This window comes from Littorina saxatilis, linkage group LG1 (genome assembly GCF_037325665.1).
Source record: "Littorina saxatilis isolate snail1 linkage group LG1, US_GU_Lsax_2.0, whole genome shotgun sequence".
NCBI lineage: Eukaryota > Metazoa > Mollusca > Gastropoda > Littorinimorpha > Littorinidae > Littorina > Littorina saxatilis.
Window position 1 is genome coordinate 108608125 of NC_090245.1, and position 144179 is coordinate 108752303.

A 144179-nucleotide genomic window follows, 5' to 3' on the forward strand; every position below is an offset into this window, starting at 1 on the left:
AGAAGGAGTGTGCCTGTAAGTAAAATGGCAGATTTGTTGAAAGCGACTTCTTTTTAAACGCATACTTCGAAGACATAAAAACAAACAAACAAACAAGCAAGCAAACAAACACGAAAAGACGAGACACCACTTTAAGCGTATGGCTTTTTTATATTTATAAATGTATGTACATTTCATATGTAGACAGTAATAAGCTAAAGATTGTTTAAACCAGTCACGAGAAGACATGCCCCAAACGGCGTATAGTGCAGGTCGGTCAAAGCCTCCATGGCGAGGACCCGGCGGAGTGGCGCTAAGACAGTGCCACGCGGGATTGTTCCAGGCAGTGCCAGGCGGGATTGTTCCAGGCAGTGCCCCGCAATTTGCTGACGGGGAATGAAGCGCACGAGCTCAGTGGACTGGAGTGAGCAGGGAGAGGGCAGCCTCGAGGCGCCCCCGGTCACGACACTCCATTTCCTGTTTCAGGGGGGGCGGGGGCGGGGGCGGGGGCGAGCAAGGGGGTCTTGGGGGTTAGATCAGGAAAGGAAGCTGGAGGGGACGCAATGAAGGGCCGGGCTTCACTTAGTTCTCTCAAACTCATTTTTCTGCGCTCCTAGCGTGGAGGCAAGTCTGGGCCGGCGGTTGGGTTAACGCCATATTTCTCCATCATCCAGCGTGGTACAGCAACATTCAGACACAAATACATTCAACAGCTACGTGGCAGTGGAATGTCTTTGATGCACACTAGAAGACTTTTATTACGCTGGCTTTCCCATGTCAAATACCAAAATCAAGCCAGGTTTCCTCTTGGCACTAATGGACTAGGTGTAACTGAGACAGAAGCACATTTTCAGACCCCTACCTGTCTTTTTGGCACCTGCATACTGAAGCTCTAACCGAACTGAAGACAATGATTAGCATCCACCTTAAATCCAAACCATCGGCAGAGCCTAGTCTCGTGAGATGCTTGATGCGCCCTGTGTCTGACTGTTAATGAGCTAACTCTAAACCACACTGCAATTATCAGCAAAAACTGAAAGGCATTCTCTGGGGCTCGATCGCTACATAATAACTGCTCTCTCCACACGATGTCGTGGACCCCGCCACGATCTCCTGCTGAAATCCATAGATTATATGACGGAACTGACATTTAAAGGGACACTATTGATCTGACCGTTTGGGGGGGGGGGGGGGAGTTTTGGCGAATGTGACTGCCACTGTACCTTAATCTTGACGCAGACGCTCTTTTTGCTCGAAAACGCTCCACAAGTATGATAATTATTTAAATCAACGTGAGTGAATGCGCTTCGGGTCGCTGCTTCTCTCCGATGTTGGAAACAAAAAGTACGCTGGAAGCGCCGCCTTGCGGCAAGACGATTGGCACGCTCTATGACTCGCCGCCTGGTAACACAAATAATGCACACAAACAAGGGTTGAAACTCTGTGGAAGTGACCCAACTCGACCATTACACAGAGTGCTCTTTCCTTTTTCTATTCTACGACATTTATTTAAGCTTTTGAAACACTTCCTTTTACAAGGGGAGGGAGTCATCCTGCGCCGTTGCAATTTCCGATGGTATCAGCTTGGAAGCGATTTGAGGGCTTTTTCTCATAGGTATTGTTCCTTTAACGTCCTCGGTGGCAGCAGTGGCCAATTGAGGACATGAGATGATGGGCCTCACGATCACACACGTATTCTTCTTCTTCTACGTACATGGGCTGAAACTCCCATGTTTCTGCACGAGTGAGTATTTACGTGTATGGCCGTTTTTACCCCCCCCCCTCATTTAGACAGCCATACGCCGCATTCGGGGGAAGCATGGTCGGTATACGAATACGAATACGAATACGAATACTTTATTATCTCATACAGAGAAATTTCAGTGTGGTGCACATTAAAAGACAAAACAAATAATAAGACAAAGATAAAAATACCATACGAAGCATACTACACTCGCGCACGCATATGTACACTAACAGGAATAGTAACATGATTCCAAATAGGTAAATTGCCGTCAGCTTTAGCTAAAAGTTTACCGCTAAAAACTATCATTATCACAGGACTAGATATGTCATTGAACAATATTTATCACAGGACTAGTCATTCGAGGGTTATCACACTCAGCATAAGGGTGCACATCAAAGAATATAAAAAATATTCATCACAGAAATCAGTGCATATGTATCTTCGTGTTTCTATAAGCCATTGAACTCTGACATGGAATACAGGATCTTTTGCATGCGCAATTGGTCTTGTGCTTGCGTGTACACACGAAGGGGGAAATGCACAAGCAGGTCTGCACATAAGATCGGAACATTCTCCACCTTTAACCCCCCGGGATTCAAACCCACGACCTTCCGCTCAGGAGGCCAGCGTCTTATCCGCTAGGTGACTGCGTCCGTCTGTACATAAGTATAACGTCTGTACATAAGTATAAAGCCTACCTGAGGTATAACAGGAAGTTCATCGGCAACATGTGGTCTTTGATTCGTTCAAAGAATGTTTTCAAGATTGACAGACTGGACAAAAACGTAAATAAATCATTGACTAAAAGCAAAATGTACATTAGAATTTAAAAACGAATAATGGTTCAAAAAAGCAGTTGGCGTACAATGGTTCAGTACCGTTGGTGTGTGTTGCACTGGGGGATGGGGATGGGGGAGAAGACTGGAAGGAAGGGGGGTCGTGGAGCTAATGATGTCTGGGAGGCTGGTGAATCTGTAGAGATTAGTCCAGGTTAGATTGTGACCTGACAACCGATAAAGTATACAAGAGCGGATCAAAAAGCAGTGACACCCCCCCTCCCCTCTCTCTCTCTCAAGCGGACCCTGTGACTGAAAACAGATATATCTACGCAGGCCATGCTCTAGTTCACATCTCTGTCTTTCACTCATTCTCGCCCCCCCCCCCCCCCCCTGCCAGCCTGGAAGGAGCAAACCACAAACAAAGAGTAAGTATTTATTTTTTCGTCATTGCATTTGTATTTATCTGTTTTGCAACTTGTTGGTCCACTTTAAAGATCGGAAGATCGAAGTTCTAGTCGATGTTTGTTTTTTCAATGACTCAACATTTCAATAACCATATTTTGTTCTCACTCTGTTTTGGCATTCTTTCTGCCTTAACAATTCATGCAGCACAGTATTTCTGTACAGATTTTACCAACACAAATTCTGGATCGTTTGCTGAATCTGTTATTGATTCCAAGAACTGTTCATGTTGTTTTTGCAATGAATTATGACCATGCTTCTCTGTGGAGTTATGAAAATTGGATCAATGAAGGCCTTTCTTTATCTGATTAAGAGAGAGAGATAACATTTGATAAATGTATATTTACGAGAGAGAGAGAGAGAGAGAGAGAGAGAGAGAGAGAGAGAGAGAGAGAGAGAGAGAGAGAGAGAGAGAGAGAGAGAGAGACAGAGAGAGAGAGAGAGAGAGAGAGAGAGAGAGAGAGAGAGAGAGAGAGAGAGAGAGAGAGAGAGAGAGAGAGAGAGAGAGAGAGAGAGAGAGAGAGAGAGAGAGAGGGGGGCAATTTTTTTGTGTGTAAAACTAGGAAAAACAAACATGTCCTCTAAACTGACTGCGTGTTCCTATTACGGCCGACAAGTTCGATTTCTCCCTCCATTGACTCAACGCGATATATTTTACCCCACTTCGCTGCTTCGTTCTCTAGGGGGGCTGCGGTCTTCGTCGCCCAAACACTCATAAACTCTCGCGTTATCAACACGTGACCGAGAAAACATATAACTCACTTTGAATTTTTGAGCACACACATCTCGAAGGCAAATCTAATGAAGGCGTGCAAGCTGAAGGCATCACGCCGATCGCTGAGAGCTGACTCTGTACAAGGACTCGTGACACTTTCTTTGGCTTGCTGCTGGGAAAACGAGAAAAAAAAACAAGAAAAAAACCTGTTGGGAAGCACGAAAGGTTTTATTCCTGGACACGATTAGTTTTTAAAGGATATGAAGATTTTTTAAAAAGATTTGAAGAGACAAATGTGAAAAAAATTAACGTTTTCACCGGTTACATCTTTACTCTCATTGAATCAAAAAACTAGAAAGGAAAGTTGTTGGAACGTTTGTTACAACAACTTACCTTTCTTGTTTGTTTAATTCTGAATGTTAGAACGTTTGTAGTTTCTTTGTTTTTGGATTGACTCTGATAGACCTAAAGAAAGCTAGCTTTAAGCATGGGGGGCCATGGCTACAGCCATGTCATCTGAGAACGGAAACAAACTTGCATCGGCCCCGGATAGCCACATTTGGTGTGAGGACGATTAAAAAAACAACCACCCTACCCAAAAACAACCCGCACGAAATCAGAGAATAACCTCGCCAAAATTGAAACTGAAACTCTAGATCTTCGATTTATGAGAAACCCAGCCAAGCAAACAGCCAATGCAACCACTACCGTTTGCCACAGTTGCATCAAGGCAGAAAGCCTGCCCTTACTCAGATGGGGAAAAGATGACATGCACGCTTCTAGTCATGCTTATTTGTGAGCACACCCTTGACTTCCGCATGGAATCTTTATGCATTATCGCAGGGTACACTCAGACACAATTCTCGTACTCGTATGCGTGTTATAGCTTTTAGTTTCTACCGGGATAATGTTCTACTTACATCAAGAAGAAAACGATGTAAAAAGTAACTCAACGCAAGTCTCAAACTTTCACAAAGATTGGTTTAAGCGTGTTTGATTCATTTTTGCTTACAAAGCATTCGATGTAACTGTTGTTTGGTAGTTGCGTAACACACCAGACATCCTCCTGCACAGCAAACTTTAATCAAGGACAGGTTGGACCACGATCAATCGCTCATTGCACAAATCAAGGACAGGTTGGACCACGATCAATCGCTCACTGCACAAATCAAGGACAGGTTGGACCACGATCAATCGCTCACTGCACAAATCAAGGACAGGTTGGACCACGATCAATCGCTCACTGCACAAATCAAGAAAGGGACAAAGACCAAGAAAAAGATAGAAAAAAAGGACAAAGACTGCGCCGTTTGCAGTGGGTCCGAACAGACGACAGGTTCATGTTTGCCGCCTTTATGTTCCTCATCAAAGCCCATTGCAAAGCCAACTCCCCTCAGTGCTCCAAACCACGCCGCCAGTATCTGCCTCGTTCCGTGCCGCCATTGTGGGCAAACTGCAATTCCATTGGTCAACGGGTAGCAATCCCGCAGCAAACAGCCTGGTTTTGAGAATGAGATTTCTCAGGAGAGACGTTCTAATTGGACGCTTTTGTCGGAGGGTTGAATCACGCTGGCAGGTCAGGGGAGGCAATTTACACACGCCAAGGGACGCTATTCTTAATGAATACCAAGGGGGATAAATTGAACGAGAAAATGGTTCAGGTCGACTGTATTGAAGACAGTGACGTTTATTCTCATATGTATTCGTTTTGTAAAGTATGCTGGACATGTCGGCGTACTGTCCTTTGCATGCACAAGTGGAACATAGAATTCAGGTCACAGAAATTAAACACAAGCAAGGAACCTAATTGTATGACGACATCGAAATAGACAACTGCACTATTATCAAGATGACAGCACACAGCACGTATAACATAAATATACATCAGGATTTAATGAAGCGGTCAACAATGACCCTCGTGGACTACTCTACCGTCAGCACGGAATACGTCATTTGATCAAGTCATAATGACATCAGCGGGTCAACGGGTTGTCTGATTGACTCTTGATTGCGCCTTCACCAGCTCAATGGGTCATTTAACCATCCATAATCTGGAATGGTCACAACATCTACATTTGAATTCTCCAGATGCCTGCTGCTCCTGCAGCTGCTCTCTCTCGCTCTCTTTCTGAGTCTCTATTTTTCATAAGTGTGTGTGTGTGTGTGTATGTGTGTGTGTGTGTGTGTGTGTGTGTGTGTGTGTGTGTGTGTGTGTGTGTGTGTGTGTGTGTGTGTGTTAGGAAAATAACAAAATCCCATCGTCAAAAATGTGAAAGACAGTATAGTTTTTGAGCATGGTAAGTAGACTTGAATCCAGGGAAGCAGACTGGCTTGATTTGACCTAATTCATTAGCCATTCTCAAACACATAATTAATTACACAGAACGGAGGTGGTACGAAAAGAAAGCATGAGTTATAAAAACACAGCGGCACCAAACTGAAAGCAACACACCCAAAACAGAGCGGCACCAAACTGAAAGCAACACACCCAAAACACAGCGGCACCAAACTGAAAGCAACACACCCAAAACACAGCGGCACCAAACTGAAAGCAACACACCCAAAACACAGCGGCACCAAACTGAAAGCAACACACCCAAAACACAGCGGCACCAAACTGAAAGCAACACACCCAAAACAGAGGCACAGCAAGCGTGTTATGACGGCCATTGTCCTTAATTACATCTCGGGTGAAAAAATGTCAGTTGGAACCTTGAAAATCGAGGAAAGGAAATAATACCATTGGATGATGTCTCAACTCACTTATAATTATAGTCATCAATCTCACATATCATTACCCCGTCCCCTCCATTTATGAAGAACCCCCCGCTCATACGAGAAAGAGTTACAAAGAAAACAAGTTGTGTGTTTGTGCAAAGCAAAGGATCGAGAAGTAAGCTACATGGAGTCTGACATCCAGTGGCTAAAAATAAAATCCATGGTTCAATTTGATTCGCACCGCTTCATCGCCTTATCCTGCAGTCCAAAAGGCCAGCGCTTTGCTTGAAGACTCGCTGAACCAGAAATGCCCGTCTGGCTGCCGTCTTTGGACAGTCCAAGAAAAGGGCATGCGATGAAGTTGAGTTGGGTTGGTGTGAGTTGGCTGGCTCGCACTCTGCGACGGCGAGGTGAATTTCAGCCGGTGAGTGACAGCCACATTAAGTATTGATGGTGTGTGGGGGGGATGAACGTCATTGCACAATAGTTCACAGCCCATATTGGTGACATCCCCCTCGGCTACTGTCGCCCCGTGTGGCTCCTGATATTGGACCAGTCATCAGAACGAAACACAATTTATGAATAAGAGATGAGGATGAACAATTCATCAAAGAAGCAATGAATTTGCACACAAGCATGTTTGCATTTTGTAATCAAATGTCCCGATGATAAGACAGAAACATCGTACGCTTTTTGTGAGGGGATCGCAAGCTATATCCAAACATAATATAGCAAGTTAAAGCCAGCCCTTGCCCGCGTACACGATGATGTTCATCACCACAGACAGCTGTCCAGGCTTTAGCTCTCAATAAGAGCACCCTTTGACATGGACACGATGATGTTCATCAGCACAGACAGCTGTCCAGGCTTTAACTCTCGGTAAGAGCACCCTTTGACATGGACACGATGATATTCATCACCACAGACAGCTGTCCTGGCTTTAACTCTCAAGAAGAGCACCCTTTGACATGGACACGATGATGTTCATCACCACAGACAGCTGTCCTGGCTTTAACTCTCAGTAAGAGCACCCTTTGACATGGACACGATGATGTTCATCACCACAGACAGCTGTCCTGGCTTTAACTCTCGGTAAGAGCACCCTTTGACATGGACACGATGATGTTCATCACCACAGACAGCTGTCCTGGCTTTAACTCTCAATAAGAGCACCCTTTGACATGGACACGATGATGTTCATCACCACAGACAGCTGTCCTGGCTTTAACTCTCAATAAGAGCACCCTTTGACACGGACACGATGATATTCATCACCACAGACAGCTGTCCTGGCTTTAACTCTCGGTAAGAGCACCCTTCGACATGGACACGATGATATTCATCACCACAGACAGCTGTCCTGGCTTTAATTCTCAGTAAGAGCACCCTTTGACACGGACACGATGATATTCATCACCACAGACAGCTGTCCTGGCTTTAATCTTCAAGAAGAGCACCCTTTGACATGGACACGATGATGTTCATCACCACAGACAGCTGTCCTGGCTTTAATCTTCAAGAAGAGCACCCTTTCACATGGACACGATGATGTTCATCACCACAGACAGCTGTCCTGGCTTTAATTCTCAGTAAGAGCACCCTTTCACATGGACACGATGATGTTCATCACCACAGACAGCTGTCCTGGCTTTAACTCTCAATAAGAGCACCCTTTGACATGGACACGATGATGTTCATCAGCACAGACAGCTGTCCTGGTTTTAACTCTCAATAAGAGCACCCTTTGACATGGACACGTACAACACGTGAATGATGTGATTGCAGTCTGCGTATAGTATGCTGTTGTTTTTGCTGAAATAACTGAGCAGATTGATACAGGTTGTAATTGCCAAATTAAGACAACAACAAATCCCTCTTTGCACAGGAAACCACGCTGTTGACTTTGGCATTGGTTCAAGTGGAAGGTTGCTCTTATCTGTTGACTTTGGCATTGGCTCAAGTGGAAGGTTGCTCTTATCTGTTGACTTTGGCATTGGCTCAAGTGGAAGGTTGCTCTTATCTGTTGACTTTGGCATTGGCTCAAGTGGAAGGTTGCTCTTATCTGTTGACTTTGGCATTGGTTCAAGTGGAAGGTTGCTCTTATCTGTTGACTTTGGCATTGGTTCAAGTGGAAGGTTGCTCTTATCACATGTAAAAGCCTGCAGAAATCTGTGGTGACAAGAATTGTCGTTTTCACGAGAAGGAAGGTATCTTTAAGTACCGTATAATTATGGTATCGATCCAAACCTTAGCACTAACGATTGTGGCCTTGGTAGATTTTCGGGCTTGTCTTGTCAAAAGGAACAGAGAAAAGAAAACGTATGTTGTTATGTGTTCAGTGTTACCATAGTTCTCCCGAGCATTAGTGTTGTTATGTGTTGAGTGTTACCATAGTTCTCCCGAGCATTATGTTATGTGTTGAGTGTTACCATAGTTCTCCCGAGCATTATGTTGTTATGTGTTGAGTGTTACCATAGTTCTCCCGAGCATTATGTTGTTATGTGTTGAGTGTTACCATAGTTCTCCTGAGCATTATGTTGTTATGTGTTGAGTGTTACCATAGTTCTCCCGAGCATTATGTTGTTATGTGTTGAGTGTTACCATAGTTCTCCCGAGCATTATGTTGTTATGTGTTGAGTGTTACCATAGTTCTCCCGAGCATTATGTTGTTATGTGTTGAGTGTTACCATAGTTCTCCCGAGCATTATGTTGTTATGTGTTCAGTGTTACCATAGTTCTCCCGAGCATTATGTTGTTATGTGTTGAGTGTTACCATAGTTCTCCCGAGCATTATGTTGTTATGTGTTCAGTGTTACCATAGTTCTCCCGAGCATTATGTTGTTATGTGTTGAGTGTTACCATAGTTCTCCCGAGCATTATGTTGTTATGTGTTGAGTGTTACCATAGTTCTCCCGAGCATTATGTTGTTATGTGTTGAGTGTTACCATAGTTCTCCCGAGCATTATGTTGTTATGTGTTGAGTGTTACCATAGTTCTCCCGAGCATTATGTTGTTATGTGTTGAGTGTTACCATAGTTCTCCCGAGCATTATGTTGTTATGTGTTGAGTGTTACCATAGTTCTCCCGAGCATTATGTTGTTATGTGTTCAGTGTTACCATAGTTCTCCCGAGCATTAGTGTGCTCAGCAAAGAATAGTCATCATCAGTGCAAGTGACTTCCAATTACAGTGGAACCCCTCTTTAAGACCTACAACATCGGAGAAAAAACATGTCTTAAGAAGGAGGGAATCTTACAACGGGGGTACATTTTAAGAGGTTATGAAAAGATAATCTGAAAAAATCTGATCTTAAAAGGGAGGGAGTCTTAACACGAGGGCCAAGAAATGGGGGGGGGAGGGGGGTGGAGGTCCAACTGCACAGCACCAACACAGGATGCGTTTCACGCTGGACTGGCGGCCACTGATCCAAGGACGACAACTGGTGTTGGGTGTGGCATGGGACATCGCTTACCACGCAGTTGCACCCCTTCTCCTGTGACTTGGGCTCGAAGTGAAGTGTATCGCGTTTCGCATCATAAATAGTAACACGGCCATCGACAACTAACTACGCAGTAATGTATTGACAGGGAGCAAGTGTTTATTGTGTGCACGTGCTTGTTTTTTCCTTTTTTTAATTTTTTAATTTTATTTTTTATAACAGAAGTATGCTACGCGGACTGTTGGTTTGTTTGCTGGCTTACACGTGTACGCGTGCGCCGCCAGCGTGTCAGTATGTATGTGTGTGTGTGTGTGTGTGTGTGTGTGTGTGTGTGAACGGTGTGTGAGTATGTGTGTGTGTGTGTGAACGGTGTGTGTGTGTGTATGTGTGTGTGTGTGTGTGTGTGTGTGAACGGTGTGTGTGTTCGTGCGTGTGTGTGTGTGTGTGATTGAGGGAGAGAGAGACAGAGAGACAGAGACAGACAAACAGAGGATCAAAGAGGTGATGAGAGGGGGAGATCCAGGTCAGATGGAATGGTCGTGTTCGCTCGGCTAACCCTCGGAGCTTTTAGTGTGAAGATAACAGTGATCGGTGACTGTCACTGCATGTGTGATGATCCTGACGCTCCCTGTTACTTGTGTGTCCACATCGAGTGCTACAACCCGTAACTGTACAGTCTGTTCTCGGTCTGTCCTCTCTCGTGGTGCAGCAAACCTCACCCCTGCAGTCCGATTTCAATCTGCCCTCTCCGTATTAGTATAATAAACCTCACCAGAACCAAGTGCCATACCTATGTTCTCTAAGTTTATTTACACTCTGTGTACGCACTGGTTCAGTGGGTCATATCACTGTTCCGTGACCGTATGCAACTCACGTCAATGATACAATGTTCTGTTACTGCATGCAGCAAACTTCAAAGGTAAAGTACGAAGTGTCATATCACTGTTCCGTGACCGTATGCAACTCACGTCAATGATACAATGTTCTGTTACTGCATGCAGCAAACTTCAAAGGTAAAGTACGAAGTGTCATATCTGTATCCTGTCACTACTTCCATCTAACATCTATAACACAGTTTGTCACACTTGTTGTTTTGCCAAGTGCGGTCGACCACGTCTCTGTCCTTTTACTGTGCTTATCGACTCTCGTCCTTTTACTGTGCTTATCGACTCTCGTCCTTTTACTGTGCTTATCGACTCTCGTCCTTTTACTGTGCTTATCGACTCTCGTCCTTTTACTGTGCTTATCGACTCTCGGCCTTTTACTGTGCTTATCGACTCTCGGCCTTTTACTGTGCTTATCGACTCTCGGCCTTTTACTGTGCTTATCGACTCTCGGCCTTTTACTGTGCTTATCGACTCTCGGCCTTTCTTCAGTTTGTTATACTCTGTCCTGTCACTAAATGTGATGAACCCCAACGGTGTTTTAACTCCGAGAGCTCTGCCCGGAGGCCTTGTCAACAAATCTGCGGCACTTACACCGGAACCATCTTTGTGTCTAACTCTCCGTGAATATCGCAGCACAACATTCGATTTTCATCTAACTTTGAGCCTGGAGTATTTTAGGGATGGTGTGTGAAGGGGTTAGCTGAGACGTGTCTGGTGCCAGCAATCGACAGAAAGGTTTGAAGTTAGGGGCGAGGGCCCAAGAGGACCGCGGAATTATTGAGCGTAGTGTGTCATTAACGTTTCAGACAAGTAGACCAATACTCGTGACAAGATAACGTCTGAACACTTTAATGTGTGCTCTCTTGTACAAGCCTCGATCCTTTCGGTAAATGGCATTGGGGATGGTTGTCATGGCGGCTTCATGTCTGTGGCTACTGTTGTCTTGGTGTGTTTGGTCAACCGCTGTACTCGTATCGCGACATTAAAGTAGACAGGAATTAAACAAGCCCAGATTTAAAAACAAAACCACAACAATTAAAAAAAAAAAAAAAAAAACATGTTAATTTATTTCATCGCTATGAAGAAAGCTATTCTTAACGTTTGACAAATCTTTGTTGAATTTTCCTTTAAACTAGATTTAATTGCAGAAAGATTAGGGAGTTTTTTTGAGTATGTTCTAAAGCCCAAAGAAAAACACTGCCATAAATATCTAAAGTCAATCAGTCACATTATCGGACTTGTCCGTACCTATCACTCCTGAACACTACGAAATTCACGTATGATTATGCTTTAATGTCACACGCATTCCTTCTTTGTCACTACTAAAGCAAACGTGTGCAAGATTGTATGTTACACGCTTTGATGCCGAAATCAATTATTTTGATTATGCATTTATTTCTGAACATTTTTACCTTTACAGACATTCAGTCACTACCTTAAACACTTATGTTTTCAGTATTCATTTCAAGTGATCACGAACGTAGAAACATGGGTATCAAAGCGTTGTTACATTTTGTTGTGCATTCTGAATAGTGTGCCAACAGGCCTTGGTCAGTCAATCACGTTTTATCTGTGTACTAAGTGTCTGACGGTAAAAGAATAACACCAACCCCGTTCTCCTAAATATAACTGAAAGCCACATTTTCTTCTTCATTCAATTTCTGTTTTCAAAAGCTTCGTCAACTTTCCACTTACATGTGAGCTTGGGAACGACAGTTACGGTACACATGCACTTGTGTGCATCCGTGTGAACTCGTGGTACCTCTATGCTATCGGGGATCCATTAAGGTTTCCGAGACTGAGTTTCATTTCTATTGAATTGGTCTCGCGGAATAGCCGATTCTAAAATTTGCATAGGTAAAACGATTGTTTTTTTTGGTACAAGCCTCTGGAGTAAATTTTGTGATTAATGTTTTTGTGAACAAGAAACAATTGACAGGTGGCTTTATTCCATCTCCCTTTTTCCCTCCGCCGCGATGTAAAGTTGAATAGTTGAAGGTGACGTTAGGCACTAACTAAAGAAAGTGGGGCTGCCTGACACCCCTCGAGTTGAATGGGTTAATCTTGTGACACCGGTGCACAGGATGTGAACGCTAAAACTGTGCTTTTGCTTGGAATCTTTGAGGGAAAAAGACGTGTATTTGGTGCGGCGTGTTTTTGATGCCGTTGTGACATGTTTGTCACGGCCGGAAATCTTTCCGGAATGTGAGGATTCTTTTGCTGGTAGGTTAAAACAATTTTCTTTCTGTAAATGGGTAGGCGGTGAAAAGAATAATATGCTGCTTGGGGGGAGGATATATTTGAATGTTCAAGTAGATTGTTTTGTGAGTTGGAATGGTTGGGAAGATTTTTGTGTGTGAATGCTTTAGAAGACCGTTGTTTGAGAGAACGGTATATGTATTGTAGGCATGTTATTTGGTAGGAATGATGTGTTTTGTTGTTTAACGAGTTAGCTTGTGGTAGTTGAAATTGTTGATTTGTTTACGTATGCTTACGGCGTGCATTCTGTGGTTTGCAGGATGTCGGAGCGTGCGACGGGGTTTCAGTAGACGGGGTTTATTTAGATCTGTTCTGGTTTAGTTAGGTCTTTCTTTCTAGAGGGGTTCTGTTTAGTTAGGTCTGTTCTGTTTTAGTTAGGTCTTTCTTTCTAGAGGGGTTCTTTTTAGCTAGGTCTGTTCTGGTTTAGTTAGGTCTTTCTTTCTAGAGGGGTTCTTTTTAGCTAGGTCTGTTCTGGTTTAGTTAGGTCTTTCTTTCTAGAGGGGTTCTTTTTAGTTAGGTCTGGGTTTAGTTAGGTCTTTTTCTTTTTTTAGTGGGTCGTAGATTTGTTTTTATAGACTAGGTTTTGTTAGTGAAGAGTAGTTAGATTTAGTGGAGAGATTTTGGTCAGATTTTGTTAGAGTTTTTGTAGATTTGTTTTTTTTTAAAGAATTGTTTTTTAGGTTGTTTTTTTAGATTTCGTTTGTTTTAAATTAGAGTCTCATTGTGGGTTTTTTTTTGGATTAAAGTTGAGAGTAAGAATTTAGAGTAGAGTGTAGTTTGGGGAAAGGATTTGGTGTGTTTTAAAGGGTATCTTTAGGGAAAGAATGTAGTTTTAGAATGAAGAGTGAGGATATTGTTTGTTTTGAAGTTGTTTAGTCCTATACAGTGAAAGTTGTATTTGAAGATAAACCCCCGTTATCCCACATTTTCCCCATTTCATCGTATGGAATAAAAGAACCTGGGTAATATAACTTGTGTCGTCTGCTTTAGTGTTTGAGTTCAGTACGAAAGAGGAAAGTAGAAGGGCACACGGTTACATTTGGCGCTGCGGAGCAAGGGTGGGTAGGGGGTGTTACTGTTAGGGCTAGGATTAGAGTAGGTTAGGGGACCCCGTCGCACAGGGAGAGGATGGCAGGCATGCAGTCCGGACGCGGGCTGGTGTTGAGGAGACGGGCGTGTGAGAAGTTGGAGGGAGTCCGGGCGTGACGTCGACGGATGTGGCTTTGTTGTCAACATTGCCATTTAGTTTGTTAATCCGGGGAAGAAAGGATTACAGTGATTAACATTTCTTTTTACTCTGTTAATCCACAGAAGAAGGACTTCAACGATTAACATTTCTTCGGACGTTTGTGAAAGACTGTTTGCACACCGTACAAAGAGACAGAGTTGGGGAGTGGACCAGCACTGGAAGAGTGTGTTCGATTATGTTGATTTGATATTATGACGGACATGTGTAGTTGTATGTTTGATTACGCTACATGGATGTGATGTGATTACTAACACTTGTGGTTGTATGTATGGGTGTTAGTGTGGTTTTTGTTGCAAGCCGTGTGCTTGGGGCGTGAGTATTGCGCTGTTGATTTGTTTCAAGGATCGAAACATGGTGAACAACATAATGTTGAAATACCGTCATATCATACATATTGGAAGGGAAAAGGATGGTGAAGGAAGGAAGGAAGGAGAGTGAAGGAAGGAAGGAAGGATTGTGAAGGAAGGAAGGAAGGATTGTGAAGGAAGGAAGGAGAGTGATGGTGCAGAAGAGAAGGATATATATCATATTAAACTTCATATACTGTAGACAGGGTGCCTGGGACGCATTCAACTTGTATCAGTTTACCACAAGGACGCCCAGAGGTGGTGGTATTTGACGGGTTTTATGTTGTCTCTAGCCGATTGTCTACGCACACATACTTTAATTTGTTTGAGTAATGGCGTCTCCAGCCTCGTACGCCTCAGGAGCAAAGTATGCTACCTGTAAGGGATTAGATGACCTTTTTCTTCCTTTGTGCTCTCTGCTATCGTTTGGTTTGTCTTTACTGTCTTCTCTGCTCCCACTTTCTAATTCTCTTGGCTGCACTTTTTTAGGGATTCATTGGTTTGTGTATGGCGTCTCCAGCCTCGTACGCCTCAGGAGCAAAGTATGCTACCTGTAAGGGATTAGATGACCTTTTTCTTCCTTTTTGCTCTCTGCTATCGTTTGGTTTGTCTTTACTGTCTTCTCTGCTCCCACTTTCTAATTCTCTTGGCTGCGCTGTTTAGGGATTCTTTGGTTTGAGTAATGGCGTCTCCAGCCTCGTACGCCTCAGGAGCAAAGTATGCTACCTGTAAGGGATTAGATGACCTTTTTCTTCCTTTGTGCTCTCTGCTATCGTTTGGTTTGTCTTTACTGTCTTCTCCGCTCCCACTTTCTAATTCTCTTGGCTGCATTTTTTTTAGGGATTCTTGGGTTTGAGCATGGCGTCTCCAGCCTCGTACGCCTCAGGAGCGAAGTATGCTACCTGTAAGGAATTAGATGACCTTTTTCTACCTTTTTGATCTCTGCTGTCGTTTGGTTTGTCTTTTACTGTTTTCTCCGCTCTCACTTTTACTGTCTCCTCTGCTCTCGCTATTTTCTTGGTGGTATTTTTTAGAATTTGAGTTCTGGTGCTTACTGATGTCTTTGTTTGAAGACAGTGTGTATACTGGTTTTGTTTATTAGAATTAATATTAGTGGATTTTTGAAATAGATTCTGAAGGATTGTATGGTTGCCTATGAATACTCCTGTTGAATGGTTTAATTGTGATGAGTGACATTAGGTTATTGCTGATTTTTGACTAAAGGTTTGATATTCTGGGTGAGTTTTAAGGACTTCCATTTTTTTCATTGCCTTGGCAAGTGGTCATTTTGTTAGTTGATTAGAAGATTGTGTTGCCAAGTACAGTTGGGATACAAAGAAGGGACATGCATTGATAAATCGTAAAGGTTGTCAGTATTTTGTTCTGATGTATGCTCAAGAGAGATCAGATGCTTTGATAAATCGTAAAGATTGTCAACATTTTGTTCTGATGTATGCTCAAGAGAGATAAAATATTTGATAAGTCGTAAAGATTATCATTATTGGTTATCTGGCAAGTGGTGAACATTATACGTTAATTGGATCTGTGATCCAAACATGGCTTTTGGTCAATCGAGATGGAAGTTTATTCCACAAGCCCGTAGGGCGAGTGGAATAAACTGCCATCGAGATTGACCAAAAGGCATGTTTGGATCACAGATCCAATTAACATATATATCTCGACATTCACTGGTCTTAGGGTTTTTCACGGTTTTCAAAGAAGAAAGAAACTTGCTTGAACACGGACCACTTCTCCGAGCAAAATCAACAAACCTAATCACTCGCATTCCACCTCAAGGTCTCGGCCAACCAAGACAATGGCATACTCGTAGCAAAGCCGCCGAATGGTACCGTAAACCAAGAATAGTGACGTAAGAGAATAGAATGTCGTCTTTTGATTTGGAACGTGACGTGTTTCAGAACTTCTTCTGGGCGACTCGGATGGTCTTCTGCGTAGTGGTTGGCACGAGATTCTTTTTCTTCTTCGACAGTTCATCCTCCGATACTGTAGCAAAACGTTTCATCTTTTTTTCACTTTCGAGTATGCGGACGACCGAACTTGACCGCTAAAAAGTAGTCCTTTCGGTATTATTACGCCGAGTCTGAACATGAGGTCTGAACATTGTTTTTGGTCAGGATCTAGGTGAAAGCGAGGCTGTTCTTATCTCTGTGTACAGTCGAGAGAGAGAGAAATACATGTCGAGACATAATTCTTTGTAAAGTGAACCATGGAACTGCCTCTGTTAAAGATGAGTTGTGATTTTTTTGTCAACTTGTGTGAGTTGGATGTTGACAGGAGATAGGATTATTGGCACTGGAAGGATTATGTGAAATTTGTATTTTAGAACCTATTAGTTTTAGAGAAATATTGTTATAGTTAATGATGGTTGTTTTTGTGTGAAAGTTTTTGAAATGATTTGAAGATGGAGAATATTATGTTTTTGGGAGGTTAAATATTTTTTTGAATTTTTCTGATTCTGGCATGTCGCCAGGAGACGACAGTCTAAGTTGGGGAGGATGTGAGCTTGGGAACGACAGTTACGGTACACATGCACTTGTGTGCATCCGTGTGAACTCGTGGTACCTCTATGCTATCGGGGATCCATTAAGGTTTCCGAGACTGAGTTTCATTTCTATTGAATTGGTCTCGCGGAATAGCCGATTCTAAAATTTGCATAGGTAAAACGATTGTTTTTTTTGGTACAAGCCTCTGGAGTAAATTTTGTGATTAATGTTTTTGTGAACAAGAAACAATTGACAGGTGGCTTTATTCCATCTCCTTTTTTCCCTCCGCCGCGATGTAAAGTTGAATAGTTGAAGGTGACGTTAGGCACTAACTAAAGAAAGTGGGGCTGCCTGACACCCCTCGAGTTGAATGGGTTAATCTTGTGACACCGGTGCACAGGATGTGAACGCTAAAACTGTGCTTTTGCTTGGAATCTTTGAGGGAAAGAGACGTGTATTTGGTGCGGCGTGTTTTTGATGCCGTTGTGACATGTTTGTCACGGCCGGAAATCTTTCCGGAATGTGAGGATTCTTTTGCTGGTAGGTTAAAACAATTTTCTTTCTGTAAATGGGTAGGCGGTGAAAAGAATAATATGCTGCTTGGGGGGAGGATATATTTGAATGTTCAAGTAGATTGTTTTGTGAGTTGGAATGGTTGGGAAGATTTTTGTGTGTGAATGCTTTAGAAGACCGTTGTTTGAGAGAACGGTATATGTATTGTAGGCATGTTATTTGGTAGGAATGATGTGTTTTGTTGTTTAACGAGTTAGCTTGTGGTAGTTGAAATTGTTGATTTGTTTACGTATGCTTACGGCGTGCATTCTGTGGTTTGCAGGATGTCGGAGCGTGCGACGGGGTTTCAGTAGACGGGGTTTAGTTAGGTCTGGGTTTAGTTAGGTCTTTCTTTTTAGAGGGGTTCTTTTTAGTTAGGTCTGTTCTGGGTTTAGTTAGGTCTTTCTTTCTAGAGGGGTTCTTTTTAGTTAGGACTGTTCTGGTTTAGTTAGGTCTTTTTTTCTAGAGGGGTTCTTTTTAGCTAGGTCTGTTCTGGTCTAGTTAGATTCAGGTCTTTTTTTCTAGAGGGGTTCTTTTTAGTTAGGTCTGGGTTTAGTTAGGTCTTTTTCTTTTTTTAGTGGGTCGTAGATTTGTTTTTATAGACTAGGTTTTGTTAGTGAAGAGTAGTTAGATTTAGTGGAGAGATTTTGGTCAGATTTTGTTAGAGTTTTTGTAGATTTGTTTTTTTTTAAAGAATTGTTTTTTAGGTTGTTTTTTTAGATTTCGTTTGTTTTAAATTAGAGTCTCATTGTGGGTTTTTTTTTGGATTAAAGTTGAGAGTAAGAATTTAGAGTAGAGTGTAGTTTGGGGAAAGGATTTGGTGTGTTTTAAAGGGTATCTTTAGGGAAAGAATGTAGTTTTAGAATGAAGAGTGAGGATATTGTTTGTTTTGAAGTTGTTTAGTCCTATACAGTGAAAGTTGTATTTGAAGATAAACCCCCGTTATCCCACATTTTCCCCATTTCATCGTATGGAATAAAAGAACCTGGGTAATATAACTTGTGTCGTCTGCTTTAGTGTTTGGGTTCAGTACGAAAGAGGAAAGTAGAAGGGCACACGGTTACATACACGACACGGTCCCTCTACCAAGCTTCAATGAAGAACCCTGAATACGAAAGGTCAAAACAAAACAATAGGTACTACTTTCACTATCGTCGTCTGCAACGAAAACCGAAAATGGTGAAACGCTTTGCTACGTACACAGAGGACGAAATTGCAAAAAAAAGATCGAACCTTACACCTGTGACTAGGAAAAGTTGCATAGACAGTTCCGTGCGGATCTTACCACGTATCAACGTACATCCGATGCTCAGAACCTACAGATGGTTGACGCTTTGGCGATTGAGGCTTCGTCTTCAGTTCTAACACGCACGCAGACAGTCAGGCAGGTCTAATCTGCACCAGCGGTGATGTAAGGTTTGGATTTAGAAACACTCGAATGTTACTTCGACAAGATAAACGAACCGAAAGACGAAAGTGTGCCCCAAATTCGGAAAATATTCTTTCAAAACTGCACTGTAAACAACATCAACATCACTGTGAGAAAATGAACAATCCAAACACAACCAGTTCCCCTGTGGAACATTTCGGGTGGACTTTCCCACGACCTGACCTACAAAAATTCTCCGTGTTCGTTCGCGCTTTGCATTTAATCTGTGTTTGTGTGCTTAGCTTTCGTTGGTTTGTGCTGTTTGGTTCAAAAAAAGTTTTTTTTTCATTGAAAGATTCAGAAACGTTGGTTGATACTTTGTTAAATGCATTCAACCAGAAAAAGACACGAAACGCATTGGATCTATCTTCTGCGCGCATGCGTGTGTACGGTATGTGTGAAAAGGCAATTGTGTTGTCAGTCTGGTTTTGTGCCTGTTATTTCGTCCCCCAAAACTCATTTATATCTTTCTATGCCTATGCTGTGAGACATAATCGCCATTACGAGCTAGTCGTGTGACAGAGAGTTTTCTTGCACACTCGACTGCTGCTGTTTCACTCCGGCTAAAGCCGTCGTGAAACATCTACAGTCTCGTGTGCAAGAAAACTTTCTGTCACACGACTAGCTCGTCATAGCGGGTATTACAGCATCTTGTCTGCGAAAAGAAACGGGAGGAAGGCGGAAGCTGTGTAAACATAATACGAAATGGACTAATTGACAGCTTTCTGATGTTGCCAGGAAGGTATCTAGCCCTGATAAGACGTAGGTGAAGTCTTGCTAAACTGATTTAGGACAAAATGTGTCTTGTTCTCATACCACTTACAGTAAATTGGAGCTGTGAAAGACACATTGGGAAGCATTATACATTTTGGTGAATAAAGTACAGTGGAAAAGTCATGATACATTTTGGTGAATAAAGTACAGTGGAAAAGTCATGATACATTTTGGTGAATAAAGTACAGTGGAAAAGTCATGATACATTTTGGTGAATAAAGTACAGTGGAAAAGTCATGATACATTTTGGTGAATAAAGTACAGTGGAAAAGTCATGATACATTTTGGTGAATAAAGTACAGTGGAAAAGTCATGATACATTTTGGTGAATAAAGTACAGTGGAAAAGTCATGATACATTTTGGTGAATAAAGTACAGTGGAAAAGTCATAATACATTTTGGTGAATAAAGTACAGTGGAAAAGTCATGATACATTTTGGTGAATAAAGTACAGTGGAAAAGTCATGATACATTTTGGTGAATAAAGTACAGTGGAAAAGTCATGATACATTTTGGTGAATAAAGTACAGTGGAAAAGTCATGATACATTTTGGTGAATAAAGTACAGTGGGAAAGTCATGATACATTTTGGTGAATAAAGTACAGTGGAAAAGTCATGCTACATTTTGGTGAATAAAGTACAGTGGAAAAGTCATGATACATTTTGGTGAATAAAGTACAGTGGAAAAGTCATGATACATTTTGGTGAATAAAGTACAGTGGAAAAGTCATGATACATTTTGGTGAATAAAGTACAGTGGAAAAGTCATGATACATTTTGGTGAATAAAGTACAGTGGAAAAGTCATGCTACATTTTGGTGAATAAAGTACAGTGGAAAAGTCATGCTACATTTTGGTGAATAAAGTACAGTGGAAAAGTCATGATACATTTTGGTGAATAAAGTACAGTGGAAAAGTCATGATACATTTTGGTGAATAAAGTACAGTGGAAAAGTCATGATACATTTTGGTGAATAAAGTACAGTGGAAAAGTCATGATACATTTTGGTGAATAAAGTACAGTGGAAAAGTCATGCTACATTTTGGTGAATAAAGTACAGTGGAAAAGTCATGCTACATTTTGGTGAATAAAGTACAGTGGAAAAGTCATGCTACATTTTGGTGAATAAAGTACAGTGGAAAAGTCATGATACATTTTGGTGAATAAAGTACAGTGGAAAAGTTATGATACATTTTGGTGAATAAAGTACAGTGGAAAAGCATTATACATTTTGGTGAATAAAGTACAGTGGAAAAGTCATGAATTAGAAAATACGACATGGAGAGAGGTCAGGAGATGACAAAAATTAACAGAAGCAAGGATATTCACTGTTCTCTCGCTTTGAGTTTGTTGAACTTGTCTTTCTGTTTGTCCATCTGTCTGTTTGATCGTCTGTCTGTTTGTCCGTCTGTCTGTCTGTCAAAATAAACTGCTCTATTGGTCCCAGAAAACTGACTGAACACACTGACATTGAAGCACGCATACACACTCATGTACGCTCGCACGCACAATCGCACCCATATACACACACCCCCCGCGCTTACATTGTACAATCACACTGAATTCAAACATTCCACAAGCGATTGAACTTAGACAGCCAGCAAAACGTCATGAATGTATCAATTCAGTAACATGCTTTAATGTAAAAGTATGATCATACAGCTCCTTTCTGAGTCCGTTTACGACGTTTTAAAGTGAGAGTATGATCATATGTCCTATGTACATCCATCATCATCATTTAGTAGAAACGCATGATCGTTTGGCTGATGGTTGACCCCATTAACATCAGTTGATGTAAGGGTATGATGGTATGTGGAAATGAATGCATGATGCCCATTACTCATCTTGAAGACAGGAGCACGAAGCGATACTTATCTCGCTGCTGTATTGATTGTCGCTCACACACGCTAGCGTACGCGCTCGGGCATAAACACACACCCACACACACACACAGAGACAGACACAGACACACAGACATACGCTCGCACGCACGCACGCACGCACATACGCACAGACACAGACACACACATACGCTTGCACGCACGCACATGCGCACACACACAAACACACACACACACACACTCTCACACACACACATACACACACATAAGCTCGCACGCACGCACATGCGCATAGACACAGACATACACACACTAAGATTAATTGATTGATTTTACAGACACACAGTCAAGCTTGTAATTTCTCTTTTAGAGATGAATAAAGATTATTGTATTGTATTGTATTGTACACACAAACACACACACGCACACACACACACACACTCACACTCACACACACACACACACACACACACACACACACACTCACACACACACACACACACACACGCGCGCACACACACAAACACTCACCCTCCCCCCCTACACACACACGCGTATCCTACCTGCTTCCGTTCTCCCCGAAAAGGGGCAGGGAACTGAGACTGATGGCTTGATTGCCGGACAAGGACCCTCGGTCGTAACGGTGGGATATGGAGGCCCGCACTCCAACTGGCGTGTATCGTGCCTGGAGTCAGTGGCGGTGCGTTTGGAACGTTTGGTGGATCACCGAGTGTTGGAACCAAGCCTCCTCTCTGTGCATGCAGTAAGCCGTTCTCCCGCTGCCCTCCACACCAGACTGCCTGCCTTGGTTTTGTCTGCCTCCCTCCGTCCGTCTCTTTCACTCTGGTGTTCTCTCTCCAACTCTTTTATCACCAGTTGCACTCATTTCACTCCCAATCACCCTCCCCCCCACCCCCACCCCCACCCCTACCCACCCCTACCCACCCCGTTCCTTTCAGTGCGCCCTTCAACACGCACCAATCGTGTCTGTATCTGCCTCACCATCGGAGATGTAATTGCCCGGGTTACCACCTTCTAGCTCTGTCACCACCCTCCTCCAACACCCAAAGAAAACTGTGACACACAAAACAACAACAATCGTTTGATTTGGCTGTGATATTCACATTTCTCAGTCACAATAGATAAGACAAGGAACTTAGTCGATAAATATCAACAGGGGGCCGACAAATGGTTTAAATGTGAAATGTGTGTATATGGGTGTGGGTTTGAAACAAACAAACAAACCAACCCATGTGAACCCCGGGCCGCAGGCCTTCGATGTAGTGATTGAAAAAAAAAGGATGTTCTCAAATGGTTCAATTCTCATTTGGTCTGATTCTCAAATGGTACTGGTATACTCCCCCACCCCCCCCTGGCCGCAGGCCTAGGATTAAAATTTTATAGACACTGACCTTCTTCCCAGGGGTCATTGACCCAGTTTTAGCTATGAGAGGTGGTTCCCCTTTCATATCTGAGAGAGGAAACACTTCCTGCACCCGGGTCAGTGACCGAGTTTAACCTATGGGGAGTTTAACCTATGGGGCGGTCTCTTTGATGTCTTGAGAGGAAACTTGGCCAGGGTAGTACATGCACCAGAACTGGTGGACACCATGGACAAACATGAAATCGAAGCAGTTTGCTTGAGGGAACGGTCGTCAGCAACTCAAACTTCTCTGTTTTCTTTTTTTTTAAGAAAATCTGACTTTCTTCGTGGCCCCTTGACTCCGCCCCCTCCCTCTGTAAGGACCCCCCTCCATAAGGACCGATTTTTGTCAACATTTTCAAGGTCGCTAGAGAGGGGTTCCACTGTATGACCTAACCGCTACTGGCAGACGGCCTCAATCTTCACGCGCATAGACGAGATTAATAGGTGCTTGGTTTTGGTATTTTGAATTACATTACATTAAACCTTTGTTGGGCTTCATGGTCATGGCAACAGCCATAATAATATTACATGATGTATAATATTATATTTCAGCATATGTGAATTACATGTCATCATACCAAACTGTCATACATTTTTATTCCTACATTATTCTGATTGATCACAACCAAACCTACTATCATTGGACACATCCAAATGCAAGCGCCTGTTCTTGACAATTTCCCTCTGATCTAAATATAAAATCAGTGCAATTTCCTGGGTCGGGCTTTGCCACAGACACTCACGGTTTGGCCTGTAGGTAAAATGTACAATGTATTTTCTGATTTGTGCACAAAAGCTTTTTTCTTTTTTTTAACATAACAATGTTTAATGTCACTGTATGTTTGAAAGACCATGGTCACATTTGTAAAACAAATGTTAAATTAGAAAATAAATAACATTTTGGTTCATGATTTTTTCCTACACCTGTGCTAAGAATAAGAAATAAAAATGTCGGTATATAAGTCACTCAAATACAGCAAAGTATGAATGGTTTGAGTTTGTTGCACAGGTCGACCTAAGATGTTTTTGTTGAACAATTTTGCCGTCACCCCTCCCATAGGGTGACGTATTTCACAACTTCCTGTGTTACACAGACTCAGTGATGAACAATGTTGCCTTCACCCCTCCCATAGGTTGACGGATGTCACAACTTTCTGTGTACACAAACTGCGCTGCCCATGGTCAACCTCGAAACTATCCGTATGAATGGGGGCCTCATGGCCCCCATAATAAAATAAGATCGGACAATTTCTACAGCTTGGAGTGATTTTTAATGTATTGAAATTTGATTGTATTTGTTAGCAAGGAGTGAGTGAGTTAGTGAGCGTGCGTGTGTGTATTGTCTTAGTAGTGTTGATAAAAGGAACTGTAAGGGAAATTAGTACTTAAATAATAGTTGATTGTATTTTTGATTAAATGTGTGAATGTTATGTCCCGTTTTGCTTCTGAAGGTATGCACTTAGTATGATTGGTGGTGCACTTGCGTAAGCTTGTGTGCGTGACACAAACACACGATCATAAAGCATAATTGAACATAAGTTCACTACGAAAATGTCGAGAAAGGAGGAACCATATCACATCGAGGCTGTGAGTGAGCTCACTCTTTGGAAAAGACAGGCTTTGAGAACATCCGCTGAAAATGACACGGATTTCCATGACGTAGATACCTGTTGTTCCCACATCCGCCCTTTGTGAGAAGGGCTCGTTGCCTAAAGCAAATACACCATTCTGAGTCTGAAGCATGCCTCCCTCTGCCAGTTCAATGATGTCATCTCACTGTGTCCGGAAATTTATCTCCACCCCTGTTCCCCTTGCCAAATTTGTCGAGTCGAAGATGATAGATCAAGATGCCCCCGTTGTCTAGATCTGGAACTTAGGACAGCAAGGCCAAGATTGTAGTGATCTGAAGCCAAGATGCAAAATGGAGGGTGCAGTTTTGCGTACTGATCGTCGATGATGGATGTCTAATCTCCCAGTCCTTCTGTGTAGAGCGATGCTGCTTTTTGAATGCAGTGTTTGACTGCGCAACGCAGGTCCTCCGCGGTGTCTGTTTCATAGGGTGACAGGAACTCTTAACTTCATGTCTGTTTCATAGGGTGACAGGAACTCATAACTTCATGACTCTTTGGGGGGTCCGTTTCATAGATCATCTCAAGTGAGCTTGTATAAGTTTTTATTTTTATTTTTATGTAGTACTGATCTTCGTTGATTTTCAAAATGTTCTTTTATCGAGCGAGAGAGAGAGAGAGAGATAGAGAGAGAGAGATAGAGAGAGAGAGATAGAGAGAGAGATAGAGAGAGAGAGATAGAGAGAGAGAGAGAGAGAGAGAGAGAGAGAGAGAGAGAGAGAGAGAGAGAGAGAGAGAGAGAGGGCTAGGGGGGTGGGGGGTGGGGCTCAAAATCTGTAAGTATGGAACCGACTTGCATCGTCTACGTTCCGTCTCTCACTTCACTTGCTGAGGGACATTCTGTGCAGATGGCAACCCCCCCCCCTCCACCAGATTTGACCTTCCCTCTGTAACCCCCCCCCCCCCCAAAAAAAAAAGAGAGAAACTTTCGACCCTCCTCTCTCTATCCATTCTTGCCCCCTTCCGCCCCCTCTCCCGTCAAGACCCTCTCCTCTCAAGATGTTCAGAGTTGTCCTTCTTCTCAGTGCGAGCCCTTTTCACTTGGTGCTTCAGTTTGAAATAGCAGAAAGTCGATCGAAGAGAGGGCCCCCTCCGTGTTTTCAGGCTTTGTTATCGACGGGGCCCGATGGGAACAGCACATTTTTGTCGCAACAGCGTCGGTGCTTTCTTCTGCAGGACGACAACTTCCGCTGTTCGACACAAGATGGACGCTTAAAAGGTTTCTCTGTTTATGCCAGCGGAATTTTGTTAACTGTCCGTGTGTGTGTGTATGCGTGTGTGTCTTGTATGTGAGTGTGTGTATGTACGAATTGTGTGTGTGTACGTGCGTGTGTGTGTGTGTGTGGGGTTTATGCGTGAGCGTGAGTGTGTGTGTGTGTGAGAGAGAGAGAGAGAGAGAGAGAGAGAGAGAAAGAGAGAGAGAGAGAGAGAGAGACAATGACAATGACAATGACAAATCTTTATTTTTCGAGGGTGACAAGAGTAAGCATAGATATGCTTTTTTGCATCTGGCCCTCGCCCTAAAGAGGGACTAAACTATTTTACTATAACTATGAAAAAAAAAAAAAAAAAAAAAAAAAAAAAAAAAAGGTTACATAAAAACATTAATGGTAGAACATATAAGTTTATGTACATGAAGCGCATTATGTAGAAGCATTGTAGATCATAAGGTAGTGTTCAAAATTGGGTGTAAAGCAATGAAGATAAACGGAAAGTAACCCAACAATACATTAGCTCAGCAAAACAATGTATTACAGAGCCAAATCTTCGTGATTTTGTCACAATAAACCATAATTCCGATAATGAACAACGAGAGAGAGAGAGAGAGAGAGAGAGAGAGAGAGAGAGAGAGAGAGAGAGAGAGAGAGAGAGAGAGAGAGAGAGAGAGAGAGAGAGAGAGAGAGAGAGAGAGAGAGAGAGAGAGAGATCTAGTTTGAGGCAGGGAATCTTGTATCAATGCACGCAAGCTAAAGTTGCACGCATTCAACGTCTCTTCACTTTTCTTTCTTCACACACGCCAGCATAAACAGGTGAACCAAGAGGAACATGCCACGCCTTGACCTGTATTGTACATTACACAGCAGCTGGTTGACAATATAGTGTACATAAACAACGCTTGACAATAATGTGCACGTAAACAACATAGCTTGACAAGTACATGCACATACACCGCGCTTGGCAATAATTTCCACACAGAAGCCCTCCAAATCAGTCAATAGTTTCAGTAACATATATGGTCATTTGGCAGGTCAAGGCTCACACCTGAGCAAAATATTCACATTGACCAATATCACATCATATAGTTCACGCGAACAGCACAGCAAAAAGCTGCAGCGTTAGATTTGTACACTGTTTGACTCAAGTTTTTCCCCGAAAGCGGCGTATGGCTGCCTGAATGGCAGGGTAAAAACGGTCATAAACGTAAAAGCCCAGTTTCTCTTCTATGATACAGCAGCAATCCCTTGTGTGGCAAGAAGACGTATTCTGTCAGTTTAGACGCCTAGTTCCAGTCTTCCAGTGCGTCACAGTGTCTTTGCAACAAAAGACAATGGAAGACTTCCGGAAATAGCTGTGTCGAGTTTGCATGGGTTGTGAGAGTGAAGACCCTCCCTTTTAGTGAGACAAACAATCTTCACGTGTTGTGTCATTTTCATTGGTGACATTATAGGCCAGTCACTAGCGAGGGTGTTTGAAACACGTGACATTATACGCCAGTCACTAGCGAGGGTGTTTGAAACACGTGACATACGCCAGTCACTAGCGAGGGTGTCTGAAACACGTGACATTATACGCCAGTCACTAGCGAGGGTGTTTGAAACACGTGACATTATACGCCAGTCACTAGCGAGGGTGTTTGAAACACGTGACATACGCCAGTCACTAGCGAGGGTGTTTGAAACACGTGACATTATACGACAGTCACTAGGGAGGGTGTTTGAAACACGTGACATTATACGCCAGTCACTAGCGAGGGTGTTTGAAACACGTGACATTATACGCCAGTCACTAGCGAGGGTGTTTGAAACACGTGACATTATACGCCAGTCACTAGCGAGGGTGTTTGAAACACGTGACATTATACGCCAGTCACTAGGGAGGGTGTTTGAAACACGTGACATTATACGCCAGGCACTAGCGAGGGTGTTTGAAACACGTGACATTACACGCCAGTCACTAGCGAGGGTGTTTGAAACACGTGACATTATACGCCAGTCACTAGCGAGGGTGTTTGAAACACGTGACATTATACGCCAGTCACTAGCGAGGGTGTTTGAAACACGTGACATTATACGCCAGTCACTAGCGAGGGTGTTTGAAACACGTGACATTATACGCCAGTCACTAGCGAGGGTGTTTGAAACACGTGACATTATACGCCAGTCACTAGCGGGGGTGTTTGAAACACGTGACATTATACGCCAGTCACTAGCGAGGGTGTTTGAAACACGTGACATTATACGCCAGTCACTAGGGAGGGTATTTGAAACACGTGACATACGCCAGTCACTAGCGAGGGTGTTTGAAACACGTGACATTATACGCCAGTTACTAGCGAGGGTGTTTGAAACACGTGACATTATACGCCAGTCACTAGCGAGGGTGTTTGAAACACGTGACATTATACGCCAGTTACTAGCGAGGGTGTTTGAAACACGTGACATTATACGCCAGTCACTAGCGAGGGTGTTTGAAACACGTGACATTATACGCCAGTCACTAGCGAGGGTGTTTGAAACACGTGACATACGCCAGTCACTAGCGAGGGTGTTTGAAACACGTGACATTATACGCCAGTTACTAGCGAGGGTGTTTGAAACACGTGACATTATACGCCAGTCACCAGCGAGGGTGTTTGAAACACGTGACATTATACGCCAGTCACCAGCGAGGGTGTTTGAAACACGTGACATTATACGCCAGTCACCAGCGAGGGTGTTTGAAACACGTGACATTATACGCCAGTCACTAGCGAGGGTGTTTGAAACACGTGACATTATACGCAAGTCACCAGCGAGGGTGTTTGAAACACGTGACATTATAGGCCAGTCACTAGCGAGGGTGTGTCTGAAACACGTGGACAGGAGCACGTGTGGATTGCTTGCCTCACTAAAAGCAAGGGTATTCACTCTTTCACAATCCATACAAACCCGCCAGAGTTGTTTTCGATTACCGTCTATTTGCAATGCCTGTATACCCCAAGCACTGATTTGTGTAACATTCCGTTGTCTTTGTGTGACGTCATCGTGGCGGCCATTTCCCTTCCCATGGTAAAGTCACCAAGGCTTTTAGTTGCAAATGAGAACAATACCTGCACACTGGAGACTGTTGGCTGGACTGAAGAACGACAGTCCCTTGACCTGCGCGCCTTGAGCAGGAAATAATCCATCCAGATCGTCAGAGAAAATTCAAGTCAGTAACCCACATTTACTTTTCGTTAGCATTTCGCTGCAGAAAATCACGTTTTGCTCATGGGATACAAAGCTTTACGAACCGATTAGGGCTCGTATGGCCTTTAATCTGTGTCTCCACAGTGTCTATCAATACGAACGACTTAACACTCGTCGAAGCCCCGGGTGATGATTTAAATAATCCCACGTACAGTTTCAGCGGGAGCGGGATAAAAATCAGATGTACAGACCTCTTTTTCTAAATAGATTTAAAATTCATGTGCTGCTGATACATAAATCACATTTATACAGTGGCGATAGACCTGGGATGTATGCCCTTCAGTGTCCTCAGAGATATCACATTTATACGCAGTTGATATAAAGTTCTGGGATTTATCTTCAAGGAATAGAAATGTCAGAGATAATTTGATGATACACATATAATATTCATAAATGGTAGTGTTAGTATTGCTGAATGTCAGTTTTAAAGGAACATCCGCACAGACAAGAGAAACACAGACAAGAGAAACACAGACAAGAGAAACACAGACAAGAGAGACACAGACAAGAGAAACACAGACAAGAGAGACACAGACAAGAGAAACACAGACAAGAGAAACACAGACAAGAGAAACACAGACAAGAGAGACACAGACAAGAGAAACACAGACAAGAGAAACACAGACAAGAGAGACACAGACAAGAGAGACACAGACAAGAGAAACACAGACAAGAGAAACACAGACAAGAGAAACACAGACAAGAGAAACACAGACAAGAGAAACACAGACAAGAGAAACACAGACAAGAGAAACACAGACAAGAGAGACACAGACAAGAGAGACACAGACAACCAGAGAGACACAGACAACCAGAGAGACACAGACAAGAGAAACACAGACAAGAGAAACACAGACAAGAGAGACACAGACAAGAGAGAAACACAGACAAGAGAGACACAGACAAGAGAAACACAGACAAGAGAAACACAGACAAGAGAAACACAGACAAGAGAAACACAGACAAGAGAAACACAGACAAGAGAAACACAGACAAGAGAGACACAGACAAGAGAAACACAGACAAGAGAAACACAGACAAGAGAAACACAGACACACATAGGCAGACACAGATGAAAAAAAAGAACAACCCAAAAACAAACATACCCAAAACAACAACAACAACAACAACAACAAACAACAACAACAAATCAAACGAACAAACAACACAAACAAGTCGCGTGAGGCGATATAAAAACATTTGGTCAAGCTGTCGGCATCAAAGCAACAGTTTAACACCAAAAAGCAGTCATCGCCGAGACTATACTAAGATAGTCTCGACTAACCACGCCTGAAGACCGAGACGGGTCACGCTCGTCTCCGCGTAGCCTGCGAACGCAGTACTTACTTAACCTATTTTCTGTAATGTTGAGCCCATTGTTAGAGTAAACATGACATATGTATTATATTTTTGAATTCGATGCAATCATTTTTAAATCTGTAAGTAAAAATTCGATTTTAATGACAACTTTAATGAGCAAACTAATTAACTACTTTTTACGCTGACGTGCTGAAATTCAATCCCATAGTCCGGACTTTGTCGAAGATTGCTTTGCCAAAATTTCAATCAATTTGATTGAAGAATGAGGGGGTGACAGTGCTGCCTCAACTTTCACAAAAAGCCGGATATGACGTCATCAAAGACATTTATGGACAAAATGAAAAACAGGTCTGGGTATATCTTACCCAGGAACTCTTATGTGAAATTTTATGAAGATCGGTCTAGTAGTTTTCTCTGAATCGCTCAACACACACACACACACACACACACACACACATACATACATACATACACACACACACACACACACACACACACACACACACACACACACCACCACCACCACCACCCTCGTCTCGATTCCCCGTCTATGTTAAAACATTTAGTCAAAACTTGACTAAATGTAAAAACGAACAGAGAGGCACACAGAGACAAACGTCAGGACACTTGAAGGAAACAATGTCGATGCAATACAACACAAGAACATCCCGTAAACGCATAGCACCGAGAATTGAGACAGAGCCTTGAGACAGAGCCTCGAGACAGAGCTCTGACACAGACCATGAAAGAGTGCAGCAAACCAGAGCTGAGAGAATCGTTAGACAGAGCGGCGAGACAAAATCATGAGAGAGGGCAGCGAGACAGAGCCGAGAGAGAGAATCGTATGACAGAGCTGTAACTTGAATTGAGAGAGGGGATCGTGAGATAGAGTCGTGTGACAAAGCGATGAGACAGAGCCGAGAGAGAGAATCGTATGACAGAGCGGTAACTTGAATTGAGAGAGGGAATCGTGAGATAGAGTCGTGTGACACAAACGAGACAGAGCCGAGAGAGAATCGTGATGCAGAATCAAGAGAGTGACAGAGCGGCCAGACAGAGCGGCCAGACAGAGCGGTAAGAGCAGCTCGCGGTGTGATGGATGTCTAGTGTGATTACCAGAGAGAGGTCATGCAGAAAGCAGCAAACCGGAAGTTGTTGCGCCAATTAGTGTCACCGCGCTGCATCATGGAAGTCCAGCTCTGGCGGCGTGGAAGACTATCATGGCAGACGGGGAACGGCAGACAACTGTGGGACTGATTGAGTTTTATTCAAACTTACTGCGTCTGAGAATGAGAAACTGTCTGCAAGCCTGTCAGACTGTGTGTGTACGATGTGTTGCCTCTGCCTTGTGCTGGAGTTATCTGCACATGCTCGAGTTGTCGGTGTTGGTCGTGGTGTGTAAACTGTCAGCTAGTGAATCACGCCGTCGATCCAAATATTCTTAGTACGCTCCCCCTAATTTTCTGTTCGTCGCTGCGATGCGTGCCTCAGCTGGTATGTCTATGAACAATGAAATAAAAGGTATCTTAACAATGTTAGGATGTTTACGTTTTAGTCGCATCATTCTACTCATCGAAGGTTATATCTAAGCCCTGACTGCTTTATAATGTCAATTTTACGTCCGATTGAAGAGCAAATAATCAGTATGTGCATCAAAGTTGCGTTTTCCGACGAATATTCCACTTAAAACATAAAAATTGGACAAACGAAGCTTCATGTGCTTGTACAGCTAGTATACATTCATTCTGTGTTCAATTGTGTTTCGATAGGCTAAATCATAACCATAACAGCACTGAAAAGTTGTTCGTAAAGTAAATCACTGTTTTGACTTGCATTTGATTCGCTCTCCCGAGATTCTGTCTCTGTGCTTAGTACGCTCCCCCTATAAGCCTTAGTACACTCCCCATAAAAGCCTTAGTACACTCCCCATAAAAGCCTTAGTACACTCCCCCAAAGATCAATAAATTAGAATTTGGGAAATTTAGCCGTTATTGAGCAAGCTGCAACCCTGTCAACCTATGCCGTACGTTTATCAAACAACAGACATCTGGTTGAATAGTTAATTTTGCTTTTCTGTGCCTGAATATCAACATAATCTGCACTGCATCATCATTCAAACATCAAACTTTGTTTGCACTCTAGTACACTTAACCTAGGTGGGGTCACAGAAGTGTTTGCACTCTAGTACACTTAACCTAGGTGGGGTCACAGAAGTGTTTGCACTCTAGTACACTTAACCTAGGTGGGGTCACAGAAGTGTTTCTCCCCTTTGTTTCTGCTTCGAGTCATGCACGCATAATTTGGTATTTGTAATTTGTTTTTGATTAAACAAAGCTTGAAGAGAGCGCCTATGTGCACATTTTTGTTGCATACTTGACAGCTGTGTGGTTTTGCTCTTGAATGGCCATACACATGAGACTCATAATTACGTGCTTTCATAGATGCCTCCTCGCAAACAGAACATTTATATCTGGGTCCACTGCCGCAACCATGAACACCTCTCCTGTGGTCTTCTTATGTCCCTTTGTGCTTGTAGCTTTTCCCACATTCTGGGCACAACTCCAAACAAACACCCGTAGTTTTCAGGGGTGTTGACGTCATCGAAGGCTCCATTGTGACCTCTTATTCGTGAGTAACATCCAAAAAACTGTCTAAAGTCACTGCTGACAGCTCCATCTGTACACACAAAACTCCGTACTGATAAATTCTTTTTTTTACTTTCTTTCTTTGGTGTTTAACGTCGTTTTCAACCACGAAGGTTATATCGCGACGGGGAAAGGGGGGAGATGGGATAGAGCCACTTGTCAATTGTTTCTTGTTCACAAAAGCACTAATCAAAAATTTGCTCCAGGGGCTTGCAATGTAGTACAATGTATTACCTTACTGGGAGAATGCAAGTTTCCAGTACAAAGGATTTAACATTTCTTACATACTGCTTGACTAAAATCTTTACAAAAATTGACTATATTCTATACAAGAAACACTTAACAAGGGTAAAAAGAGAAACATAATCCGTTTGTCGCCTCTTACGACATGCTGGGGAGCATCGGGTAAATTCTTCCCCCTAACCCGCGGGGGGTGTACTGATAAATAACTAATTCGAATTCGGGAAAATATAGACAAACATTGCTAAATCAGTGGTGTGTGTGTACGTGTAGATCGAGGTTACACACATCGTCTCAGTCAGTCAGTAGATAGTAAAACTAGTGGTCGAAGTTTGCGGATCATGAATAATGCGAGCTTCAGTTAAATACTGCAAGCTCGCATTTTTCATGATCTGCGAACTTCGACTGTGACTCGTTGTGTAACCTCTACTTATATATAAATATGTATTTATGTTGAAGTTCGACAGGAAATACCCTTCTCTTAGGGAGTAACCAAGCCGATAACTGTACGGAAAGCAAAGGTAAACTGTCGGGGGATCGTACTAAGAAAAGAAATCACTTATAGGGGGAGCGTATCAAAGGTGGTCGAGGGAGTGTATCAATAAAATTCCGAGCGTCGTAATTAATCGTCTAAATATAGACAGATGGAAAGCTTTGAAATGATCATTGGTGGTTCAAAGCAAGTGTTTTAGATTAAAGAATATCCCTGGATAAACAAATCGAAGCACAATAACTGCTGCCTTGAGTTAAACGTGGGGAAAGGTAAAAATAGACTAAACAAATACTTGTTACAGCACAAATCGTGTAAGTGCTCTTCGAAATGCCATCCAAAGTAGACATATGAAAACATGAAGTTAGTTTAGTACATTAGCAAGCAGCGCTATCAAAATCAAGTGACACAATTGACGAAAACTATCAAAATCAAGTGACACAATTGACGAAAACTATCAAAATCAAGTGACACAATTGACGAAAACTATCAAAATCAAGTGACACAATTGACGAAAACTATCAAAATCAAGTGACACAATTGACGAAAACTATCAAAATCAAGTGACACAATTGACGAAAACTATCAAAATCAAGTGACACAATTGACGAAAACTATCAAAATCAAGTGACACAATTGACGAAAACTATCAAAATCAAGTGACACAATTGACGAAAACTATCAAAATCAAGTGACACAATTGACGAAATCCTTGTTTATGCGTTTTAGTGTGAAACTCACCTTTATCTCGCGTGGTTTCCGCAAACAGGATGCTAGGGGGAGTGTACTAAGAATATTTGGATCGACGGCGTGTGAATGTAATGTCCTGTCATTGTCGCGGAACGCGATTCAGAAAATAAGTTTGTGTATTGCAGTGGTTTGCAGTGTTTAGTCATGTTTAGTCAATAATATTTATCCGATTTAACCGAGACCGGAAGGAGACGGCGCATGAAGGTACCGAGACCAGAAGGAGACGGCGCGTGAGGGTCTTCTTTAGTGACGTGTGAAAAGTCTCTCGCGTCACGTATAGCGCAGCCAATTATCAGGAGGCAGGTCAACGGCGATCTGGCATTCTGCGTTGAGACACGAGGACAGGCGCACGGGCAGGCAGACGAACGTCTTAATTCGCTGGTCAAGAAACAGCATGCGACGCGTGTCACATTAATAGCAGAATAACTTACGTCGAAGGGTGAGTAGCTCATTCAAGTCAAGCTTGCCAAAGCCTTTCCGATTTTCGCCTGCGCAGTCAACTCAGCTGGTAACCAAATGGCCAGCCGGGAGATTTCGCAACGGTCAAGTCGTTACCGCAAATATTTTCTTGTTGTTCTGTAATATCGTAATATGATGCATGTATCGTGTTATGTAGTTGTTGTGCAAGTGGAAGCCGTGATGTGGCGGCAACTTGAACGTTTGGATTAGAGCACTTTGGGCTCAGTTGTTTTATTTTGTTTAGCTGGTCACTGCGATGGGAGAAGGACCAGACCAGCCGCAGAACAAACCACTCAGTAAGTTCTATGATTGTATGAACCAATTATAGAGCTGAACCAAGGTTTGTTAATTGCAGACGTTCCGGGTTCCGGGTTCTGGGTGAAGGTGTCCAAGGACGTCGAGGCAGAGTATATTAACACTTCAAAGAACATGAACTGGATGGGGAAAACCAACGAGTCACGAGCAAGCATGGTTTCAACTGGGATAGACCTTTTCGTCATCTTCAGACCGTCAGGCGAACCAGTTCTTCAGAACTAATTTAAGTAACACTAAGGAAAAAAACAGACGTGCTTGTTCTGTGTCTCTCGAACTCGTGTGATATGAATCGTGCGCGATGAACTAACTTTCCTAACTTTTCGAATCTTTTCTTTTTTTGATACACCATTCATCCATCGGAAGGTCTTTTTTTTTTCTTTGTAAAAACATGCAAAGTCTATCTGGTTTCTAAAGACAACAAAGAAGGAGAAAAATAAACCGAAATTTATACTTCGTAGAATCCACCTATAAAGAATTGCGTTTGTTGTTGAGTTTTTTTAGCAATAAAACTCAAGTGTGGGAGTTTGAAAGTACTTCTACTTTTCTAAATCTTTCTTCCCCACATTCCGCTACAGTCATGTCCCTAATAGCCACGAAGGTTGATGGGACAAGACAAACAAACCACCAAACATCTCACACTGTTTGTGCTATGTGTAGTGACAGCTTGTGGTTGCGCTGACCCGTCATATTGGTTTAGGTCTATGCACGTTTAGCTTGTAATTGTGACACAAACAAACTAACAAACATCAAAACATCTTGGAGAAATATTGCATTGAATCCGCTGGTGTGTATTGCAAGCACTACGACATGACCCGTGATTCCACTGTGGCCTGGACAGACCTTCAGTCTTGGTTTGAGAGAGAGAGAGAGAGAGAGAGAGAGAGAGAGAGAGAGAGAGAGAGAGAGAGAGAGAGAGAGAGAGAGAGAGAGAGAGAGAGAGAGAGTCATAACAGAAACGTAAGACAGGAAAACTGTTCAATATTGTACAGAGTTAAACGTTGTCTGAATGCCGTTTAAAGGTAAATAACTTTCTGAACAGGCTGATGTGTACAAGTACAGACAGCATCTCTGAAGGGCCAGCGCGTTCTGAATATACTCATCTTTGTTACTGAAGGGGCAGCGTGTTCTGAATATACTCACCTTTGTTACTGAAAGCGCAGCGCGTTCTGAATATACTCATCTTTGTTACTGAAAGGGCAGCGCGTTCTGAATATACTCACCTTTGTTACTGAAGGGGCAGCGCGTTCTGAATATACTCATCTTTGTTACTGAAGGGGCAGCGTGTTCTGAATATACTCATCTTTGTTACAGAAGGGGCAGCGTGTTCTGAATATACTCATCTTTGTTACTGAAGGGGCAACGCGTTCTGAATTACTCCCCTTTGTTCCTGAAGGGCCAGCGCGTTCTGAATATACTCATCTTTGTTACTGAAGGGGCAGCGTGTTCTGAATATACTCACCTTTGTTACTGAAGGGGCAACGCGTTCTGAATATACTCACCTTTGTTACTGAAGGGGCAACGCGTTCTGAATATACTCACCTTTGTTACTGAAGGGGCAACGCGTTCTGAATATACTCACCTTTGTTACTGAAAGGGCAGCGCGTTCTGAATATACTCCCCTTTGTTACTGAAGGGGCAGCGCGTTCTGAATATACTCCCCTTTGTTACTGAAGGGGCAGCGCGTTCTGAATATACTTCCCTTTGTTACTGAAAGGGCAACGCGTTCTGAATATACTCATCTTTGTTACTGAAAGGGCAACGCGTTCTGAATATACTTCCCTTTGTTACTGAAAGGGCAACGCGTTCTGAATATACTCATCTTTGTTACTGAAAGGGCAGCGCGTTCTGAATATACTCACCTTTGTTACTGAAGGGGCAGCGCGTTCTGAATATACTCATCTTTGTTACTGAAAGGGCAACGCGTTCTGAATATACTCATCTTTGTTACTGAAGGGGCAGCGTGTTCTGAATATACTCATCTTTGTTACAGAAGGGGCAGCGTGTTCTGAATATACTCATCTTTGTTACTGAAGACACAGTTCAGCAGTTTTTTTCCACTGATTGTCCTAAAAGAGCCAAAACACACAACCAAATAAAAAAGCAAAGCAAACGAACAATCGAACAAACAAATCAACAAAAACATCCACAAAGAAAACAAACATACACACAAATATGCGGAATAAAACAACACGAACAAACGAACAAAAACAACCACACAAAAAACAAAGAAACATGTATAGTATTTAATAGGTTAGCACACTATTAAAATGACTAGCAATCACAGAAGCGCTCTAATATTTCAACGACTTAGTCACGACCGATCAGAGTTAATCAGTGTTAGGCTCATCTCAAGACATGGACTTTGTCACGACCCATCCGAGTTCATCAGTGTTAAGCTCACCACAAGATAATGACTTTGTCATGACCCATCCGAGTTCATCGGTGTTAAGCTCACCACAAGATAATGACTTTGTCGCACGACCCATCAGAGTTCATCGGTGTTAAGCTCACCACAAGATAATGACTTTGTCACGACCCATCAGAGTTCATCGGTGTTAAGCTCACCAAGAGGTAATGACTTTGTCACGACCCATCCGAGTTCATTGGTTTTAGGCTCATCTCAAGACATGGACTTTGCCACGATCGATCAGAGTTCATTGGTGTTAAGCTCATCTCAAGACATGGACTTTGCCACGACATATCAGAGTTCATTGAGGGCGGGGATGTAGCTCAATCGGTAGCGCGAAGTGCGCACGAAAAAGATCCTGTAATCCATGTCAGAGTTCGGTGGGTTATAGAAACACGAAAATACCCAGCATGCTTCCTCCGAAAAACGGCGTATGGCTGCCTAAATGGCGGGGTAAAAAACGGTCATACACGTAAAATTCCACTCGTGCAAAAAACACGAGTGTAACGTGGGAGTTTGAGCCCACGAACGCAGAAGAAGAAGAGTTCATTGGTTTTAGGCTCATCTCAAGACATGAACTTTGCCACGACATATCAGAGTTCATTGGTTTTAGGCACATCTCAAGACATGGACTTTGCCACGATCGATCAGAGTTCATTGGTTTTAGGCTCATCTCAAAACATGGACTTTGTTACGACATATCAGAGTTTATTGGTTTTAGGCTCATCTCAAGACATGGACTTTGTCACGACATATCAGAGTTCATTGGTTTTAGGCTCATCTCAAAACATGGACTTTGTCACGACATATCAGAGTTCATTGGTTTTAGGCTCATCTCAAGACATGGACTTTGCCACGATCGATCAGAGTTCATTGGTTTTAGGCTCATCTCAAGACATGGACTTTGTCACGACATATCAGAGTTCATTGGTTTTAGGCTCATCTCAAGACATGGACTTTGTCACGACATATCAGAGTTCATTGGTTTTAGGCTCATCTCAAGACATGGACTTTGCCACGATCGATCAGAGTTCATTGGTTTTAAGCCCATCACATTGGTTTTAAGCTGATCACAAGACAACGACTTCGTCCAAATCGCCCAGAGGTCATTGGTGTAAAACTCACGACAAGACAAAGACTTTGTCACAATAGACCAGAGGTCATTGGTGTAAAACTCACGACAAGACAAAGACTTTGTCACAATCGCCCAGAGGTCATTGGTGTAACACTCACGACAAGACAAAGACTTTGTCACAATAGACGAATTCCGAAAATAACTCCGTGGGGTTTGTATGGGTTGTGGAAGAGTGAATACCCTTGATTTTTACTGGGACAAACATTGGAGGGGCCAATCACTAGCGAGGGGTGTGTTTGAATAACGTCGACAGGAGCGTGTGTGGATCTATTTGTCCGAGAAAAAGCAAGGGCATTCACTCTTTTACAACTCATACAATTCCTACTGAGTGTTCAGAGGTAATTGGCGTAAGCTTCATTTTGATTGCGAATCCTCAAAGAACGGATGCGTCCAATGGCTGATGCAGCATGTTTGACAAAGCATTGTTCGCGCACAGGGTCGGCCCGTTCCATCATTCAACTGGTAAGAATGTCAATCTTAAACCTCGTCATAGGTCTGCCTCTGATGCACATAAACCTCCCCTTTGTTTTCATCTTCTGTTTTCCCCCTCGGATCTGTGTCAGTGTGTGATAATTTTCACACAAATCTAATCCTGTCCATTTGTGCGCAATACTGCCCTGGAGTTTGGCAGACAAAACCAGGGAGTATCACAGTATAATCATTGGTGAATTTGGAGACCCTGTATTTCTGACTTAGGAGCTTAATGTCACACAGCCGCGGTTGACACTCAGCGCGAGCCAATCACAGCACAGGATAATAATGAAGCCACCAGAACACGTCACGGCAGCATGACGTGTGGAGTGACGTCACCTGCCGGGCACGTGCCAAACACAGCACAAGATAATGACGAAGCCATTTGAAGCACGTCAAGAGAGAATGACGTATGGAGTGACGTCACTTGCCGGGCACGTGCCAATCACAGCACGGGATTAAAACCAAGCCACCTGAAGCACGTCACGGCACAATGACGTGTGGAGTGCCGTCACATGCCGCTAGCCAATCACAGCACAGGATTAAAACCAAGCCATCTGAAGCACGTCACGGCCGAATGACGTGTAGGGTGACGTCACGTACCGGGGACGTTGACGTCCTTGGTCATGGGGGAGAATACGAGGAGGACAAGGGTGGATACGGAGGTGATGATGACGAAGAGCCAGAAGAAGAGCTTGTCCAGCACGCGCGCAACCTCCTGCCACTCGTTGACTGCCACGCGCTCCACCTTGGATCGCTCGTGCGCCTCCAGCACCGCGCGCAGGTAGTACAGGATCTCGCGCTCTATGCGTGCCGTGCCGCTCTGCTCCCCCCTCCCCGTCCCCCCGCCCCGACTCTCGCTCCCCCTCCCCCCACCGCCCTCCCCAAACGTGGAGTTCGCCCGGCTCCCAGCCTCGCTGAAGCGGTTGTTGGTGTTGTTGTTGTGTGACGTGTCGCTGTGACGTGTCCACACCACCGAGTCCCCGATCAGACCGTTCAGGCCCAGGTCGATCACGTGATTACCGCGGTTGTCTCCCGTCACGTGACCCGCCTCGTGGCCCAGTCCATTCTCGGCGCAGGGGGAGGTGGGGTGTGTGTGGCGGTGGGTGCAGGAGGAGGAGAGGGAGGAGCCGCGGCAGGGGGAGGGGGTGCGTTGCGGCAGGTAGCGCAGTGACATGCACATCACACGGGCCGCAAACATGGAAAGAGTCCGCACCAAGCGAGGAGGCCGGTGCAGCAGTGCCCCCCTGTGGTGACAGTTGAGCACGAAGACCGACAGCGCCACGGACAGCGCGCTCATCGCCATGATCACAGTCAGGTAGATACCTGTAGGTACACACACGTCAAATCATCAGTTACAGACATGTCAGATAGTCAGACTCTGGTTGGTTGGTTGGTGATAACAAAAAGAGGGCGTGCCTACCTATGAGAGATTTATTGGAGGTTGGGTAAGGGTATGTAAGGTGTACACTACATTGGGGTGTGCACGTTAAAGATCCCACGATTGACAAAAGGGTCTTTCCTGGCAAAATTGTATAGGCATAGATAAAAATGTCCACCAAAATACCCGTGTGACTTGGAATAATAGGCCGTGAAAAGTAGGATATGCGCCGAAATGGCTGCGATCTGCTGGCCGATGTGAATGCGTGATGTAGGGCCTATTGTGTAAAAAAATTCCATCTCACACGGCATAAATAAATCCCTGCGCCTTGAATATGTGCGCGATATAAATTGCATAAAATAAAAATAAAATAAACAAGAAGAGCAAACGCTCGATCGAGTCACTTTCGCAGTTCTGAATATTATATGAGGCATCAGATGGACAGGAAGAAATTGCTATTCACAACACAATGAGTCACGTTCACATAAAATTTGAGCCCGGTCACTTTTATAGTTTCCGAGAAAAGCCCAACGTTAAGTTGTGTGTTGCCGAACAGAAAAGGCTAGTTATCTCCCTTGTTTTTCTGATAACGTTCGTAAAAGGCTACAGATGTAAATACTTTGATGTAAAGAATAATCCTACAAAGTTTCAATCACATCCGATGAACTTTGTCAAAGATATAAAATGTCTAATTTTTCCTTTGACGCTGACCTGTGACCTTGAAAAAGGTCAAAGGTCAACGAAACCATCGTTAAAGTGTAGAGGTCATTGGAGGTCACGACTAAACAAAATATGAGCCCGATCGCTTTGATAGTTTCCGAGAAAAGTCCAACGTTAAGGTGGTGTCTACGGCCGGACAGACTAACACTGACCGATTACATAGAGTCACTTTTTCTCAAGTGACTCAAAAATAAAAAAATAAAAAAGATCCCTGCGCTTAGAACTGTACCCACGGAATACGCGCGATATAAGCCTCATGTTGATTGATTGATTGACAACAAAAAGAGAGCATGCCTACCTATGAGCGGGATGTATTCCGAGGTGGGCGGCATGTTTTCCGCCACCAGCAGCATGAAGACAGAGAACGCCAGCAGCACGGTCAGTCCCAGCGTCACCTTCTCCCCGCTGTCAGGGGGCAGCAAAAACCCTGCAACACACGTCACAATATACGTCATGCGCAGCAGTGACTCACGCATTACATCACACAATGCGTCACCTACTCAACGCTGTGTAGGGTCACAAACTCGGCAACACACATTACACTGGTGAAAAGTAAACACCGCCACACAGAGGACTACATAATACTACATACAGAGAATGATGACGTTGAGAATGCAGAACACGACGTCACCAAAACAATTAATACTCAAAACGGTACATTATGACGTCATCATACCTGTGAGCAAGAGGCTGGACAGCAGCATGCAGGGGATGATGACGTTGAGAAGGCAGATAGAACATGACGTCACCAAAACAAACTCAACACGGAACATTATGACGTCATCCTACCTGTGAGCGAGAGGCTGGACAGCAGCATGCAGGGAATGATGACGTTTAGCAGGTAGTAGAGCACGCGCCGCCTGATGTGCAGGTAGAACATGACGTCAGGGAAGGGCTCGGGACAACAGGGGTAGAACTTAACATTACGGATGATCTTGGTGCCCATCAACTCCCACTCGCCGTTATCCACGTAGTTAGACAGGTCGATGTCCACTGTTCTGTTCGTCACGTCCACCTGCAAGACACAACGTGTAGTGGGATGGACATCAACTTGGTCAAGGCTCTACGATCATACGTTATCCACAGAATAACATGTACCTGTACAAGGCTCTACGATCATACGTTATCCACAGAATAAGATGTACCTGTACAAGGCTCTACGATCATACGTTATCCACAGAATAAGATGTACCCGTACAAGGCTCTACGGTCATACGTTATCCACAGAATAAGATGTACCTGTACAAGACTCTACGATCATACGTTATCCACAGAATAACATGTACCTGTACAAGACTCTACGATCATACGTTATCCACAGAATAACATGTACCTGTACAAGACTCTACGATCATACGTTATCCACAGAATAACATGTACCTGTACAAGGCTCTACGATCATACGTTATCCACAGAATAACATGTACCTGTACAAGGCTCTACGATCATACGTTATCCACAGAATAACATGTACCTGTACAAGACTCTACGGTCATACGTTATCCACAGAATAACATGTACCTGTACAAGACTCTACGATCATACGTTATCCACAGAATAACATGTACCTGTACAAGGCTCTACGGTCATACGTTATCCACAGAATAACATGTACCTGTACAAGACTCTACGATCATACGTTATCCACAGAATAACATGTACCTGTACAAGACTCTACGATCATACGTTATCCACAGAATAACATGTACCTGTACAAGACTCTACGATCATACGTTATCCACAGAATAACATGTACCTGTACAAGACTCTACGATCATACGTTATCCACAGAATAACATGTACCTGTACAAGACTCTACGATCATACGTTATCCACAGAATAACATGTACCTGTACAAGACTCTACGATCATACGTTATCCACAGAATAACATGTACCTGTACAAGACTCTACGATCATACGTTATCCACAGAATAACATGTACCTGTACAAGACTCTACGATCATACGTTATCCACAGAATGACATGTACCTGTACAAGACTCTACGATCATACGTTATCCACAGAATAACATGTACCTGTACAAGACTCTACGATCATACGTTATCCACAGAATAACATGTACCTGTACAAGACTCTACGATCATACGTTATCCACAGAATAACATGTACCTGTACAAGACTCTACGATCATACGTTATCCACAGAATAACATGTACCTGTACAAGACTCTACGATCATACGTTATCCACAGAATAACATGTACCTGTACAAGACTCTACGATCATACGTTATCCACAGATTAAGATGTACCTGTACAAGACTCTACGATCATACGTTATCCACAGAATAACATGTACCTGTACAAGTCAAGACTCTACGATCATACGTTAGGCAAAAAAAAAAAAAAAAAAAGGTGTGGTTACGGTAACATAGCCAAAAAATAGGGTAGGAAGGTAGGCAATCATTTTTTTTTTAAACTTTTTTTTCTAATGTGTACAAATTAAACCTACTTGACAGGGAAATAAGTTTTGCGACTCGGGCGATTTAGCTTTCATTGCGTTTTCTGCACTCGGGTTTTTTTGTTTTTTTGTTGACAAATGTAATAAAAAGTTATAGGGTCTGCCCCGAAAAATAGGGTAGGTCGGGTTACCGTAACCACACCTATTTTTTTTTTAGGCCTTATCCACAGAATAACATGTACCTGTACAAGACTGTTTTTTTTCTGAGTGGATGTAAGTGTGTAACCACACTTGATATAAGCACAGCTAGTTGTGTGCTCCCAAGTTTATCAGTCTTTTGTATTATATGCCACACTTTGTCATCTAAATAAAACCATGCTTAAACCAACGAATAAGATCGATGCTGGATAGGCCTCGGGTGACCCTCTGACCTCCCCAGACACAAAACCTCAACAACCAACCTCAACAACCAACCTCAACAACCAACCTCAACAACCAACCTCAAAAAGGCACACAACTTGTCTTCAAAGAATAGTTAGAATAATGAAGCAGCAACTTCGCACTTTGGTCATCACTTTGTTTGAAGCGAAGAAGAAGAAGAAGAAGAAGAAGAAGAAGAAGAGGAACAACAACAATGTAAAACAAGAAGAGCAAACGCTCGATCGAGTCACTTTCGCAGTTCTGAATATTATATGAGGCATCAGATGGACAGGAAGAAATTGCTATTCACAACACAATGAGTCACGTTCACATAAAATTTGAGCCCGGTCACTTTTATAGTTTCCGAGAAAAGCCCAACGTTAAGTTGTGTGTTGCCGAACAGAAAAGGCTAGTTATCTCCCTTGTTTTTCTGATAACGTTCGTAAAAGGCTACAGATGTAAATACTTTGATGTAAAGAATAATCCTACAAAGTTTCAATCACATCCGATGAACTTTGTCAAAGATATAAAATGTCTAATTTTTCCTTTGACGCTGACCTGTGACCTTGAAAAAGGTCAAAGGTCAACGAAACCATCGTTAAAGTGTAGAGGTCATTGGAGGTCACGACTAAACAAAATATGAGCCCGATCGCTTTGATAGTTTCCGAGAAAAGTCCAACGTTAAGGTGGTGTCTACGGACGGCCGGCCGGACAGACTAACACTGACCGATTACATAGAGTCACTTTTTCTCAAGTGACTCAACAATGAAGAATCCCCAGAGAGGCAGATTACCGGCAACATCCGGGCACTCACCTGCAGTCCGTCGTAGGCCCATGACCCCAGCTTCAGGATGCAGATCTGGTCGTCAAACGGGAAGTACGTGATGTCCATCTTGCACGAGCTGCGCATGCGCACAATGGGCGGCCAGAAGACACTTCCGGTATGTTCCACCATGGCCAGGGATTTCATGTAGCCCTTGTTGTGGTTCTCCACGCTTAGAAACACAGACAACTAGATAGAGACATAGCAAATCTACATGAGAGAGAGAGAGAGAGAGAGAGAGAGAGAGAGAGAGAGAGAGAGAGAGAGAGAGAGAGAGAGAGAGAGATGGATGGATGGATGTTTTATTGTTCTAATCAATGATTTGATTTTGACAATTTTCAGACAAATGAAATTGGTGCATAAAACGAAATTACTAAGGGTGAGATACATTGGGCTTTATAAACATAGCCTACACATGCAAATAAGTGAGGCAAAATAAAGAAAGAGCCTGCCAAATGTTGGGACATAATCATGGAAACATTTCTTGGAAAGATGATATAACTTAAGCAAACATTGTCAGACGACACCAAGACACATACACAGATATACACGTACAGACACGGGCACACACACACATACACACACACACACACACACACAGACACACACACACACACACACACACACATACACTCATGTGTGGGCACACACACAGCAGATTATATACACATATGAAGCAGTCATTAAATGCATACAACAAATGTATGAAACTAAACAGCATACACACACACACATATACACACACGGGCGCTCGCACACACGCACGCACGCACGCACACATACACACACACACACGCGCGCACGCGCGCACACACACACACACACACACACACACACACACACACACACTTACATACATACACACACACACCAATTAACGCACATATTTTCCGAGATGAAATGCATAATAAGAAGAGGTTGTAACATGCCAGGGAGTTCACGTTTACGGCACCCTCAAGTCAATCTCTTGTTACGGGGAATGCATCAATGTTTCCAGAGCATGATATATGTTCGTACAGGGAACGCGAGAATCACGTGAGCGGTTCGTTTTCTGCAAGTCTTTTTTGTCGCATTCGTGAGGCCAAGAACAGGTACTTTGCAAAGGATACAAGCTGATCCTCTACCGTACAAGTGAGCAAATATCGTAAACAGTCTTCATCTGAAAAATACTGTATTCTGCCAATATATCTCTGCCTGATGCCATCGTAAGTGGGGCAATAAAAAACAACATGGCTTTCGTCTTCAGCATTATCCGGGCAGAAAGGACAGTCACGACTGGTGTCAGAGTGAGAGTAACGATGTCGATGGGCATTGAATGGGGAGACCCCCAGTCTAAATCTGGACAAAGCAACTTTATAAAGGCTCACATGAATCATGTCCAGGTATTCTTCGTGCCCAATACAACTTTTGAAACTGTGGTAAAATTCAAGGCGTGTACTTTCTGACAGACGTGTAAACCATTCCTGTGAAAACTGGTGCCTCATTGTCTCCTTCAGGTCTCCCAGAAACAACTTTTCATCTGCCACCCCAGCACACAACCAAACGAAACCATATCCAGACTTGCACAAAAGGTCTTTGACATGTGTGACCCAGTTTGTTTGCCCTCTGTCGTGATTGTTCAAAAGAGACAGGTAAGCCATCTTTGAGAGTCGAGAGCATGGTTGTTTTAACAGCCGAAACCAGTATTGCACACATTTTGCAGCAGCCTCAACGTAAAGTGGATATCTTCCTAGCTCGCCGTATATCGTATCGTTGGGGGTCGACGGGGGTACGTTTATAAACAACTTACAGGCAAAGAGGTGGACTTTCTCAATCTGTTTATTGTTCTGGTGGCCCCATATTTCTGCTGCATACAATAATGATGGAACGATCTGTGTATCGAACAACTTAAAGAATACAGCGCACGAATGACACCCATTGGTTTTAAGGGCCTTGAGAATTTCAAGAGTGCCTTTCTTCGCCCTGCATACGAAGTCCTCAGTACCAATATTATAACTTAGCATTGTTGAAAAGTTTAGTCCCAGGTACTTGTATTTTCCAACAACCTCCACTTTCTCATTTCCCAAGGTCCATTTTTCCCTTGCTGACAGGTGGCCACCTTTGCGAAAAACTACCACCTTGGTCTTTTCAGTGTTTACTTTTAGTCCTAGTCTTTGGGAGGACTCGAAGAGAAGGTTTAACTGGTTCTGTAGTCCCCATACTGTGGAGGACAACAACGCCAGGTCATCCGCGAACAGCATTAAGAAGATTTCGATCTGGTTTGGCAGAAGCTGAATACCATGATTTCCTTTAGCCATGACATCATTAGCTAACTCGTTTATAAAGTACGTGAATAAAATTGGACTGCAAATACAACCCTGTTTTAAGCCCTGGAGGCTGCTGAAGTAGAGAGAGAGAGAGAGAGAGAGAGAGAGAGAGAGAGAGAGAGAGAGAGAGAGAGAGAGAGAGAGAGAGAGAGAGCGAGGGACAGGGACAGAGGGAGAAACTTCTGTATCAAATCAGAAATATGGAAATTCAATAAGCGTTCAACAATTGCATTTCCAGAAATGATTTTCTATATATCAATTCAATTTCGCGAGTGGAGAATTGCTTGAATTAGATTTGGCACGCTTGAGAATCACATTTGCTGTGACATTGCGGGTCACAAGTCTTGCAATGTCTGTCGTGAAGATGCAATTGCGTGCTCCGTGTTCCACGTCTAGATCAAAGTTTCACTCCACTCCATCCATTTTCCTGTCTTTGGAATAAAGGGTTACTCGACTTCGTATGAAAATTCAATTTTGCATGAAGAGAATCAGAAATAATGACTGCTCCCTGGTGCAGGGATCACCACTGTGTCTGCTTTTAATCGTTTGGGTTATCAAATTGAAACTTATCTCACCAAAAGTGGGACAAATTCGATTAAAGCTATGGTCTATTTATGACTTTCTGGGGCTACGAGGTTGAAAAATAGGGATAAAATCATGTGTAGCATGACGGTGTAAACATGTTCTGCGATTCCGTGAAACATGTTTGCAAATAAAGGCAAATTTTAATGGCAATGTTTACGTTTTTGCAACGCATAAATGGTCATTCAAGCGTAGAATGATATAAAATTATCATTTTTTTGTTTATCTTTGACAACGCTGGTGGAGTGGCCTAGCGGTTAAGACATCGGCCCTGACATTTTGAGGCCCCGATTTTGTTCTGCTCGATCCTTCTTGACAAATATTCTCAGCTCTGAGAGAGCAAACCGGATGTTACCACTGCAAAATGCAAGCGTTGACTGAAGCTCTCAAGGTCATACACGCCGTATAGGTGGGGTTTCGGGTAGCGTTTGCTGTACATAATGTTGTACATAATTTTATCCCTATTTTTCAACCTCGTAGTCACGGAAAGTCATAAATAGACCACAGCTTTAATGCAGATTTCGAAGAATTTGTTTCCATTACAAAACTCCACTCTTTCTTTTTTGTGTTCTCTTTTTAGTTGTCTGAGAGAAATAACACGCACCGCTCCGTAATCATGTGCGTGGCTGTAAGAAGGTCAGAACGCGACCTTAAAGGCACAGTAAGCCTCCCGTAAACCATCACAGATACTGTCAGGCTTTTACACACAGCACAAACACCATTTCATTTAAACACTCACCGCTTGAGAACATTCTAGGTGCCCTCCGTAAAGAGCGAGCAATTTTCAAATAATTTATTTTTGCGTGGTTTATCTTACCTCTGAGCCATCGTGAACCCGTGTAATCCAGTTTCCCTTTTTTCACAATTTAGCCGCCAGTTTGTCATTTCAATGCAAATCTCTGTAAGCTTATCTGCAATAGCACGTTATTGTGTACCTTTGACTCTAAAATGCAACATTGAAACGGCTGCGAACTAGAGCAGTGGCGGTTAAAGGCACAGTAAGCCTCCCGTAAACCATCACAGATACGGTCAGGCTTTTACACACAGTACAAACACCCTTTCATTTAAACACTCACCGATTGAGAACATCCTAGGTGCCCTCCGTAAAGAGCGAACAATTTTCAAAGAATTTTTTTTTGCGTGGTTTATCTTACCCCTGAGCCATCGTGAATCCGTGTGATCCAGTTTCCCTTTTTCACAATGTAGTCGTCAGTTTGTTATTTGAATGTGACTCGATGTAAGCTTATTTACAATAGCACGTTTTTATGCACGAAACAAACGGCTGTGGTTCACAAGAACTCTAGCGATGGCTTTTGACTGTTGAGAGGAACGGCGATATGCATGATAAACCGTCGTCTGCTACCGGGCTTTTCTTTTTTCAAACTTTCACAACTTCGAATTGTACTGATCTTGTCTTGATGAAAAAAGAATTCTTTTATGATTAAAGAATGTTTGTGTAACAAGCTGTCAATTTATTATTTAGATTTTAAAAGTTAGGTCTATCGCAAAAACGCACCACGGTCCAAAAACATTTTGATAATCATCGATTCACGGCTATCGCCAGTTTACATCGATAGAATGAGACCCAAAGGGAAGTAACTCATGTTTGACCTGAGTTCAGGATGGGTCCAAAAAGTGTTCGAGACAATCTGCAAAATTAATTCTTTAAAAATTGCTCGCTCTTTACGTAGGGCACCTAGGATGTTCCCGTTTGGTGAGCGTTCAAATGGAAGGGTGTTTGTACTGTGTGTAAAAGCCTGACAGTATCTGTGATGGTTTACGGGAGGCTTACTGTCCGGGCGTGATTTCCGGTATCATAACAGCCGTCCAGCACCAAAACGAGGCGCCATTGTTGTAGAAGACCAAGTCCACGAAAATAAATTCTTTGAAAATTTCTCACGCTCGACAGAAAGCAGCCAGGATGTTCCCGTTCGGTGAGCGTTCAAATGGAAGTATGCTTGTACTGTATGTAGACGCTCGGGGAGCTCTGTGATGGTTTACGGGAGGCTTACTGTGCCTTTAACGGTTCAGAGGAACTGGCGCCAGGCAGCGTCGTCTGCTACGAGAACCACGGCCTTGCGTGACCCTGCTTCCGGGCTATCTGTTTTTAAACTTTCAAAACTTCGTATTGTTGTTTGTTCTGATCTTGTCTTGATGAAAAAAGGTTTCTTTTATGATTTAAGAATGTTTGTGTAACAAGCTGTCAATTTATTATTTAGATTTCAAAAGTTACGTCAGAAGCGCAAAAAAAACACCGTCCGATTGTCTGACAGACAATCCGCAAAATTAATTCTTTGAAAATTGCTAGCTCTTTACGTAGGGCACCTAGGATGTTCCCGTTCGGTGAGCGTTCAAACGGAAGGGTGTTTGTACTGTGTGTAAAAGCCCGACAGTATCTGTGATGGTTTACGGGAGGCTTACTGTGCCTTTAACTCCCCTACCCCTCAACCATTTCAATAAAAATCTAACACTTGCAAGTTGCATTATAATTCCTTTTTTTTGTCCAGTGGTCTCGACTAGCTTATATTTTTTGCTATGTTTAGCAGTTTACATCAAAATGTTTACTTCATTATATAGGGCAGTTGTAATACATGCACAGTATTCGGTTAAACTTCGGCCCCCTCCATACCCAAGTTCTATCTTGCAATTAGCGTTATTTCGACTGTGATTCAAAATGGCCAGTGGAAGCGTGGTATCATGACCTGCAATCTCTTGTCGTGTGACGTATACAGACGCATTACATTTACCTGTTAAACAGAACAATATCTGTTGACCAGGTACGATATTTACCTTTTTTTCGAGCACGACGTCAGGTAAGCAGGTAATTTACCTGTTTAAGAGCACGATGTCAGGTAACCAGGTGAGATATTTACCTGTTGTAGAGCACGATGCAGACCTGTTTACCCCCATAAGTGTTTTGGAGTAATACTCAGCCCCAAAAATAGTAATCCTGGCACAAACATAGTAATCATCCAGCATTCGTCGCCAATTACAACGCACATGACAACTGTGTCTGCGAAACGCAATCATGCACATATATCCATCATTCACAAACAAAACACATCAGTCAGTTTTTGTAGTCATCATAATTTCAAAGAAGATCACATCAAAAGCACATGCATCACTGATTCTTTTTCTTTTGCTCGTAGTAGGCCTTTTTCAGTGTGTCAAGCGCTTCTCTAGGCCTACTGTACTTGCGCTTGCCGAATGAGTGAGGGCGAGACTTCACCACAAGAAGGCTCTCCAGCGTCTCATCAGACAGACATGATCTCTGGTCAGTCCTGTGCTTTTTCACCCCATTTTGCCATTGAAAAAAACCAATGCCAAACATGTGAATTAATAAAAAAAATTTTTTTTTTTAAATTTTATTATTTTTTTAAACTTTTTTTAATTTATGAAAATCGTAGTCTTGACACGGATAGCGGAATGGCGTATTTTTTGCAGAAAATCGTAATAAATTACGCCAAAATCGTAAGTGTAAACAGGTCTGACGTCGATGCCAGGTAATAAGGTGAGATATTTACCTGTTGTAGAGCACGATGTCAGGTTACCAGGTGAGATATTTACCTGTTGTAGAGCACGATGTCAGGTAGCCAGGTGATATATTTACCTGTTGTAGAGCACGATGCCAGGTAACCAGGTGAGATATTTACCTGTTGTAAAGCACGACGTCAGGTAACCAGGTGAGATATTTACCTGTTGTAAAGCACGACGTCAGGTAACCAGGTGAGATATTTACCTGTTGTAAAGCACGACGTCAGGTAACCAGGTGAGATATTTACCTGTTGTAAAGCACGACGTCAGGTAAGAAGGTAAAATATTTCCCTGTTATAGAGCACGATGTCTGGTAACCAGGTGAGATATGTACTTGTCATAGAGCACGATGTCAGGTATAAGTAGGAAATAAATTTACCTGTTTTAGAGCACGATGTCATGTTACCAGGTGAGATATTTACCTGTTATCAAGCACGTTGTCAGGTGACCAGGTAAGATATTTACCTGTTACAGAGCACGATGTCAGGTAGCCAGGTGAGATATTTACCTTTTATAGAGCACGGCGTCAGGTGACCAGGTGAGATATTTACCTGTTACAGAGCACGATGTCAGGTAGCCAGGTGAGATATTTACCTTTTATAGAGCACGGCGTCAGGTGACCAGGTGAGATATTGACCTTTTATAGAGCACGATGCCAGGTAACCAGGTGAGGTATTTACCTGTTGTAAAGCACGATGTCAGGTAACCAGATGAGGTATTTACTTGTTGTAGACCACGATGTCAGGTAAGCAGGTGAGATATTTACCTATTGTAGAGCACGATGCCAGGTAAGCAGGTGAGGTATTTATTACTTGTTGTAGAGCACGATGTCAGGTAAGCAGGTGAGATATTTACCTGTTTTAGAGCACGATGTCATGTTACCAGGTGAGATATTTACCTGTTATAGAGCACGTTGTCAGGTGACCAGGTAATATATTTACCTGTTACAGAGCACGATGTCAGGTAGCCAGGTGAGATATTTACCTTTTAGAGAGCACGGCGTCAGGTGACCAGGTGAAATATTTACCTTTTATAGAGCACGATGCCAGGTAACCAGGTGAGGTATTTACCCGTTGTAAAGCACGATGTCAGGTAACCAGGTGAGGTATTTATTACTTGTTGTAGAGCACGATGTCAGGTAACCAGGTGAGATATTTACCTATTGTAGAGCACGATGTCAGGTAAGCAGGTGAGATATTTACCTGTTGTAGAGCACGATGTCAGGTAAGCAGGTGAGATATTTACCTATTGTAGAGCACGATGTCAGGTAAGCAGGTGAGGTATTTATTACTTGTTGTAGAGCACGATGTCAGGTAAGCAGGTGAGATATTTACCTATTGTAGAGCACGATGTCAGGTAAGCAGGTGAGATATTTATTACTTGTTGTAGAGCACGATGTCAGGTAAGCAGGTGAGATATTTACCTATTGTAGAGCACGATGTCAGGTAACCAGGTGAGGTATTTATTACTTGTTGTAGAGCACGATGTCAGGTAAGCAGGTGAGATATTTACCTATTGTAGAGCACGATGTCAGGTAGCCAGGTGAGGTATTTATTACTTGTTGTAGAGCACGATGTCAGGTAAGCAGGTGAGATATTTACCTATTGTAGAGCACGATGTCAGGTAAGCAGGTGAGATATTTACCTGTTGTAGAGCACGATGTCAGGTAACCAGATGAGGTATTTACTTGTTGTAGACCACGATGTCAGGTAAGCAGGTGAGATATTTACCTTTTATAGAGCACGATGCCAGGTAACCAGGTGAGGTATTTATTACTTGTTGTAGAGCACGATGTCAGGTAACCAGGTGAGATATTTACCTGTTGTAGAGCACGATGTCAGGTAACCAGATGAGGTATTTACTTGTTGTAGACCACGATGTCAGGTAAGCAGGTGAGATATTTACCTTTTATAGAGCACGATGCCAGGTAACCAGGTGAGGTATTTATTACTTGTTGTAGAGCACGATGTCAGGTAAGCAGGTGAGATATTTACCTATTGTAGAGCACGTTGTCAGGTAACCAGGTGAGGTATTTATTACTTGTTGTAGAGCACGATGTCAGGTAAGCAGGTGAGATATTTACCTATTGTAGAGCACGATGTCAGGTAACCAGGTGAGGTATTTATTACTTGTTGTAGAGCACGATGTCAGGTAAGCAGGTGAGATATTTACCTATTGTAAAGCACGATGTCAGGTAACCAGGTGAGGTATTTATTACTTGTTGTAGAGCACGATGTCAGGTAAGCAGGTGAGATATTTACCTATTGTAGAGCACGATGTCAGGTAAGCAGGTGAGATATTTACCTGTTGTAGAGCACGATGTCAGGTAAGCAGGTGAGATATTTACCTATTGTAGAGCACGATGTCAGGTAAGCAGGTGAGATATTTACCTGTTGTAGAGCACGATGTCAGGTAAGCAGGTGAGATATTTACCTATTGTAGAGCACGATGTCAGGTAACCAGGTGAGATATTTACCTATTGTAGAGAACGATGTCAGGTAACCAGGTGAGATATTTACCTGTTGTAGAGCACGATGTCAGGTAACCAGGTGAGATATTTACCTGTTGTAGAGCACGATGTCAGGTAACCAGGTAAGATATTTACCTATTTTAGAGCACGATGTCAGGTAACCAGGTGAGATATTGGAAAATTTCCTAGATAAATTTTCATTTAATTAATATACTTACCCGAATCACATTAGCATTGAGTCACCTGAGATGCTTATCACTGAAAAACGCTTACCCGGCTAAAAACTTTAAAGGGAAGCAACCCCATCACCAAAACGAAAGTGAAAGTAGCTTTGGTAATGGGCCAGCACACTGGGAGTTACCTCCCATACGGGTGTGTGCCACGTCACTTCCTCTAGGAACACGTGCCTATTCTCATACGGCTTTAAAAATCTTAAAACCATACGCGGGGCAGGTGGGAGGGAATACAGTATGTGATTCGGGTAAGTATATTAATTAAATGAAAATTTATCTAGGAAATTTTCCATTAAATTACATATTCTTACTCCGAATCACATTAGCAGATAACATCAACAAGGCGGTGGGCAAGGAATAAATCAAAACTCACTATCAAGTTCTGGACAGGAACTGGCCTGCTGCTATGAGCGCAGGGAGCCCTCGCGAGCCATCCTGTCGAAGTGCAGCGACGTCCCGAAGATAATAGTTGATGAAAATATCTTCGGAACGCCAATACGCAGTTGTCAGCACCTCCTCTAGACGCTTGGAGCGCAGTACTGCCAGAGAGGATGCCCACGCCCTCGTTTCATGGGCTCGGGCCGAGTCGAGTGGCAAGAAGGGCATAACCCCCCCCCCCCCTCTTTGTGTGACTCCACTCATAAGCCTGCTTAATGAGCGAGGACACCCACCGGGCCAACGTTACCTTCGACAAATCCTTCTCGCGCTTAGTGAGGAGAGAGATAAAAAGCAACTTCTGAGAACTAGACCGAATCGGCTGAGTCCGGGCTAAGTACAGGCGGAGAGCCCTAACAGGGCAATTAACCGAATCAGGGTCGTCCGGAGCCAACGCGTTGGTCAGAGCCTTGACTCTAACCAGCGGAGAGGCCTGCCCCGGAGACTGATTCTTGGCCAGGAAATCGGGCCGGAACCGCAAAGATGCGGAACCGTCCGACTCAAAGGAGATATCCCCAGGCAGACCCGACAGGGCGTGGACCTCGCTACCCCGTCGGGCCGTTGCCAACAAAAGAAGAAACAGCGCTTTGCGAGTGACATTGAACAGACTGGCCTCGCTCAAAGGCTCAAACTCCGCGGAACGTAAGAATTCCAGGATTAAAAACAAGTCCCACTTGGGAGCGGGCAAACGTGCCTTGGCTTCCTTAAGAGCAGCCCCTTTAATGACTGCAGCTATAACACCCCCGACTCGAACAGACCGACCGATCTGCTTAAGAGTCGCCGAGATAGCGGAGCGCCGGACCCTCAAGGAGGAGACTGAGGCGCCCTGCGAAGACATGAAAGAGAGGTGGTTGGCGACCTGGATAGAGCGCGGAGCCACCGAACTCACCCCTCTAGCTGAACACCAGGCGGTCCATGCCTTCCAGTGGGAAGCATAGACTGACGAGGTGGACGCTCTATGCGAGCGAGCCACCAAGTCCAGCGTCAAAGACGACGCCCCAGAGCGCTTTAGCGAGTCCCGAACAACTTCCACACGTGAAGCTTCAGAAGACTGGGCTCCTCGTGTGGAATGCCTGTTCGGGGCTGCACTAGTTCCCCTCGCACGAGTGTGAGAGGAATGGGGGGCCCTTGGGCGAGCCGAAGAAGATCTGGATACCAGACCTGCGACGGCCACAGAGGGGCGACCAGAAGAAGGCGGGCCGGCCCCTCCATCTCCGCTTTCCGGATTACTCGGCTGAGTAACGGAAAGGGAGGGAAGGCGTACGCCTCCAGACCCGTCCAGGGAAAGTCCAGAGCGTTCACTCGCCATGCCTGAGGATCCGGGAATGGCGAGACGAACACCGGAAGCCTCTTCGAGTACCTTGTGACAAAAAGGTCTACCAGAGGCTTTTGGACCTGGGCCCAAAGGCGAAGCAGTGCCCCGTGAGTGATTGTCCACTCTGACTGAAGCACTGTGCTGGAGCGGCTGAGCGCATCCGCCAGAGTGTTCAGCCTCCCTGGTAGGTACCTGGCCGAGATCGTGATATGATGCTGAAAGCACCACACCAGGATCTCGCAAGCCCTTTCCGAGAGAGACGGGGACCGCGAGCCTCCCTGTTTGTTGAGGTACGCTGCCACTGTCATGTTGTCTGTAAACAGACGAACATGCTTGGCATACAGGGAGGGCACAAGGACTGCTCCGTCGTCCACAGACCGGAAGTAGTCTGAAGATCTGTATGTGCCCCCCAACCCTCCCGGGACGCATCTGTAAAGAGGTCCAGGTCGGGGAGGGGCACGACAATCGGAACACCTCTGCAGACCCATTCCGTGTCCAACCACGGAAGGGTCGCAGACTGGAACCATCCCTGCAAAGGGATGAGGGCGTCCCAATCCACCAGAGGAGAGTCCACAAACGGCTTCAGAGCGAACTGAAGAGGCCGTTTGTAGACCCGGCCCAGGGAGACCAAAAGGGCCATGGACTCCATCTGCCCCAGGATGGAGGCGAGCGACCGGATGGAAGCCATCAGGAGAGGCAAAGTGGAGCGAATCTGAGCTTGGAGCTTGTCCACCCTCCTCTGAGAAGGCTGGACAGTCCACGCGACCGTGTCGAAAGACATCCCCAGATAAGTGAATGTCTGTGACGGGGTCAGCTCCGACTTTGTCCGGTTGATCGAGAACCCCAACAAGTTGGATTCTCGAAGAACCGTCAGGGTATCCTGCGAACAGCCGCTCTGGGACTGGTTCATGATGAGCCAGTCGTCCAGATAAGCCCGCAGACGGATACCCTGGGACCTCACCAGTGCACAGACCTGTCTCACCACCATGGTGAAAATCCATGGTGCGAGGGACAGCCCAAAAGGGAGTGCGCGGAACTGGTAGATCTGATCTCCCCACCGGAAACGAAGCCATTTCCGGTCGGCCGGATGCATAAGAATGTGGAAGTATGCATCCGTGAGATCGATCGAGGTCACCCAGTCTCCTGGGCGGAGAGAGTCTCGGACAGAGGCTGGCGTCTCCATCTTGAATTTTATCTCCCTCAAGAAAGTGTTGAGGTGAGATAAATCCAACACGGGACGCCATCCTCCTGACGCTTTGGGAACGGCGAAGAGACGCCTGTAAAATCCCAGGGAGCTGTGAACCCGCACTCTCTCCACCGCGCCCTTCTGCTCCAGGGAGGCAATTTCCGACTGCAAGACGGAACGTGCTTCCTGCGAGAAGGGGGGCTTGAACCGCGGCGGCACTCGGGTAAGAGGCGCCTTTTCCTCCCGCCAGAGCAGGCGGAAGCCCGATCTCACCACTCCCACAATCCATTGGCTGTCTACTACCGACATCCAACGAGAAAGTGCACGGGAGGGGCCTCCCGCCATCACCAAGGTGGAAGGCGGGAGGGGGGTGAGATCGGGAGCGCTTCATTGGGGGTGTAGCTTACTCCCAGAGCCGCCACGCCCCCTCCCCGATGCCGTCCTCTTCTTCCCACCACGAGCGGCCGGCGGAGCCTGCCGCTTCTGAGCTGGCTTGGGGTTCGACGATGTCTGAGCCTGCTTTTGCTTTGAAGGCTTAGACTGTTTCACCCCCTGCAGAGTGAAGTCGAGGAACTGACTGTCCTTGTTCGACTGAATCTCCTTCTGTCTGGCATCCATTGCCAGCGAACAGAAGAGAGATTCCTCTGAGACCGGGGAGACTCTCAAGGTCTCCCTAGTAGCCAGCTCCGTGAACTGGGACTGTGAGAGGAAGAGATCCCTCCTACAGAGGACCGCTTGGGTGTACTGTAGGGAGGAAAGCCGCAATTGTTCCTCATTGACCTTGGCCAAGGCGGTCAAAAGCGCAGAGACATCGTCCGCATTTTGTTCTTCACTGAGAGTGAAAGGAACCAGCGAATCGGTCAATGCCCGAGACAGAGTCCGAACAAGAGTCTCCGCAATGGAGGACAGTTCGATCTGCCGACGTCCAACCTCCTCAGCAGAGAGGAGGGAAGCCTCAGAAACCGGCAGAACCGAATCACGCTTGATCGGTTTAGCCAGAAGAGGCAGCAATTCCCGGGGAACCGGAAGGGTAGCCCTAGGGAGTGCAAAAGACGCCAGCCAGCTCTGGCTCTGAGTGGGCAAGCTAAGCTTCCTATTGCCCGTAGGCACAAAGGAAGAGGCTTGAGAAGCCGACGCCACCCACTGCTGCGCTGATTCCGGAACTGGACCAAAAGGAAGCAGTAACGGAACAGGCACTGGCCGAATACCACTCCCCGCATGTGCTGGACGAACCTGCGAATGCGAAAGTTGGTAAGCCACTGACGGAGACTCGGCGAACCGGAAGGAAGAAACATCCTCCTGTGCCGGCCGGAAGTCCGCCATGGCCGAAGGAACGAACGGAGCGGAAGAGTCCGCAGCCACCACTCCTTCGGGGAAATAACGAGATGCTACTTCCGCCGCGATGTCAAGAACAGACTTGAGCTTCGACGGAAGCACGCCCCGAGACTCCTCGCTGACCACTGATGGAGCATCAGAATAGTCACACGTGGAACCATGACCGAAGTCGCCAGTTCCGGAAGCAGAAGCATGCCCTGGCAAACCGGAAACCGGAAATGCCTGAGCACGAACATCATCCTGCAGCCCAGAACCTTGTGAAGGTAAAGGGTAGGCAGGACGACCATCCGCAAAAACCGGAGCTGGATGCGCTGACGTCACTCCCCCATCCGAGTGGAGTGATGCCTGCTCAAGCCTAGGCACTAAATGGCCGGAAGGCGTACGCTGGAATCCACTCTCTGGTATACGGAAGGAACCACCAGAAGAGGAAGAAGCGTGTCCGGCCGAGACCGGAAGTGTAGCCGACGGAACCGCGCAATGCGGAAGTGAAGGCTGCACTGGTTGACTTCGAGATCCGGGAGGACCGGAAGTCAGTGAATACTCCATCCTGCCGCGACCGCCGTAGCGTGCCGGAGGGGACGGATCATCACTTCCGGCGAGTGCCGGAAATGCGGCAGCCGAAACCGACTGCCGCCGCTGTTCGATCAAATCCAGGGCCTCGAAGGTTATCGCCGGAAATGAAAGATCAGCATGTGACAAATGGATTTGTACATAATTTTGTATTGGAGTTATGTGACGCAGGTGTATAAAATTTCATGGGCCACAAACTTTGAGTAGGCACCGCACAGTAAAATATCACTCGTGGAGTGCAGTGCTGTCATGTGTGAGATGTGACCAATCAGAGAAGAGTATTAACTGAGGTCGCGTTTTATAGACCGTAGACAGGCAGAGCTTTACAGACCGTTGAAGGGATAAGACGGGTCTCTTTTTGGTAAAGTTTCTCACCGGGCGCTGGAGGTCGGTTGGTACGACTCGTGCCGCGGAATTGAATCGTAGGATTCAACTGCTGTGTTTACAGGTATTTATTGAATTGTATTTTGCTCGGAGATATTATTTTGCTCGGAAATATTGACTTGAGAAATGACCGGGAGAGTCATGTGTGAATTGGCTGAAAAGCGTGCGCTGTTGTCAGCCATTGTTGAAAAGAGAATGTTTACATGTTTTTCGGAAATGAAGTCGCTTATGAGTAAGCGGGTGTATATACTGTAACCGCATAAGTTAGTTGACGGTAGTGATAAAGAATGTCAGTATTATTGAGTAGAAAAGTTTATTCAGGTATGGAGACTTATGGTAGTTTAAACTTTTGTATTTTAGCATCCCGGGCTGAGTGGGTAGCCGCGGAAGTGGGGAGACGAGACGGGAGGTTCCGCCTTTGCGTCCTGAGCCGTGAGTTTCGGGGGCGCAGGAGGGAGTCAGCGTGAAGCGCTGAAGAACGGGGACCCCGTCCCATTCCACCACGCGAAGACAGTTTGCGTGGGTGGTGTGGACCAGGGCGTGTCACTGTATTGTGTGAGTACGACTGGAAAGACGTAACCGGCGAGAGAGCTGTGTGGAGATAAGTTCCCCAAGTTAACAAACACGAGACGTAGAGCGTTCGTGACTTTTTATCTGTGTGTAACAGAAATGACAATTGACAGAAGTATTGCCTGAGACAATGACTTCGTGTGTAGTGGGGCAGACAGGCTCCCACGGAACAAAGCTTGAAGTGTTCTACGTGTGTGCACGTGATTTATAGACTGCATGAGAAAGTAACATGTGTGTATTTCTGTGCAGCTAGATTTCTGTATATTGACAGAAATAGAAACTTTTATGTTGAGTGAGAGTGATTTGTAGAATGCATGGGAAATAATATGTTTATGTTGTGTTGATTGAATATTTCAATAGAGGAACAGGGGCAAAGGGCCGTAACCGTGTTCTTGTCTTTGTGCCTGGTTGGAGTGTTGTGTGTGTGTGGGAAGACTAGGTAGTAAACAGAGAGAAGCACGCACAATTTCTGATAGGAGTAAATATACATACAGACATACACACGAAAATTCCAGCCGTAACACAGCATGGTATCGGTCGTGACCCGATGCGAAAGAGCTGTCCCCCGAAGGAGAACGTCCAGGCGCCTCACGAGGGCTATCGGACCAGCTCTGCTTACCAGCCGACGCTGAAGAGGGAGGACGCTGCTCCAAACCGGAAGTGGAAGGCAAAGACACGGAAGCCAATGCCCGGACGCCACTGCCAGATGCCGGAAACGCCGAACTGCTGGCGACGGAACGCTGGAACTCTGCCTGCACCAAGCTGCGGATTTCCGGAACCAGTGACTTTAACAGTGAGGAAACCAACGCACCCTGCACAGGTGCTAACAACGATGACGAAGTCTCCGAAGTAGAGACTGGTGCAGAAGTAACAGCAGCGCTAGGCGCCGCAAAAGAAGCAGAAGTAGTAACAGCGCTAGGCGCCGAAATAGGTACAGACAACAAAGTGTTACGTTCTTGGTCTGTAACAAGTAAAACTGCTTTGGAAGAGGAAGACTTAGGCTTAACTTTCCCCTTGGGGTCCGACTTGCCACGGCGCTTGTCTGAATCAGACATGCTGTCAACAGCACGTGGCAACGCGAAAAATTTACTGAAACGTAAGTCTAAACGACTGAAAAACTCAGTAAACACACACACTTTCGCGTCAACAAAATACGATAGCTACACTTGCCCAACAAAAACAGGCACGTAAAGCTACAAACAAAGTCACACAAGCTAGTAAACTAACTCACACAACAAAATGGCGAAACACGCAAGTCACTGACACACAAGTCCGCAAAAAACGGACAACGTACAGTAACGAAAACAGCGCAAACAACCAACAACAAACGGGAACGAGCTCACCAAACTGTAGGCAAGGCGAGCAGAAAAGCTGGGTAACGTGGCCGGCGGGTGTCACTCAAACACACAAGGTCAGCCACAGAGCGTTCTAAAAGTGAACCGTCCTCTCCGAGGTGAAAAAGACGTATGAGAATAGGCACGTGTTCCTAGAGGAAGTGACGTGGCACACACCCGTATGGGAGGTAACTCCCAGTGTGCTGGCCCATTACCAAAGGTACTTTCACTTTCGTTTTGGTGATGGGGTTGCTTCCCTTTAAATTTTTTAGCCGGGTAAGCGTTTTTCAGTGATAAACATCTCAGGTGACTCAATGTTAATGTGATTCGGAGTAAGAATATGTTATTTATTTACCTGTTTAAGAGCACGATGTCAGGTAACCAGGTGAGATATTTACCTGTTGTAGAGCACGATGCCAGGTAACCAGGTGAGATATTTACCTGTTGTAGAGCACGATGTCAGGTAACCAGGTGAGATATTTACCTGTTGTAGAGCACGATGTCAGGTAACCAGGTGAGATATTTACCTGTTGTAGAGCACGATGTCATGTAGCCAGGTGATATATTTACCTGTTGTAGAGCACGATGTCAGGTAACCAGGTGAGATATTTACCTGTTGTAGAGCACGATGTCAGGTAACCAGGTGAGATATTTACCTATTGTAGAGCACGATGTCAGGTAACCAGGTGAGATATTTACCTGTTGTAGAGCACGATGTCAGGTAACCAGGTGAGATATTTACCTGTTGTAGAGCACGATGTCAGGTAACCAGGTGAGATATTTACCTGTTGTAGAGCACGATGTCAGGTAACCAGGTGAGATATTTACCTGTTGTAGAGCACGATGTCAGGTAACCAGGTGAGATATTTACCTGTTGTAGAGCACGATGTCAGGTAACCAGGTGAGATATTTACCAATTGTAGAGCACGATGTCAGGTAACCAGGTGAGATATTTACCTGTTGTAGAGCACGATGTCAGGTAAGCAGGTGAGATATTTACCTGTTGTAGAGCACGATGTCAGGTAACCAGATGAAGTCACAGGGGACCCTGAGGATGGTGATGTTGGCAAAATCCGTCACGTTCCACTTGAGCTTCTCGTCCGTCCAGTCCTGTGTGACAACATGAAGCTTTCGGTCTGATTTATGTCCAATACTGGCAGTCATTTTGAACAACATAAAGGGTCGGCTTTCTGTCTTCGATCTCTAAGCATCCAATAAGTTCCGCCATCATCGCTTGATGACATTCAAACCTGCGTGGTAAGAATGTTAGTGTGGGCTTACCACACAAAGCATGCCACGACCACATGGCACGGTCAGCGAATCTCCACTTTCACCGAGTATGTTAGTTGTTTCGTGCCACGTACCGCACGTAGGAGTTTTTAACATACGCGACGCTGAAACAAGACACATGCTACATTTGTCTTACAGAATACAGAATACAGAATACAGAATACAGAATCTTTAATTGCCCAAGGTTGGGAATTTGTGATGACATTGCGGTTAAGAAACATTTCAATCCAGCCATATACACCAACACACGCATCATTACTGATCAACAACATTCATTTAAAAACAACACTGGACAGCATAAGTTTAAAAATACATTCACTAAAACTAGCAGTATACACTCAAAGCTTCCTCGTCTCAAGTCACACACACACACACACACACACACACACACACACACACACACACACACACACACACACACACACACACACACACACACGCACGCACGCACGCGCACACGCACACACACACATCACTGGCTTGTGTCCTAGGTATGCGAAAGTATCAATCAAGCAATCAATCAATCAATCGATCAATATATCAATCAATCAATCAATCAATCAATCAAACGATCAATGAAATTATCAATAAAACAGAGAGGAATGCGTAAAGTATTCCATTCAAACTCGTTGTAATACGTTTTCTCCTCAATAGAACCAAGACTATTAGCAATATCAGAAATCAAGTCTCACGATTTACAGACTGGCGAAGCAAGCAGGAGGCAGTTAACTAACACGCGAGGTGGACGAGAGGTAGTACGGGGGCGTGAGAGCTCTTGACTGGTCAGAGAGAGAGAGAGAGAGAGAGAGAGAGAGAGAGAGAGAGAGAGAGAGAGAGAGAGAGAGAGAGAGAGAGAGAGAGAGAGAGAGAGACAGAGTTGTTAACAGAGAGAAAGGAGGCGCGAGCAGCAAGCACCAAGCGGCTCCAATTGTTGCCAGCAGGTAGTGATTTGGGCCAAATTATTGGGCTGAAGGAAGCGATCAGCATTCTTCATAACAAGGTTGTCAGGTTGTTCTTGGCTGAGCGGGGCAAAAATTTCCACGCATGAAGTAAATTCAGCACAAGAGGAGTGTGGCAGGAAATTCGTCAAACGGACGAAAGCCATACAAAGTAAGCGAATTCGCTTAAAGGAGAGCTACTTACATTAGGCTGTTGAGGTAATAAATCGTTATTTAACGGTGTTGACGAGTCTATGTTTGTGGAATGAAATACTCTCTTTTGTTCTTTCCAGGTTAGCGCATAATTTGCTCTTTGTGACGCTAAAATAATAATCTGTATATGGTCTTTGCAGATATGGAGAGAAGGAAGGAAAATAACTGATTTGATGTTTTAAAAGTTCGTTTGTGCAGGCCACGTGCTCGATTTTCTTTTCTTTCTTTCTTTATTTGGTGTTTAACGTCGTTTTCAACCGTTCAAGGTTATATCGCGACGGAGGGAAGGGGGGTGATGGGATAGAGCTTCTTCTTCTTCTTGTCGATCACTGATGGGATAGAGCCACTTGTCAATTGTTTCTTGTTCACAAAAACACTAATCAAAAATTTGCTCCAGGGGCTTGCAACGTAGTACAATATATTACCTTACTGGGAGAATGCAAGTTTCCAGTACAAAGGACTTAACATTTCTTACATACTGCTTGACTAAAATCTTTACAAACATTGACTATATTCTATACAAGAAACACTTAAAAAGGGTAAAAGGAGAAACAGAATCCGTTAGTCGCCTCTTACGACATGCTGGGGAGCATCGGGTAAATTCTTTCTCGTCCCAACCAATATGGGACTCCCCCTAACCCGCGGGGGGTCACGTGCTCGATGAAATCAATCAATATCAATCAATATGAGGCTTATATCGCGCGTATTCCGTGGGTACAGTTCTAAGCGCAGGGAATTTTTGTGGTATTTTTTTTGTATGCAATTTATATTGCGCACATATTCAAGGCGCAGGGATTTATGTATGCCGTGTGAGAAGGAATTGTTTTTACACAATACATCACGCATTCACATCGGCCAGCAGATCGCAGCCATTTCGGCACATATCCTACTTTTCACGGCCTATTATTCCAAGTCACACGGGTATTTTGGTGGACATTTTTATCTATGCCTATACAATTTTGCCAGGAAAGACCCTTTTGTCAATCGTGGGATCTTTAACGTGCACACCCCAATGTAGTGTACACGAAGGGACCTCGGTTTTTCGTCTCATCCGAAAGACTAGCACTTGAACCCACCACCTAGGTTAGGAAAGGGGGGAGAAAATTGCTAACGCCCTGACCCAGGGTCGAACTCGCAACCTCTCGCTTCCGAGCGCAAGTGCGTTACCACTCGGCCACCCAGTCCAGAAATATGTAAAGGTGACATGTTTGAAGGTGGAGGGTGAAGGGTTGCGTGGAATGTTTAGTGCACCGATGCTTTTTGTTGCAGCATTTTTCCTACTCATCGACTTATCTTCGCGGTATTCAGCGGTACTTATATCCACCGACTTATCTTCGCGGAGCTGTATGCTGTAACCGGAACATCAGTTGCTGTTGCTCCGGGATAACCGGAGAGGCCATCACCGTCTGCAGGGGTCTTCCGGCACCACCCTTTATTTCCAGCAGTGGAGTGAGGCGCCTGACTTCCCCACGATTCCCTGCTTCGTCCCACGCCAACCGGCACTCCAATCAACGAAGCGGTAGTGGGGAAGAACTATTTACGGGACGTCCACTCGTAGCAGAAAGCTAAGTGCACCGTGCTAATGCGCCCTTTTACCACCAAGTCACCTTTTATTATTTGTGATTACATTTTGGAGTGGTAACAACGTGGGGGTGTGACACCTGCTTAAACCAGTGCTTTTTGGCAGAACAGTATATTTCCTATCTATACACGGGATCAGCGTGTTATTATCATTTTCTAAACTTTAACTGGCATTTTTGTCAGTGACCCCTTTTTTACGTTTTGAACGTAAAAACATCTTTTGGAGTGAAGTTTCGAGGGAGGTGGCAAGATAGTATATAAACAGGCGTGTGAAACTTATACTTTTGTTGATTCTATCTATTTGTATGACTGCGAGAGTGGATCGTGGTGTGGTTAGTTAGTTATCAGTAACTAACCGTTCATAATCACCTTATGTGATCTATTGAAACGTGACATGCCTAAAAAATAAAACATTCGGATACAGGTGTGTACTCCTTTGCTGATTGGATACAGGTGTGCTCTTGAACTAGTGCATTCTCCTGTTTAATGAATGTTGAAAGTACTGAGTGTGCTCGTCTCTGGATCTTTCTCTCTCACGCTTTCTCGCTCTCTCTTTCTCTTCTGTAATGTGACGTAATACCAAGGGTTTTGGAGTTATTTGCTTACAAACAAATAATTCGTCCTCGTACTTCTCTTTCGATCTTTGTCTCTCTCCCTAGCAATAAGTGACACTTGTTTTGTTCATTAAAAATTGTGTTTATTCTTTAGACAAAGTAGATCAGTCCCTATTTAGGGCGAGGTCCAGATGTAAAAATGCGGATCACTGCTTATTCTATTCTGCTCGTTAAATAAAGAATACAGAATTACTATCTGTGTGTGTGTGTGTGTGTGTGTGTGTGTGTGTGTGTGTGTGTGTGTGTGTGTCTCTCTCTCTCTCTGTCTCTGTGTGTGTGTGTGTGTGTGTGTATGTATGTGTGTCTCTCTCTCTTTCTGTGTGTGTGTGTGTGTGTGTGTGTGTGTGTGTGTGTCTCTCTCTCTCTTTCTGTGTGTGTGTGTGTATGTGTGTGTGTGTGTGTATGTGTGTGTCTCTCTCTCTCTTTCTGTGTGTGTGTGTGTGTATGTCTCTGTATGTCTGTGTGTGTGTGTGTCTCTCTCTCTGTGTCTCTGTGTGTGTTTGTGTATGTGTCTCTCTCTCTTTCTGTGTGTGTGTGTGTGTGTGTGTGTGTGTGTGTGTGTGTGTATGTGTGTGTATGTGTGTGTGTTTCTCTCTCTCTTTCTGTGTGTGTGTGTGTGTGTGTGTGTGTGTATGTGTGTGTGTGTCTCTCCCTCTTTCTCTGTGTGTGTGTGTGTGTGTGTATGTGTGTGTGTCTCTCTCTCTTTCTGTGTGTGTGTGTGTGTGTGTGTGTGTGTGTGTGTGTGTATGTGTGTGTGTGTATGTCTCTCTCTCTCTCTTTCTGTGTGTGTGTGTGTGTGTGTGTGTGTGTGTGTGTGTGTGTGTGTGTGTGTGTGTGTGTCTTTCTCTTTCTCTCTCTCTATCTGTGTGTGTGTGTCTCTGTCTCTCTCTCACTCTCCCTCTCTATGTCTCTCTCTGTCTGTCTCACTCTCTGTCTCTCTGTCTGTCTGTCTGTCTGTCTGTCTGTCTCTCTCTCTCTCTCTGTCTCTGTCTCTGTCTGTCTCTCTCTCGATCTGTCTCTGTCTGTCTGTCTGTCTGTCTCTCTCTTTGTCTGTCTCTCTCTGTCTCTCTCTCTCTGTGTCTCTCTCTCTGTCTCTCTCTCTGTGAATTGGTCCGTGTCGACCAGGGAGTGAAAGGCTGAGTATAGAGCGGCCAGTGTTGATGCCTCATTGAGAGCGTAAGTCAGGGAGGAGTTAACCTTGTTATAGCCTGTCCCCACTGATGACAGCGGGCCGACATGCATGGTTCTCAAAGAAGCGTAACAGGGTTAGAACCCCTCCAGCGTGTGACTACCAACATTGCCAATGACTACCAACACGCCACAGTGTGTGACAGTCAACGGAAGGTCTTCTGGTCCCGATGGTCCCCTGTCAAAAGCCGCATGACGAAGAGACAGGGGGAGTAACATTATTATTTCCCTTGTCTGCCCAGCCAAAGTCATAATTTACACGGAACTGGGAACAGCGGTAACGGCGCTTTTCTCGTGGGAGGTCGCGTCAAGTGTCTGGGACACTAATCTGGACACACTTGAGGCCATTTTGCATTGAGCCCCAACTTGACTTCGCGAAGACTTCGCCAAGTCTTTTTACCGAAAATTCAATGCCACAGCTTCGTGCAGCAAGCTTCGTGCAGCAAGCTTCGTGCAGCAAGCTTCGTGCAGCAAGCTTCGTGCAGCAAGCTTCGTCAAGTAAGACTTCGCGAAGTGAATATCAGGTGTAATTGCGTTATTCGGCTTTAAGTCAGGTGAGAAAGATAACAAGTCGCGTTAGGCGAAATTACTACATTTAGTCAAGCTGTGGAACTCACAGAATGAAACTGAACGCAATGCAATTTTTCAGCAAGACCGTATACTCGTAGCATCGTCAGTCCCCTGCTCGTGGCAAAGGCAGTGAAATTGACAAGAAGAGCGGGGTAGTAGTTGCGCTGAGAAGGATAGCACGCTTTTCTGTACCTCTCTTCGTTTTAACTTTCTGAGCGTGTTTTTAATCCAAACATATCATATCTATATGTTTTTGGAATCAGGAACCGACAAGGAATAAGATGAAAATGTTTTTAAATTGATTTCGAAAATTTAATTTTGATCATAATTTTTAATTTTTTTAATTTTCAGAGCTTGTTTTTAATCCAAATATAACATATTTATATGTTTTTGGAATCAGAAAATGATGAAGAATAAGATGAACGTAAATTTGGATCGTTTTATACAAAAAATGTTTTTTTACAATTTGCAGATTTTTAATGACCAAAGTCATCAATTAATTTTTAAGCCACCAAGCTGAAATGCAATACCGAAGTCCGGCCTTCGTCGAAGATTGCTTGGCCAAAATTTCAATCAATTTGATAGAAAAATGAGGGTGTGACAGTGCCGCCTCAACTTTTACAAAAAGCCGGATATGACGTCATCAAAGACATTTATCGAAAAAATGAAAAAAAACGTCCGGGGATATCATACCCAGGAACTCTCATGTCAAATTTCATAAAGATCGGTCCAGTAGTTTACTCTGAATCGCTCTACACACACACACGCACACACACACACGTACATACACACACACATACACCATGACCCTCGTCTCGATACCCCCTCTATGTTAAAACATTAAGGAAGTCAACTGACATGCAACCGGAAGCTCGAGGTCTCCTCGTAACCACGACAGAAGTTAAGGAGTCTACAGCAAACTACATGTACTGATGTTTAGGAGCTATTGGAACATGACGGGACTGATCATTTAGCCGCTTGGACTTGTTTGTAAACAACTCAACAGATCATTTCAAGTCCAAACTCGATTGATCCGTCAGGTAAAATGAACATAGTGGATATGATTGTCAGGCATTTCACTGTGCGAGGATGTTGTGGTGGTGGGGGGGGGGGGGGGGCTTGAGGGTACTTCAGCTGTTAACATTCATAATGTGCGGCCAATGATTGGCTAGGTAACGAGAAATATTTGACCAAAAGACATACAAAGATATGAAGGATAAGTTCGCCCGAAGGTGATCCATCTCGCTTAGTAACAAGATGCTGATTGTGTAGCTATCAATTTCCCCTGTTACTGAGCCAGTTTTGATTGCCCGGTAAATGTCTTGACATTGTGGTGTCCGATTCGAGTAATGCAATGCACATCCTGCGCCTAAAGAACACAAACAGTGAATATTCATAGATCTCGATTCTGTTTTCTTTGCTGTTATGTCTGCGGCCATTACAGTTATTGAGTATGAGGCGTTCCGGTGCGTCACACACTTGGCAGATAATCAAAGGTTAGGATCACCTTAAAAACAACGCAAGGAACCTCATAATAGTCATGAAAACACAGGGTTTGAATCTCGAACGCAATGATTGCACATGTATATTAACAGAACAAGAACAAAAACGGCATTAACGGCAACTACACAAAATCGGTTTGCGAAGAGAAGAAACGGACATATGCAGTTGCACATATAGGCACTTTCTCTGTTCCCCAACTTTCAAGCTCTGGCTTTGCCATTCCCTCAAGGAACTTATTTTGTTCTTCGTGGGAGGGAAGGAGGGTTGTTTGTTTGAGGCGGAAAAGAGAGTGCATGGAGATATTCTGGTAGGGAAGCGAGCGACGCCATAAGTGGACAGCTAATTGCGCCGATTCTTACGCGCTGTGCGAGTGCAGCGGGTCACGCCCCGGGCCAATCACCCCTTTCTTGTTCCGCCACTCCAGATCTTGTTCCAGTCGGATGGATCCGCTGCAGCTCGCAGCGTTTGATGCGCAAAGTTGTATTCCATGTTGCTCAGTGGATTGATATGGCATGCGTTGCGCAACTGAGTGCATGGAAGTCCGTATCATTTGATGCGCTGAGTTCTATGTTGCTCAGTTGTTTGATATGGCATGCGTTGCGCAACTGAGTGCATGGAAGTCCGTATCATTTGATGCGCTGAGTTCTATGTTGCTCAGTTGTTTGATGTGGCGTACGTTGCTCAACTGAGTGCATGGAAGTCCGCAGCATTTGATGCGCTGAGTTCTATACTGTTCAAAAAAAGAAACGCATAGTTGCTACTTGCCAAATTTGTTTTATTTTTCGAAAAAATTAACAGAAAATCCAATATTTAGATTATTTGTTTGAAATTTGGTATGGACACAGTTGAATGCACACACAGTTCATTTGCATCTTCAAATCAATCAGTCAATCAATACGATTGGGTGCCGAGGCTGTCAAGTCAGTAGGGGGTGTGACTGCCTTGAGCAGCAACAACTGCCCGGCACCTTCTGGGCATGGACTGGATCAGATGCCGGATATCTTGCTGTGGGATGGTGTCCCACTCCTCCTGAAGTGCCTGCAATAGATCGCGGTGATTTGCCGGCGCTTCTTCTCGCCTGCGCACACGTCTGTCCAATTCATCCCAGAGGTGTTCTATCGGGTTCATGTCTGGCGACATGGATGGCCAGGGAAGCACCTGGACATGGTGGTCGGTGAGGAACTGGGTGGTGAGTCGTGCTGTGTGCGGGCGAGCGTTGTCCTGCTGGAATATGGCATCCTGGTCAGCCAGAAGAGGAAGGGCGTGTGGGCGCAGAATTTCCTCCACGTATCGCTGGGCAGTTATGCGCCCTTGGACGTGCACCAGGGTGCTCCTTCCAGCGGTATTGATCGCCCCCCACACCATGACGCCTCCACCACCATGAACGGGTGCCTCATCCACACAGTTGGGCGCGTAACGTTCGTTTACTCTCCGGTAGACCCTCCTCCGACCATCATGTCGCTGGAGCAGGAAGTAGGACTCGTCGCTCAACCACACGTGTTTCCAGTGATTCCGGACGGTCCAGCGAAGGTGCTGGTTGCCCCACTGCACTCGGTTCTGGCGATGGCGGCGGGTGAGGACAGCTCCTCTGTGAGGTCTGCGAGCTCTCAAACCAGCTTCATGCAGGCGGTTCCGCACGGTCTGGTCCGATAATCGGTGTGGCCCGGGGAGAGCCTGGACAGAAGATGAGGCCGACAGGAAACGATTCCGGAGGTGGCGGAGCCGTATGAAGCGGTCGTGAGCAGCAGTTGTCGCCCTTGGTCTTCCCGCTCGTGGCAAGTCAGCAACGGAGCCAGTGGCTTGAAACCTGACCCACAGTCTACTGATGGTGCTCTGGGACACGTGGAAGTGCCTGGCGATTGCACTTTGACTTTGGCCTGCTTGTAAACGACCCAATGCAATTTGGCGGTCTTCTCTGCTCAATCGGGCCATCTTTCGTCGCTGAATTGTCGTCTGATTTCTTTGTGGCGAACAATCCGCTTTTATGGGTTTTGGAAGACATGGTGAGAGCTCAATATTCCCCGAGTTTCACGAGATTACACTGAAGCATGACGAGTGGTCATGCCAAATGAGCAATTTTGACATTGTAGCCACTGATAACGCATGCGTCACGTGCAGAGCTCACTTGTGGCAATGGACGAAAGGTCGACGACCAGATAAACATTTTCTGCAGTTTGGTGGATATCCTTGTAGCCATATAACTAAATTAACCAAATATTACAAGCTATGCGTTTCTTTTTTTGAACAGTATATGTTGCTCAGTTGTTTGATGTGGCGTACGTTGCTCAACTGAGTGCATGGAAGTCCGCAGCATTTGATGCGCTGAGTTCCATGTTGCTCAGTGGCTCGATGCGTTGCTGAGCTCAGCGTATGGACGCCCGCGAGCGACAACAGCTAAGCACAATGACGAACATCACTGTGTTATCCGTACTGTCCAGTCATATTCAAAACGAACGTTTCCAATTCCAGTATCCTTACAAAACATTAGCGGCCAGTCCTGTGAAGCACACTGCTGGCAAGACTGTAGACTGTAGAGGCGGGATGGTCAATGGCAAGGGAAACTTGTACATCTTTTCATGATTTAATGATATTCTGAAAGGAGTTGGTATCAGATTTCATGTCCCATTCCTTTCGAGGACATGCAAGCTGGATGTCAGCGCGCCTCAATTATAAAAGGTACTAAACATACCACAATTATAAAAGGTACTAAACATACCACAATTATAAAAGGTACTAAACATACCACAATTATAAAAGGTACTAAACATACCACAATTATAAAAGGTACTAAACATACCACAATTATAAAAGGTACTAAACATACCAGAAATGTCCCCATAGCCTGTTATATTCGGCATAAACCACAGGAAACTTGACATCAGCGTCTTCGTAGTAATTAAGGATGTTCGTATAACGAATTAACAACCAAATCCTCAACTGAATCTAGTTAAGGAGGTAAACCTATCTGTAATTTGGCACTGACAATTGAAACTATAGATAATACAATATTCAGTATCGTCGTATGCTATGCAGTTATGATGGGCGATATGCGGCATTATTACCGCAGCACAAAGCTCTAGAGAACAATGACTGTACGCAGTAACTTACCACCAGTGCAAGGTTGAGCAAAGAGGAGGTGTAACAAACAACTAGGTATTCGGAACCTCCAAAGCATGTTTGCGCCAGAGACAATTGGCCATCTCTTTCCCCGTGCACTGTGCGAGTAGCTGCCGAGTGTTGCATGTCATCTGTAGTCGTTGGCTCCACCGCCGTATTTCAACACTTTAGGGACAGAACAGGTGCCCATCGTCTGAGACTGCATGCGCCTACCGTCAGGAATAAAGACGTGTTCACATCTCTGGATCAAGCTTGCCACCTGCTTGGAACTTTCCAGATGGTAAACATCCCACGGTCAAGATAAACAAAACGGACATGTGCTGACGGATAACACACGCCAGTAACGGGAATTAAACAAGCGAGACGGCAAATGCGATGAAGATGTAAACGGGTTTATTTTTAACAGTGCCAAGAGAGAGAGAGAGAAAGAGAACAAGAACAAGAACAAGAACATCATTTATTCTTCAGGCCTCTAGCCCCTAGAATAGGGTCGTTACAAACAAAAATACAAGTCAAAAGTACATACAGCGGCAAAGCAACACGAAGATACAAAACTAAACACATACAGCGGCAAAGCAACAAAGATACAAAACTAAACGTACACGGTAAAGTAATACAGTCACAATCAGTCGTCTTGAGCTATGTTTTCAGTAAACTCCAGGCGAGTTTTTAGAGCAATAAACAAGTAAATGCTTAATCTACGAATATCAGATGATGAGCCGTTGCGGAGAATATTCACAAAATTTAATGAGTTATATCTTGTATTTAGAAACTTAGCCCTGGCGTTTGCATACAATGGACAATCAAATACAAAGTGCTTTTCGTCTTCCACAACATCACAGAGCTTGCATAAAATATTCCTGTCCCTTCCAAATGTTCTTCTAAAACACGAAGCTCCAATAGGCAACACACCCAGACGCAATTTGGTCAAACAATCGCGGAAACATTTTTTGTCAATGAAATCAAAGTACTTCTCACTTTCAAAAACTGTTTTGAATAATCGGTAGTTTTGATAAATGTCATTACTTATAATGGAACCATTCCATTCCTGCAAATACATATCAGCCATTCTCTGTTTAAATAAAGAAATAAATGTTTTTTCACACCCCACCCCTTGTTGCAACCAAACATATCCAAACCCCGTGCTAAACAATGTATTCTTTACATGTGTTGCATTAAGTATGCCTGTCTGGGAATTCTGGATATATCTAGTGTCAACAGCTTCAGCCAATATTTTATGCACCTTACTGCACTGTTGATGTACAGAGGGTAGCGTCCCAGTTCTCCATACACAAACTTGTTGGATACTTTAAGAGGAACACTTAAGAACCTTTTGCATGCAAGTGTGTGAACCTTTTCTATATTGTCTAATCTTTGGAGACCCCACATTTCGGAAGAGTACATTAATATGGATTGCACCTGGGAATCGAAAATTTTGAAAAAACAACTTTTGGAGATATCATTCAGTTTTCTAACGTGTCTAATACAGTCAATGCATGCTCGCCTCCCTTTCACCGCTAAAAAATCAACTCCCCTTTTCAAACTCATTTTTGTAGTAAACACAAAACCTAAATAATTATATTCATTAACAACATCAAGCAATTTTCCATTCAAATACCATTTTTCATTCTTACCCAAAAACCCCCCTTTTCTAAATACCATACATTTGGTTTTATCAATGTTAATGTTTAGGTACAGTCTTTTACATGCATCGTTTAAAACATTAATCTGCCTTTGTAATCCCAGTGCTGTGTCAGAGAGGAGAGCTAGGTCGTCCGCAAAAAGTAAAATAAATAATTCGACAAGGCCGGGCAAAAACTGAATGCCATGCATTCCACCGTTTTCCACAGAGTTAGCTATCTCGTTTATAAAAAGGGAAAAAATTTGTGGACTTAAAATACAACCTTGACGGACCCCAACTGGACACTCAAAAAAATCAGTCATTCTGTCTTCAATCCTCACACATGACAAAACATTTTGATAAATGGCAACTATTGCTTTCATAAATTTTCCATTCATACCATACTGCATCAAACTGTCAAACAGTGGTTCTCTTTGAACAGAATCAAATGCCTGGCGTAGATCCACAAAACATACATATAATTTACATCCTCTCTTTGCAAAACATTTATCAACAACAGCCTTTAATGTAAAGATATGATCCACGGTGGAATAACCACGCCTAAAACCAGCCTGAGATTCTGTTAGTTTTTTATGTTCTTCCGTCCATTTCACTAATCTCTTATTCAAAACAAAAGTATAACATTTACTGACTAAACTAAGTAATGAAACCCCGCGATAATTCGCAGTTAACTTGGGATCACCCTTTTTAAAGATTGGAACAATAATAGCTTTTGCCCATTCATCCGGATAAATGCCCTGGTCAAACAGGATATTAAATAATTTTGTGAGGAAGTGGACAGCAGTATCAGCAACTAACTTTAACATTTCCGCTAGAACTTCGTCGCTACCACATGCTTTTCCTTTTTTCAAATTTCTAATGGCTTCTAAAACCTCAGATTCTGTAATTACTGCATTCAAGTCGGCACATATATCATCGGTTACTTCCCTTGCACCAGCCTGCCCACCCTCTCCCTCTCTCTCCGCTTGCCTTACAACGTCAACATTAAATAGCTGCTGAAAATGTTCAAACCACTGTGCATCAGTAACCTCCTTAGAAATCCCTGACTTTTTTCTTCCCGATAACTGCTTTACTTCCTTCCAAAATAATTTCCCATCTTTTCCCAAAGAAGCCAGATGTAAAGCTTTATTACGGCTATAGCTTATTTTTTTTGTTTTGGTTAACGTCTTATACTGTTTCCGTGCTTGTACATAAAGTTCGCGGTCTGTATCTGATTTACTAAGTCTATAATCAGTCAAGCGTTGCCGTGCAACAGTCTTCGCCGTTTGACAATCATCGTCAAACCATAACGCAGGCCTACGCTGCTGTCCGCCTCCTACCAAAACCCTCTTTCTCATACACTCACTCGCTGACAACAATGCATCAGTAAACAATTTCAATGCTTCATCTACATCATAGTCTACAACAATAAAAGCTTGTTCACACAAATCATGTAAATCATCTCTATACCAAGTTTCCAAGAAGCTCTGATCTTTAGACTGGTCCCAGCACATTTTAGAAATCCATTTTGGTTTGCTTGCCTGAACTTTGTCAGAAAAATCAATATTGTTTAGGCAACTCAACACTAATGAAACAGGAAAATGTGACGAATCAACAGAAGACATGACACGTAACGAGCGAATAAAATCTGAAGTACAAATATCAATAGAAATAATGAAGTAGTCAATGGTACTACCACCTGATGTAGACACAAAAGTTAAAGAATCATCACAATCAAATTGCCGTAAGCCATTCATTATAATACAACCAAACATAGAACACATATCAAGCAGCTCTTTACCAAACGCGTTTGTTTCTTTATCATCAGAAATCCTTGCACACATTTCATAATCTGAATCTCTAAAACACACTTTATTCCAATCCTCATCAAAACTATCATCAGGCACAGCATTATTCGAACTTGTTCTAGCATTCAAATCTCCACACACAATCAAAGAGAAATCCTCATGAATAGATTCAAACAAATCAACAATGCATTGTTCTAGAATTTCAATACCATAGCCATATTCAGAAACATCCCAAAATTTGCTGTCATATGGGTGTAAATACATGCAAATCAAAAACACATTCTTATCTAAACCGAACAACGTTTTATTTATTTCCAGTACAACCGTGTGTTTATATTTAACATCAATGCGTTTCACTAGCTGTGACAATCGTTTTTTAACAAAAACCATCACACCACCCGAACATCTTGCTCTCTGCGATAATCTGACAGCCTTAGAAACATGCACATCATAGTCTTTGAACACAGGGTACTCTCGATTATCAAAATCAACAAAGGTTTCATTCAGTGAAAAAATGTCAAAACTTAGCAAACAGTCAATCACATCCTTTATATCAAGTTTTTGTAACCAACCGTCACAATTCCAAGTACAAATGCGAATAGAACTTGGGCCTTGGCCACACCCCTATCTGTTTGTGCTTGTGGAGCCACCCCTACCTCTACCCCCTCTTGCACCTGTCCCCGGAGTTTTCCCACCTCTGACCTGCTGCTGAGTTTGCCCTCTACCCTGGGCGGTGTATCCCCGTTGTAGGCCTAGTGCCGAGTTTATTTTTGGCTGCGTGTTGTCATTCTGATTGGCCCTAGACCCCGAGCGCTGACGTAGCTGCATGGGACTTTTGTTCGTGACGCGCAAAGGAATGTGGCTGTCGCGGCGTGCACGTGTCTCCGATGACGACGTGTCAGGGTCTCCCTGTGACGGTGGAAACTCCATGCCTTTGCCAAAAGCGAACTGAGACCCTTCGTCGTCATTGGGTTGATGCCGATCGAGTGGGGGGAAGTCCGCAGAGGGGTTGCCAAAGGGGTCGTAACCCCAGTCATACATCGATCTTTGTGTGTTTTCATCCTCACCTCCCTCCGCACCCCCGCCAAACCTCTCTTCATGAACATCATCCCCTCTAATTGGCTTGCCTCTCTGGGGTGCCCCCTCCCACTCCTTCAGCTTGACCACTAGTTCTCTCTCAAGATCGTAAGTGTACACGCCCTCAGAGGAAACGAGTTTGTCAAAACGCATTTTGGGGTATTTCCCCGCTTCGTACAACTCTGTTTGCTTGGTGCTCAGGCCCTTTCTTTTCGCCCTAACTAGCGCAGAGAAGTCCTCCCTAACGGTTACATTCTTAAAGTCCTTTGTGCGTTTCAGATTGCGTGATTTGCTAAGAATGAGACTTTTTTGTTTGTAGGACAACAATTTGACCACAATCGCGTTACCTTTTATACGATGCGCTCTCTCGATGTCAACAAACTCATTGATACCCATCCCTTCGCTGATCACCTCCCTCACACTCTCTTCACAGTCCCCCCAACTTTCATTGTCAAGGTCTTTATGCACACCGAAGAACAGCAAGTTGTTTCTGCGACTGTGGTTCTCGAGAGAGTCACATTTCAGTGAAAGTTCGTTGATCATACCTTTAAGGTCTTTGTTTTCTTTCTACAGGTTGGAACACTGATTCTGTAGTTTATCAGTCCTAGCCTTAAGTTGTGACGACAGAGACTCCTTCAGATCATTCATGTCTGTCTTCATGTCTTTCTTCAAGCTGTCCATAGCCGCGTTCTGTGATTCAACGATCTCCTGTTTTGTAGTGTTGTGTATCTGCTGCAGTCGTTGAAAAAGGGCATCCATCATGGCACTGGAATCAGGCGGGATAGGCACCGACTGTGACGTCATCGACATTGGACTGCCACGCCCCTCGCTGTTGTTTGCTGATTTTGCAGGATAGCTTGGATTGGGCCCAGGATTCTGCTCGATATCGCCCCCCAGCAAGAGAAGAGCAGCCACGAAGACGATCATGCCACAGGCACTGTTGATGAGTAATAGACCGTGTACAGTCACTCTGATGATGATGCGGACTCTGGCACTGGACCACTTTCTCCTGTCCCTCATGTATGACATCACTGCCACCATGTTCGCGGGACTGTCATTGGGGTTGCCCCCTACGTCATCACAAACCAGTTGCAGGAATGTCAGAGTGAAAAACAGCGATAGCACAAGTCCACCAGCTTTGGTCCCCTGGTACATACGGCGCCTACTGTAGCTCTCAGCTTTCTTATACAGCAGTGAGATCAGAGTCCATGTCCATACACCGGTTTTCGCACGGTGACTAATAGCACACGTAGGCATTGTTGACAAGGCCTAACTGGTCACAACAAGTTTACAAGGTCATGCTCGTGATTGCCGATGTTGAAATGAATATGGGTCACAGACTGATGCACGCTCACAGCGGGTGCGGGTACGGTTACACGGGTGCACAGATACACAAATACTGGAAAATGACGGATGAGCTGAACTCCAACTGGGTTTGAAACTGTAGGCCTATTTTGATGCACAGTATCACACAGAAAATGTCCAAATTTCTCGACTTCGCCACTATCATGAAACGAACTGATAACTTCTTCAGATGCCAGGATCACTTAGAATGCCACTGTTATAAATTTGGCCACCGAGAGTCACTTGAAACTATCAAATTGTCTGGAAAACATCGCAGCCCCCTCAGAGCAGTGCTTGCTCGCCGCCATGTTGCACGTGACCCCCGAGAGAAAAAGAGAGCGAGAGAGAGAGAAATAGAGAGAGAGAGAGAGAGATAGAGAGAGAGAGAGAGAGAGAGAGAGAGAGAGAGAGAGAGAGAGAGAGAGAGAGAGAGAGAGAGAGAGAGAGAGAGAGAGAAGGAGGACGACGACTTACCTGATCAAGCCAAACGTTGGTTGTCAGCACCTGGTTCTTCTCATCCTGCAACCACAACATGGAAGTAACGTCAGTTTTGCTTTTATTTCTCATATAAAGAGGAGACTATTTCATCAACACAAGACAGCAACTAACGTCAGAGCTACTAGTAATTGTCCTAGAAAGAGTAAACGATCCCATCAATTGTGAACATCAACACAACATCCAAAGTGTGCGAGGGAAGCAGGCAGGCAATTGAATTCTGATATGTGTTGAAGTTGAACGATGCTCTTAAACATGGTAAAAAGTGAACATGTCTGATACGGAGTACATGATCGCTTATATGAGAAAGAATTAAGTCTTTTCCAGTAAACTATAAAACAGACAGGACTATTTTGCCCTGCAAACAGAATGTGAAGCAGACGTGTGCTTTAAGGGTCAACCTGCAGTGCGCTTTGGGTTGCCGCTTAGAAAAACACTTCAATCAAATTGGGGGAAAGAACGTAGACAGTTTTGCACAGGTAACCGATGTACGACTAAAGTTTAACAACAACGTTAATTTTAATGGAAGTCGCTCAAGATAATTGTTGTCATTTGACAAAAAGTATTTCCATTCGTTTTTCGTGGATAGATATATGTAGTCCCCAAGATCTAATCAAACAGTTTACTGGTAATTGATTTCGCATTATACTTCCTCCCTATTTGCTCCCCCTCTCTCGTTCCCCCCCCCCCCTTCGTGGCAAATTTACAATGGCGTGTCTTGGATACTCTGGGTCCTAAATAGAGCGTGCTTCATACCTAAATGAGCAATGATTTTTTTTTACTGTGACGTCATGCACACTTCCCATTGCAGCTTCAAAAAAACAAACAAAACACAAAAACAAAAACAATCCCAAAACCAACACCAACAGGTCGTTCGGAAGACATCACGCACGCAGACCATCCCACAGAAGACTAAACACACTTATCATGTCTGTGACAGAAAGCACGACCTTCCTTTCAGACAGCATCGGATCGCTGCAGCTCAGGAAGTCAATGAATAAATCCCACCATGACTCTACTCCTTATTACGTGATGGCTATTTCATCACAGGAACTGACGTCATGCGTGTTGCTTTGACGTAAGAACACCGCAAAAACCATGTCTTGCAGAAATGGAGATTACAGGATTTCATGTGTCCAAAACAGCCGTTGTGAAGGCATATCTCGTTTTCTCTCGCTGTTTCTCGTAGCCCCTCGTAATAGCTATGATGTGCAGACGGTCAGATAAGCAGGGCCGTTTTTTTGTTGCTCAGAAAACCCCATTCATTCCCCGGGGAAGCTGGACTGATATGAAGAATCTTGTCTTGGTCGTAACCCTAGGCTCTCCCTGTTGCATTACACGGCAGACTGTCTTTCCCTGCTGCACGTAATGCCCACAAAGACGTCCCTGAACGCCGCATTATGCAGTGACCTGTCTTCTCCAGCCACTCAGGCTATGCCCAGCCTTTTATCTCGGCCTTTGGGAATGAACCATCATTTCCCCATTTGCAGGATTCCCTCTCAGTGCGCATCATCTCTCCTGGGATACCCCGTGAGCTGACGCTCCTTAGTGGTGGGAAACATATTGCCATGCCTCGAGGGCGTAAGATGCGCTGACAGACAGGCAGACATACAGACAGACAGCCGGAAAAACGGACAGACAGACAGACAGTCAGGCGGATGGGTAGGCAGGCATGCAGTCACACAGGAAGACAGACAACGAAGAAACAGACAAGCAGGCAATGACACAGACATTAAAACAAACAGACAAGCAGGCAATGACACAGACATCAAAACAAACAGACAGACAGACTGAACACATTGATGATCTGTATAAGCGTGATACCAAGGTTGACGACGACAGACTGACAGACAGGCAGACAGACAGACAAACAGACAGACGAACAGACCAACAGACCGACAGACAGACAAACAGACTGACCACATCGATGATCTGTGTGAGCGTGATACCAAGGTTGACGACGACAGACAGACAGACAGACAGACGAACAGACAGACGAACAGACAGACAAACAGACATACAAACAGACGGACCACATCGATGATCGGTGTGAGCGTGATACCAAGGTAATTGACGACGACAGACAGACAGACGAACATACAGACAGACACACAAACAGACTGACCACATCGATGATCTGTGTGAGCGTGATGCCGAGGTTGATGACGACGGGCCGCTTTGCGTCATAGACAGGTCTGACGGATGGGTCGTAGTTGTGACGTAGGTACCTCAGCAGCCGTTGCTCGTCCGTCAAGTCGCTGTCCGACCGCACCTCGTAGTCTGCAAATACAGAGAGAGAGAGAGAGGGGATGGTTGGTTATTGCTTCATATCGTCACAACTACCTTCCTGACTATCCGGGACCGATACAAGTATGTTTCCTTTCTCAGTGCACATGACAGTCGCCATGCTTCAAACTATGTTTGCTTAGGTCCACTACAGTAAACATGTACAAGGTTCTTAAAAACTCACGTCTTTTACCTTTGATAAAATACCTTTACATAAAAAGTGAAATATCTTGTCCGTGGGGACATTCCGGAATAAGACCTTCGAAGCTTCTGCAGTGTAGTGTTTGTCACGAATTGCTTGTCAGTCCACACACTTGGCCAGGACGTGTTGAAGGGTCCAAATTGAACACCCAAAACAGTATAGCGGTGTTTGCATCAAGTTGGGACATGTTGTGTGCACACCACCCCGGGCTGACGTGCATGAAGCACCTACGTGCACCAACTCGGTGGTACGCAACCGCAGCGTCGGATTGGTTAAAATTGAGATTTGTTGTGAATTCAACCAATCAGAACCAGGTGGCTGGTTCCTACTCATTTGTGTGACACCCAGTTTTAATTCGTGCACCTCAGCCCTAGAGTCCAGTCCGTTCAATGCAACAGGAAGACTTTCTGGTGGACAAACGCCTCTACTCGACTCCCGAACCTTGGTCCACCTTTTGGCAGATTTTATTTATTTGCTGTTAACATCAGCAATACATGATTACAGCCTCACTTAACTGTAGGCTGCGAACAAGAAAGTTTTTGCCACAAGAAGTGCAAGCATCTTTGTACTGTTTCAGACGTGGTGTTTTACGTTACCAGAAATAACCGTTTCTCTGTGACAGTTACCAGTACTGTTGCCTTGGGGTATCGGTAATTCCCATAATTCCTCGAACGTGCCGGACAAGCCCTCGCCAAGGGGAGTGCAGCCTTGAAGAATGACTTCGATTCCCTCCCTTTTCTGGGCAAATGGCTGTGACAACCCGTCCCTCGGAGCGAGGCTGGTGAGTGCCTAATTGTGGTAATACACAGTCGTTACAAGCATGCCCCACCCCCTCCCTCCCCGCCGTCAAATTAAAGACTCGACACGGCTTTGCCAGACTTCTTCTAGCGGAAAGAGCCGCTTGATCGGTAGACGAGGGAAGGATGAATTTAAGGGTAGAGTGGGGAGGGGGTGGGGGTGTCTATCGAAAAACTGATCGATTGATTGAAGAGTTTGCCTCGCTTTTGGAGGCTTTAAACGAGACTGTACGCCGCCCCCTCCAGACTAGCATTTCATTTACGTGCCCTACTCCGGCACCGATCGACAGTTCCTTTGGCAAGTAACGGTTAGCAGAGAGTTAGGGTTAGCAGGGAGTAACGGTTAGGAGGGAGTAACACTTTGGAGGAAGTATGGGTTAGGAGGGAGTAACAGTGAGGAGGGAGGAATGGTTAGGAGGGGGGAACGGTTAGGAGGGGGGAACGGTTAGGATGGGGGAACAGTTACGGGGTTCATCAGTCAGCAGAGAGTGTCCTGTGATCGGGACAGCAAATGAAAGTCAAGAGCTGCCATCACCGTCAGCGTTCATCACGGACATTCCCCTCATTTGCATATAGACATTTGCATTTTAAACAGCTCCTCCGTCACGATCAAACGCTGAACGACACGGCGTCATCACACAGTCCGTGCATCCCTCATTCGATCGTTACGAGCGAAGCCTTGATGCAAAGGACGTAGCTTCTCTTTCGACAAATCCATCACATTCACAGATCAGTCAGCCAAATAAGGCAACAGCTAGACAGCAAGGAAACCACGCAATCAAACACACATTCGAGCTGTACACGTGCGTACGGCGCACCTTCGCCGTAGAGGGCAACGTTTGGAGTAATGACCCTTTGAATATGCATCGGGCGCAGCAGGAAATTTAGGGAGAGTTTCCTTGCAAGGTCTTGCTGCCGGTGATTGCGGGAATGGCGTTTATTTCTGGTTTTTGAATCACACGGAGAACAGCTCAATGATCTTGTACACACCGTACACCCATTACTCATAAAGAACTTGACTGGCCGTCATGAAATTGAGGTATTTTTTTTATCACACAGGCACAAACGGCTCAGCCACTACTACCCCTCCCAACATGTCTACTTCATTTTGAAGGCACGATCCTGCCCCCCCCCCCCCCCCCCTTCCCCTTCTCCTCTCACCTCCCCCCTCTTAAAGCTGGAGTATCGAGATGACAGTTGTGTGATACTACGAGGCCATTACCCCCCGGAGCCAATGTAAGTGGCTCCACTAGAGCTGTACTCCATGGACCACGTTTCTGTGACGGTACCAGAACAGTACAGCTTGGCCCCTCCTGTCTTTCACACTCCCAAGACACAGGGTGTTGACCGCACCAGTGGTTCTGACTTGACCCCAGGTGAAAGTACAGTTACACGAAGGAGGAGAAAGCCAGAACAACAAATCGTGACGTCCTTTTCCCACCTGCCTCCCGACAGCCACGCTCCTTTTGCCATTATAGCGGAAGCCCCCTTTGAAAAGAAAAATCAAGACCCCTCAAACACACACACACACTTTCTTTCTTTCTTTCTTTCTTTGGTGTTTAACGTCGTTTTCAACCACGAAGGTTATATCGCGACGGGGAAAGGGGTGAGATGGGATAGAGCCACTTGTCAATTGTTTCTTGTTCACAAAAGCACTAATCAAAAATTTGCTCCAGGGGCTTGCAACGTAGTACAATATATTACCTTACTGGGAGAATGCAAGTTTCCAGTACAAAGGATTTAACATTTCTTACATACTGCTTGACTAAAATCTGTACAAACATTGACTATATTCTATACAAGAAACACTTAACAAGGGTAAAAGGAGAAACAGAATCCGTTAGTCGCCTCTTACGACATGCTGGGGAGCATCGGGTAAATTCTTCCCCCTAACCCGCGGGGGGCGGGGGGGGGGGGGGGACACACACACACGAGCACAGACACAAAAACACACCCATACCCATACCCAACAACCAAACACTCGAAAAACAAAAGAGACACACCCGCAGAACAAAATAAAAACAACAACGCTGAGTGAAACATCGCCGCAGACATTCCCCTTTCAGCCTTAGCCTCCGAATCCGACCGGGCGCACTTACATCTTCTCTAAAGCTTTGTGTGACGGCTTACTAGCGCCAAAACTAAACATTAGTAATTAACCCGTGAAAGTTACTAATTTTCACAAGAAAATTACAATTATGACGTGAAAATTACTAATGTTCACGTGTTAATTACTAATTTTCACGAGTTAATAACTATTTTTCAAGTGTTAATGTCTAATTTTCAGTTTTGGCTCGCTTCCTGACGGCTTACTAGCGCCACAACTAAAAATTAGTAATTTTCACGCGTTGATTACTAATTTTCTTGTACCTCGTGACTTCGGGGGTCTCAATGCGCATGCGCGACTGTTACACCGGTGTCACGATTTCATCTTTCGCCTGTGTACATATTTCCCCCTCGACATATACTCAAGACTGAAATGTTGTTTCCTGGTAAAATTACGAAGTGAAATTATTTATGGACGAAAAGCATGTCAGTTTCTTGCATGTGAAGAAAATTGGTGGTAAAATCTAATAGATTTCACCCCCAAAATCGAATTCTTCGTGGTTACGTCCCTTGAGTAAGAAGGGAAACATTTTAGGATGAATCAAATTTCTAAGTTAAATAAAACAAATTGGTTGGACAAATTTGGCCCCATGAATGTAAGGTACACAAGGTCGCTCATCAGTACTATCGAAGGGTGTTTTTTTGTTCAGTGTAGAGTTTATACTAGATCAACGAGGCCGAGAAGCGAAATATCAACACGGCGAAAGATGAAAACGTCACACCGGCCAGAGCGAAACTTCCTTCGATTCGAAACTTTTCTGGTCCATAGTTCTTTAATCCGATGCAAATTAACAATAAGAGCTGAGCGCATGTGTAGATAACCGTGACATACAACTGTCTGTCCGACAACTTGTTGAATAACGAATTCTATCGAAAGATATTTGTGAAAGTGTGCGAGTTTCGACCAAAGAGATCCGTCTGCTAGTGGTCGGTCCTTTAGCACATGTCCGGCCGGCCGCCATTTTTCCTCTCTCGGTTCGAACATTTTCGGATCAATTGTCATCGATTGTCGTACACTAATACATTACAAAGCAAATTTATGAGTGTGGTAATGGAAACAAATACGAGGTACGGCTGTCTGCCCGACAATTTGTCGAATAAGGAATTATATTGAAAGATATCTGTGAAAGTGTGAGACCACAGCCGATCAAAAGTCCGTCTGCTACGAACAGCTTCGATTCGAAAGTTTTCGGGGTCGATTATTCTTTGTTTAGATACCCAAAACAACGTGAAGGAAAGCGCTATTGCAGAACACTGTGACATGCAACTTCCCGTCGGATAACTTGGTCGATAAGGCCTTCTATTAAAAGATATTTCTGAAATAGTGTGAGAGTGATATTTGCCGGACGTTGAAGCCTCTCAGTGCGGACTCTTCAAGTCCGACTACTGTGACCGAAAACGAGGCACGTGAAAATGGTAACCCTAGGTTTTGGCACTAGTAAGCCGTCATAGCTTTGTCTCCACGAACGGCAGTTAAGCCCGATTAAGCCCGGCTCCCACTAGACTGCCGTTAACGACGCGAAATATCCCGAGGGATCGCCGTTAGTTCTAGAATAAGACTCTGCGTCCCCGGGACCGCTGCCAAGCTGAGACGATGTGATGATGCTTCCCAACGGGGCCACGTTCATTGTGTGGGTGGAGCCATGTTTGCTGACTAGTTTTTCCCGTTCAGTTTGATTTCGTCATTACTCATTGCCTTGCTTGTGCCTTCCCTGCAAGCGGCTCAACATTGTCAACATACCTTTCTTGTTTTTTGATTTTTAGTATTTCACGTTAAAATGTGGGCTTAGTCTTAGGATACTGTCTGCATAGTAATAACGGAATATACGTAATTAGTTTCCTTTACTCAAGCAAATGCTGGAATTATGTAGCCTACGTTATTACATTAAATTTCCCTACGATGATGTACGACTGAAAAATTGATTATGTACAAGTCAAATCGATAAACATTTGCACAAGCTCCTGAGGATTCACGTAAGGTTTCGACAAGGCCTTCACGTATTTTATTTCATTCATTTTTAGTACCCTCTCTATTGATTGCCATTGAACATTAACTTTTGCTCTGAGACATTTTGTAAGTTTTATTGGTGATTACATGCCATGACAATGACCCTCAACATTATAATAATAATAATAATAAGAACATTTATATAGCGCTAAATCAAAAACTTTCGTTAAAAAGGCTTGCTCTAAGCGCTTGACATCTAAACTAAAACGTCATTCACACTCTTTACAATGATGTACAAGAACTTCATGTCACACTCTTTCATTCAGTATAGCACCATTCACACAGTTATTATTCTGTACAAAACAATAAGCTAGTCTAACATTTAAAATGTTCATAAAATGAAAACAAGAGAAAACCAGACTGATTAAAACAACTGCTTAGTGCTAACAAAACATGAATCTTAATAATAACGTAATACATATTTAACTATTAAGACCATAAAAAACCTATATGCTAAAATAACTTCGAACTTTTAAAAACTTCTTATAAAATACACAACACATCTAGATAAACACCAGAATGATAAAACAAAAGGCAACTCGTTAAAACTATTAAATGCATCAATGTCTAAAACACGAAAGACTCAAATATAAAATACACAATTCTCTAAAATTGTTTATTAAAACTGAAACCGACCTGCTCAAAGTAAACCATACCCACCCCCTCCCTACCCACCCCCAACCCTCCTCCTACACTAAATACTAATTATTTCTACTCTTAACTTCCCAACTACACGTTATCCATAAACTATGCACAGGAACATGTGTGTCAGCATTATGTGGCACCGACATGACTTTTAGTATTTCACGTTAAAATGTGGGCTTAGTCTTAGGATACTGTCTGCATAGTTATTAGTAATTACGGAATATACGTAATTAGTTTCCTTTCCTTTATGTCAGCGATATGATACAGTGACAGGCCCCTCCTCAACATGATGTCAGCGATATGATACAGTGGCAGGCCCCTCCTCAACATGATGTCAGCGATATGATACAGTGCCCCTCCTCAACATGATGTCAGCGATATGATACAGTGGCAGCCCCTCCTCACAGCGATATGATACAGTGGCCCTCCTCAACATGATGTCAGCGATATGATACAGTGACAGGCCCCTCCTCAACATGATGTCAGTGATATGATACAGTGGCAGGCCCCTCCTCACAGCGATATGATACAGTGACAGGCCCCTCCTCAACATTATGTCAGTGATATGATACAGTGGCAGGCCCCTCCTCAACATGATGTCAGCGATATGATACAGTGACAGGCCCCTCCTCAACATGATGTCAGCGATATGATACAGTGGCCCTCCTCAACATTATGTCAGCGATATGATACAGTGACAGGCCCCTCCTCAACATGATGTCAGTGATATGATACAGTGACAGGCCCCTCCTCAACATGATGTCAGCGATATGATACAGTGGCAGGCCCCTCCTCAACATGATGTCAGTGATATGATACAGTGACAGGCCCCTCCTCAACATGATGTCAGCGATATGATACAGTGGCAGGCCCCTCCTCAACATTATGTCAGTGATATGATACAGTGGCCCTCCTCAACATTATGTCAGCGATATGATACAGTGACAGACCCCTCCTCAACATTATGTCAGCGATATGATACAGTGGCAGGCCCCTCCTCAACATTATGTCAGTGATATGATACAGTGGCAGGCCCCTCCTCAACATTATGTCAGCGATATGATACAGTGGCAGGCCCCTCCTCAACATTATGTCAGCGATATGATACAGTGGCCCTCCTCAACATTATGTCAGCGATATGATACAGTGGCCCTCCTCAACATTATGTCAGCGATATGATACAGTGGCAGGCCCCTCCTCAACATGATGTCAGTGATATGATACAGTGGCAGGCCCCTCCTCAACATTATGTCAGTGATATGATACAGTGGCAGGCCCCTCCTCAACATTATGTCAGCGATATGATACAGTGGCCCTCCTCAACATGATGTCAGCGATATGATACAGTGACAGGCCCCTCCTCAACATTATGTCAGCGATATGATACAGTGGCAGGCCCCTCCTCAACATGATGTCAGCGATATGATACAGTGGCCCTCCTCAACATTATGTCAGCGATATGATACAGTGGCCCTCCTCAACATTATGTCAGCGATATGATACAGTGGCAGGCCCCTCCTCAACATTATGTCAGCGATATGATACAGTGGCCCTCCTCAACATTATGTCAGCGATATGATACAGTGGCCCTCCTCAACATTATGTCAGCGATATGATACAGTGGCCCTCCTCAACATTATGTCAGCGATATGATACAGTGGCCCTCCTCAACATTATGTCAGCGATATGATACAGGGGCAGGCCCCTCCTCAACATTATGTCAGCGATATGATACAGTGGCCCTCCTCAACATTATGTCAGTGATATGATACAGTGGCAGGCCCCTCCTCAACATTATGTCAGCGATATGATACAGTGGCCCTCCTCAACATTATGTCAGCGATATGATACAGTGGCCCTCCTCAACATTATGTCAGCGATATGATACAGTGGCAGGCCCCTCCTCAACATTATGTCAGCGATATGATACAGTGGCCCTCCTCAACATTATGTCAGCGATATGATACAGTGGCAGGCCCCTCCTCAACATTATGTCAGCGATATGATACAGTGGCCCTCCTCAACATTATGTCAGTGATATGATACAGTGGCAGGCCCCTCCTCAACATGATGTCAGCGATATGATACAGTGGCAGGCCCCTCCTCAACATGATGTCAGTGATATGATACAGTGACAGGCCCCTCCTCAACATGATGTCAGCGATATGATACAGTGGCAGGCCCCTCCTCAACATGATGTCAGTGATATGATACAGTGGCAGGCCCCTCCTCAACATTATGTCAGTGATATGATACAGTGACAGGCCCCTCCTCAACATGATGTCAGTGATATGATACAGTGGCAGGCCCCTCCTCAACATTATTTCAGCGATATGATACAGTGGCAGGCCCCTCCTCAACATGATGTCAGCGATATGATACAGTGGCAAGCCCCTCCTCAACATGATGTCAGTGATATGATACAGTGGCCCTCCTCAACATGATGTCAGTGATATGATACAGTGGCAGGCCCTCCTCAACATTATGTCAGCGATATGATACAGTGGCCCTCCTCAACATGATGTCAGCGATATGATACAGTAGCAGGCCCCTCCTCAACATTATGTCAGTGATATGATACAGTAGCAGGCCCCTCCTCAACATTATGTCAGCGATATGATACAGTGGCAGGCCCCTCCTCAACATGAAGTCAGTGATATGATACAGTGGCAAGTCCCTCCTCAACATGATGTCAGCGATATGATACAGTGGCAAGCCCCTCCTCAACATGATGTCAGCGATATGATACAGTGGCAGGCCCTCCTCAACATTATGTCAGTGATATGATACAGTGGCCCTCCTCAACATGATGTCAGTGATATGATACAGTGGCAGGCCCCTCCTCAACATTATGTCAGTGATATGATACAGTGGCCCTCCTCAACATGATGTCAGCGATATGATACAATGGCAGGCCCCTCCTCAACATTATGTCAGTGATATGATACAGTGGCAGGCCCCTCCTCAACATGATGTCAGTGATATGATACAGTGGCAGGCCCCTCCTCAACATTATGTCAGTGATATGATACAGTGGCAGGCCCCTCCTCAACATGATGTCAGCGATATGATACAGTGGCAAGTCCCTCCTCAACATGATGTCAGCGATATGATACAGTGGCAAGCCCCTCCTCAACATTATGTCAGTGATATGATACAGTGGCAGGCCCCTCCTCACAGCGATATGATACAGTGGCAGGCCCCTCCTCACAGCGATATGATACAGTGACAGGCCCCTCCTCACAGCGATATGATACAGTGGCAGGCCCCTCCTCACAGCGATATGATACAGTGGCAGGCCCCTCCTCAACATTATGTCAGCGATATGATACAGTGGCAGGCCCCTCCTCACAGTGATATGATACAGTGGCAGGCCCCTCCTCACAGCGATATGATACAGTGGCAGGCCCCTCCTCAACATTATGTCAGCGATATGATACAGTGGCAGGCCCCTCCTCAACATTATGTCAGCGATATGATACAGTGGCAGGCCCCTCCTCACAGTGATATGATACAGTGACAGGCCCCTCCTCACAGCGATATGATACAGTGGCAGGCCCCTCCTCAACATGATGTCAGTGATATGATACAGTGGCAGGCCCCTCCTCACAGCGATATGATACAGTGGCAGGCCCCTCCTCAACATGATGTCAGCGATATGATACAGTGGCAGGCCCCTCCTCAACATGATGTCAGCGATATGATACAGTGGCAAGCCCCTCCTCAACATGATGTCAGCGATATAATACAGTGGCCCTCCTCAACCCTGGTGGTAAGACCACCCCCTATTAGTTTTCCAGGGTCTCTGTTAAAACGTTTGAAACTGTACCGCCATTTCAAGACTCTCCTTCTTTCAAGGCCTGATGTTTGTCAGATGTGTAATGTCTAAAAAGGGGATTCCACTGTAACAACGATATTGTGTATTTTGGATTTGTTTCGATAATACCCCGCCCCCTCATCAGCTTGGGATTATGTTGCGACTTTGGTCTCCATGAAAGGACACTTCCCAACAACGGAAGTGTCGCACTAAGAGTTGTGTGGCTTTATGTGTTTGTTGTTAATAACGATGTGCGACAAGTGTATAAATCATCTCCCCCTAAAACCGCCTGAGATGTGCTGGAGGAAATGGCCAACTGGGTGTCAGTGAGACCCCGCGAGCCAATGAAACCGGCTCCTGAGCCGTGACTACTAATTAGTCATCTAGGGACCGTCTGGGTCAACCCGGCGGGGGTTGTGGTTGCCACAATAAGTTTTTGATAGATTTTAACTATAGATTTCTAATTCTAGAGCTCTGGAGCTATTCGTCATACCGTTTTTGAGAAAAACGTTGTTTAATGAGCGTATTTTCCCTGTGTGTACTTACTATTCTCGTTTAGGGGGTTGGGTTCACTGAATGAACATATAACCTGAACCACTTGACAGATATTCGTTAACTGTATATCATTCGAAAGGTAAGGAAATCATGTACATCTTGAAGTCATTTCAGATTACGTCAAATAGTTCCTGTGCCTAATGTGACGACGTATTTCAGTACTTTTGGGGAAAAAAAATCAACCAAAACAGCAGACCTCTAGTGACAGGAAGCGTACACTGTAGGGACTCTTCGGGCTGTTTCCCAAGCGTCTACTCTCCTGCTACCTCCTTTGTCATTCACACGCGGGTGTGGTTGTCATCTCTGCAGTGGGTCGATCGCTCATTATCAGACAAGGTTTCCTTGATCCGAAGGTCAGTACAACAGGGGTAAAGCGGCACAAGGGGATGGGATAAGAGGGGGGAAAGTTGATGAAACCAACCCAGCCTCTTAAAATAGCCATTACACTGAGACGAGCGTAATAATCACCTCACGTTATCACGCCAACCATCAGCGTGGTCTGCGATGCATACGTAAAGCCCATCTTATTATGTGAGCCAAGTCTGCTTCAAGAAGCTCTCTGTACGAAGCTTTGGCACTGCCACTGGATGTTCGGTATAGTCTACGCGAAGCCAACTTTGGGCTCAACTACAGGCCGCCTTAACACATTGACACAGAACGTTAATGTGACGATATACACATTGACACAGAACGTTAATATGACGATATACACATTGACACAGAACGTTAATGTGACGATATACACATTGACACAGAACGTTAATGTGACGATATACACATTGACACAGAACGTTAATGTGACGATATACACATTGACACAGAACGTTAATGTGACGATATACACATTGACACAGAACGTTAATGTGACGATATACACCGTCATACAGTGTGTCTGAATGGCCAGCCACTTTTGTCATCGCCAGGATATCAACGTAAAGTTCACGAGACTGTATGTAGATACACAGTGTCGTGAACTCTGTCTCCAGACAATGTCACTTACAGGTCAGCAACAGACAATGTCACTTACAGGTCAGCGAAAGACGATGTTGGGAAATAACTCTGTCTGGTTTGCATGGGCTGTGAAAGAGTGATTACTCTTGCTTTTGAGGCAATCTTTCCCACGTGACATTAAAGGCCAGTCATCAGCGATGGGTGTTTCTGAAAACGAGCACTTGTGGGAAGTTTGCCTAAATAAAAGCAAGAGTATTCACACTTTCACAACGCATAGGCCTACAAATCCGAACATCCTCTATTGGTTTGATCAGTAGCAGACTCACGCAAAGATGACGTCACTGTATATACACACAACGTGTTTCACAGATCAGCCATTGATTTGAGCGGTAGCAGACTCACGAAATATTGACGTCATTGTATAGACACACACCGTGTCTCACAGATCAGACATTGGAATGACCGCCACTAGACAGAGAGGGGAGATAATTGAGACAAAGTGTCCGCTATTTGCTTCACCCTCCACTGAGACGATCATAGATCAGTGAAATGGTGCAATATTCATATTACACCAAATCATAGCGAAAGACGCGTTGCGGCAGGAAAGTGGTATCGGCTTGTGCGGGTCTCAGACAGCGGTGTTACTCATTCTGCCTTTTGTGTGACAGCACGTGCGATCCGCTCTGGTAATGGGGGCAGCTTTGTCCCGCTGACCCATATCCCGCTGCTCGGGATCCAAGGATTAGTTCGTCGCCGACCCACACATCTCTTAAACCTGATATTAATTGAGAGAAGTCGACTTCACGAAGCTCGCTGTACAAAGCTTTTGACTTCACGAAGCTCGCTGTACAAAGCTTTTGACTTCACGAAGCTCGCTGTACAAAGCTTTTGACTTCACGAAGCTCGCTGTACAAAGCTTTTGACTTCACGAAGCTCGCTGTACAAAGCTTTTGACTTCACGAAGCTCGCTGTACAAAGCTTTTGCGAAGTCAACTTGGGGCGGAATTAAAGACAACCTATAGCCCAACTTGCCCATGAAGCTACAAAACCGGCAGCACCGTAATAGCCTGGACCCGTCCTGTGACCCACTGTACTCACACCCGTGCCCGTCCCGCCACACAGCCCAATGATCCACCCCACTCCCTAATAATGCAACACCACCATCGCCACCACCAGCGTGATACCCACTGTACTCACACTCGTACCGCCACACAGCCCAATGATCCACCCCGCTCCCTGATAATGCAACACCACCATCGCCACCACCAGCGTGATACCCACTGTACTCACACTCGTCCCGCCACACAGCCCAATGATCCACCCCGCTCCCTGATAATGCAACACCACCATCGCCACCACCAGCGTGATACCCACTGTACTCACACTCGTCCCGCCACACAGCCCAATGATCCAACCCGCTCCCTGAAAATGCAACACCACCACCAGCGTGATACCCACTGTACTCACACCCGTCCCGCCACACAGCCAAATGATCCACCCCGCTCCCTGATAATGCAACACCACCAACGCCACCACCAGCGTAATACCCAGCGTTGGTTTGGGGTGGAGGTGGTGGGTGGGGGGACCCAGTGTACTCACTCCGTGCCCGTTCCGCCACACGCCCCAAATCCCTACTCCACTCCCCCCTGCCCCCGGGCCCCATAAATAAAGCAAGCTGGAAACGTATGCAGCCAATTTCCCAATGCTCTCTTTTATTTGGGTTTTGGCCGCGGAGGAAGAGTGCAGAATTAGCCGGCGGAGTAATCTTGTCTGAGACATCCGGGTCCTTGGAGTGGCGTGTTAGAAGGGATGAGACGGAGTGATGGCTATCTACACAGTTTTAAGTATTTCACACTGTCCCACTTGCGTTGGCCATTTTGAATCACATTGAAAGTCACAGTAAAGGCGAGACAGGTCCAGACAACGTCTTGCGTGTAACTGTCGGCGAAGCAGAACCAAACACTGCAAATTAACATTTTCTTTCGTAATCTAGCACAATTTCTTTACGAGAACTCACCAGAATAGAATCTCGTCGTACCTAATTTGCAATGCTTGAATAGAGTGCATGCATGCATAGGCGTCAGAGTGATGAACAATACTTAGATGATTTTACGGGCATCATAAATCATGAACAATACTTCAACAGTGTGCACATTCTCAGGCTTCAGAACTCGTGAACAATGTTTCAGCAGAGTGTATGAATTCAGGGTCATCAGAACTCATGAACAATACAATTACATTAACAGAGTGTCTAAATTCAGGGGCACCAGACCTCATGAACAATACTCGAACGGAGTTTAAGAATTCACGGGCATCCAACATCATGAACAATACTTCAACAGAGTGCATACATTCTCATGAGCAATGTTTAAATATAGTGTATGAATTTACGGGGATCAGAAGTCAGTAACAATTATTACTTCAATAGAGTATGGAACCAAGGGCACCAGAATGCATGACCAATACTTCCAACAGAGTGTGTGAATTCACGGGCCTTAAACCGTGGCACATGTATACACAAGCTTCAAACAAAGTGTGCGAATCCACAACTTTGTATATATAAAGATAACAATGACTGCAGTATTACCATTACAACTCTTAATTTCCTTCTGCTGCAACAATTCCTCGTCCCGAGCAACAATTCAGATCGTCCTTCTCTGAAGAGAATGGGAAATGAAGACATGCGACCATCACAGGGGACAGGACAAATCAACATTTACATTTCACACAATGAAGGGGAGAGGGTCGGTGGATCAATGTAATTCCCGCACTGCATTCCGTGATCCGGGCCTGTCCCTGAGCCCTTCACTTCAATGCTGAGATCGCACAGCCTCCATCTGTGCGAGGCGTGCTAATTCGCTAGTGTGGTGGCAGACACGACACTTTGTGTGTCATCGTCTATTAGCCATGTTCATATTTGTGCCAAATTTCATTAGCATAGATCAACTTCTTTATAGGGCTAAGAATATGTGTAAACTTTTGTTGACAAAATATGAAAAGAAAACGCATGACCGGGGATGGTGAAAGCAACATAACACAATTGGACCCTTTGGCTGAAAAGTAAATAACACTAATCAAATTGAAAATAAACAAATTAATCACATTGTTCTTACTGGCAAAATGTTAACAAGCAAATTTAAATATGGGAATAAGTATGATTTGAATGTTGTATTTGAACAAGAATTTATGTTGAGGCGACAGTTTATTAATGTATGAATTTGTAAAGTAATTTTTGCTGTGATTGTCTAAAAAGCCACCAATTCAACATAATACATTTCACACAATGAGGGGAGAAGGTCGGGGGATCAATGTTATTCCCGCACTGCATTCCGTGATCTTATCCCTGAGCTCTAAAAGGCTTACTCTGCCTCCTGAAAAAAGTTCGGATAATCGTGTCGGATCTGGTCAGGCATTTATATGGGATAAGACCATATCACTTCACTTGGTCACATACCAAAAATGAACAGCTCCGGTACTGTCTGCGCACAGTGGTAATTAATTTTAGAAATTAATTTCGTAGATGACACTGGTGCCTTTTTCGGAAATTTATTTAAAAAAAAAATCCAACTCGCCACAGCAAGCAGTCAGGGTGCCGAGTTTTGGCATGTGACAAAGTGACAAGATGGTCTTATCACGTGACAAAGTGACAAGATGGTCTTATCACGTGACAAAGTGACAAGATGGTCTTATCACGTGACAAAGTGACAAGATGGTCTTATCACGTGACAAAGTGACACGATGGTCTTATCACGTGACAAAGTGACAAGATGGTCTTATCACGTGACAAAGTGACAAGATGGTCTTATCACGTGACAAAGTGACAAGATGGTCTTATCACGTGACAAAGTGACAAGATGGTCTTATCACGTGACAAAGTGACACGATGGTCTTATCACGTGACAAAGTGACAAGATGGTCTTATCACGTGACAAAGTGACACGATGGTCTTATCACGTGACAAAGTGACACGATGGTCTTATCACGTGACAAAGTGACAAGATGGTCTTATCACGTGACAAAGTGACAAGATGGTCTTATCACGTGACAAAGTGACAAGATGGTCTTATCACGTGACAAAGTGACAAGATGGTCTTATCACGTGACAAAGTGACAAGATGGTCTTATCACGTGACAAAGTGACAAGATGGTCTTATCACGTGACAAAGTGACACGATGGTCTTATCACGTGACAAAGTGACACGATGGTCTTATCACGTGACAAAGTGACAAGATGGTCTTATCACGTGACAAAGTGACAAGATGGTCTTATCACGTGACAAAGTGACAAGATGGTCTTATCACGTGTCAAAGCCTGGCCAGAGCTGAGACGGTTAGTGGGCCTTTAAGCTCAATGTCAAGGACGCATGGACTCCATTTGCACCGATTTGTGCGAGGCGTGCTACTTCACCGAGGCGCCCAGTTCCGCAGAGCAATCATGTGTGCCAATCCGTCACAGGAATTCCTTCCTTCAGCTTAATCGATACAAAGACGTGAACGCTCCGACCGTAATAATCAGCTCTTTAACGTCTGAGTCTTGCATCCGACTGCGAAACGGTGACGTGTCCTTGGTATGGACAGTGCCTCGGCCTTTTCAAAGTGTTGTGTTACACGCAAGACAAAACAGATTTGCTTGCCCAATAAATTAATGCGAGTTTGTCACATTGAAGAAGACTAGCTGAACTGAACTGAACTGAACTTATTATGCAAGTTTGTCACACTGAAGAAGACTAGCTGAACTGAACTAAACTGAACTGAACTTATTTACTAAGGATTACGGTTAAAGGCTGTGCGTTTTCTAACAATTTGTCCTCGAAAGACAGAACAAGCGACACGTTGATGATACATGTTTTTTGTTGTTGTGCCCACACGGTTAAACCATTATGGGCATGTTCCCGGCAGTTACCCGGACTTAAGATGATTTAAAAAATAAAATAAAAGTAATATATATAAACAAACAAAAAGCCGCGAAGGAGGTGTGGCTGTCGTGCTCGAGCTCCTAGTCACCAAGGCACCAGAGCTAGAGGTTGGTGTCAAGTCGTTGATTTGCAGACCCGGCTGGGCCGTTGTGTCCGCGCTATATTTGGTAAGGCTGTTGCTCTAAGAGCTGTAAGACCGTTGGGGCACTGGGCCAGGGTTGCTCGGGGGTAGGGGTATAGGGGAGGGGGTAGGGGAAGTCACTTGTCACCTGTCTTCCACCGTTTCTCATCAGGACCACCCCACCCAGGCAGAGCCGAGCATGGTATACCCAAATTACCATCTGGGTTGAACGTCCATAGGCTGCCGTTGTGGGTCTCTTGTCACTTACGTCATGTAATGACTTGCGCTGTCACGGGACCAGGGGCAGATGCCTTGCTGTCACGAGACCAGGGGCAGGTGCCTTGCTGTCACGAGACCAGGGGCAGGTGCCTTGCTGTCACGAGACCAGGGGCAGGTGCCTTGCTGTCACGAGACCAGGGGCAGGTGCCTTGCTCTCACGGGACCAGGGGCAGGTGCCTTGCTGTCACGGGACCAGGGGCAGGTGCCTTGCTGTCACGGGACCAGGGGCAGGTGCCTTGCTGTCACGGGACCAGGGGCAGGTGCCTTGCTGGCACGGGACCAGGGGCAGGTGCCTTGCCGTCTGGAACTTTGTCAGGAGGCGGTTAGGTTGTAACGAAGCCTTAGAGGCCACAGCTTCGGTCGTCTAGGGCTCTATGTGTATCTGGAGACACATTTTGTATCTGAAAAGCTCGTGGAGGTGTAGCCTCTGCAGAGTCTTGAGGCAATTTGGTCATTTGACTTCCCTGGAGGCTCCTACCCCAGCCATCCAGGGTGCCATGTCTCGCAATATTGTGTGTCTGGAGGCACATTTCGTTTGATCCCCATCGCCGGCTGCTGCCTCGGCCACGGTAAGCGACACATTGCCGGCGCTGTTCGATCTGTAGCCTACATTTACGAAGGCTGTAAATCGTAACCGTCTCCAGGAATGTGACACAAGTTTCCCGCCGGGTGGCACGTTCACACCCATAACCCTGATGTGCGTTGTCACGGTAAACGGCGTTTGGTTTTTCTGTCACGGAACTGCAGTTCATTCATATTTTTGTCGACACGTTGGGAATGATACTTTGGAGATCAGTGACGTCACTACTAGGGTGACGTCAGTCACTTTTTTTTATCATCCTGTATTAGTTATATGCACATCGTGTGTCAACTTTCACCTGCAGCGCTCAAATTCTTGATATAAGGTTCAGGTATAATGTGTAAACATTTGTCTACAAAACATGAAGAAAACGCATGGGTAAAGAAGGGTCAGGGATGGCGATAGCAAGATAACATAAGGAGCTGTTATTGCAACTGGTTTCTTTCTAAAGGGTACTTGTCTTGGACTAACCGGTCACATCATGGTCTGATACTGAGTGCACTAGCTGGTCAAACGGGTCGAACTGTGGACCTGATGCTACGTCCACTACCAAGTCTCACACGAAGTCTAATGCTGCATGCGCTATTCAGTCAAGCCTGACGTTGCACGCACCAACCGGCCATACTATCATCCCAAAACTTCTTGCACAAAACCGATGACACTAAACAACAGAAAGGGAAAGCGGCAAACAACTGCTAATGATTGGGAAGAAGAAAACGATTGTAAAACAATACAAGCTTGTTTTGATACGATAAGGGACTACTTGGCGCTTATTGACTTAGACTATGTGACATGTCCCATCGAAATTCGGTCGATGGGGACAAATGTCCCATTGTCTTTTTCTCCCAGGTCGAACCCTGCACTATCGGCCTGACACTAGTATACTTTTGCGCTAATCAGTCACACCCTCAAAATGACGCTGTAAAAATTGCAGGCATGGCACAAGCTGTAGACAATAAACATGGAGTCGATGATGAAACGTTCCGTAAAAGACGACATCCAGAAATAAGTCAGGTTTGTATGGGTTGTGAAATAGTGAATTCTCTTGCTTTTAGTGAGGCAAACTTTTTAAACGTGCTCCTTTTCCGCGTGTTTCAGACACACCCCTAGCTAGTGACTGATATTATAATGTGACGTGGGTTTCAGACACACCCCTAGCTAGTGACTGATATTATAATGTGACGTGGGTTTCAGACACACCCCTAGCTAGTGACTGATATTATAATGTGACGTGGGTTTCAGACACACCCCTAGCTAGTGACTGATATTATAATGTGACGTGGGTTAGTTTGACACACTACAAGTAAGAGTATTCAATTTTTCACAACCAAATACAGTTATTTAAGGAATTCGTCCATTTACACACACCACGAATATGTCATTTACACACACCACGAATATCTGTCATTTACACACACCACGAATATCTGTCATATACACACACCACGAATATCTGTCATTTACACACACCACGAATATCTGTCATTTACACACACCACGAATATCTGTCATTTACACACACCACGAATATCTGTCATTGACACACACCACGAATATCTGTCATTTACACACACCACGAATATCTGTCATTTACACACACCACGAATATGTGTCATTTACACACACCACGAATATGTGTCATTTACACACACCACGAATATCTGTCATTTACACACACCACGAATATCTGTCATGTACACACACCACGAATATCTGTCATTTACACACACCACGAATATCTGTCATTTACACACACCACGAATATCTGTCATTTACACACACCACGAATATCTGTCATTTACACACACCACGAATATCTGTCATTTACACACACCACGAATATCTGTCATTTACACACACCACGAATATGTGTCATTTACACACACCACGAATATGTCATTTTCCCCCGGCCATGCTCCAAGGACGGAACTCGCTTTGCAGACTGATTGACAGAATATAGACACCACCGTCCTGACTGCAAGAAAACCCAGACGCATATATGTCAGTAAGTGTCTGTTAAACTTCCCGCGGAATGTTTTAATTGGCGGAACTGTCGGAAAGGATTCACCGGTACCTGCGTTATCAGCACAAAGTGACGTTATGAGAGACACAAACTTTAAAAAAACAACTGCTGCCACAGGGACGTTAATTACTCTTTTCTCTGCCGGTTTCCCCCACATGACTGCTCGACCTTACCACAACCCCCCCCCCCCCCCCCTCCTTAAAAAAAAAAACCAAGTCGCGTAAGGCGAAATTACTACATTTAGTCAAGCTGTCGAACTCACAGAATGAAACTGTACGCACTGCGTTGTTTCACCAAGACAATACAGCTTCGTCAATAGCCGCGAGAAGGAATCGCACACTTTTCGCGTGCAAAACGAAGTGATATTGACAAGCCAAAAAGCCGGTAGCGTATTGGGCAAATCAGGAAAGCGCGCTTTTCTGTATTTTTTTTTTAACTTTCTTTGGAATCAGAAAATGGTATAAAAAATAAGATGAAATCTTTTTTGGATCGATTTCTTAAAATTTGATCGTAATACTAATTAACCAATTTTCGTTAATTGTGATCACATTTTAAGAGTAAACATAACATATGCACATATTTTTTATTTCAGAATTTGATGAAGAATACGATGCAATCAATTTCAAATCTGTTTGAGAAAAATCTGTTTTAATGCATGACAACTTTAATGAGCAAACTCATTTAATAAGTTGTTAAGCTTCCGAGCTGGAAAGATTGCTTGACCCAAATGCCAACCAATTCGGTTGAAAAATGGGAGTGTGACGGTGCGGCCTCAACTTTCACAAAAAGACGGATATGACGTCATCAAAGACATTCATTAAAAAAATGGAGAAAAAAACGTCTAGGGATATTATACTCAGGAAATCTCATGTAAAATTTCATGAAGATCGGTCTGGTAGTTTTCTCTGAATAGCTCTACACATACACACACACACACACATACACCACGACCCTCGTTTCGATTCCCCATCTATGTTAAAACATTCAGTCAAACCTTGTCTAAATGCAAAAAAAGAGAGAAAAAAAAGATGTTTGCAGACAAAAGGAAGCAGTGAGACTGGAAGCAAATACGTGTTATGAATAGACCGTCTGGACTTACTGATTCGTCACGTCCACAAGCCATTCTCACTGCATTGTCAAAGCGAAGCAGGCGTCGAGTTGTTGAACCTCAATGGCGCCACATCAGACTATAATTACGTCAAAACGAACTATCCCAGGGAGGTTGCAGGAAGATATGCAATGCAAAAGACTGGCACTTATTTGAAGAAGACACCCCCTCCCCCCCCCCTACGCGTGAGCTTGAGAACAGAATTATCCCCCCCCCTCCCCCCTGTCAGTGCGGCGAAGAAAAGCAGTCCAGTGGCAACCCGCGTTGATTCTCTGGGCGCAACTGACAGTTTATAGACACTTAACTCCCTTTACTCCCAAACATAGTTTCACATTGCTGAACAGTTTACCGTTTTGGCTTCTGAGTCGAAGAACCAATCGGAACAATGTTAGAGTCACACTCCTTCTCACTGGATATCGGAACAATGTTAAAGTCACACTCCTTCTCACTGGATATCGGAACAATGTTAAAGTCACACTCCTTCTCACTGGATATCGGAACAATGTTACAGTCACACTCCTTCTCACTGGATATCGGAACAATGTTAAAGTCACACTCCTTCTCACTGGATATCGGAACAATGTTACAGTCACACTCCTTCTCACTGGATATCGGAACAATGTTACAGTCACACTCCTTCTCACTGGATATCGGAACAATGTTAAAGTCACACTCCTTCTCACTGGATATCGGAACAATGTTACAGTCACACTCCTTCTCACGACACTGGATAAGATCGTTCTGCTACTTGGACACATACCAACAATTGACACCCTGACGGCTTGCTGGGATGAGTTATCACTTTTGATCAATCAATTTGTAATCATTTTTACGAGTTTTCATTCATAACCAGCTGGGGAATAAATAACACTGTTGCCCATGTAAACAAATTAATCGAGGTGGTGAATGAGTTTGAGCTTTCAGGTGACAACGATTGTAAGCATTCACTATCAAAACCCACTCAATATTGATAATTACCGCGGCGACTCATAGTCATTTTGCAACTTTCTCTGTAATCGCAAAATGCACAACGAAAAGTCATAAAACACTAAAAAGAAAAGGAATATTCCGAAAACTTACCGAATTCGCAAATATGAAAACAGCTCTGTACATTTTAGACTGGAAAAACGCGACGAAGAAGTTACCTTTGACGTCACAGACAAGTATGACGTGTTATTTCGAACTACTGTGACGCGCTTTGCGGCCCGGAATTGGATTCTAAAAATGGTCTCCCTGTGGGTTATTGTGCGTACTGTTGTACTACCAAAATGATGACAAAAACGATGTTTGGTGACTTATTGTCAGAAGAGTTTTTTGTTGGTCCTCGGGGACCATATCGGCGTTGGTTTTCATATTTATCAACCGCGGCCTTCGGCCTTGGTCGATAAAGATGAAAGAAAAAACATGGTCCCCGAGGACCAACACAAAATCTGGTCTGCCAACAAGCCACCAAACATTTTGTAATGTTGAAATAAAATACAACATAAATCAATTCATAAGAACGTTCCAATCTGTATTGATAACACACAGGCAGTTCATTACTTTTAGTCGTTTTGATTGTTGGTTTGTGGCCAAGTGGAGGGATGGTCTTATCCCATGATAAAGTCTGATCAGACCAGAGACGGTAAGCCGAGTGGAGGGATGGTCTTATCCCATGATAAAGCCTCATCAGACCAGAGACGGTAAGCCGAGTGGAGGGATGGTCTTATCCCATGATAAAATCTGATCAGACCACAGACGGTAAGCCAAGTGGAGGGATGGTCTTATCCCATGATAAAATCTGATCAGACCACAGACGGTAAGCCAAGTGGAGGGATTTTTTTGTTTGTTTGTTTGTTTGCTTAACGCCCAGCGGTGCTGCTTTGACATATAACGTGCGCCACACAAGACAGAAGTCGCAGCACAGGCTTCATGTCTCACCCAGTCACATTATTCTGACACCGGACCAACCAGTCCTAGCACTAACCCCATAATGCCAGACGCCAGGCGGAGCAGCCACTAGATTGCCAATTTTAAAGTCTTAGGTATGACCCCGGGGTTCGAACAGTGGAGGGATGGTCTTATCGCATGTAAGCCGAACTGTTTTCACGAAAAGGAGAGTGCCTTTAACTTTGATAATTAAGTATCCTGAGTCAACTTCCCACAGGCTGACGATAGATGTACTGTTAATATCGGCACTACGGCATGTTTGTTTTAAAGCTGGTACGACAGCACGCCCTTTTGGGTGTGTGTTGTAGTTGGTAATAGCTAGAAAAGACTAGGGCAAAATCAGTTGCTGCGAGGCACAGAGCTGAGATGTATAGTACTTAGATTATCATCATCATCATCATCATCATCATCATCATCATCATCCTCATCAGACCCCTGACTGCGGCAGTCGTCGGGGGGACATGAGGGCTGAGGAGGAAGAAACCCTCTCCAGGCTGTTCTATCGGGGGCTATTGCCACGAGATCAGGGAAGCTCAGCTGCGTCCATTCTATCGGGGGCTGTTGCCACGAGATCAGTGTCACAAAGATGTGAGTAGGATAGTTGTGATGTTAAGCACGTCGTGATTTTAACCTCCCTAAAGATTGAATTGGGATATGTTAGGACACGTTTGAAGCGATATCACGGGTTTCGTGTGTTGCACGAGAAAACCCTAGTTTGACATGAGTTGTGTTTATGAGAAATGTAGCTGGTCTTGGTTTAATAACGTCACAACGTTGTAGAGGATCGACCGAGCAAGGTGTCTAGCGTGTGTCAGGTTTGTCGGGGACAAACACTCTTTCAAGAGACGGGTCTCTTAAGGTAAATGATTTACTATGTTGTATATTATTGAAGCTTGAATACATAGCTGGAATGTAAATGTTAGTGTATACAAAGTGCACTAAATTCTAGTGTGAAGTTAAGAGAATTCTTGTTGTGATTGTATTATGGTTTTTGTTGGGAAATTCTTGAACATAAATGTTGTTACGCATTTATGTTATGTTTAAGACAGTGATACTATGTATGGTAGTGTCATTAGTGGATTAAGTGATTCATGGTTAAAGTATAGTTTGGATATTGACTGTGGACGGAAGGTGAATGTAGAATGAACAAGTCGCGTAAGGCGAAAATACAATATTTAGTCAAGTAGCTGTCGAACTCACAGAATGAAACTGAACGCAATGCCATTTTTCAGCAAGACCGTATACTCGTAGCATCGTCAGTCCACCGCTCATGGCAAAGGCAGTGAAATTGACAAGAAGAGCGGGGTAGTAGTTGCGCCAAGAAGGATAGCACGCGTTTCTGTACCTCTCTTTGTTTTAACTTTCTGAGCGTGTTTTTAATCCAAACATATCATATCTATATGTTTTTGGAATCAGGAACCGACAAGGAATAAGATGAAAGTGTTTTTAAATTGATTTGGACAATTTAATTTTGATAATAATTTTTATATATTTAATTTTCAGAGCTTGTTTTTAATCCAAATATAACATATTTATATGTTTTTGGAATCAGCAAATGATGGAGAATAAGATAAACGTAAATTTGGATCGTTTAAAAAAAAAATTTGTTTTTTACAATTTTCAGATTTTTAATGACCAAAGTCATTAATTAATTTTTAAGCCACCAAGCTGAAATGCAATACCGAAGTCCGGGCTTCGTCGAAGATTACTTGACCAAAATTGCAACCAATTTGGTTGAAAAATGAGGGCGTGACAGTGCCTCCTCAACTTTCACGAAAAGCCGGATATGACGTCATCAAAGACATTTATCAAAAAAATGAAAAAAACGTTCGGGGATTTCATACCCAGGAACTCTCATGTCAAATTTCATAAAGATCGGTCCAGTAGTTTAGTCTGAATCGCTCTACACACACACACACACACACACACACACGCACAGACAGACACACATACACCACGACCCTTGTTTCGATTCCCCCTCGATGTTAAAATATTTAGTCAAAACTTGACTAAATATAACGAGAGAGATGATACATTCAATCAATCAATCAATATGAGGCTTATATCGCGCGTATTCCGTGGGTACAGTTCTAAGCGCAGGGAATTTTTTTATTTTTTTATTTTTTTTATGCAATTTATATCGCGCACATATTCAAGGCGCAGGGATTTATTTATGCCGTGTGAGATGGAATGTTTTTACACAATACATCACGCATTCACATCGGCCAGCAGATCGCAGCCATTTTGGCGCATATCCTACTTTTCACGGCCTATTATTCCAAGTCACACGGGTATTTTGGTGGACATTTTTTATCTATGCCTATACAATATTGCCAGGAAAGACCCTTTTGTCAATCGTGGGATCTTTAACGTGCACACCCCAATGTAGTGTACACGAAGGGACCTCGGTTTTTCGTCTCATCCGAAAGACTAGCACTTGAACCCACCACCTAGGTTAGGAAAGGGGGGAGAAAATTGCTAACGCCCTGACCCTGGGTCGAACTCGCAACCTCTCGCTTCCAAGCGCAAGTGCGTTACCACTCGGCCACCCAGTCCATGACTTTAGTTTAGGAAGAGGAGATGGTTTAAGAGAATGTTGTATTAAGACTTGGTGTCACGATCGGGTGACAGAGACCAAGAAAGTGTCACTCGGTGGAGTGCCTGTTCTTGGTCGATTATGATAGAAAGCGCCTGTACGTGATATTGGGCTACAGCAGAGTTTGCTGACAGTGCTCAACGAGCACGGATGTTTTGTAGCGCACGAGTTTCACAGTGGGGGTTTCTGCTGTCATAGGGCTGACGGTTTTTCGCTGACAGCGCGCACGGGATTTTCAGGGATTGAGTTTCCCGTGTCTTTTTTCTGCTTGGGGAGACAGAATTGTGTATAGCTGGACTGGTTTTGTGACAAGGTCAGTCACGTGTTTTTGGCTAGGTTGTCTGGGAGAGGCACAAGGACGGCGCACTTGACACCCAGCGGCAGAAGGGGAAGGATCTAATACACAGTTTCTAGAGTATGATGGTTTTTCACCGAATGTTATATTCGGCACTCTAGGGGAACTTCCACTAGTTTTTTCTTTCTCCCTGCCACGTATTTTGCTGAGGACAAGTCGTCAACTTTCCTTCGTCGGCGATGGCTTTCGCATAAGGATTCGACAAGGGGTTCTGGAGGTTTTCGGTCACTGTTGACGAACAGAGGCTGTTCCAGGGAGGAAGCGGACTTTGCTTCCATTGAGAGTACAATCATAGGCTTTTGAGGTAATAAATCATTATTTAACGCTGTTGATGAGTCTGTGTTGTGGAATGAAATACTCTCTGTTGTTCTTTCCAGGTTAGCGCATAATTTACTCTCTGTGACGCTAAAATACTAATCTGTATATGGTTTTTGCAGATAGGGAGAGAAGGACGGAAAATGACTGTTTTGTTGTTGTAAAAAGTCCGTTTTGTGCAGGCCCACGTGCTCGATGAGGTATTTAAAGATGACATGTTTTAAGGTGGTGGGTGAGGGGTGGCAGACATGTTTAGTGCACCGATGCTTTCTGTTTGCAGCCTTCGCTTCGTTTCGTTTTCCTGTAACTGCTGCACGGCTGCCTTTGGCGGGACACTGCTAGCTGCAGACGTTGGAGCTGGGACCTGAGGAAGCTACGCTAACCGGCTAACCAGCAGACCGGCTAACCAGCGAACCGGCTAACCAGCAACCCGGCTAACCAGCATACCGGCTAACCAGCATACAGAAAGAAAGCTAAGTGCACCGTGTCTTACGCACCCCGTTGACCACCGTTGTCTTCTCTTATCTGTGATTTCATTGGAGTAGTGACAACGTGGGGTTTGTTTGTTTGTTTGTTTATTTGTTGCTTAACGTCCAGCCGACTACGCAGAGCCATATCAGGACGAGGAAGGGGGGGATGAAGGGGGCCACTTGTCAAGCGATTCCTGTTTACAAATGCACTAACCCATTACTTGTGTCCCAGCAGGCTTTAGTAAAACTAAATTAATACCTACTGGAAGATTACCAGTTTCCAGTATGTTAAAATAGGCTTAACCTATCTACTGCTGGACTTACATCAGAACACTAACAGATTAAACTATACATGAATCGCGAGACAAGCGGCAAGAGAAGAGATTTTTGGAAAAAATACAGGTGAATGAGCAAGAAGGCAGAAAAAAGAAAAGAATTCATGAAGAAAAAGAGAGCATGACAGGAAAGAGGAACCAAAAATCTACCTAACAGCAAACTAGAAAGCTCCTGCGGTTCCAAAAACAGGAGGGGCTTTTAATTTCATAACCGCAGTGCCCCACTGCGGGACAACGTGGGGTGTGTGACCCCTGCATGAACTAGAGCTTTTTGAACAGAACATTCTCATTTGACTGTATTTACACGGGATCAGCGTGTTACTATAATTTTCTATATACTACTGGCATTTTGTCAGTGATCACGGGTTTTTTACGTGTTGAGAACGTAAAAGGAACATATTTTGAGTGAAGGCTCGAGGGAGGTGGCGAGTTTATACATACACAGGCGTCTGAAACTTATACTTTTGTTGACTCTATTTAATTGTATGACTGCGAGAGTGGATCGTGGTGTGGTTAGTTAATTAGTAGTAATTAACCGGTTCATAATCACCTTAAGTGATATATTGAAACGTGACACTTGGGTTAATTCTTCAGGAGTTTCCATGACGAGAGTTCATGAGGGTGAGCGAGAGACGGACCTCACACGGAAGAGGCGTGACGATGGTGGAGAGAGAGACCACATCGGCGCAGATGGCTGGACGGAGGGGTCTCCATCGTCACCGGTCGTAGAGACGACGGTTCTTTTCGTCAATGGCGAAAGTGTTTCTCGGGGAGAAACGTGAAAGGTGCATGTTGGCATCTATAAGGAGAGTTTCTGGGAATTCATCGTCTACGTGGATTCAGCGGCACAAGGATGTGTAAATGACGACATGCAGTGAGCGGTGATGCGAACTCGTGAGTGTCTGTCTACACTTTACCTTGTGCAGTAATCCCAGCGAAGCTGGAGGTATCCCGTGAACGCTATACTGTAATCGACTTGAGAAATGTGCATACCGAATAATACATGATAAAGAAGGATTCTTTGTGCCCGGCTACGTGCTACAGTTGGAGATGGAAGTTCACCAAAAATTGGGACCATACTAACAAAAATACGGTGGGTGCAATAGTCGCCCCCATTTTTTCAGCAAACGCCACCCAAGGCCGTTTTGGACGGGTAGAAATTCCGTAGTTTCCAAGTCTATGGATAAAGCTCGCGTAAGAAGAATACGTCACGGTCGAAAGTCTTTGACGTCAATTAATGCATCATGACGTCATGCCTCCCTGTAGTCTTTCTCTCTCGCGCAGTGTGTGTGTTTGTGTTCATTTTGTGCACATGTGTTAGTGTTACTGTTTGTGTGTGTGTGTGTGTGTGTGTGTGTGTGTGTGTGTGTGTGTGTGTGTGTGTGTGTGTGTGTGTGTGTGTGTACGCGTGCATGAGTCTGTACTCGTATGTGTGTGTTGTGTGTGTGTGTGTGTGTGTGTGTGTGCGCACGCGTGCATGAGTCTGTACTCGTGTGTGTGTAGGCATACGTGTATGTGTGTGCGTGTATGTGTGTATGTGTGTGTGTGTGTGACTTGGGGTGTGTTTGTGTGCGTGGGTGTGTGTGTGTGTTTGAGAGAGAGAGAGAGTGTGTGTGTGTGTGAATGTGTGTGTGCATGAGTTTGTGTGTATGTTTGTGTGTATGAGTGTGTGTCCGACTGTCTATGTGCGTATTTGTTTGTCTGTATAAGAGAGAAAGAGAGAGAGAAAGAGAGAGAGAGAGAGAGAGAGAGAGAGAGAGAGAGAGAGAGTGAGAGAGAGAGAGTGGGTGGCTGGGTGTGTGTTTATGCGAGTGCGCTAGTGTATATATGTGTGTGTATGAGTGTTTGTTTGTGAAGGTGTGTATGTCCGTCTGTCTATATGTGCGTATGGGGGTGTGTTTTGTGTCCTGTATGAAGTGTGTGTGAGAGAGTGAGTGAGTGCGTGTGAGTGAGTGTGTATGTGTGTACGTGTGTAACTTGGGGTGTATGTGTGGGGGGGGGGGGGGGGTGGGTGTGTGTGTGTTCGTGTGTATGTGTGTTTGAGAGAGAGAGAGAGAGAGAGAGAGAGAGAGAGAGAGAGAGAGAGAGAGAGAGAGAGAGAGAGAGAGAGAGAGAGAGAGAGAGGTTTGTCTTTCGCTGGGGTATGCAGTGCCTTGGCGTTGCACATCTACTTAATTTATTATTGAAATAGTTTCTTTATATCATTAATCACATGTATGGAGTGATTGTGAAGAGATTGTATGAACGGTGTGGACGAGAAGTTGATTGGTATTGATGTTTTGAGGTGAAGAATTGTGTTATAATTTGTGAGGAATTAATAAGTCTGTATCCTCCCAAATTCTGTGTTTGAAGTGTTTAGTGTGAAGAGTGAAGAGTCAGTGTAATTAGATAGGGCAGAACACGTATACATAACAGTAACTCCTTTATTCACACTACAATCCATTTCATGACAATCAGGGAAGCTCAGCTGCGTCCATTCAAACTCTGGTTGTACAAAAGATCAAATATATGGACCGTTTCAACGAAGGCATGATACGAGCAGAAATGTAGGATTATGATTCACCGTCTGTTTTTAAAGTTACGTGTGCATGTACAAAGCATTTTAACAGACTCTAAACGAGGCGATTGGATTTAAAATACCATTCTTCTCGCTCATTGGAGTCCACTCGTTTTCTGGACCACGCCCGTTGGTTTGATGAAAGTGATGTGCGGCGAGCAGTCTGCTGCAGGCCTTCAGACCCTCATCACGGACAGGGTAGGGACGGAGTCGAGCAGTCTGCTGCAGGCCTTCAGACCCTCATCACGGACAGGGTAGGGACGGAGTCGAGCAGTCTGCTGCAGGCCTTCAGACCCTCATCACGGACAGGGTAGGGACGGAGTCGAGCAGTCTGCTGCAGGCCTTCAGACCCTCATCACGGACAGGGTAGGGACGGAGTCGAGCAGTCTGCTGCAGGCCTTCAGACCCTCATCGCGGGACAGCGTGAGAGGTGCCTGTGTAACGCTGTCTTTTCGTTGACTCGGCGAGAGGGCGGGGACAGTGTGAACGAGACCTGTTTACCCAGCCCTGGGACAACTACCACCCGCACGCGGAATGATGCAGGGGATGTCTATGAAAACCCGCGCTAGCAAAGCTAAAGACCAGTTGAACCAAAATATTACTGCACCGGAATCCCTGGACCTACATGAATGAGCAAGATCACCAGTCAACTCCTGGGCTGAGGCACCCAAAGCCACAATTTGTGCAACCCAAACGGGTGGGACGCAGCCGCGGGGTCGGATTGGTTGAAATTGTTTTTTTTGTTGTGATTTCTACATCCGGGTGCATTTCCTCATTTCTTCAATAAAAATTGCAACACTGAATCGAATCCCTTTGAAAACGAAAGAAAAAGATTTAAATGTTATCGATGTGGCTATGCATCACGTGACTTTCAGCGAGATCTGCGAAACGCTACAGGAAATGCACCCAGGGTGCATTCTTTGTATACAGGAAAAACGCCTACAGGAAGTGCGCAAGCATGGAATGCACCCACTTTCGGTCGACTTAAGACTCTTTCTTGTGGTCTTCTTTTTTGGCGTGCCAAGCTAGGCCAGGCCTCTTGCACCTAAACACCCCCTCCCCCTAATTACCAATCCCCCCTACTTTCTTAAATGACATTCCCTCCCCTCCTCCCTTTCTGTTTTTTCTTCACCATCGCCAGACCCCGCCTGATGTTTCTCCCCTATCTCATGTCCTTTACGACCTTGTCACGAGCGCGTAAAACGCAACTAGACGAAGGGACACGTTGTCTATGTAGAGACCATAGTGATACAAGATGTCTGGTGGGATCACCGCTACTGGGACTGGTGCAGTGGTATTATGTTGATATTGCGGCAGACTAGGACAAGGCAGGCTGGGATGGCGGCACACATTGAATGGCGGAACCATCTTTATCATGGGTCAGAGATATATAATAAAGGACTGTCATCAAGCATGAGTGATGCAAAGACTAATAAAGGACTATGGCGATACCCACTCGGTGTTGGTGAAGGCCGGCCCGCCCTGTGTGCTTACGCCCTTGGGGTAGGAATCAGTCGACGTGGCGGTTAGATTAAAGGGATAATACCTGGAGAAAAAAGCCCTCAGATCGCTTCCAAGGTCATAATTATGCTATAATTAGATTTTGTGTTACAAATACTACTACCGCGTAGAAGGACTGCTTTCACTTTGCAAAAGCAAGTGTTTTACAAGCTTAACTAAAAATCGTTAATTAGGCAAAGATAGAGCACTTTTTGTGAGGGTTGGGTTGGGTAACTTCCACTGAGTTACTTCCCTTTATGCACGTGATGCTGGTTACCAGGCTGCAGCGTCATAGATCACCCTGGCCGTCTTGCTGCCAGGCGCCTCTTCTTAAGCTTGACTACTTGTTGTTTCCAACACGGAATAGCAGCAGCGCCCCGAAGCGCATTCATTCAATTTCATTTTACCATAATCAATTACCATACTTGTGGTGCGTTTTCGAGGAAATCGTTCCAATGGCATCTAGAGTAAGGTACATTGGACTTCCAAGATTCTTCCCATTTGTCCAATTCGCAAGAATCATCCCCAACCGGTCAGATCAATAGTACCCCATAAGTACTGGAGTAGCCTGGGGAAATTGAAAACAAAAGAGAGTTTATAAGCTACAAAAGTAGATTAGGGAAAGAGGTTGACAAAAAATTGTGTTTTGGTTTGAATAATAGCCAAAATCAGAACAGCCGTTGGAGTCAGACAACAGAGACCGAATTCGCGAAACAGACAGAGAAACAGACGTGGCCACAACAAGGAGTGTTGTGCGGTCCGCAGCAAGCTTGCATTCTGTTCACTTCGGAGTATTTGTCGGGCCACGTTCCAGTTCCACAAAGAAAGATATGCCTTACATCTTCAACCTAACCCGCTTTTGTTTAACTCAGTCTTTCGGCATTACCGAGTATCGCCCACCACTAAAACAAAAGCCAGCTGCGCAAAGACAAAACTGGTTTTTAACTCAAAACGTTCATGTCTCTATTGTCCCTGTCGTAAGAAAGGTGACAACTACGTGACTGACCCTGTGCAATGGGAAGACTACTAATTCCTTTCAGATCAGAACCGGTCGCTGCATAAGGTTAATTGCACGCATATCTAACTGTTATAAACGCAGGTAATTTATTTAAACAAGTGAACTGACAAGGATGGAAAATATGATCTAACAGAACTGCACCAGATACACGACTCTTCCCAATCCCCTCCCGTTAGAGTTCCCTCCCATTAGAGTGACGTAATGTACACCGTCACCCACCCCATAACGGCCAATTACATGAAACGCATCCTGCGCTCTGGACAGGTCTCTCAGGTATGTCCAGCTTCCCACCACCACCCTCCGGACATGCCAGTGAATGACCGTTGTAAACACACCACCGGATCTACCGCCGTGGTTTACACAAAGCATTGCCCGGAACTGAAGGCTGATTTCAAGTAAGTGAATTCTCCTGAAACTTTGGATGCAATTAATTGGGTCGGGAGTCTGAACGGTAGCACTGAATCCACGTGGCCTTTAGGCTATGACAGAAAGTGTACACCGTGCCCCCCCCTCCCCCCTCCGGCTTTTGAAATTGCACAAAACTCAGACAGACAGGTCATGCATCAGCTGAAGTTAATGTACACCAAATATGAAGTAATTCGGCCAACACACATGGAAGTTATATGCTTATTTGTTGGTTGCATTATTTCGGGTGGGGGGGGGGGGGGGCGTCATCCTGTATGTATGCCGGTCACACAGAGAACAAGGAACTTAGTCGATAAATATCGACAGGGGGCGGACAAATGGTTTACATGTGAAATGTGTGTATATGGGTGTGGTTCTGAAACAAACAAACCATGTGAACCCCCCCATCCCACCGCTCGCGGGCTGAACGACTGACGTCACATGTCGCTTCGGTCTTTTCCTGAGAAGAACACCGCGTGTACATAATACACAATTGTCAATTCGATCGCGTAGCACTGCCAATGCACATTTTCGCAACGAAAACCGTGCTACTGTTTCTTGTGTGTTAAATCTGAAAGCAATATAAGTGAACGAACAATTGAAAACTGATATCACGTTACTAAACTCCCAAAAGTAATAAATTACTTCTGACTGCGGTACACAATACGGCAGTCACCTCTGCGAATGCTGTCGAAGAATCTAACCGAAAGTAAACATTCTGGGAATCTACGCGCATCGGCCTTGACGCAAGTTCAATACTTAGCCAATGAGCGCGCCGCGGCGAAGTTGGCCGCTGTAAGTCTCGCAGCGCTGGCTGGCTGAGCGAGTTGCGTGTCCATCCTTTTTTGGTCCAAGCCGCACCGTAGACCGTAGGTGCTTGATTTTGGTATTTTGATTTTACATAACATTAAACCTTTCTTGGGGTTCATGGTCATGGCAACAGCCATAATAATATTATATCATGTATAATATTACATTTCAGCATATTTGAATTACATGTCATCATACCAAACTGTCATACATTTTTATTCCTACATCATTCTGATTGATCACAACCAAACCTACTATCAGTGGACACATCCAAATGTAAGCGCCTGTTCTTGACAACTTTTAATCGATCTAAAAATAGCAACTTGCTGGGCCCTCTGCCGCCAACAGACACTGTTTGGCCTGTAGGTAAAATGTACAATGTATTTTCTGATTTGTGCACAAAAGCTTTATTTCTTTTTTCTTTTTTTTAACATAACAATGTTTAATGTCACTGTATGTTTAAAAGACCATGGTCATATTTGTAAAAAAAATGTTAAATTAGAAAATAAATAACATTTTGGTTCATGATTTTTCCTACACCTGTGCTAAAAATAAGAAATAAAAATGTCGGGTATATAAGTCTCTCAAATACAGCTAGGTATGAATGGCTCGGTTTGAGTTTGTTGCGGTTGACCCTGCACAATGCGACATATCATGTTTTTGTTGAACAATTTTGACGTCACCCCTCCCATAGGGTGACGTATTTCACAACTTCCTGTGTTACACAAACTCTGTGATGACCAATTTTGACGTCACCCCTCCCATAGGGTGACGGATTTCACAACTTTCTACAGATGAACAATGTTGCCTTCACCCCTCCCATAGGGTGACGGATGTCACAACTTCCTGTGTACACAAACTGATGACGTATTTCACAACAAAATGGCGCTGCCCATGGTCAACCTCTAAACTATCCGTAACAACCACCAAGCACAGCATGAAGCTTCTTCACCAACAAAGCAAGCTAGTTATCATCAAGAAAGAAAAAGTGGTCCCTATTACTAATTCTTCCCTTAATTACGGAGCGCAAAGTCGAATTCCTCTCTGTGGTCTTCAGGTTCATTGGTACAGAAGAGTGAATTCCTCTCTGTCGTCTTCAGGTTCATTGGTACAGAAGAGTGAATTCCTCTCTGTCGTCTTCAGGTTCATTGGTACAGAAGAGTGAATTCCTCTCTGTCGTCTTCAGGTTCATTGGTACAGAAGAGCGAATTCCTCTCTGTGGTTTTCAGGTTCATTGGTACAGAAGAGTGAATTCCTCTCTGTGGTCTTCAGGTTCATTGGTACAGAAGAGCGAATTCCTCTCTGTGGTCTTCAGGTTCATTGGTACAGAAGAGCGAATTCCTCTCTGTGGTCTTCAGGTTCATTGGTACAGAAGAGTGAATTCCTCTCTGTGGTCTTCAGGTTCATTGGTACAGAAGAGTGAATTCCTCTCTGTCGTCTTCAGGTTCATTGGTACAGGTTCATTGGTACAGAAGAGTGAAGTCCTCTCTGTGGTTTTCAGGTTCATTGGTACAGAAGAGTGAAGTCCTCTCTGTGGTCTTCAGGTTCATTGGTACAGAAGAGTGAATTCCTCTCTGTCGTCTTCAGGTTCATTGGTACAGAAGAGCGAATTCCTCTCTGTGGTCTTCAGGTTCATTGGTACAGAAGAGTGAATTCCTCTCTGTGGTCTTCAGGTTCATTGGTACAGAAGAGTGAATTCCTCTCTGTGGTCTTCAGGTTCATTGGTACAGAAGAGTGAATTCCTCTCTGTGGTCTTCAGGTTCATTGGTACAGAAGAGCGAATTCGAACATCCGCACCAGGTCTTTACTCGTATCTACTACGCCAAGTGTGCAGTGGACGGTAACACATGCATACTGTTTATCTCGCCCACTTACAAAATACAAGATGTGGAGACGATTATCTGACGCATCTATCAGTTCTGTCCTGAAAGCAGTCAGTAACCTACCTCATTAGTGAAAACTTAAAGGCTAATTATCGCACGGTTACAAGACAACGCTACGTGAATTGAAGGTACCAAGACAGTGGAATATGGTTGAGAATGTTAAGAGTAGAAGCCGTTCAAAGCGGTGTTATGCCACCCACACAATAGGATACAGAATAAGAGAAGACAGAAAGAACCCCCCCCCAAAAAAGGGGGGGGGGTCTTCTTGCGGAACTGGAACAAAGGTGAGTAGGGGACTGGCGGGGTCGGGGCGGGGTGAACGCTGTTCTGATCACATCATGTACACTAATGAGAGCGAGCGAGCGAAAGAGAGAGAGAGAGAGAGAGAGAGAGAGAGAGAGAGAGAGAGAGAGAGAGAGAGAGAGAGAGAAAGAGAGAGAGATCGAGAGCGAGCGAGCGAAAGACAGAGAGAGAGGGGGAGGGTGCAGAGAGAGAGAGAGAAGGGGGATGCAGAGAGAGAGAGAGAGAGAGAGAGAGAGAGAGAGAGAGAGAGAGAGAGAGAGAGAGAAGACGACGAAGAAAAAGAAATGTTCGCACACACTGACGATCCCATTCATCATCTGTTACTAACAAAGTTTCCCGGAGTTGAAGAATGTGAATCCTCGCAAACCATATACCGTGTTGAATTGAATTAGTTCATTTCACGGTCCCAAGACGGTCTTCGGGACCGCGCCCGCACTGCACTGCTCTGACTGCAAAATAACGTCACCTTGTCTGACCCCCGCGACGTCAGGTTTCTGGGAGGCTCGGATCAGCGGAGAACAGAAAGTTTTATCGTAACCACCGTAATGAGGAACAGCAAATCAGGCGCGAACGGCAGATAACACACTAGCCAGCAGAATGGAAACTCAGAGAGAGAGAGAGAGAGAGAGAGAGAGAGAGAGAGAGAGAGAGAGAGAGAGAGAGAGGGGGAGAGAGAGAGAGAGAGGGGGGGAGAGAGAGAGAGAGAGAGGGAGAGAGAAAGAGAGAGAGACAGAGAGAGAAAGAGAGATTGAGGGAGAGATAGAGAGCGGGGGAGAGAGAGAGAGAGACAGAGAGAGACAGAGAGAGAGACAGGGACAGAGACAGAGAGAGAGAGAGAGAGAGAGAGAGACAGAGAGACAGAGAGGGAGAGAGAGACAGAGAGTGACGTCCCCTTCAAGTTGTGTTGACTATCAACATTCACGTACTTCTGCCACTGTTCCTCAACGGTTAAAAATCCTGACAGAATTATTTCCGGAAAATGTCTGAATTCTCGGACACCTCTGTCAATGAGTCAAATAAAAACATTCTTCGTCTTCGTTCATGGGCTTAGACTCCCACGTTCACTCATGTTTTTGGCACGAGTGGATTTTTACGTGTATGACCGTTTTTACCCCGCCATTCAGGCAGCATACGCCGATTTCGGGGGAGGCATGCTGGGTATTTTCGTGTTTCTATAACCCACCGAACTCTGACATGGATTACAGGATCTTTTCCGTGCGCACTTGGTCTTGTGCTTGCGTGTACACACGAAGGGGGTTAAAGTCCCTAGCAGGTCTGCACATAAGTTGACCTGGGAGATCGAAACAATCTCCACTCTTAACCCACCAGGCGGCAGCGACCGGGATTCGAACTCACGACCTCCCGATTAGGAAGCCGAGGTCTTACCACCACGCCACTGCGCCCGTCATTAAACAAACTAAGACATCTCTTCTTGACCCGTCAAAAGCGAAACAAATGTTAGAAAATACGTCATTAATGCGAATAATGGCGTCCCGCAGACATTCCGTCACTTCGTATGTGAGTCTCCCGAGGAAATGACGAAGAATGTCAAAAAAAAGTTTGTCTCGGTGACTTCGTCATGACAGCAGAGGAAAATACTCTGGTCACCGCCAGGCGGTGCATGTGTCGGTGTCGTGTATCTCAATAAGTTCTCTCCTCACAGCAGACGCACAATGGCCTCCCAGCACATCACCAACCTTAGGAATAAGTTTGTGTGCAAATTTTATGGAAACGGGATCTTTTGGCGTACAAAAGTGGCTTTCTTTTCGGTTTGGCATATTGTGTCACCATTTTGTACTTCATCTGCGTGTTTTGTTTTCATTCCATCTCCCAACCGTTGATGTATCTCCCTTCGTTGTTTTCATTCCATCTCCCAACCGTTGATGTATCTCCCTTCGTTGTTTTCATTCCATCTCCCAACCGTTGATGTATCTCCCTTCGTTGTTTTCATTCCATCTTCCAACCGTTGATGTATCTCCCTTCGTTGTTTTCATTCCATCTCCCAACCGTTGATGTATCACCCTTCGTTGTTTTCATTCCGTCTCCCAACCGTTGATGTATCTCCCTTCGTTGTTTTCATTCCATCTCCCAACCGTTGATGTATCTCCCTTCGTTGTTTTCATTCCATCTCCCAACCGTTGATGTATCTCCCTTCGTTGTTTTCATTCCATCTCCCAACCGTTGATGTATCTCCCTTCGTTGTTTTCATTCCATCTCCCAACCGTTGATGTATCTCCCTTCGTTGTTTTCATTCCATCTCCCAACCGTTGATGTATCTCCCTTCGTTGTTTTCATTCCATCTCCCAACCGTTGATGTATCTCCCTTCGTTGTTTTCATTCCGTCTCCCAACCGTTGATGTATCACCCTTCGTTGTTTTCATTCCATCTCCCAACCGTTGATGTATCACCCTTCGTTGTTTTCATTCCATCTCCCAACCGTTGATGTATCACCCTTCGTTGTTTTCATTCCATCTCCCAACCGTTGATGTATCTCCCTTCGTTGTTTTCATTCCATCTCCCAACCGTTGATGTATCACCCTTCGTTGTTTTCATTCCATCTCCCAACCGTTGATGTATCTCCCTTCGTTGTTTTCATTCCATCTCCCAACCGTTGATGTATCTCCCTTCGTTGTTTTCATTCCATCTCCCAACCGTTGATGTATCTCCCTTCGTTGTTTTCATTCCATCTTCCAACCGTTGATGTATCTCCCTTCGTTGTTTTCATTCCATCTCCCAACCGTTGATGTATCTCCCTTCGTTGTTTTCATTCCATCTCCCAACCGTTGATGTATCTCCCTTCGTTGTTTTCATTCCATCTCCCAACCGTTGATGTATCACCCTTCGTTGTTTTCATTCCGTCTCCCAACCGTTGATGTATCTCCCTTCGTTGTTTTCATTAAGTCTCCCTAACAGCGCCGGACACTCGCCAATGACCGCCTGCGCGACGGGACAACACTCCCAGGCTGTCGGCCGGTAATTGCAGCACGTGAACACCGTGGGGTCGGTGGGCGGGAGACAGACGCTGATGATCTGTGTCACACTGGACCACCAGCTATAAACAAACCGCTGTCCGCTTTCTCTCGCTGTCTCTCTGTCCGTTACCGCCCCTTCAATCTGATTCAAACTGTCATTACCGGGAATCGACCATCCCGCGATACCGCGCACTGTGAGGAGAGATATGGGGATCTGATGGAATCATCCATATGGATGCTGAGCCAAAAATAGTGTTTCTTCAAAACAAGTTTTTATTCTTTCACTTTTGGTGCCTAAAAACTATTCGGGGCATGCTATTTGGTAACAGAAATGTAATACACTGAAACTAATTAACTCTCATCGGTTTTTGTTCTGTTGAGAAGGAAACATGACGAGAATGGCATGAAACACATCGGCATGTTCTTATTAACACAGTGGTCTGCACATAAGAAGGGTCTGATAAGAACGACACAGAAAAACGTTGCTCATTCGGGGATAGCGTAAATCGGTCGTTGACGCTATTTTATTGATTACAATTCTGAACTCTGAAATACGGGAAACGAACCCACACATTCATGTCAACAAATATGTCACTGTCCCTGCATCCTGTCGGTTTGGCTGGCTCGCCCTGACAGACGAACTTTTAAAGAAGATAAAACGTTCAATAGCTGTCGCGATCACTCGCTGAATCCTGAATAAAAAATAATAAAACAGTAATGTTAAGTTTTGACAGGCCATAAAAAAACAAGAAACGTTACATTTTGGAATGTTGGATTCTGGACAAAACAAAACATTCACAACGCCTTTTAAAGTGGACACACACAAGACACAACAGACAAAACAAATACATTATGCTGTGACTTTTCTTGGAATGTCCCTGTGTCACAAACTCTGCCCAAGTCCAGCCATGACTTATTTGGTAATTCGTGCATGAGATGGGGTTCGTGCGGTTTTGGCTCAGATGGGTGCCTATACAGTGACTCGGTGTGTGTCCGTGGATATGGACAGCCAATCGCGGGAGGGTATTCACGCACGTGGTGTTGCGTGATGCGTGAACGAGTCACAGGCTCGAAGGTCACTGCTGTGTAAAACTGTGAAGAGAACGGATGGTTGTTGTGAATGCTCTATCCGGCCGACCGGCGTGTTGTTGTTTTATACAACCCCGGAGACAAGTTGTGTTCCAGCTGTCTTGGTGTGGCTTCAAGGGTTCTACGGGTGGTCAATCCTCGAACGGCAAGGTGTGTTGAAATTCTGTAGTTTTTCTCTCCTTCCGTGCTCAGGGTCAAAATTTGTTGGTTCGGTAGTGTTTGTGTATGAGAGAGGTTTAGTTTTTTAGTTTCCTTGGTTGGGGTCATTTTATGTGTTGGGTGTCGGGGGTAGAAAGGGGAGAGGGGGAATGGGAAACGAGGGAAAGGGGGTGGACAGTTTTTATTGTGCAAGAAGTGTGGAGAGCGAGTAGGCTGGTGGAGAGAAGAAAAGAGGTGTCAGCAGTTGCTGCGAGTGAACTTATGTGTGGGAAGGATTTATTTTATGGAGGGTGAATTTAAGGTAGAGAGCATTAACTCCAGAGAAAGAGTCGTGTAGTAGGTGCAAGTACGGAAAAGTGAACACGAGGTACGGGAGGTGTAAACGGGAGTTCACCGTCAAGACAGAAGACGGGGGGGTTGGTTGTAAATATGTGACGTCATCACGGGTAGAGAAATAGGGAAGAACGAGGTGCCACTATGTAATATGACTTAAATTCATAAGGGGTGAGGGAAGTGGCGTTGTTGTGAAGGGGCTGCTTGTAAATGGTTGGGTCAAATAATGGAATAGGAATTGTTTATTATGGGGGCAGCCATGTTGTTTTGATTTGGTGAAATGGGAGTTGTAAATACTTTGAACATTTATATTGATGATGGTGTATTTACAATTGTATAAAAGTACAGGCTGTAATTAGGTATTTAAGTGAGTGGAAAGTGTAAGAATTATTACATAATTGGTCATGTTGGGACTCTGGTATTTTGATAATGATGTTGGTTAAAGTTAAATAGTAACTTTGATGAGATGGCCAGAGTGGTTAATTAAGTAGTTAATTATGGTAATTAATGAGTAATTAAGTAAAGAGGGGACTTTGTAAGTCGATGAAAATGGAAATTATGGGAAGTCAAACGAGGGAAATATTGTTGTTAGAGTCAATTTATGGACTTGGTGGATAAGGGGAGATAATTAAGTATTGTTGGAGGAACAAGTAGTTATACTTGGCTTTTGTTCCTACGACAGCGTTCAAGCATAGAAGCGGGGCTGTGGGAGAGTCCAAGCCAGGAGAGACGAACGACACAGGGAACAGCATGAGTTTCCGGGTGCAAGAAGCTTCCGGCTCTATACCCGGGAGGAAGGCGTGTTAGTTGGTGGGGTGTTTAACCACCGGTGTGTCGCAAGTGTGAGCTGTGGAGGTGAGGTGGCCCACCGTCAGTGGGTAAAGTGGTGGAAGGTGCTGGCATTCTATTGCCCCGAGCAGTATGTGCACAAGAATATATTATGGCATCTGTGTGCCTTGAGTTATGCAGCTGTGGCTTCAATAAGCATTGTGACCTATAAGTGAGTTTAAACACATTAAAGACATAGAGATTTTGCAAGTGTTAGAGGAAACTAGGTAGAAATTGACTATTAATTAAATATTAGGTTGTTAACTTAGTACCAGGCCTGGTTATTTACATTTCAACGGGACTGATCTGGAGTGTCTTTATTGTTTTCTTTGAGCGACGTTGATTTTGTGGATCGGCGAGATGTGAACTGGACTTGGTTGTGAAACGTCGTGATCATTACGCACGAAGAGAAAAGTATGTAGTGATATGGTAATTTGTTGTTATGAAGTAACGTTGTTACGTGGTGGATTAATGTGAATGTGTTATTGATGAATTAATGTTCGTACCATTTATTGTGTTGAAATAAGTGGAAGAGAATTGAGGGTTTTGTTATTTAAAGTTAAGTTAATTAGTATTAATGGTGGCTGGGCCTACGGGTTTCATGTGTAGCTGCGTTTGGCGTTGATCTTTTGCATCAAGGTTGAAGGCAGTGTAGCAGAAACGTTGGTAGTCCCTATCACGAGGTATTAGTGTAAATGTAAGTTAGAAATAATAGTTAGTTAATAAATAACGGGGTTAATTGATTACTGTAGGTGAAGATAAGCGGATTTTGAGTTGAGATAGATTTATAAAGAGACTTCTTGATTTTTCGGGATCAGGGAATTAAGGTGGTAGGTGGTAATATTTAGGGATATTTACAGTTCTTTTAGTATCAAGTTATAAATTCTTATAGCCAATTTGTTTTGTTAAACTTTAAGATAATTCTTCCTTCTTCATCTATCTTTGATTTTGAGCGATTGTGATTGGATGTGAATGTGAATGCGGTGTTGTCGTGTGTGTAAATAATAAACTTTGGTTTGAATGTTGCCTGGTTGTGGAGTCAGTGATTAGAGTAAGAGTGGTTGACTGTGTCTGAGTGTTTTGTACGTTAAAAGGTATTCCTATACCTCTCCCAAAACTTAGGGGAGTTACAATGGTGGCAGCGGTGGGATAGGAGTTTCATTTCGGGGATTAGGAAGGGTTTAGATAGCATCGGGAAGTAAGGGCCGTGACTCGTGTGAATCAGTTGTGAAAGGGTATGAATGAGGACTAGCGTGGGCGGTTGGCGGGCGACTTAAAGGCTTTAAGCCTGGGTGGCTATTTTGACCCGGTAGAGGAAGGAGAGAGAACGAGTGAGTTTGAGCACACCTGGGGTCCGAACTGATCACTCGGATCTCACTCTACCAAGGTTGTCAGCTAGCTGTTTGGGTAAGTTCTATTGTGGTTGTTGCTTTGTATTATTCTGTCCGTGTTTGTTGTGGGCGATCAATTTTGGAATTGGGGTCAAGGTGAGGTTGGTTTGTCAAGGAGATGTCGAATTCAGATCGGGATGAGCGTCAGTTGAGGCGGGCGGCTAGGATGGAGGAGAAGGTTCCAGCGACGTCTGCGGCTGCATCCCTGGTGGTAACCCCTCCTCGGTTCACTGTACCAAGTGGTGGTGCGACGTTGTTGGCTACGGGTGGTATGCCGGGTGCGGTTTCTACGCCGAGGATGGAGAGGTCTTTGGGGACGCCAGGAGTGTTGGGGACGAGGTCTGTTGGGGCGCAGCGTTTGGCGATGGGGTACGGTGAGGGTCAAGCTGTAAGGGGAGTGTCGCCGATCATGGTCCAAGGTTCTAATGGGTTTGACGATGAGTCGGTAGACAGGGAGTTAGCACGGTTCCGTAGTCAGGGTGAAAGCTTGGGTTTGCAAGGGGCGACGTTGGCCCAGTTTGTGATGGCCCAAGTGCGCAGGGAGGCGGCCATCGTCGAGGAGAGAGTGGCGCAGGCGAAGTTGCGGAAGGAAGAGCGGCGACAACGCAAAGAGGAACGAGAACTTCAGGAGAAGAAAGAAGAAGCTCGACGCCAAGCAGAAGCAGCCCAGCGTAGGGAAGAGATAGAGGCCAGACGCCAGGAAGAAGAAGCCCGACGTAAAGAGGAACGTGAACTTCAGGAGAAGAAAGAAGAAGCTCGACGCAAGGAAGAAGAAGCTCGACGCAAGGAAGAAGAAGCCCGACGTAAAGAAGAACGTGAACTTCAGGAAAAGAAAGAAGAAGCTCGACGCAAGGAAGAAGAAGCTCGACGCAAGGAAGAAGAAGCCCGACGCAAGGATGAGGCGGCCCAAAGGAGAGAGGAATGGGAGTTCCAAGAAAGGAAAGAAGAAGCCCGACGTAAAGAGGAACGGGAGTTCCAAGAAAGGAAAGAAGAAGCACGACGACAAGAGGAAGAAGTCCGGCGCAGAGATGAGGCAGAGCGACGCCAGGAGGAGCGTCGCATACGGGAAGAGGAACTGCAAGCAAGTGAGGCGAGGTGGAAAGAGGAGTTAGCTCTGCGCACAGGGGGGATGAGAGAGAACCGAGTTTTGACAAATACCGGGTAAAGATGTCCTTCTGTGATGACTCTGTCAACATTGACGACTACCTCCTCCACTTCGAGCGAACAGCGACAACACACAGGTGGAGCAGGGCGACATGGGCAGGTCGATTAGCAGACCAATTGAAGGGTCGCGCAGAGAGAGCATATCTACGGATGACTCCCGAGGATGCCAGCGACTACGATATGCTCAAGGTTGCGCTGTTAGAAGAGTTCCATCATACTCCAGAACACTATCGCCGGGAATTCAGAAACATCACAAAGCAAGGGGACGAGAACTTTGTACAGTTTAGTCGTCGGCTGCAGACCCTGTTGGATCAATGGATAGCGATGTCACAGTGTGCGGGAGACTATGACCGGCTGTATGACCTGATCCTGAGAGAACAGTTGATGTCAAATTTCCGGGGTGAGCTGTTCCAGTACGTCAGCGATAAAAAGCCAGCTACAGCCAAGGAAGCGGCGGTGTTAGCGTTCACTCACTTGGAATCAAAACGGGACGCCAGATTGTTCAACGCAAAACGTAACATCGGGGGCCAAATGGACGAGGAGGAAAAGAAAAAGGAGAAGACTACAAGCAACGGGGGTACCAAGACCGGAGGGGGATCGGAGGAACAGGCAGAGCAGTCAGAGGGCCAAGTGAGGCCAGTAGAGGGCAGCAGGAACAAAAAGACGAACTGGAATCGGGAATACAACAATCGGGTGATATGTCATAGGTGCAAGAAGACGGGACACATTGCCAGGGAGTGTACCGCGAACGCCTGCATGACGACCGAGCAAGATGACCAGACGAGATCTTCCGAGCCGTCAGAGCCGTTGTGCAAAGACTGCGAGAAAATTCCATTTCGGCCGATGGGAAGGTGCAAGGTTAACGGGAGAGACGCAATCAGTCTACGTGATTCAGGGGCAGACAAGACCATGGTAAAGGCTGCATTTGTTAGGCCTGAGGATTACACCAGCGGGACAGTGCACGTAGAGTTTGCCGACTTAGACTGCACAAAGACGTATCCCTTAGCATGGGTTGACGTAGAATCGCCGTACATCTGTGAGAGGATTCTTGCCATCGTGAACGACAACATCAGGCCTGACATTTTTCTGGGAAACCTGGCCCAGCTTACGAGCGGAGACTGGGTGGAAGTATCGATGTATCCCAGACGGGCGTTGTGTGCGGCAGTGACAACCAGAGCACAGGCTGAAGCAGGTACACGGCCGGTGAAACCGGTGGTGGTGGTGCAGATTGAAGGGCTGCAAGTGACTCCGGATCAGCTGAAAGTCTTGCAACAGGAAGATGAAACACTAGTGCGCGCAAAACGACTGGCGAAGGAAGGGAAACAGATACAAGCAGGAAAGGGCATGGTGGAGTTCAAGATGTCTCGTGGGATACTAAAGAGGGTTTATCGGGAGAAGAAATTGGAGTGTTCACAAATATGCGTTCCCAGATCCTTGAGGAAAGGACTACTCAAGTTCGCCCACGACACACCCATGGCAGGACATCTGGGAACCAAGAAGACCCGCGAACGTCTATGGGCAGATTTTTATTGGCCAGGCCTGTGCGAAGACGTGCGACGATACTGTCAGTCCTGCGACCGATGCCAAAAAGTCACGCCGAAGGGACGAGTTGCCAAAGTGCCGCTTGGGCAAATGCCTCTGCCCAATGCTCCATTTGAGAAGGTGGCGGTGGATTTGGTGGGGCCGATCAAGCCGGCAGCTGACAGTGGGGCGAGATTCATCCTGGTGATGGTGGACTATGCGACGCGCTACCCCGAGGCTGTGGCACTTAAGTCCATCGAGGCAGAGAAGGTGGCTGAAGCGCTGTGGACTATGTGGACGAGGTTGGGGATACCCAAGGAGGTCCTGTCGGACCAGGGTGGACAGTTCACCGGGGCCGTCATGCGAGAAGTTCACCGGTTGCTCGCCGTCAAGGGACGAACCACTACGCCGTACCATGCGCAATGCAACGGCTTGGTTGAAAGGTTTAATGGCACATTGAAAGCCATGATCAAGAAATTGTGTGTGGAGGACCCTAAGACATGGGATCGGTTTATCCCAGGTGTCTTGTTCGCATACAGGGAGGTTCCGCAGGAAAGTACTGGGTTCTCCCCATTTGAGTTGCTGTACGGCCGTACGGTGAGGGGACCTATGGCCATCTTGAGGGATCTCTGGACAAAAGAAGGAGAAGACGGGAAGGAAGCGCAGACTGCGTCCGAGTACGTGTTGAACCTCCGGGACCGAATAGAGGAAACATGCAAAATTGCTAGGGAACATCTGTGTGAGGAAGCAGTGCGCCAGAAGAAGCACTACGACCGCGGGGCCAAACGCCGAACCTTCGAGGCTGGAGATCGCGCTCTTCTACTCCTGCCTCTCAAGAAAAACAAGTTGGAGATGGCTTGGCGAGGACCCTACGTCGTGGAGGAAAGAGTGGGCGAGTGTGACTACCGCGTCAGGATAGGGCCCAAGCAGAAATTGTTCCACGCCAACATGCTGAAGAAGTATGTGGAGCGGCCGGCAGCGATAGCAACGGTGTGTGTGGTGGATGAAGGGGAGGAGTGGGAAACAGTGCAGTCATCTCACGAAGACATTCCGTTGATACCCCTGACGTCAGAGGAAACGATCGAGGATGTGCACTTGGATCCAGAGACGCCAGAACTGCATATAGGGATCAAGGAAATCCTCAAGGTCAACAAGGATGTCATCACGGATCTGCCACGGAGGACGTCGCTGGCAGAGTGTAGCATGCGGTTGGCGCATGACGAACCAGTTAGAGTCCGTCAGTTCCCCTTGCCATTCACGACGCGGGACATTATCGCCAAAGAAGTCGACGCGATGTTGAAGATGGGGGTCATCGAACCGTCGGTGTCCCCATACAGCTCTCCAATCGTGATCGTGGAGAAGAAAGACGGGAAAAAGAGGTTCTGCTCCGACTACCGCCGTTTGAACAAGATAGTGGAGTTTGACGCCGAACCTATGCCAAACATGGAGGCCATGTTCGCCAAGCTCAGCAAGGCGAAATATCTATCCAAGATAGATCTGGCAAAAGGATACTGGCAGATCCCTATGGCGGCAGAAGACAAGCCCAAGACCGCATTCACGACACCGCAGGGGTGTTACCAGTGGACGGTGATGCCGTTTGGGTTGAAGACGTCAGGAGCCATCTTTTCAAGGATGATGAGGAGTCTGTTGAGCCCTCTCGACATGATCGAGATCGACAATTTCATTGACGACATATTAGTGGCAACTGAAACCGTGGAGCGTCATTTGGAGTGTCTCAGAGCTTTATTCCAGCGGCTGCAGGAAGCATCGTTGTCAGCTCGACCATCCAAGTGTTACTTGGGGTTTAGACGACTGGAGTACCTGGGACACATGGTGGGAAATGGAGTGATTCAACCCGAGGAAGGGAAGATGGACAAGATAGCGAAGATGCCCAGGCCAACAACAAAGCGGCAGATCCGATCCTTCCTAGGACTAGCCGGATTCTACCGTCGATTTGTGCCGGGTTTTGCGGACATTGCACTTCCGCTGACAGACGCAACCAAGAAGTCACAGCCCAACAAGGTCAGATGGACGAAGCCTATGCAGGTGGCCCTTGATACGCTGAAAGTGAAGTTATCCACAGAGCCGGTGTGCAAGCTGCCGGATTTTTCCGTGCCTTTCACTCTTCGCACAGATGCATCCGGTGTTGGGTTGGGGGCGATGCTACTCCAAGACCAGGGGGAAGGGATGCAGATGGTGGCCTGTGCGAGCAAAAAGTTGCTGCCAGCGGAGCGTAACTACAGTACCATCGAGCGCGAGTGCTTGGCGGTGGTGTGGGGGGTGCGGAAGTTTGGCCCGTACCTCTACGGAAAACCTTTCTGCATTCAGTCCGACCACAAACCCTTAGAGTACCTGGAGGGTTTGAAGGCGACTAACAAGAGGTTGATGCGGTGGGCGTTGGCTCTGCAACCCTACATGTATACCATCCAGGCGATTCCTGGAAGAGACAACGTGGGGGCCGACTTGCTCAGTCGCTCGGAAGAGTAGCCAGATGTGGGAAGCATTGAACCATCAAAATGGACTGATTTTGGTGGGCTGGATCATGTTGCAAGTCCATGGATGTCAGTAGAGTTGTGTAGTGTTTTAGTTCAGGGGAGTTGTGGTTTGATTACACGTATTAGGATTCCTGGCATTGGTCAGAGGTGTGTGGTTTTTGGTTCAATACAGGGTGTTTTGTACTTGGGTGGGGGGTTTGTCACAAACTCTGCCCAAGTCCAGCCATGACTTATTGGGTAATTCGTGCATGAGATGGGGTTCGTGCGGTTTTGGCTCAGATGGGTGCCTATACAGTGACTCGGTGTGTGTCCGTGGATATGGACAGCCAATCGCGGGAGTGTATTCACGCACGTGGGGTTGCGTGGTGCGTGAACGAGTCACAGGCTCGAAGGTCACTGCTGTGTAAAACTGTGAAGAGAACGGATGGTTGTTGTGAATGCTCTATCCGGCCGACCGGCGTGTTGTTGTTTTATACAACCCCGGAGACAAGTTGTGTTCCAGCTGTCTTGGTGTGGCTTCAAGGGTTCTACGGGTGGTCAATCCTCGAACGGCAAGGTGTGTTGAAATTCTGTAGTTTTTCTCTCCTTCCGTGCTCAGGGTCAAAATTTGTTGGTTCGGTAGTGTTTGTGTATGAGAGAGGTTTAGTTTTTTAGTTTCCTTGGTTGGGGTCATTTTATGTGTAGGGTGTCGGGGGTAGAAAGGGGAGAGGGAAAATGGGAAACAAGGGAAAGGGGGTGGACAGTTTTTATTGTGCAAGAAGTGTGGAGAGCGAGTAGGCTGGTGGAGAGAAGAAAAGAGGTGTCAGCAGTTGCTGCGAGTGAACTTATGTGTGGGAAGGATTTATTTTATGGAGGGTGAATTTAAGGTAGAGAGCGTTAACTCCAGAGAAAGAGTCGTGTAGTAGGTGCAAGTACGGAAAAGTGAACACGAGGTACGGGAGGTGTAAACGGGAGTTCACCGTCAAGACAGAAGACGGGGGGGTTGGTTGTAAATATGTGACGTCATCACGGGTAGAGAAAGAGGGAAGAACGAGGTGCCACTATGTAATATGACTTAAATTCATAAGGGGTGAGGGAAGTGGCGTTGTTGTGAAGGGGCTGCTTGTAAATGGTTGGGTCAAATAATGGAATAGGAATTGTTTATTATGGGGGCAGCCATGTTGTTTTGATTTGGTGAAATGGGAGTTGTAAATACTTTGAACATTTATATTGATGATGGTGTATTTACAATTGTATAAAAGTACAGGCTGTAATTAGGTATTTAAGTGAGTGGAAAGTGTAAGAATTATTACATAATTGGTCATGTTGGGACTCTGGTATTTTGATAATGATGTTGGTTAAAGTTAAATAGTAACTTTGATGAGATGGCCAGAGTGGTTAATTAAGTAGTTAATTATGGTAATTAATGAGTAATTAAGTAAAGAGGGGACTTTGTAAGTCGATGAAAATGGAAATTATGGGAAGTCAAACGAGGGAAATATTGTTGTTAGAGTCAATTTATGGACTTGGTGGATAAGGGGAGATAATTAAGTATTGTTGGAGGAACAAGTAGTTATACTTGGCTTTTGTTCCTACGACAGCGTTCAAGCATAGAAGCGGGGCTGTGGGAGAGTCCAAGCCAGGAGAGACGAACGACACAGGGAACAGCATGAGTTTCCGGGTGCAAGAAGCTTCCGGCTCTATACCCGGGAGGAAGGCGTGTTAGTTGGTGGGGTGTTTAACCACCGGTGTGTCGCAAGTGTGAGCTGTGGAGGTGAGGTGGCCCACCGTCAGTGGGTAAAGTGGTGGAAAGTGCTGGCATGCTATTGCCACGAGCAATCTGTGCACAAGAATATATTATGGCATCTGTGTGCCTCGAGTTATGCAGCTGTGGCTTCACTAAGCATTGTGACCTATAAGTGAATTTAAACATATTAAAGACATAGAGATTTTGCAAGTGTTAGAGGAAACTAGGTAGAAATTGACTATTAATTAAATATTAGGTTGTTAACTTAGTACCAGGCCTGGTTATTTACATTTCAACGGGACTAATCTGGAGTGTCTTTATTGTTTTCTTTGAGCGACGTTGATTTTGTGGATCGGCGAGATGTGAACTGGACTTGGTTGTGAAACGTCGTGATCATTACGCACGAAGAGAAAAGTATGTAGTGATATGGTAATTTGTTGTTATGAAGTAACGTTGTTACGTGGTGGATTAATGTGAATGTGTTATTGATGAATTAATGTTCGTACCACTTATTGTGTTGAAATAAGTGGAAGAGAATTGAGGGTTTTGTTATTTAAAGTTAAGTTAATTAGTATTAATGGTGGCTGGGCCTACGGGTTTCATGTGTAGCTGCGTTTGGCGTTGATCTTTTGCATCAAGGTTGAAGGCAGTGTAGCAGAAACATTGGTAGTCCCTATCACGAGGTATTAGTGTAAATGTAAGTTAGAAATAATAGTTAGTTAATAAATAACGGGGTTAATTGATTACTGTAGGTGAAGATAAGCGGATTTTGAGTGGAGATAGATTTATAAAGAGACTTCTTGATTTTTCGGGATCAGGGAATTAAGGTGGTAGGTGGTAATATTTAGGGATATTTACAGTTCTTTTAGTATCAAGTTATAAATTCTTATAGCCAATTTGTTTTGTTAAACTTTAAGATAATTCTTCCTTCTTCATCTATCTTTGATTTTGAGCGATTGTGATTGGATGTGAATGTGAATGCGGTGTTGTCGTGTGTGTAAATAATAAACTTTGGTTTGAATGTTGCCTGGTTGTGGAGTCAGTGATTAGAGTAAGAGTGGTTGACTGTGTCTGAGTGTTTTGTACGTTAAAAGGTATTCCTATACCTCTCCCAAAACTTAGGGGAGTTACACCCTGAGGTTGGTAATTACAATGACAAGACAATGAAGCAAGTCATAGGATCGATAAGAACGTTTATTTATCGACCTTAAAAGATTTGTGTGTGTGTGTGTGTTTTTTAGGAGGAAGGGGTGGCGTGATGGATCCTGAAAATGTCTTCCTTTTCAAATCCATTGTTCAAAGAGAAAAAGAAACATCTTGAGAAGCAAGAAGCAATCGTAGGGCAGAAAAAAGACAACGATCAAAGAAGAAGGCAATGTTGCGTTAAAATAGAGGAGTCACCTTTAAATATCAGAGTGTCATCAGCTCTGCGTGATCTAACCTGCGTGTGCGTGTTAATGTGTGTCTGTGTGTGCGCGCGTGTGTGCGTGATGTTGTCGTTGTGCGAGTAATCTGCTTTCAGTTCACGATTTCTCTTTCAAATGATTAAAGGCACAGTAAGCCTCCCGTAAACTATCACAGACACTGTCAGGCTTTTACACACAGTACAAACACCCTTTCATTTAAACACTCACCGCTTGAGAACATCCTAGGTGCCCTCCGTAAAGAGCGAGTAATTTTCAAAGAATTTATTTTTGTGTGGTTTATCTTACCCCTGAGCCATCGTGAACCCGTGTGATCCAGTTTCCCTTTTTCACAATGTAGTCGTCAGTTAGTGAGCTTATCTACAATAGCACGTTATTATGTACCTCTGCCTATGCACGAAACAAACGGCTGTGGTTCACAAGAACTCTAGCGATGGCTTTTGACTGTTCAGAGGAACTGGCGATAGGCATAAACCGTCGTCTGCTACGAGAACCACGACCTTGCGTGACCCTGCTTCCGGGCTTTTCTTTTTTCAAACTTTCAAAACTTCGAATTGTACTGATCTTGTCTTGATGAAAAAGAATTCTTTTATGATTTAAGAATGTTTGTGTAACAAGCTGTCAATAATATTATTTAGATTTTAAAAGTTAAAACGCACCACGGTCCGATTGTCTACTGAGACAATCCGCAAAATTAATTCTTTGAAAATTGCTCGCTCTTTACGTAGGGCACCTAGGATGTTCTCGTTTGGTGAGCGTTCAAATGGAAGGGTGTTTGTACTGTGTGTAAAAGTCTGACAGTATCTGTGATGGTTTACGGGAGGCTTACTGTGCCTTAAAGTCGCTATTTTGTTCTAGATGTGAAACGTTGGAAAATTACACGCATCTAACTCAGTCAACGTTACAACACGTTTTACTGAATCTTGTCTTGCTTGACCCATGTGAAATCGATCTAATAGCTCTGCGTATGCTACAGAGAGAGAGAGAGAGAGAGAGAGAGAGAGAGAGAGAGAGAGAGAGAGAGAGAGAGAGAGACAGAGAGAGAGACTAAGAGAGAGAGACAGAGAGAGAGACTAAGAGAGAGAGAGAGAGAGAGAGAGAGAGAGAGAGAGTGCAGTGGTCGGTTGCACCAGCCAGTCATATAGTGTTCAGAAATGGACAGACCAACTCAACCGTTCCATTCAGCAAACTACATTTTCAGTTGTATAAACCTAATAACAAAAGGTTTCAGAAACATGTGTCGGCTCACTGAACTCAGAAGAGAGTGAATTTAAATCTCGTAAACATGTCTCTTTCTCTATCTCTCTGTTCTCTGCCTGTTTGTCTGTTTGCCTGCTTGTCCGCCTGTCTCTTTCCGTCTCCGTTGGGAGACAAGTTTATATTAAGACTTTGACTGGGCGTAACAATGTTTTAGTTGAACAAATTCTAGCAATGTCTGACTGTACCACCTTGTTCGCAAGTCTCGACGGGCGCAATGGCCTACTGGATAAGACATCGGCCTCCGAAGCTGAAGGTCGTGGGTTCGAATCCCGGCCGCGCCTCGTGGGTTTAGGGTGGAGATTTTTTTGCGATCTCTCAGGCCAACTTATGTGCTCACATGCTAGTGCCTTACCCACCTTCGTGTGTACAAGCAAGCACAAAACCAAGTGCGCACGGAATATATCCTGTAATCCATGTTAGAGTTCGGTGGGTTATAGAAACACGAAAATACCCAGCATGCTTCCCCCGAAAGCGGCGTATGGCTACCTGAAGTGCGGGGTAAAAACAGTCATACATGTTAAAATCCACACGTGCAAAAAACCACAAGTGTACGTAGGAGTTTCAGCCCATGAACGCAGAAGAAGAAGAAGAAGTTCACATGTCTCGAATTGCTTGTCAGATTAGATGTAGCTGTTGCTCGCGTGTGATTGGTCGTGACGCCGGTTCATGAATAATATAAGATGTTTGATGGGTTGTTGACAGACTAGCTTTTACTCCCGGCTGATAGAGATGAAATAGAAAGCGATTAGCTCCCCGAGGACCGACAAATACGCGTGTCTGACAACAACATGCCAAACATCGTTTTTGTCATCTTTTTTTGTAATTTTGAAAGTCTCCCCCCCCCCCACGCCAGGGGAACTGAGCTGTACTCACGTCACGTTTTGCAGGTGGAAACGGTTACAGTGACTCACGGCGAGCTGACTGGACATGATGTTCATACGTATCATTCATAAGGCTTAATACTGAAACGCAGATAATTAATATACTGTTATTACGAAAGGGTTGCTTAACTTTGGAGCTTCAGTTTAGTATGAATGGGATGCGGGATGCGGAATGCAAATCAAATCGTCGGGAAAGGCGCTAGGCACGCACTATTGTTGTTGTTATTGGGGTGATAGTGTTGTTGTTGTTATTTTAGAGGTTGTCGTTTGCGGGATTCGTGATGCACACCAAACCAGGGGGAAAGAAGCGAGGCAATCATCCACGTCACGTCTGACTGACAGCCGCCTCGCTTTCACCGGAAATCGCTCATCAAACATCGCTCAGCCTATCACAGCCGTGACGGAAAGTGCCCGGCTCTCAAAGTTCAAATACCCCTTCAAGCTAATGAAAAATAAAGTAGGTCTAATGCTCTGTGCAATAAATCAGTTTATCGGCGCCATCGCTGATCTTTATGCCCTGGAAGCCGTACAATAAGAACCAGAAGTTGAACCAGAACGCCAATGTCTAAAACAAACACTCTTAAAGGGATATAATGGACAACAAATATCTCTCTAATCGCTCCAAGATCGAACTATACATTTCGGGTTGGGGGGGGGGGGGGGGGGTGTAATGATGTGAACACACACCAGGAATGTCTTCAAACGAGCGTTTGAGCGCTCTGTTATTATTCTATTGTGAAAGGGATGTGTTTGAAAGGCGTCTCTAGACTGGGATTTCTCACCGCTTTGATTTCGGTCCTACCTTTCGCCCTTGCTTGTATATCACTCGCTGTTCCTAAAAGTACAGAACTGATATCGCCAAACGAGCTACAAAGTTTAGTTTCGGGGGCTACATGGATGACACCACACGAGGGATACCTTAGAATGAGCGTTTAAACGTTCTACAAATCAAATGTTAATACTGCGTTGGGTAGTCTTTCGAGACGGTATATCTTTTTCAATGGACAGTGTCTGTTTACGCTGTTTAATGCGTTTTATCCCCGTTTGGAATTTGTATACAATTACTAGATAATAAATTTGAACTCCTAAATACAACGGTATATGTCTGCTTCGACAAAACAATCGAGACACAATTCAACAAGCAAAGGAACAAAATCATAGATACCTCTGTTAGCTATGTCAAGACTGCAGACACAATTCAACAAGCAAAGGAACAAAAGCATCGATACCTCTGTTAGCTATGTCAAGACTGCAGACACAATTCAACAAGCAAAGATACCTCTGTTAGCTATGTCAAGACTGCAGACACAATTCAACAAGCAAAGCAACAAAATCATAGATACCTCTGTTAGCTATGTCAAGACTGCAGACACAATTCAACAAGCAAAGGAACAAAAACATCGATGCCTCTGTTAGCTATAACGACTGCAGATAGAATACAACAAGCAACAGAACATAACCATCGATGCCTCTGTTAGCTATGTGAAGAATGCAGACAGAAATTAACAAACAAAAGAACAACAGCATCGATACCTCTGTTAGCTATGTCAAGACTGCAGACACAATTCAACAAGCAAATGAACAAAAACATCGATATCTCTGTTAGCTATGTCAAGACTGCAGACAGAAATCAACATACACAACAACACAAGCTTCGATGCCTCTGTTAGCTATGTGAAGACTGCAGACAGAAATCAACACATCAAATGCTTGGAATCCTGTGTGAAGAGAATGCAGTCTTGACCTGTCTACATTGGCACCCCGTGTGTTGTTGCATGCCGGGATGCGCAGCCTGGGGGTGTTGAACGTAGTGCCTCGGGTGTTGGTCATTACATGGGATTTAACTGCGAGTGGGACGAATGCTTTGTTGGCCGGGGCTGGCATCAATTATTGAAACAGCCGTCAGGGCTAATCTCTATCTCCCTCTGTTCTCTCTAATTAACCCCTTTTCTCTGCCTCCGCCTCTGTTTTTATCTCTCTCTCTCTCTCTCTCTCCCTCTTTTGCGTCTTCTTTCCTTTTTCTCACTCTGTCCCGGTCTCTCTCTCTCTCTCTTTCACTCTGTCCCGGTCTCTCTCTTTCTCTCTCTCTGTCCCGGTCTCTCTCTTTCTCTCTCTCACTCTGTCCCGGTCTCTCTCTTTCTCTCTCTCACTCTGTCCCGGTCTCTCTCTCTCTCTCTTTCACTCTGTCCCGGTCTCTCTCTTTCTCTCTCTCTGTCCCGGTCTCTCTCTTTCTCTCTCTCACTCTGTCCCGGTCTCTCTCTCTCTCACTCTGTCCCGGTCTCTCTCTCTCTCTGTCCCGGTCTCTCTCTTTCTTTCTCTCTCTCACTCTGTCCCGGTCTCTCTCTTTCTTTCTCTCTCTCACTCTGTCCCGGTCTCTCTCTTTCTTTCTCTCTCTCTCTCTGTCCCGGTCTCTCTCTTTCTTTCTCTCTCTCTCTCTGTCCCGGTCTCTCTCTTTCTTTCTCTCTCTCTCTCTGTCCCGGTCTCTCTCTTTCTTTCTCTCTCTCTCTCTGTCCCGGTCTCTCTCTTTCTTTCTCTCTCTCTCTGTCCCGGTCTCTCTCTTTCTTTCTCTCTCTCTCTCTGTCCCGGTCTCTCTCTTTCTCTCTCTCTCTCTCTCTGTCCCGGTCTCTCTCTTTCTTTCTCTCTCTCACTCTGTCCCGGTCTCTCTCTTTCTTTCTCTCTCTCTCTCTGTCCCGGTCTCTCTCTTTCTTTCTCTCTCTCTGTCCCGGTCTCTCTCTTTCTTTCTCTCTCTCTCTCTGTCCCGGTCTCTCTCTTTCTCTCTCTCTCTCTGTCCCGGTCTCTCTCTTTCTCTCTCTCTCTCTGTCCCGGTCTCTCTCTTTCTCTCTCTCTCTCTGTCCCGGTCTCTCTCTTTCTTTCTCTCTCTCTCTCTGTCCCGGTCTCTCTCTTTCTTTCTCTCTCTCTCTCTGTCCCGGTCTCTCTCTTTCTTTCTCTCTCTCTCTCTGTCCCGGTCTCTCTCTTTCTCTCTCTCTCTCTGTCCCGGTCTCTCTCTTTCTCTCTCTCTCTCTGTCCCGGTCTCTCTCTTTCTCTCTCTCTCTCTGTCCCGGTCTCTCTCTTTCTCTCTCTCTCTCTGTCCCGGTCTCTCTCTTTCTTTCTCTCTCTCTCACTCTGCTTTTCTCTCTTTTCATATGTGAATGTTTGCTATATATGTGATGAGAGTAATCCCTCTCTAGGCTAGGGCTGGGTAAAAAAAAAAAGCTCGTTTGTAATTCTAATTCACAACCCTCGTAAATTTGATTTCAATTGATTTGATTTCTCTCTTGTCTATGCTACGTTCTAGCTTTGCTTGCTCTCTCTCTCTCTCACTCTCTCTCTCTCCCTCTATCTCTCTCACTCTCTCTCACTATCTCTCTCCCTTTATCTCTCTCTCTCTCTCTCTCTCTCTCTCTCTCTCTCTCTCTCTCGCTCTCTCTCTAACTTACCACCACCTCCCTCCCCCTATATCTCTCTCTCTTGTTTCTGATTCTCTGTCAACGGGCAAAAACAGCAACCAGTGTTTGTCTGTCCGACAAGAAGTTCAACTAAACAAAACTGATGGAGTTGTCTTTTCGTGCGCTTCCATGTGTCTTGCCTGATTTAATATTCATACTGATGATGGAATGAACATCTCCAGTTTGATTTCGTCTGTCAATCAATAACTCGAGTTATCTAGCGCAAGATAATGTGTTTGCTTCGTATCTTTTTGTTTGTTTTTACAACAGAAAGAAACAAGGTTAGTTTCAAAACGAGAAACGGACACACACACACACACACACACACACACACACACACACACAAACACACACACACATACACACACACACACACACACACACACACACACACACACACACACACACACACACACGGATAGATGGACGCCGGACGGGCAGACACAACTACAAACAAGAACCCTCTGCGAATGTGCGAAATTTATGTTTTGTTATTGGCTAAACGTTCCGTAAACCAACTGTCTTGTCTTTGGGTGTAATTCATGTTCTTTGAACATCACCATCGATCTGCTTCGGAATTTGTTGGTGCTTGTTGTTAGTTTGTTTTTTGCAAGAGTTGGTTGAAAGAGAGAAAAACTCACAATAACAGAATCTTGAAGCGGAAGAGAGAATCGAAGAACAAAAAAAACATGCTTCGGGCGTTTCTCTCTCATCTCCCTTCAATTTGAGAAGCAGCACAAGCACTCCGAACTTTAGGCTCCTACTTCCCTCCCCCCCCCCCCCCCTCTCCTTTAGCAGGAAGTGTGGCTCGTTGCGAGACTTCTCTCTGGATGGAAGCAGTCTCCATCTTTCCTTTTGCTTTCCCCTCTAAACTTAACCCTGTCCTTCCTGTCTGTTTAAACCATCGTTGTTCTCTCTATCTCTTTCTGTCACACACACACACTCACGCACGCACGCACGCACGCAAACACACACACACACACACTAACACACATTTGTTTTTATTTTCATTGTGAATTCTTACTGCCTTTCAGGAAGCTTCTTTCAGTGTGTGTTCCAGTCCGCAGGTATCAGACACCCGTTGTGGTTTGTCTCTAATAGGTCAACAACTTTTGGGGCAATTAAGTCTGTAAAAGGCTTTGTTTTTACATGGTGGTTTCCTGTACCAGCTTGGAAGGGTACACAGAAAACATTTTTAGCATGGTAAAAAAAAAAATTAAATAAAAACATCCACTGCCAGCCTCCACCAAATATGCAGAAACCCGTCCGTCCTAATTCGTCGATATCAGCACATGAAGGAAGAAAAAAGGACAGATCCTAATAAGAAGCGGGGAAACTGCTCAAAAAGCTGCTCGCATTGTGTGAGAAAGCGTTCTTTATGCCAGCAATCATTTCGCTCTCTCAGGTCCACGTGTTTTATTTCTCAGCCCTCTGCCCACTTAAAGGGTTGATGGCCGTCTGCTTAGGAAACCCTTGCCCCCCCCCCCCCCTCTTCACGCACCCACCCCCCCAGTCTTTGCATACCCCTCCCACTCCCCTCTTTCCAATTTCATGTTGACCAAGACTGAAGCACACAAACCTTGTGTGGTTTGGGTCTCCAAAGATGGACGAGACATCAGTTTGAATCGACCACAACAGTTGCTCTCAATGCTTCCAAGTGTGCATGAAAGTAAACAAAATCCCGTCTATACTGAAGTTACCTAAAACATAGAACATTGTAGACAATGTCACGTCTATACTGAAGTTACCTAAAACATAGAACATTGTAGACAATGTGACGTCTATACTGAAGTTACCTAAAACATAGAACAGTGTAGACAATGTCACGTCTATACTGAAGTTACCTAAACCATAGAACATTGTAGACAATGTCACGTCTATACTGAAGTTACCTAAAACATAGAACATTGTAGACAATGTCACGTCTATACTGAAGTTACCTAAACCATAGAACAGTGTAGACAATGTCACGTCTATACTGAAGTTACCTCAAACATAGAACATTGTAGACAATGTCACGTCTATACTGAAGTTACCTCAAACATAGAACATTGTAGACAATGTCACGTCTATACTGAAGTTACCTAAACCATAGAACATTGTAGACAATGTCACGTCTATACTGAAGTTACCTAAAACATAGAACATTGTAGACAATGTCACGTCTATACTGAAGTTACCTAAAACATAGAACAGTGTAGACAGTGTCACGTCTATACTGAAGTTACCTAAAACATAGAACATTGTAGACAATGTCACGTCTATACTGAAGTTACCTAAACCATAGAACAGTGTAGACAATGTCACGTCTATACTGAAGTTACCTCAAACATAGAACATTGTAGACAATGTCACGTCTATACTGAAGTTACCTCAAACATAGAACATTGCAGACAATGTCACGTCTATACTGAAGTTACCTAAAACATAGAACAGTGTAGACAGTGTCACGTCTATACTGAAGTTACCTAAAACATAGAACATTGTAGACAATGTCACGTCTATACTGAAGTTACCTAAACCATAGAACATTGTAGACAATGTGACGTCTATACTGAAGTTACCTAAACCATAGAACATTGTAGACAATGTGACGTCTATACTGAAGTTACCTCAAACATAGAACATTGTAGACAATGTCACGTCTATACTGAAGTTACCTAAAACATAGAACAGTGTAGACAATGTCACGTCTATACTGAAGTTACCTAAAACATAGAACATTGTAGACAATGTCACGTCTATACTGAAGTTACCTAAAACATAGAACAGTGTAGACAATGTCACGTCTATACTGAAGTTACCTAAAACATAGAACATTGTAGACAATGTCACGTCTATACTGAAGTTACCTAAACCATAGAACATTGTAGACAATGTCACGTCTATACTGAAGTTACCTAAACCATAGAACATTGTAGACAATGTGACGTCTATACTGAAGTTACCTAAAACATAGAACATTGTAGACAATGTCACGTCTATACTGAAGTTACCTAAAACATAGAACATTGTAGACAATGTCACGTCTATACTGAAGTTACCTAAACCATAGAACATTGTAGACAATGTCACGTCTATACTGAAGTTACCTAAAACATAGAACAGTGTAGACAGTGTCACGTCTATACTGAAGTTACCTAAAACATAGAACATTGTAGACAATGTCACGTCTATACTGAAGTTACCTCAAACATAGAACATTGTAGACAATGTCACGTATATCAGGAAAGCACGCGAGACAGTGATACAACATTTCTGTAATTTCTCAGTCTGAGAAAATAAAGTGAATTTGATTTGATTTGATTTGAAAACACGGTCGTGCAAAGATCACACACTCCATTAAGCTTCATTTAAAGACAAGCGACACGGAAAAAAACAATCAATGACGTGTCTTCTTGATCCCCTCTCTCAAAGAAAAACCTCTGACGTCAAAAACGAAACTAAGGTCGAGAAGACATCACACTGCGAATAATGACGTCACGTTTACATTCTTTCGCTGCTCTTACACATCTCTCAGAAACCGACAAAGAATTTTGAGAATGAAGTTTGTCTCGGTGAATTCCTCATATCAGCTGGAAAAGATTTCTCGTAAGGTCACCGCTACGCTGTGCATGTATCGGTATCGTATATAATTAATCATACTATCTGAACAAGAACGTAGCTTCAAACAGAGGTAAAACATAATAGAACACCGAAAAAACCCAAGAAATTCAACAATTGAAGACGGCATTTCGTGTCTTCATCTTGTTGGGATGTACAATGTAACGCCGCTTGTGGAGTGAGAAAGCAACCCAATTTCTATGGTGGCGACCTCACAGGACGATATGAAATCTCATCGCATTTTTACTGATCACATGACAAAAACACCTGTTGTCATTGGTCAACTAGGAACTGTATATCAATTGATATCGCAGAGGAAGTTCCTAGTGAATTTGATATCGTGCAAGAAGTAGTTTTCCAATTGTAATTTTGAAGAAAAAAAATATCACTTGAAGGAAACACAAGTCTCCCATTATTTTAAACTCATAACTCATAACATTTTATTGATCCAACAAAGGAAATTAAATTGGTCATCAGCACATATAGGTCATTAATTAATAATTATAAAAGAATAAGAGAAGAAAATTCATAAAACCCATGATAACAAAAAAAATATCTAAAGTAATGTATGTAATATATGTACATTAATAAAAGGAAAGTAATTGCATCAGCAAGTTTAAGCTGTGTAATGAATAAATACACACTTTTTCCACCCACCTTTAACAGACAAGTAGTAGAATGGTATGTTTTAATCTTACCGAGGGAGGCGATTGGAACAGCCGTAAACAAACTGAACTTTGGAGCAAGAAGCGAGTTCTCTTGCAGGGTATCAGCGCTCATCACTCACGTAAAGGCTGGAAATGAGCAGCCGATTTAAACGTTTTGCTCCAGCATGAATCACTGTCCCATCCCTCTTTGTCATAGCCATGCAAAATTCACACAAAAACCTCAACAGCTTCAAAACGGTCACGAAGGCTATCAGAAGACGCCATCTTTGAAAGTTGTCTTGGAATATTGTGTCGTCTGCAGTTGGCGATTCGACAAAATTATCAACACTGCAGTCCGTCAATAACGACTAAGAACTGGAAGCTGTCTTCTACACAGAAAATGAGCCAGAGGACTTCACTGATACAGTCCGGGGCACTTCAGTTCCTGCCATCGTTAAGAATTGCCAAATTAAAGCCTTTGAAGTCTAAAAGACTGCAAGTAACCGCGAAGGCTATTCCGTGTTCCTCCACTGAACCTTTTTTGTGTGATCTGTTTACACAATATTTTTCTTTTCTTTGTTGCTTTTAGATGCCTTATTTACGTCTTAGAAAACGAAAGAGTATTTGAAAAATGAAAGTTATAGCAGCAAAGTTGCGAAAGCAGGAACAGACAATCCAACATTAGAAACATGGCAGTAGCCTCCCTTGCGCTTGACCGATTTCTTAGACTGGGGTTAATTGGTTCTTCTTCCGAAATGGAATGCGATAAAATCGTTATCGTTAGATTGACTGCGATATCCAGATTTATCAGTGCCAATGTCTCGAAAGCTTGAATCATATCAGATCTCGGCTCACGCCTCGATCTGATATGATTTCAGCTTTCTCGACATTGGCACTGATAAATCTGGATATCGCAGTCAAATCTAACGATAACTAATAATAATCCTATGCTTTCTTGCCAAAATATGATATTAATAAGCATTTCTATAACGCGAGTTCCTCAACTAGCTTCCAACGCTTAAAGTATCTCGGTCCCACAGGTCATGTGTGTGTAACAGCTTTTCTTCTCACAGATGCCCGGGATGGAGGTTGGGATAACTGTGTCAGTGACAAGGGAAGCAGCACAGGAAGAGAGGCCTGTGGGCTGAGATGCCCGGGATGGAGGTTGGGATAACTGTGTCAGTGACAAGGGAAGCAGCACAGGAAGAGAGGCCTGTGGGCTGAGATGCCCGGGATGGAGGTTGGGATAACTGTGTCAGTGACAAGGGAAGCAGCACAGGAAGAGAGGCCTGTGGGCTGAGATGCACGAACCAAAAGTAGGTGCCAACCAACCGGGAGAGAACTGCGGGGTCTGATTCGTTGAAATCACGAGTCTCAACCAATCCAACACCGCGGCTGGCTCTAACCCGGTTGGTAACCTTCTCGTGCACCTCGGCCCTGGGTCCCCGCGAGACCCGCTGTCTTTCTCACAGAGGAACACCCGTGTCTTCAGAAAGACTCGGCAAGAAAAGGCCGGACTGCAATCGATAACCAGAGGTGTTTAACTCGGCCACGTCTCGGTCTCCGGCCATTGAAGTCGTCGTGATTAAAGGCTGTGTCCTGGACACGGCTGTCCTTTCTGCCCCGGTCTCTCGATCCGTCGGGACTGGCCGGTTGTGTCCCCTCGCTGCCAGCCAGCCCTCACCGCGCGTGACGTATTGCAAGGGACACCAGGGGGCGCGCCGTCTCGCCGGAAGTTGCAATCACGTTGAGAGCGGCCCAGGGTTTGTGGCATTGTGGGAAGGGAGTGTTGGTTTCACTCTGGGTTTAGCAACAGAGTATAACAAATCTCTTTTGATCAGTTTTTTTGGCTGCTTCTTTTGATTTGTTCCCACTGCATCCTCTCACGTTGTCCCCACCCCGATACACATTTGTTTGTTTGTTTGTTTGTTTGCTTAACGCCCAGCCGACCACGAAGGGCCATATCAGGGCGGTGCTGCTTTGACATTTAACGTGTGCCACACACAAGACAGAAGTCGCAGCACAGGCTTCATGTCTCACCCAGTCACATTATTCTGACACCGGACCAACCAGTCCTAGAACTAACCCCATAATGCCGGACGCCAGGCGGAGCAGCCACTATATTACCAATTTTAAAGTCTTAGGTATGACCCGGCCGGGGTTCGAACCCACGACCTCCCGATCACGGGGCGGACGCCTTACCACCAGGCCAACCGTGCCGGTACCGATACACATGAATGACACGAGAAACACCAGCACTGCAAAACACTTCTCACGATCTAAACGAATTGGAGGGCAGTGCAACATTTAAATTGTGGTGTTTTTTTTAATCGATCGAGAGGAGAGTGACGTGTGTGTGTGTGTGTGTAAATTTGGAGCGACTCCCGGAAAACTATTCGACATTGATTGCGTTCTCTTAACGTCCAAATGGTCTTTTTAGAGATGGCTGGGTAAATGTGCTACGAACAATCACACCATGCTCTGTGTCAGTAATAACCTGAGAGCCATCTCAAACAACAACAACAACAACAACAACAACAACAACAACAACAACAACAACAACAACAACAACAACAACAACAACAACAACAACAACAACAACATCATTGTTCTTTCAATGCCACGTTGCAATGCCCAGAGCTACAAAACGAAGCCTCACAGTGTCCTGACCGATGAGGATAGGAGTGGAAGGGAGAGAGGGGAGCGGGGGAGGGACACGTTGGCGCTGAGACTTCCCCCCCCCCCCCCCCCCCCCCCCCCGACAAGTCAACAAGCGGGTCGTGACATTTGGCCCGCGCGTGGCGACACTAACAAGGGGGGTAATAACATCGCCGTGTTCGCAGGACGCTCGCCAGTCCTCGCCAGCGTCTCTCTCATTGAGGACACGGCCCTGATCGAGTCACAGAGTGACGTAGCGGACAGAGTGACGTAGCGGACAGAGAGGGTTGGTTCCTTATTATTGTTTATCGTCTCTTCAGCTGATATTGCTATCCGAGACTCAGACCGATATTGCTATCCGAGACTCAGACCGATATTGCTATCCGAGACTCAGACCGATATTGCTATCCGAGACTCAGACCGATATTGCTATCCGAGACTCAGACCGATATTGCTATCCGAGACTCAGACCGATATTGCTATCCGAGACTCGGACCGATATTGCTATCCGAGACTCAGACTGATATTGCTATCCGAGACTCAGACCGATATTGCTATCCGAGACTCAGACCGATACTGCTATCCGAGACTCAGACCGATATTGCTATCCGAGACTCAGACCGATACTGCTATCCGAGACTCAGACCGATATAGCTATCCGAGACTCAGACCGATATTGCTATCCGAGACTCAGACCGATACTGCTATCCGAGACTCAGACCGATATTGCTATCCGAGACTCAGACCGATATTGCTATCCGAGACTCAGACCGATATTGCTATCCGAGACTCAGACCGATACTGCTATCCGAGACTCAGACCGATATTGCTATCCGAGACTCAGACCGATACTGCTATCCGAGACTCAGACCGATATTGCTATCCGAGACTCAGACCGATACTGCTATCCGAGACTC

The 144179-nt window shown here is 44.7% G+C and overlaps 2 protein-coding genes and 2 long non-coding RNA genes across 5 annotated transcripts; 3 read left to right on the forward strand and 1 right to left on the reverse strand.

The window, feature by feature from the left end:
• The first annotated feature begins 12426 nt into the window (after nucleotides 1-12426).
• Nucleotides 12427-13955, forward strand: LOC138949616 (uncharacterized). Its single transcript, XR_011450371.1, has 2 exons — nucleotides 12427-13309; nucleotides 13518-13955. It is a non-coding gene; the product is annotated as an uncharacterized lncRNA (long non-coding RNA).
• A 2158-nt stretch (nucleotides 13956-16113) lies between these two features.
• LOC138949600 (uncharacterized) lies at nucleotides 16114-18634 on the forward strand. Of its 2 annotated transcripts, none has more exons than XR_011450369.1 (2): nucleotides 16114-18035; nucleotides 18197-18634. It is a non-coding gene; the product is annotated as an uncharacterized lncRNA (long non-coding RNA). The 2 variants fall into 2 exon arrangements; XR_011450370.1 differs by having other exon boundaries at nucleotides 16114-17965.
• Nucleotides 18635-37663: 19029 nt separating this feature from the next.
• On the reverse strand, nucleotides 37664-94038 carry LOC138974808 (neuronal acetylcholine receptor subunit alpha-10-like). Its single transcript, XM_070350550.1, has 9 exons — nucleotides 94026-94038; nucleotides 93360-93584; nucleotides 80921-81075; nucleotides 78775-78819; nucleotides 62437-62546; nucleotides 45174-45354; nucleotides 42307-42532; nucleotides 41816-41944; nucleotides 37664-40742 (listed from the first exon to the last, which is right to left on the reverse strand). Exons 1-9 carry the CDS (start codon nucleotides 94036-94038, stop codon nucleotides 40012-40014), a joined length of 1815 nt encoding a protein of 604 aa, XP_070206651.1. The 3' UTR covers nucleotides 37664-40011.
• A 25697-nt stretch (nucleotides 94039-119735) lies between these two features.
• Nucleotides 119736-123602, forward strand: LOC138945295 (uncharacterized). Its single transcript, XM_070319885.1, has 2 exons — nucleotides 119736-119876; nucleotides 120901-123602. Exon 2 carries the CDS (start codon nucleotides 122556-122558, stop codon nucleotides 123600-123602), a length of 1047 nt encoding a protein of 348 aa, XP_070175986.1. The 5' UTR covers nucleotides 119736-119876; nucleotides 120901-122555.
• Nucleotides 123603-144179: the final 20577 nt, after the last annotated feature.

What these genes read in the sequence shown, in the direction of transcription:
- LOC138945295 (XM_070319885.1), top strand. Translation starts at nt 122,556, where the DNA reads ATGTCGAATTCAGATCGGGATGAGCGTCAGTTGAGGCGGGCGGCTAGG.
- LOC138974808 (XM_070350550.1), bottom strand. An exon ending in CCAACGTTTGGCTTGATCAG is followed by an intron (nt 62,547 to 78,774) that starts GTAAGTCGTCGT and finishes GTTGTCACACAG; the next exon opens with GACTGGACGGACGAGAAGCT. An exon ending in GTCCAGCCTCTCGCTCACAG is followed by an intron (nt 41,945 to 42,306) that starts GTAGGATGACGT and finishes CGTGTGTTGCAG; the next exon opens with GGTTTTTGCTGCCCCCTGAC.